Source organism: Notechis scutatus, chromosome 4 (assembly GCF_049901735.1).
Source record: "Notechis scutatus isolate UNSWTSFEM ecotype Mainland chromosome 4, rNotScu1.2, whole genome shotgun sequence".
Lineage (NCBI taxonomy): Eukaryota > Metazoa > Chordata > Lepidosauria > Squamata > Elapidae > Notechis > Notechis scutatus.
Genome location: NC_142012.1, coordinates 97,919,671 through 98,063,849, shown reverse-complemented (window position 1 = coordinate 98,063,849; position 144,179 = coordinate 97,919,671). Strand labels below are relative to the sequence as shown.

The following is a 144,179-nucleotide window of genomic DNA, read 5'->3' as shown; positions in this document are numbered from 1 at the left end:
TAATGTATATTTTCTTTTATGTATACTGAGAGCACTTACACCAAGACAAATTCCTTGTGTATCCAATCACACTTGGCAAATAAAGAATTCTATTCTATTCTATTCTATTCTATTCTATTCTATTCTAAGCCCATTTTTACAGCATGGCATTGGTGGCTACAATTTTTCTTCAAAATGGCAGAAAACTGTATTGCTAATTTTCAGGAGCATAGTTCAAAGGGATCTTAGGGCTACAAAGAGGGAGGGGGAGAAAGATTTAGGGGATTCATATGGCACTGGAAAACTTGGTTATTCTTATGTAAGAAATATTATACTTCCATTCTCCTTATCAAAAGAACTTTGCCCATATTCAGAGGAGCATCATTTGAAACACCTGACATTTCAGAAAACCAAAGGTAATGATCTTTTCTAGCCATCGCTTACAGGGACACCCTGAAATCTCTTGAAACATATTGTAAAATGATAGATCCTGACTATATGTTTTTGAGTTGGATGAAACATCCTTGATGAGAAAGGTCCCCATGCCCATGCCAGAGACTTTTTTAAAGGTTTCACAGGACCACTACCAACCCCAACCATTCCTGCATCTCTGGAATAAGTTGCTTTTCTATTTCCCTCCCGGATATATATTTTTTTCATCACAATTAGCTCAAGAAAATAGGAATAAAGCCATCAAGGGTTATCAGGAAGAGAAGTATTGCTTTTCAACCAGCAGACTGATTTACTACCGATGTTGAAATGTTTATGGGCTTCAATTGATTCTAGACTCGAGTATGGTCAGGATCAAGCACCCTCAATAAAATTCATGGTGTCCTAGACATCAGAAGGCATCAGCCATCTCTCATTTGCAAATTGGCTTTCACCTTTGTTCAGCAATTTGTATAGAGATGGACAGCTTCCAGGCCATTTCGACAAATGTAGCTTAGAGCCTGTTGGACAGCTCTGCTGTTTAATTCATACAATTTGCTATTACTTCTGCTGCACAGTTCAGACGAATTGTCATTATTCCAGGAGAAGACTGAACCCCAAGGCACAGTTCACCAAATCAAATGAAATGAACACTCAGGACTAAGGTGGTCTTTTAATAGTCTATGACAGTCTTCCATAACTAAGCCTTCCAGGTGTTTCTGGTTAAAACTGTCCATCTCCAGCCAATTCGATCTGAGGTCATTTTACAACCAGTGGATGGGGATTATGGAGTTGCATTTATGTATGTAGGTACATATGTGTGATGACCCAGGGTGGGATACAAAACAAACACAGTCACAAAAAACAGGTGAAGCCCTTTTATTCCTTCAGTTTGCTTCCAGGCTCCTAATATCTTTGACAGAAGACAAAAAAACATACAGTTACATGAAGAAGGAAAAAAGCCACACAAACCAGGCAAGATAAGGGATGGAGGATGTCCACAGATAACACACACTGGGAAGGACGCCAAACTCAGAAAGGAACTATAAACTAAAGATATTTACATGCTTTGTTTCCAGCGTTTGCCAGTACGCAGGTCCAAACTCTTATTCAGTTGTCACACATGCAGCCCATGAAGAGGATCAAGGCCCTCTCCTCCCGAGGAGACCACATCTCTCCCTTATCCTCTTCTCCCTGCATGCCTTAGGATGGATAGGGGATGGGCCTGGGTCCTCCTCTGACTGCTCAGTTGACCTCTGCCCTTCCCCAGCCTCCTCCACAACCTCCGGAGCCACACTTCCACTCCCTGTCCACTTCCATTCCCTCAGAGTCAGTCTCCACCAGGGGCATGGCACATATGTATGTATATATGTACATATGTATTCAGCCTATATGCTGCCTATCTCATCTAGCAGTGACTTTAGATAGCTTACAAGAAAACAAAAGCAACAAGATACAACATTAAAATAATAAATAATAACACTAAACTTGATTTTAAAATTAACGAAAATAGCTGTTCTGACCCAGCTCTCCAAACATGACAAACCCTCTGATGTGAACTCAAAAGTTCCTTTATTAGGAAGGCCAGCAGCCCCAGCAAAAAGTTTCTCTTGTAGGCTAAACAAGTCCGTCCTTCCGGAAGATGAATAGTTGTCTGCCACATCTATTCATCTCCACCCCCTGCCTTTTATCTCCAAAGTTAGGGTTGGGCCTCGCTAGCAGCGGTGGCTCTTCCTTCCCCAGGACCAGCCTATGGCTTTCCACTGCTCTCCTCATCTCTGCCTAATGCGCATCCACACGTCAGGCACTTGACCCAGCTGTTCCTCCTCTTCTTCATCAACTACCTCCAGACCTAGGGCTGTTGACTCTCCATCTGAGGGCTGACGGATGGCCCAGACTCTGCCTCTGTCTCTGTCTGTGTGTGTCTCTCTCCCACCCACCCCCCTGCCAGCTCCATTCTCTCTTCCCCCTCAGAGCTGATGCTGACCCTGACTCCCATGCCGCCTCCTCCTCCTCTGATTCAGCTGCTGGAGGGGCCAACGGCTGACAGGCCACAACAATAGCAAGGAAGGGAAAAAGATGTACACAGGGAGGAAGTGGGATCTTATCTCAGTCCATTAACCAACTCCAGTATGACATGCCTCCACTGGGCCCAGACCAATTGGCAGAGCCAGGCCAATTCTAGAAGGCCATAGAGTCTGTGTGCGACCTCCCCTTGGGAGGCACAAGCTTCCAGAATTATCCAAGACACATGGCAGGAAATAAGATGGAGGCTATTGCCATGGTCAAATGTTTTTTGTGTCCAGCAACTGTAGATGTGTCTAGTCTGTGTGTAGATCTTTACCTGATCCCATCACCCATACTCCAGAGTATCACATATTTTTCTTGTGCAAAAGATTCTTATTTCTTCCTCCCATACTCTCTTCCCCATTTTTTGGTCTCCTCTCTTGAGCACCCATAGCTGCATGGCTTTCATGCAAGATTCTCACATGCAATCAAACTGTTATCCTTCCACAACCTTAAAATGAGCTGTTGGAAGGGAAGGCAGAGTATTTCCCAGGAGAAGGTTGGGAAGCTTATTTGTCATCCTTTCAAGGTAGACTGAATTAAAAAAACAAGCAGGGTAGAAATTCTGAAAATGCTTTTTATTGTACTAAGCTAGAATCTATCCAAGTTTCTTCCTGACCTGTTATATACTAAAAAAAGAAAAGCCAATCAGGATGGGATTGTTTTGAGTATTTTTGTTGTGCTTTCCTGTTTCTAAGGATTCTGTAATATTCTGTGCAAGTTCTCCCCTTAAAGTTCATTCATTCTTACCCCATTCCCAAGGCCAGGTCTATGTTATTTTCCATCCTATCACCTTCTTTTGGCAACCCAGCTTAGCTATCCTCCACAGAGATCAAGAAACCAGCAATCTTAACCTGAGCATCTGTGAGGAGAGAGAAGGCAACAGACGTTTTTAAAAAATAAATAAATCTTTAACCGGCTGTTTGTTTTCTATTGACCAGTTGGCAGGTGGGAAGAATTGGATGGGAGACAGCTTCTGGCAGTTTATGGTATAAGAAATCTAGCTGAAGGCAAACATGGGCATATTGGCCTTTCAAACACCACAATCCACTTGATGCTGCTATTTCATTTGTTTTTTACCTCAGCAACAATTTAAAGGAGTCATGGTGGATTTTGTTGAGTTTCTTCTGCTGAAGTATTTAAACAATTTCTCTGGGTTTTTTTTTAAATTAAAGAAATGGTTCCAGTTCTTTTTTTTTTTTTTAAGGAAAAAAAAACTCCTCTTCAGAAGTTAACCTAATTAACTTAAGCTTGTGAATTAATTTGTTCTAAAGGAAAAATAAGAGTTTAATGCATCTGATTCTGGTTGGGTGATTGCAACAATTTTTTCTCTAAGAACTAGATGTCAAATTAGCTGTAAAATTCAAATTAGCAAATCCATTTGTTACAGAAATTTTCATGCTATTTTGTCCTAGTCCTTTTAAAAGACAAGTGGCATCTCTCTCTCTCTCTCTCTCTCTCTCTCTCTCTCTCTCTCTCTCTCTCCCTCCCTCCCTTCCTCCCTTCCCCTCTCTCTTCCTATCAAGCTGTTCAATGAAGGAAGATATTTAGGACCATTACTTCTGGATGACCATTATCCAACATAGAAAATTGGTTATATTCTCACTGCAATAATACTTCCAAAACATATAAATGAAGGGCAACCAATCGTGCATCATGATGATGATGATGATATCCATTCAGTTGTATCTGACTCTTGGCAATTCTGTAGGCCAGGTCCTTCCATATCTTCCAATCTTTCACTACTTTTTTGAGTTTCCCCCCACATGACATGGCCAAGTTATACATGTGGGACCACTAAATTTTTTATGCATTATGATTTCCAAGATTTATAGTCTATTCCATAGATTGCATATAAATCATAAATAAATCTGGGTTTTTCCTATGACATATCTCCATCCCTGAACATCATTTCTTGGTGATCCCACATCAATAATTGGTGAACATTTCTTCTTATGGAAACCAATCAAGAAAATGCATGTGCCTCTTAGGATTCTAGGGTAAATGCAACTCTTTCTGCTTCTCTAAAATGATGTAGACAAAGATACATTCAACAAAGGTACTATTTAGGTTAAGTGTTGTGGGTTTTTATACTTATTCATATGATTTTACTTCTTAAATGTTGTCCACTGGAAACAGTCACTTTGATGGAGGGGCAATCATAATTAATGAACAAGCAAGCAAGCAAAGAAAGAAAGAAAGAAACCAAAATACTTTCAAACTTAGCTTAATTCTAAAGATCTACAAATCAATGTAATTATTAGGGCTAACCCATTGGCAGAGGTTGAAGTTCACCAGAAGCCAGGAACAAAATGTAATGGTCCATAAGAGAGACAGCAGGAGGAGGTACCTTCAATGAATACCACAGCAATTTGACAAGGAAAGAGATCTTAAGATTACCCACATATTCTCCATATAATTGGGGGAGAGATGTGAGCAGACAGAAGGAACTGCATTTTTGTGGTTGACTTGCAATTGGCTAGGAGATACAGGATTTCATCAAGATGGTAGCCACTAATGTAGCTTCTATTAACCAAGTTTCACCTCTTAATCTCTTTGGATTTGTTTGTTTATGCCTTTTAAAGATTGAGAACCTTCTGATCAGGAAATCTTATGGAAGAGTTTTATTCAATCCCTTAAAAAAGAAGTTTTGGCTAGAGGTTGAAAGATTTGTAGAAAAATGTTTTTGAATATACAACAAAAGTTAGTGTTGGCTTTAGAAAGTTTTAAATGGACTAAAGACTCAGATGGACTTGATTTAACACTTTTAAAGTTAATTGAAAGAATTGTTTCCCATTGGAAAATGTTCGTGTTTATATTTGGAAACAACTGATCAGATGACTTTGAAAGCAAATATTAGAACTTTGTTTGAGGGATCTAAACATTGTTGAGAGAGATAAAAAAAAGAACATAATATTGGTTTATTTGATCAAGGTTAAAAAAAGGGCTTGCTATTTCTGGTAACTGTATGACTGTGTTTTAAAGATTTTGTTTATCTGAAGGTCTATATTTAGGAGCACTACTTCTGGATGAATAGGGATAATAAGGAGGATATGCTTAATAGAAATAGAGATATAAATATGAAAGGAACAAATCAAATTGGATTTAATGGGTAGATCCACTGGCCTGAAGTCATTCCACCAGTTATTATGCCTAAAACAGGACTAGAACTCACAGTATCCTGGTTTCTAGACAGCACCTTACATACAGAGACCTGGTTTGGTGGAGTCGGTAAGATGCTGGTCTAGAAACCAGGATAGTGTGAGTTCTAGTCCTGCTTTAGGCATGATAACTGGTGGAATGACTTCAGGCCAGTCATTCTCACTCAGCTAAATCCATCTCAAAGGGTTGTTGTTATGGAGAAAATAGGAAGCAAGAATACTAACATCAGAGAAACAATAAAGCAGAAATTATACCATAATCAAGTAATTAACAGAGAATCCTCTCCCTCCCCCCACTGGCTGGGAAAGCTACTGTACATAAAAAGAGAACAAACCCCACACCGACTGATCATATTGGAGCAAATAACCAAGCTCAAAAACTAGCAAAGATTCCACAGTTTAACATTTAGCTACAGATATTTTCTTTTATTGAAACTAGAAATGCTGTCAGTCAGGTTAAATAAAGAGCCAGATTGGCAGTCTGTTTCCAAATGTTACTGTAAATTTAAAGAAGGGTGAAGCTGGCAAGAAGAGTTGCAATGTGGATTCCTCCACTGATCTCAACCTAATTCACAAGAAGGATTCAAGAAGAAGCTGCACCATCAACCAAAGTGCAGATGAACGGCCTGGAGTTTTAGCCAGGATGCAATTAGTACAGCAACAAGATTTGCTGTGCTATAAATATCATGAATGCCAATAGAGAATGAACTATTTATGTTCCTTCCCTTCCTTTCCTTTTCTTCTCAATAAATAGCTCCCCTAACTATTTTTAGATGCCATTGATAAGGAACAGAAGGAGAGAATGATGGATTACTAAGTATAGGAATGTTTTATGACAGCTCTTTGAAACATAAAGGATCAATTATCAGAAGAGTCTATTCAAGCAAAGGGAGACAAAATGGTTGCAGAAAAGGAAGAGAGAATGTAGCTCTATTGTGATATATTTAATTCATTTTAAGGTACAATTCCACACTAAGTTCAGTAGAATGTACTTCTGAGTAACTACAAATATCCAGCTACAGAAAAGGATGACTAAAACTCAAAAACATAGATATTTGTACCATCATTTATTATCTCATATACACCCTTATGTAGCTTCGGAGAATTCAGAGTGAGTTTTATGAATTGTCCTTTCATTGCTTTCATTCCCAAACTGAAAATGTGTTAGAAGTACGAAGAGAGATTTTGCTGCAAACTTTCAAAGAAGGTTGCTATCATTGTACCACCCACCTTTTGAAGAACCAAGACCAAGAACCAAGACCACGAAGCAGCTCATAAAATGGTAGAATTAGCAGCCCTTTGACCACATAGGAAGAAAAGATAGGATATTGCCTTTATCTTCTATCAGAAGCCTCACCAAAGGAAGAAACCTCCTCCACTAGACAATTATTTTCATTCCATGTATCCAGGATTTATCATTTTCATTGTGCTTGTTGTAAAATATTACATATTTATAAGCTTACTATTACATCGACTTACTGTGTTTTACCAAGAGACCTTTTTTCTGCAGCATAAATTGCTCGGAAATATTCATCCTTTCACCTCTTGCAATTGACAAGTTGATGCAGAAGGCATACATTGGTAGTTACTATGTCAAGAGTCTATACTTCTGGCAAAAGGGTCAAGAGAGCTGCACAATATAATTTAGCCAAACCCAGATATAGTTTAACATATTTCAGTTGTCTTCCACCAACCGTGATCCTGTGCCTCACAGCAGTATTGCATTAGGGCCTTGTAATGGTTGAAAGATGCCATGAGACCACCCAGCTCCATAAGCCTTTAAATGCCCATGCACACAATACTGAATTATTTTGATTCATTCCAATCTGGTTTCTGATCTGGTTTTGGGTTCCAAACTGCCTTGATTGATTGCTGATAATACATCGGGCAGTAAATCAAAGGTGCATATCTTGCTTGATGTTCTTGCTTGATGTTCAATCTTACAAAGAACTGTGATTGTGATGATCCAGGGTGCGATACAAAATAAACACAGTCACAAAAACAGGTGAAGTCTCTTTTATTCCTTCACTTTGCTTCAAAGCTCCAAATACCCTTCACTGGAGACAAAAAACTCCCCCACAAGCAGTTACGAAAAGGAGAAATGCCATTTAAACTAAAAATGCCTATAAATTATAAAGAATAAAAACAACACAAACCACACTGAAGCAATTAAGGGAACCAGGCAAGATAAGCGCTTGAAGATGTCCACAGATATCAGAACACATACTGGGAAGGACGCTAAACTCAGAGGGGAATGACAGATAAGAGATATCTTTGTTTCCAGCACTGGCCCATATGATGTCCATCCTTTAAACCAGTTCTCACAACTGCAGCCCATGAAGAGGATCAAGGCCCTTTCCTCCCTGTAGACCATTCACATCTCTCCCTTATCCTCTTCTCCCCGCGGGCCCTAGGATGGAGAGGGGATGGGCCTGGGTCTTCCTCTGACTGCCCAGCTGGCCTCTGCCCTTCCACAGCCTCCTCCACAACCTCCAGAGACACACTTCTACTCCCTGTTGGCTGTTCCTCCTCTCCCTCAGAGTCAGTCTCCAACAGGGGCATTATACTGATGGATATTGAGGAGGAGATCTTTTCCGCATCAGCTTCAAATTTTGGAATATTTTTCCATGAGACATATATGGCTCTTTTGCTGACTTACAGAACTATTTCAAAGAATTATTTGCTCTGGTTCACAGTTAGCGTGCTGTGAGTTCACTAGACATTTTATTCCGAAGCTACTGATTTTATTGATGATTTTTTTTCTTTGTGATTTTGGTATTTAATTATGATTTTATGTTTTGTTTATAACCTAAAGATAGAAAAAAAATCACCCTGGGAGAAAAAGGCAGGCTATAAACTATAAGTAGAATAATTTGAACCTGGTCATTTTTTGCCTGAAGTGAGAACTGTTAGGAATTGATAGTCACCTAACAGTTGGGTTGGAAATATATAAACCAGGATAGACATTTAATACTGTCTCTTTAAGGGAATGCTAAAATTGTAATTGGGTGTGGTTCCTCAAATGGCCATAAGATGGAACCAGAAACCTGGGTTGTTTAGTCCTGTTGTTGATAGTTGCTATTTGCTGGATGTTCTGATGTTCGCTGTTTTTGGTTCCTGAATTTTTTCCTATTTACTGTTGCTAATCGTTGTTCTTCTTGGATTGCTGTAAGTCTGTTACTGAACTGTTTATGATACTGGACTTTGATATTTGGATTATCCCTGGATTGAAAAACTGACTGCTTTAACCGTGTATGACTTGGACTGCTTGTTGGATGTTGCTTAACCGTTTATTGGAAGTAAAAATCTACATTTTACTATACAGTGTATCTGTGTGATGGTTGTGTGTTATTCCTTACCACTCTCACTATGTCTCCCTGTGTGCACTTATACTCCTAACGGGGAATTACCTCAACAAGAACAAAATTTCATTTCAATGTATGCCAATTAGTGTATTTTTAAAGTGACAATAAAGTTATTCTAACCTGACCTGATTTGTTTAATGATTGGTTTAGTTTCTTGGCTGTCCACAATATTCTCAGCAGTTTTCTCCAACATCAAAATTCAAAAGCATCAATATAATTCCTATCCTGCTTCATTCAAGTCTAACTTCTGAAGAGTCAGAGGGAGTCACATGAGTCTGATCTTTGTAAGTATAATGTCATGCCCCAGCATATAACTTTACATACTGTTGTTGCTCTCTATCCCCATCTCGTGGTCGGAGGGACAAATACCAAGCATATTGTTTTAAGCTGAGCCAACCTTTTTACTCATCAGCCCGCACTCTCAAAACAAGTGCATACTGGGAGGCCAGACTCCATTTCCTTTAGCATTTGGGGAAGGCAGAAGCAAGAAGAATCCATCTTAATCTGTGGCACATGGTCATCCAAGGACAAACCCAAATCCCACATACAGAGCATTGCTGGTGAGATTTAAATTACTTGTATTTATTAATTGTTATGTTCAGTACTCAATACTGCCTATCTTGTATTTGGTTCTCATTATATGTATTCCTATTTTCCACAGTTTCACCATATTCTGTTCTTTCAATAAAGCATTCAGCTCCATGCACACAGTCTGTTTTATTGGAGGATAGGTGAGTTTAGCTGCATGTCGAGCTGCACACATACTAACGTGTAGTGAGGACAGAACGTATAGACACACCATGACATTTGAATATATTTTCTAGGGCCTTTTCTAGGGCTGTACCAATTGCTGAACTGTGAAGAGCTGTCCACAGAGTCTCATCAATATTATTCAGTCATGGATTGCATTGTAGCCAGGTACTGTTCATTATAAAAGCAAAACCTTTTCTTCTTTGTTTTTCAGGTCCTCACCAGGAAATGACAATTGTTTTCAGTTTGAACATAACAATGGACATCAGAATAAGATTTGGAGTGGGATTTCATGCATAGAAATGGTCCTGAATGCTCTTTTTAAAAATGGACCATTTTGTTTTTCCAGGGAAAAAAAAAATCCTGATTCTGTGGTAGTGGTGAGGGTGGTGATTTATTTTTTTTTTTGTACCCGAACCCAAAAATGGCTGCCAGGATAATATTCGGGTTGGAATTTCATGCTTGGCAATGATCCTGGATCCTTTTGGTAAAAATTTACCATTTCAGGTCCTTGGGAAGAATGAAAGCAGAGTTTTGTGCTTGCCCACGGAACAAGCTACTTTGTTTCTAGCATTTTCAAAATGTGCAGAGCCCTTTTGGAAAATAATTGTTGAGGAAATTAGACTCTTTGTTTTTCTACCCTAAATTCTTCATAGTTTCTACTTGATTTTTCCTTCAAGAACTGAGGGAAGAATATGTGAAGTGTGGGAAGCCCCCCTCCCCCACAAAATGAAATGTTTTGAGGAATATTATAAAAAAGGCAGAATACTATATTTCCCTAAATGAGAAATGAAGAAACATGTTTTTTTAGAGGCAGGAAGCAGATTCAGTCTTTCTTAATAGCCCCCAGCAGGTATTTTGTGCCCATTAGGAAAGATTGGGCCAGCCTATTCAGAAACCAGCTCCAGTCTTCCTAGCCACAAGCAGAAACTGAGGAGGCCAGATTTGGTAACCCATTCAAGACAGGATATTTTGAAATAAAGGCAGAATGGTAGGATTAGAAGCAGCCCAGAGCACCCCTCCCCCGACAGTTCAAGTTCACAGAAACTTGGAAGCTCTGAGAAAGTCCAGAAATATTTCACAAAAAGAGTTTTCCACTCCTCTACTCATTGCAGAATACCTTATGCCACCAGATTTGAAATTCTAGACATAGAAAACCTAGAACTACGCCGCCTTCAGTCCGATCTAAGTACAGTATATAAAATCATACATTGCAATGTCCTACCTGTCAATGAATACTTCAGCTTCAACCATAACAATACAAGAGAAAACAATAGATACAAACTCAAGGTTAACCGCACCAAACTTAATTGCAGGAAATACGACTTCAGCAACAGAGTGGTCAATGTCTGGAATACTCTACCTGATTCTGTGGTTTCTTCCCCAAACCCCAAAAACCTTAACCTTAGACTGTCTACTATTGACCTCACCCTTTTTCTAAGAGGTCTGTAGGGGGTGTGCATAAGCACACCAACGTGCCTACTGTCCCTGTCCTATTGTTTCTTTTTATTTTTCTTATATGTATCCACTTCATGTATTCATAACTATGTGTATAGTTACACCTGTTATCTTATAATTGCTTGACAAAAATAAAATAAATAAATAAAATAAAATTAGCTCAGACAAACACCTGGGATTTGCATTTTCCTTTTTTGCCTATAAAGCCAGCTATGACCCCTACATAACCTCTACATAATGACTCCATAAGAATCTGACAAGAGCCAATAGGATATTAGAGGACATGTTCTTGCACAGGAACAGAAAGCTCAAATACAAAGCCCAAAGAAGGTGTATTTTAAAAAAAAAACCTATCTCAATTTCATTTTATCAGTTGCACCAGAACCACAAACCCTGGTGGTTCTGCTTCATCAATAAATGGGCCCTCTTTCCAATCAATCTCCAGCCTCCATTTTGTCTCCGGTGCCTTTCTCCCGGCTTGGAACTGTACCTGGATATTTCTTCCAACAGATGCTGCCTCTTTCTTTTCTTCAATTCAAACAAGAGGCCTGAAGGCTCGAAGTCTTCCATGGATGACGGTAGATTTCAGCTTGTCCCTGCTTTACCATCTCTCAGTTTTCATGGGCAGTTTCTAAAAGTGTCAAATGTCTCTGTGCTTCACAGGGCCAAGAAGATCTGTTACATGAAATGGTCTGTAGATGTTAAAATGCTGAGCAACTTCAGTAGGTGACAGTGGCCTACATATTTTAGGCATGTGAAAAATAAGTTTATTATTAAGCTCTTGTTTAATAATAAGTTTATGGCATGAGTTCAGGGTAGGAGTCTCTCAATAACATCTTCATTGGAGAACGTTAAGCATTTATTTTTGGATTTTCAAGAAAGACATTCTCCCTGCAGAAAGAATTAATACTTTTAATCATGACAAATTATATATTGTTCACTCTTTGTCAATTAAGCTAATTGATGGCAAGATAGGGCAGAACACAGCAGGGTAGATATTTAAATGTTATTTGCATGTATGGGTGAAGTTTCTCTGTCTTTGGGGAGGAAGAAAGCTGATAGAGATGGTTCTCTTTTTTGGAGAGCTAGGGAAGGTAACCACAGCATGATAAACTAGAGCAAGGGTGGGTGATTAATTTTCCCAAGGGGCCACACGAGAAACTGGAATGGTTGTGGGGAGCTAAACCAATTGGCTGAACTTAATTCTGCTCAATATTCTTCTGCCACAACTGACACTGTAGTCCCCACTTGTTAGCTGCTGGCTGTACTCCATCCACTCACCCACAAGATCGTGCTTTGACTGAGGTGGCGTTGGGTGGCTGAGCTTGGGTCCCCTCACACTATGATTGCCACCACCACCTCCTCAAGCTGCTCCAGGCGAGGGATGAGCGCTGCACTGGTGCAGAAAAATGCTTTTTCTCCACACTCTCCCATAGCTGCCAGCTGACTAAAAGAGCGTCATGGCTGGCTCAGTTCCTTCTCTTGCCTCCTGTGGCATCCTTATTTACATTTGAAGTTGTAATTTCTGATTGACCTCAGGCTGGTTGGACAGGGACAGGGTAAAATATCCAGATCTGAACTAGAGAATAGATACAGATACAGATTAACAGAGTTGGAAGTCCGAACCCCAAACCCTACACAATTTCTGACAGATGGCAGTCCAATCTCTTCTTGAAAGCCTCCAGTGATGAAGCCCCCACAACTTCCAAAGGCAAGCTGTTCCATTGGTTGATTGTTCTCCTTATTTCCAAGTTGAATCTCTCCTTGTTTAATTTTCACCCATTATTCCTTGTCTGGCTTTCAGGTGCCTTGGAAAATAGCTTGACCCCTTTTTCTCTGTGGCAGCCCTCAAATATTGGAACAGTGCTGTCATGGTCCTTCTCTTCCCTAGACTAGCCATGCCCAGTTCCTGTAACCGTTCATCATATGTTTTAGCTCCAGCCCCCTAATCATCTTGGTTCCTCTTCTCTGCACTCTTTCCAGAGCATCAATGTCTTTTTATAGTGTGGTGACCAAGTGAAAGAGAAAGATCTAGAATATAAGCAGTCCTCACTTAATGACTGCTCACTCAGTGACTGTTCAAAGTTACAATGTACCCTCCAAAAGGTACTTACAACCCAGTTCTGGAGTTCCAACTGTAGCAACCCCCCTCATAGTCACATGACCTCATGTCATGTGCTTGGCACCTGACTTGCTTTTATTACCAGTTGCAGCATTCTGGGTTTACATGACATGATTTGTGGCACACACACACACACACACACTTTTTTTTTTTTTGCAGAAAACTGGTCTTTTTGGTCAGTTTCCAGCAAAAAAATGCATTGATTCATTTAACAACATTTGATTAATGACCACCACAAAAAAGGTTAAAAAAATTGGGTTGGTCACACGGGTGCCTTGTTCTGACCCAACCAGGTTCCCAAAGAACAAACACAGATGAAGGCAGCAGCCTCCACCTTTTAAGGTTTAATAACAAATTCTGTTCCTTTACAGATAAAAGGCTGCTTTCCACTAATTAGCTCCAACAAGAAAGAGCCTTGCCAAGTTGTTTGTCAATGATGCCAAAAACCCAGAGATAAGAACTAATTTACAAGATTCTCCAAACACAAATTAAGATGTCCGCAAGTTGAGCTTCAGAGCTTCTTTGCTGTCTGCAAAGAACGCTATTCCAAACCTGGCTTTTATCCTCTTGAGGGAGGGACCATTTCTTTGCAGCCTTACTGCCGAATCGCCTGGGCTGCTGTTATTGTTCTTTCCTTTTCATCACTGCTGCCAGCCGCCACAATCTCTGAAGGCAGCAGTCTACTCCCTGATGGTCCTGGCCCCTCATCAGAGTCCTCACTCTCCTCAGCCATCTGCACCTGCTGCCGACTAACTACAGCATGCCTTGACTTACAACTATCGTGACTTTCATCAGAAATTCCAGGATCCATGACTGTGGTACGTGGAGGACCATCTGTATCTAAAAGGAACAAGATGGTTCACTGAAATGCTGTAAGAAAATTCCAGATTTGCAAGAGTTCAACATTTCCCTTAGCCATTAAGTATAATTTATGCTGTATGAGCTTGTGTTAAAATACAAGTTTGGAGATGTAACTCAGCAGGTTGTCATCTGTTTTTGTAACCTGTGTATAAATCAAGTTTCCACACCATTTAATAAGATGGGTTGCTTTTTGGAAGAGGGAAAGAAATTAATGGATTCTGTCTTAGATACCGCTGGCCTTTAAGGACAGAACAAGGCATTATTTTACAGTACCTAAAATAAATATGAAGATGCCCTCATATTGAGGTCAGTTCTTGGCGACTTCATCCCAAAAGCATTCTAAAAGTCATTATCATTGCTTTCTTCCATGATGTATTTTGACTCCATTTGTCCTCCGATCAAATAATCAATCAAACACAGGACAAATTCCTTGTGTGTCTAATCACACTTGGCTAATAAAGAATTCATTCATTCATTCATACTCATCAGAGTCACTCCTCCTTAACTTCTGGGTTCAGCTAAGGTCAACAAGGCGTGCTACTGCTGAAGCTGGAAGACAATTAGCTGAACATCTCTAATCCACTTTGAAGGACAATATACAAACACACAAAGTCAATTGGATAATGAAAATGTTGCTAACTAAAAAAGGGCATGTCTATGGTGATTCTTAGTCATCCAGATCATGGTTATCCTAGAGATGCTTTTTCAAGAGGCAACTGGACTTTCTGGTTTTTCTTTGAAGACATTTCACTTCTTGGATGAGAATTGAAATGTCTTCAAAGAAAAGCCAGAAAGTACAGTTGCCTCTTGAAAAAGCAAATTTGGGATAAAATAGGGCATACTCCTGTGCTGTCCAACTCACTCACACACATATAACAATGGTGTAGAGCAGTGGTGGCTAACCTTTTTGGGCTCCTGTGCCAAAAATTGTGTGCACACTTGCACACTCGTGCTCATGTGCCAGCACCCAGAAGGCAATGTGTGCCCCCCATGCCTCCCACACATGCGCGCACAATCCCCACCACCCGCCCACCCACCCGCCGCCCCCTCACCTGCACTGCACCTCACAGCTAATTTTCAGCCGGTTTGAGGCCTTTTTTGGCCTCCCAAAGGCTTGAGGAAGGCTTCTGCAGGCTTTGCAGGCCGAAAACTAGCCCCGTTTTGTCACTTCTGATATTTTTGGAAAAACAGGAAGTGACAAAACGGGGCTAGTCTTCAGCCTTCAAAGCCTGCAGAAGTCTGCAGAAGCTTTCCTCAAGCCTTTGGGAAGCCAAAAAAGGCCTTAAACCCACCAAAAATCAGCTGTGAGGTGTGCACATGCGCAGTGAGGTAAGTTTGCCTGCAGCTCGCGTGCTGGCACAAATAGCTCTTCGTGCCATCTTTGGCATGCATGCCATAGGTTCGCCATCATGGGTTTAGAGGGTTTATCATTATTCCCCAACAATTCCCTTTACCAAAAACTCAGAACTGTCCCAATTAAGTCCAGCCAAAAGCAGACCAATGCTGGTCCACAGAGCAATGGCCAATGAGTGCACAAGGCACTTGAACGTTTTCTAAATGAGATAAACACACTAGGCAAAATTAAATCTACAATACAAGAGGGTTCGCGTGGCAAGAAATGTCCAGAGTTCACAAGGCACAATTCTGGTTAAGCAGAGGTGGTATTCAGCAGGTTCTGACCCGTTCTGGAGAACCGGTAGTAGAAATTTTGAGTGGTTCGGACAACCGGCAAATACCACCTCTGACTGGAGTTTTACAGTATCCTTCCCCTGCCACGCCCACCAAGCCACGCCCACAGAACCGGTAGTAAAAAAAATTGAATCCCACCACTGGCCAAGATCTTTGTTACGTGAGACTCCTGCCCTGAACTCATACCATAAGCTTATTATTAAGCAGGGGCTTAATAATAAACTTATTTTTCACATGCCTAAAAATATAGGCCTCTTTGCAAGTAATCTGGCCGACCTTAATGCCTTTCTCTGCCCTACGTGTTCGTAGATCAGGTGCAGAAGGCAGTTTCTCTTCCTTGTCACCCACCCTCTGCAGCTGCATGCTTTCCCCACCTGAAGCCTCAGGTGTGTCCTACTGCAGTTGTGCTTCAGCCAAATCCCTCTCAAACAACTGCTCGGAGCAACTGACCAACTGCCACTAGTTCAGAGGTCTCCAAACTTGGCAACTTTAAGACTGGTCATATCTGGCTGGAGAATTTTGGGAGTTGAAGTCCACAAGTCTTAAAGTTGCCAAGTTTGGGGACCTCTGCTCTAGTAGTTCATCCTCCTCTGAGCTGACATCTGGAGAGGTTTTGGGGGAAGTGTCCAGGGGAGTCATCACAACTCCCTTGATTTTTTCCACGAGCTTCTCACTTGCCTGTGGAAGATATACAATGTGTACACCATGCCACTTTTCTACCCAGCAGATTAAACTCCAATTCGTAAAAATCTTTATAGACATAACTATTTTAAAAAAAATAAATGCATGTGATGAAAAAGTTCTGGTGGAATATAATCCAGATTCTCAGAAGGGATGTGGATCCAAGAGAAATAGGAGAGAGTCAAGTTTAGCAAGATTGACATCAGGCTCCAAAACCCAAGAGAAACATGCAGAATCATGGGAGGAACAGGGGCAGGATGACCGAGAGAGGGCAAGCAGTGGAAATGAGGAGCGACGGAGCTCGCAAGGACTGCTGATCCCTGAGCACAGAGAGTGGAGAGAAGGCAGGAACAGTGCAGGCCAACCCAATGAGTCAGAAGAAAAGATGCCCCGCCCCTCTTCACAAGGCACACTTGAAGACTGAGATTTAAAGAGATGCTGTTGGGAGGGACATTTGTCAGAAACAAATGTTGGATTTGTAGAGTTTTGTGTGCTGTTGCAGACATCTGGAATTTGCAGGACTGCCTTGCTTCTTCCTTGCTTTGTGGACTCATTGTTCCTTGTTTTGTGGACTCATTTTCCTGTTCCTCTGCTTTGCTGAACTGCACGCAGCCAGAGGCTGCCGTCTGCATGTGTGTGTGTGTGTGTGTGTGTGCACGTGCACACACACACTTTGATCTGGGATTTGCCATGAATGTAGGAGTGTTTGGGGGAAAACTGGAGCATTAAAGGGGTGTTTGAAGTCTCAGCTGGCTATGTGGCCTTTGTGCGTTGTCCTGGATCATCACACCTCAGTTCAAATTATCTCCTTATTTGCATAGGACATGTGCTGTTCAGACAGTATATAGTTGATTGGGAATTGGGAGCTGTCCCCTTAAGGGAATGTCTCATGGTAAATGTAGTTCATGTCATGTGGTCACATCTGAAATCCTGATTGGTCACTGAATTGACCCTTGGTTGGGTTGGGAGAGTTTCCTTTATTCTTGCTTGGACTCCAGTATCGTGCTGGTGTCTTTCCCTTTGCTCCATCACTATGGGATGAAGATAACTATATTTTCACACTATGAAGATGACTATGCAAAGATTGGACATTAAATGAATCTCAACATAACTGTGAGTTATACCTGAGGATGCCTATTACAATCCAATAAAGAAACTTTGTATGGAAGCCTTTGTAGAGTTTATCTAACCGTCTTTATATTCAGCCAGGAAATTAAAGACAGAACAGGACAAAAAATAATATTGAAATATTTTAGTGTTGATTCCAGATGGTTTTTTTTTTCTTTCTTATTTTTTTTTTTTTTGCACCACCCCATGCTTCCTTGAAAATTTGCTTCCTAGCAGCGCTCGTAATAGAGCTTAAGTTGTACCGTATTAAAAATCATGAAATAGCTTTAAAAGGCACTGAAATACATCAGGTACTCCCTTAGGAAGGAGCGAGAGAGAGAGAGAGAGCGAAGCTGAGCTAAAAGGGAAAAGGAGGAGGGGGTGTAGTTTAAAAAACATATCTTCCTTTTATTAGCACACTACAGATTATTTAAAGTAAAGTAGTTGTAGAACAGTGGTTCCCAAAGTGGGTGGTACTGTCCCCTGGGGGAGGTGGGATACCTTAGGGGGGATGCTAAGAGGCAAGGGGGGCGCTGGAGGTGGGCCCCTCACAGGGCACAATTCAGGGGTGAGAAAAAATCCCACCGCCGCCGCGTTCAAGGCGAGGCCCTGCAGGATCACCCCATTGACTTGCACGCTCTGGTGCAAGGGGCGCAATGGGGTAAGCTGCGGGGCCTCACCCCGAACGCAGCGTTGGGAAAGGAGAGCAAAGCCAGAGTGGCTTTGTTCTCCTTTTCGAACGTCCTGCTGCCGCTGCGTTCGAGGTGCCGGGCCCTGCAGGCTCACCCCATTGAGCCCCTTGCACCAGAGGGACCTGCCCAAGCAAGTCCGAACGGAGCGGTGCACCAAGTCAATGGGGTGAGCCTGAGAGAGGAAAGAGAGAGAGGAAAGACAGAGAGAGAGAACGAAAGAGAAAGAAAGAAGAGGAAGAGGAAGAAGAGAAAGAGAAAAGGGACAGAAAGAAAATGGGACAGACAAAGAAAGAGGGGGGAGGGAATGGAAGGAAGGGACAGAAAGAAAAAGAAATAAAGAAGGAGGGAGGGAGGAGAAAAATAATGAGATATCTATTCTACTCCAATCACCTTCTCCAGCAGGGTTAGAAGGGAGTGTGTGTGTGTGTCTGTGTTCTCCTTGTAATTTACCAGTACATTTTGGTTTTGCCTTCTTCCGAATTGGCACTGTAATACATTGGGGAAAAGTAATTTTTTAGGGTGGAGATCTGGTCCAATGGTTTAAAGCCTCAACAAAATGTGAGAGCTTCCTGATAGTCTTGGCCATGTTTCGTCCACAAAACCTTTAATTAATAGAAGCCAAAGATGTTTCAATGTGCTGGCAAAGATGCTGGCAAAGATGTTTCAATGTGGAAAAGGGCCTCTTGACCTGTTTTGGGAGTTTTTGCAGTGGGTTCAATGGGGTGGACCTGCAGGGCCGGCACCTAGAATGCAGCAGTGGTGGCACGTTTGAAAAGTAGAACAAAGCCAGAGGTCGGTATTTTTTGCTGCAAAGAATCACAAAAGCTTCAAGAAGGGGCACACATGTCAATGCAATTCAGCAACATAAAATAAAGAAATACAAATAAAACAAATCAACAAGAATCAGCAAAGCATCTCTGATTAGATTTTATTCACTACTAGAATCTAATCAGAGATGCTTTGCCGATTCTAGTCCAATGACCTGCTCCAGCAGTGTGTTTGTGTGTGTGTGTGTGTGTGTCTGCATGGCTGTCAAAACTCACAAAACAGGTCAAGTAGTTATGGGGAGGCCAGTCATAAATTAGAACACTTGCTAAGCAACCTGCCACTAAGTGAGGACCACTTGTATTTGATTTGCCAGTCACCTAACCACACCTACCCAGTCACATGATCAGTAAGCCACGCCTACCCAGTCACATGACCAGCAAGCCACACCAACTCAGTCACATGGCCAGCAAGCCACGCCCACCCAGTTACATGACCAGCAAGCCATGCCCACCCAGTCATGTGACCAGCAAGCCACATCCTCAAATTAGGCAACTCCCATAGAAATTTGAATCCCGCCCCTGGGTGGGGGGCATTGAGGATGAGTTTGTAGCACCAAGGGGGCAGTGGACTGAAAAAGTTTGGGAACCACTGATGTAGAAAATGGAGCAATGATTAACCATCAATAATATGAGAACATTTAGAGACAAAAAGGGAAAAAATCTCTATGAAAGTTCTCTTGAAATAGCAGAATTGTATGCTGCTACTCCTAGCCACAGCAAAATTTATTCTTTTTTTCAAATATTATGCACACTAATTCAAAAATCACAGTGTGAATAAAATAATGTTTTTGGTAGTATTATTTGCATAAGATTTTCAAAAATGATTTTAATCTAACAAACCACTGCTGCTCTTTTGAGAGCAGATATTTGTTTTTTTTCTGTTTCTTTCTCTGAATGAGTTATATACAAATTACTAACCCCACAAAAGAAACAGAACCGATATATTTTTTAATATACTTATTAGTACAATTCTTCCTCTAACTGGAAAAAAAAACCCCCACAGTAGGCCATTCAATAGCACTCTCATTTTCCACTGCAATCTGATTTTTTAAAGAAACAATCTTTAAAAAAAAAAAAGCTTTAAAACAGCAGCAGCTGAAGTTCAGGGTAGATGAGGATCTTTTTGTCAGGCATGTTATAAAAATTAGAAAGAAGTTTTGATGGCTTCTTTATAATCTATGTCACTGCCAATGGGGGGGCTGACCCTAATTGAAAAATTGCCAGTCTTAAATTGAGATCAGAGAAAGGTCAAGAACAGTTTGATGCTGGAAATCTACAGTGCTGGGACTTCCAACACTGTTCAAATGATACTGTGTTTCTCCAACAATACGGCCTCCCCCAATAGGAAGTCCCAGCATGCTTTATAGGCATAAAATCAAATTAAGCCCCTCCCCCAAATTAAGGCCTATATTAAACATGCGAAATGGGAGGGAATGACGGGGGGCTGGCCGTTAGGAAGTACTTTTGTTGCATACCCGGATATGGTGCTGCCTGCGTTGACCTCGGCGTTGGTGGGGCACATCGTATCAGGAGACCTTCCGCCATCATTGCTTTCCCTTCTTCCTGCGCTGCCACAGCATTTAAAGCAACGCTGTGGCATTTGGTGCAGCCAGGGCTCCTCCCTGCAACCGGAGCCCAGCGGAGACACTCAGCTTCAGGCGCTCCTGTTGCCACCTTCCCTTCGCCTTCGAAGGCAAAGCCAATTCTTTTAAAAACAATGCCCTACTACCAGTACGACAAAGACTCCCCTGCCTGAGAGGGAAGCACAACCTCACGTGGGGAGGCGAATCTCCCGGGGCCACAGTGCAGGATCGGCCCACTCTGGGAGAAGTGCCCAGCCACCATCCCTGCCTGGCACTGGGCAGAGCGCGAAGAGCTTTGCCTGGCGCGCCCAGCACAGCTGACAGGCGGGCCCTCCTGCCCGGCGGCAGAGCTCTCACCAAGGCAGCGAGCGCCTCTCTGCCAGACCCTCCGCTCATCCCGCCAGGGCCACGCCGGAGCCGTGTGGGCTGGGCAGAGCTGGGAAAGTGAGCCGCGGGTGCGTGCCTGCCTGCCAACTGAAAGAGCCGGTCCGACCTGAGCTTGGCTTCCTTCCCAAGTCCCTCCAGCCCGAACCTCAAGGGGCCACCAGGAGAGGCTGCCCAAGGCAATGATAGCACCCACCCATCCGCGGACAGGGAGGCGAGGCGACGGCAGTGCTGCTTCCCTGGCCAGCGGGTCCGGCGGAGACAGCCCAAAGCCGCCTGTCCTTTCCACTCCTCGCCCAGCCTGTCCCCATCCCCACATATCTCCAAACGCGCCGGCAGCTCCAAACGCTGCAGCAGCATGGGCATCGGGCAGAGGCGCTCACTCGTCACCTTGCCTCCCTGTCCATGGATGGGTGGGCGCTATCACTGCCTCAGGTGGCCTCTCCCGGTGGCCCCTTTGGGTTCGCTTGACTTCTTGGCCCAGAAATTTAAAGAGGTAGACATTATGCACCCTGAGATGCCTTCTTCCATATGGTTACTAATAAGATCCGGCAGTGCTAAATGCAGAAAAGTTGAAGAAAGGGACAGAGGAACTAATTCTGGATGCACAAAACCAAGTCTTAAGAACAAATGCATACAAAGCCACAATTGAGAAGATAGCAGCAGAACACAAATGCCACCTCTGCAAAGAAGCTGAAGAAATGGTGAACCACCTAGTTACTGTAGCTGCTGCAAGAAAATCACACAAACTGACTACAAAGAACAGCATGACCAAGTCTGCAATAAATATCATTTGCCTGCAATTAAGCACTGGTGAGACCATGAAATAAGAGAAAGTAATACAAAATGAAGAAGCTAAACAGCTTTGGGACTTTAGAATTTAAACACACAAACATCTGTCATACAAGACCCCAGATTTAACAATAGTCAAGAGAAAAACAAAAAAATCTGGATAGTGAACATTGCAGGCTCCAGAGACAGCAGAATAGATCAGCTAGAAGAAGAATGACTGCAAAAAAGAGCAAAGATAGAACCAATAGTAATAGATCCCTTGCGTGGAATCCCAGAACAACTGGAGCACCCCTTGAACACGGTCGGCATTGACAGATTCACCATCAGTCAATTGCAAAAGGCAGCTTTACCTGGAATAGCTTACATCTCGTGATGATACCTTTCACACATCAAACAGCAATATCTATCCATCTAAGGCCCTTGGGAAGGATTTGATAGGTGGATAAAAATGCTAAATCCACTCTGAACATCTGTGCAGCGAAGTATAATAATATCTAGATTTCCTTTTAAAAAATCCTTTTCTCTGAGTCAAAATTTTTGCCTGTTTAAATGCCTGACTCTTTTTTTATATCCTCTAACCCCCATTCCTTTAACCTTAAACTATTCACTATTGACCCCACCCCATTCCCAAGAGGGGCATGCATAAGTGCACTATCGTGCCTACCGTCTCTGTCCTATTGTTCCCATCAGTGGTGGAATTCAAATTTTTTTACCACCAGTTCTGTGGGCATGGTTTGGTGGGCGTGGTGTTGCTTTGGTGGGCATTGCTTGGTGGACGTGGAAGGGGAAGGTTACTGCAAAATCCCATTTCCCCCCCCCTTCCCTCCTCTAACCTGCTTTCCAGCTCCGTTCTCCTGTGCAGGGCAACAAAAGAAGACCCAGCCAATCAGCTGGGACTCCGGAGGCAGAGAATAGATGGGGGCAGGGCCAGTCAGAGGTGGTATTTGCCAGTTCTCTGAACTATTCAAAATTTCCACTACTGGTCCTCCAAACTACTGAAAATTTCCACTATCTGAACTGGTCAGAACCTGCTGAATACCACCTCTGGTCCCCATTTATTCGTATCTATTTCCTGTATTCTTACTCATGTTTATACATACCTATTATCTTGTAAGCGATTGACAAATCAAATAAATAAATAAACAAACTATGGTAGAAAAGAGGTTCATTTTATTCAATGAAAGACCTCAGTCTTGAAACACTTCAATCTCCATCCAGATTAAGCAGAGAGTAAGTGGGAGGGGTCTAGGACAACTCACCACAGTCAGTTCACCACAGCCAATTTGCTGTGACCAACAACTCGCTGCGGCCAACTCTGCATGGCACAATTCTCCACAGGACAATTCACCATGGCCAAATCACTGCGGTTCAACCAGCCATGGAATAAAAAGTTACATAATATTGAAAAAATGGTGGAGGAAAAGAATCATTAAAGAACAGGTGTGAAAGGAGGGACAAAATAAAACCGCAAACGACAAAAAATTTAATTTAAAAAAATATTTGAAATAATTAAATAAAATTGTTGAATTGCCCTGCGGCAAGTTTTCCTGCGGTGAATTTTCCTGTGGTGAGCTGGTCGCGGCAAGTTAGCTATGGCAAATTGGCCATCGTGAGTTGTTCTAATCCGAGTGAGAGGGAATGAGGGGGTGGAATTGCAATAGAACAGAGTTGTGGCTTCAATGTCCATCTTCTTGTGTTCAGGATCTGTGTCTTGTTCCTCCTCTGTATCGTTCCAATTTTAGTATATGTGCTGCCGAAGCGAGCACATGTCTTGTTCCTCCTGTTGACTGACAGTCAGCAAAAGCTGAAGATTCTTTTGTGCCGAGATGATCAGCATCTGTTGCCATGTTTACTTCATTGTACAACGAAGCAGGTTCACTCTCCATACCATACCTTTTACAGAAGAAAAGCAACTGTATTGCTGGATGTACCAATAGGGATTTATGGCTAAACGTAGAACCAGAGGTTATCCTGACATTTATAAGATCCAAACTCTCGTTCCCTAAGACAAATTGGGGATTTTTTTGGGCAGGGAGGGGGAGACATATTCACAGTTTCCCAGTTTGTTAATGAGACCCAGGGGGACATAAAAAAAGAAAAAAAATCAATCGAAAAAGCAGCAAGCACGACCATAGGATGAAGGTAACAGAAAATTGAAGGGAAGGAGAAGGTTAAGCATGCCTTGCTGCATTCGGTTCTCGAGAAATGTTCAGTTGTTAATTAGCTCTATTAGTCTAGTTTATATATTGTTGAAATCTGCTTCTTTAACAAACTGTGGTAGCACAGTGGTTAGAATGCAGTATTGCAGGCTAATTCTGCTGACTGCCAGCAGTTCGATTCTTATTGGCTCAAGGTTGACTCAGACTTCCGTTCTTCCGAGATTGGTAAAATGAGGACCCAGATTTTGGGGGACAATATGCTGACTCTGCAAACCACTTAGAGAGGGCTGTAAAGCACTGTAAAGTGGTATATAAATCTATTAGCTCAATAACTGCAGTGATTCACTTAACAATAATTCTTAACAACAATTTCTTTGCTGTACCTAAAGCCAAGTTTGCTTAAACAACTGAGAGGTTTTGCAGTTTAAGCCTTTTAAAACCAGTAGGCTAAGTGTTGTCCTCCCACAATGGCAAAAAAGGGAAAATTGGTCACGGGATATATTGATTGCTTTGGCCAACGTGAGCTAGAAAATTTGGCAGACAGAACTCATTAAAACAGCAGGCCCCATATTATACGTTATCACATATGCATGTTATTTATTCAAGTGCTATTTACTAACTTAGCTGTCCCTTTCTTCTAAAATACCAGCTTTGTGGGCCAAAATGAAGGGATACCCACTATATTTACTTAAAACTTAACTATATGGAGCTGTGCCTTGTGGGAGAATAAAATCTTAATCGAGGGGCAGTAAAGAACAATCTATCAGGGATGTGATAATGATTCTCCTGTTGTTTCTGAAAGCAAGCAAGTGCATAATGTTCTGAGGACGGCTGGATGTCACATTGTGTTTCATGGATGGTTCTAAATGAGCTGAACAGGCGTGTTTTGATGAACATTAACATTTTGACACCAAATTAAACGTGGATTATTTGAGCCCAGCAAAGCAATGTACTTCTGATGGGCTCAGACATTATTTGGTAAGTAAAAGTGTCTGGGATATTAAAGACAATGGCTAAGATCTTACTCAGCTTCTTAGGACAGGTCTGTAATCTTTATAGCTGAATATCTCTGCAGAGAAGACTGTCTCCAAACTAATAAGAAACTCCACTATCAATATGGCTTTAAGGCATGACCTGTTTTTTCACACACTGTCACAGAGCTCGAACAAAAAACAAATCATGGCATATATTTTCAGAAACAGCCTTCTAGGTATTTTTGATTTTGTTAAAAAAAAATACAATGCAGAATGTTTTCCAGAATGGCAGCTGATGTCCACTCTGGGACTGAAATTAATCAAAACACAGAGTGTGAAGAGCATGTTGTGTACGATTGCAATCCGTAATTCAGAAATGACGGCCATGTCATTTACTAGAGGAAAACATCTGTTTAACAAAAAAGTTAGTGTGTGTTGCTCCCCACCACCCTCTATACTCTTCCCAATTATTAGGTATCTACTTTTAGGTATTATTAGGTATCTACTCAGGGATTCTTTTTTCCTCTGGATTAGTGGTGGGATTCTAAACTTCTTATTAGCGGTTCTGTGGGTGTGGCTTGGTGGGCATGGTGTGACTTTGTGAGATGTAAGAACCAAATTATTCAATACTCACAAGACAGAAACAGGTCTGGTTCACAATTCAAAGGTTTATTAAAGAAAATAAGCGTTTGCAAATGGGCCTTCAAGTCCCTTCCAAAGTGGAATGGGTACAAGAAGAGCAAGCTTCCGTATTCAAACAACCCATTTTATACCCTGCACAGAACATGCCATGCCTAAGAAGCCCTCCCCACGCCCCCCTTATTCTCTATATTCTAAAATGAGATAAACTATAAGCTTGAGAGTCAGCATGACATTGTTTTCTGTGTTTCAGTGTCTTATTTTGTTTTACTGCTGGGCTTTACCTTGGGAGGATGTCTCTTATAACAATGTAACATGTACTTGTACTGAACACATTTTAGGTTTTAGGATGGGGGTTTTATGCAGAAAAAGCAAAGGAGGAAGTTAACAGAAAAGCACAGAAAGAGCAAAGAAGAATCTTCTACTCTAAGTACATAAAAATTCCATTATAAAAAAGTAACTTATATTTCTTTTCTCTCAGCTTGGTGGATGTGGCTTGGTGAGCATTGCAGGGGAAGGATACTGCAAAATTTCCATTCCCTTCTCACCCCACTAACCTGCTTTCCAGCTCCATTCTCCTGTGCAGGGCAACAAAAGAAGACTCAGCTGATCAGCTGGGACTCGGGAGGCAGAGAATAGATGGGGCTGGGACCAGTCAGAGGTGGTATTCGCCGGTTCTCCAAACTACTCAAAATTTCTGGTACTGGTTCTCCAGAACTGGTCAGAACCCGCTGAACACCACCTCTGCTCTGGATGCTGTCAATCCAGTTATTCCAAGGTTGGTCCCTCAAAGTATTTCAGATATAGTTCATTTTTAAAGAAATTCTGTTATCTCTGGAACACCAGGCCTAGAACAGGGTCCCCAAACTCTGTGCTATGGCCCAGTACCAGGCCTTCGTAACCATGTCACAGAAAAGGGGGGGGAAGCATGCACCCAGCTCAACTTCCACAAGTGGTGGCTCCATTTGTGCAAGCTGTGCACATGTGTGCTTGCCGGCCGCTTGCATGGAAACATCCCCTGTCCCCACCCCCACAAGTCTAAAAAACCAGAAAGCTTGAGGAACGCTGGTCTAGAACATAATTAACTTTTTGGTCTGAATAATTACATTTCCAAGAAAGTACTAGCTGGATCTAGAGGTGAAAAAACTGAATAAATAGAGCATTCCTTTTCCAGAGTGGAAATTTTGCACACACCTACTATCTACCATTTCAGGTTTCCTGTGTTTTTTTTTTTTTTAAAAAAAAGCAAATGGGTGTACTACGAAACAATATTTTAGACTGTACCTCTGTGTGGTTTATATTGTTTAATATTTCTGGAATCTCAAGTAAATCTTGGGGGGAATGGATGGTGATTCATTTACAGCATGTCAGATTCTAATTTTTAAAAAAACTAAAAGAGTATCTTAAAATAAATTAAAAGGAAGTAAAGCAGGGAACTTGGCAGCCAACAAGAGAGGTGGGTGGACAACCAACATGGCAGAAACTCAAATATGGATTTTGTAATACTGATGCAAATTACATTTTTTTCGCCCTTTGCATAATGGTATTGTGTATGTCATTATGGCTTCTCCCAAACACGTAAACCCAGGTAGTGAATAGATAGTCACTTGAATTTGGGTAGACATAAATATCCTAATATTAGAACCATTTAAGTGTTCTCTATTTAAGCTTTAAATCTATCATTAGGGTAACTTTTAGTGAAAAAAACCTTTTGTCTTATTACTGCTGTTATATCAACAAAGGATGAAAGCGGAAGATAACCTGGACCGTTTATTTTATCATCAAGCTATTGTAAGGTTTCTTTTCTCATAATCTGAAAGATTATATAAAAATGTAAATAGGGAAAAACAAGGCTCTTTATTTTCATACTTTCGTATTTTGTTTCATTTGGAGATGTGCATTGTATGGAGGACAATAAGGAGAAGCATATCAAATTTGTAATCAGCATCTGAGCATTTTTGTTATTCTCCCTTTGAAATTTCATGCTGTAGAAAGTTAGCACTCACCCTGCTCCTAGAAGAGTGAAATGTTTTAGGAAATATTTAAAAAGGCAGAATATTATATTTCCCTTGATGATAAAAGAAGAAACATGTTTTAAAAACAGAAAACAGCTCCCAGCCCTCAGCAGATATTTGGTGCCCATTAAGAAAGACTGGGCAGCCATTCAGCCACAATAGGAATTGCCAACAAACTCCTTCATTGCATCAGCAAGCTTCAACCAAACCTGGGACTCAGATAGCCTGCAAAGTTAGCTGTGACCCCTACAGCAACTAATATAATACATGTTCTTGCCACAGGAACAGGAAGCTCAAGGGCAAAGCCCCAGAGAGGGTATAAATAACCCTCACTCTCTATTCCATGTGGTCAGCTGCCAGGACCTCAAACCCATGTGGTCCTGTTCATCAATAAACCATCTTTCCAATCAGCCTCCATGTTTTCAGTGTCTTGGAACGGAACCAGATGGATATTTCTTCTTCCAACAGTGTCTTTCAAAATATGCATTTGTCAAGAAAGGTTTCCACTCTTGTACTTCAATAGAATAAGCCACCAAACCTCATAGCACCTTGATTCCATTGTGCTTCTGGCATACATTTGGAAGGGTTGATAAAGGAGAAAAAGATGCAGAAAAGTACTCCCAAACATGCAACATCTTTCCTACAAGGGCATGTTTTGCACTCACTTCCCAACATACAAATGAAATGCAGTTAATTGAGGTGATGCTTCACACAATCACATGAAAATTAATACAACAGCAACTAAAATAAAAGTGAAAATGAAGCAGATTTGATATCTGTAATGTTTTGTACAAATGAACTTAATTTGCATGTTTAAGAGACCCAGATTAAAGCTCTGCCAAATTATCTTTCACCACTTTTGTGGGAACTCATGCAGAACTGAAAATGCTTTTGTTCCTCTTGGGAGTCTGTAGTTGGCAGATTTGGGCCCGGGGGGGGAGGGGGGAGACAGGGAATAAGATGGCCCAGGATTTTGTTCAGGGACACTTCCCAATATTGAAGTATGTGATTTTTGCTCTCCATTTGACATGCTCTCCACCAAACTCAAGCTTTTCTGGATGGTTTTGCCTTCCTTAGATGGAAGTGCCCCATTAATTCTATATTCAGGTTCTACCAGTTGAGTGGTCTATCATTTCATTCCAGTTACTTTCTTTACTGGCACAGAGGTAGAATGATTCCAAAGCAAACTCCAACTGTACAATGCTTGCACATTTCAAATCACTTAACGATTAGACAAGGATCACATAATTTGATTGGATCCCTCTCCTGCACATCCAACAGCTGGCTCCATGTCTTCAAAATCCAAAGGTCTGAAATAGGCAGCCTGCTTTGCGATACAAGTGGGCACTAACACACATACATAATTCAGAACTTGGCACAGTCAAGATTCCAAACAATGGACTAAGTCCATCAATCACTTCATGCCATCTGCCTCCAATGCACAGAGTACCATGTGGCCAGGTCAAGAGGATGCGACTGAAGAATGGAGCAGCAGGGATAGCTGTTCTCTTTTTCGCATTGCATTTCTAAGAGCAAAATGACTTAAAATATATTTAATTGTGATTGGAATATATGAAACTTTTGGACTTCATATGAGCAATTAGGGTGCCTCTGTGCCAGTTCTCACAATTATTTTCCAGTCGGGTATGCAATCCTGAAACAAAACAAAAAAAAAGCCATTACTTTAAGGAATCTGCCTACTGAGATAACATGGTCTTTTAGCAGTAGCACCTTTTTTCTCAATTTGTGAGAAGCTTAAAACAAGCTGAGCAACAGTACGCTCAGAAGAGCTCAAAGGTACATCTTCCAATTATGAATGTCAAAGCATTCTTGGGTTAAGCGACAGCAAACCACTTCTGAAAAACCTTGCCAAGAAAACTGCAGGGATTTGTCCAGCGACTTTCCGAGAATGATTGAATGGAAGAAAAAAAAATAAGTTTTCAAACTAAAATCCAACTGAGTCTGCATGGCACAACTCAAAAGTCTTGAAAACTAACATACTTGAAGAAAATTTCCTTCCTCTCCCCGCAATTGCTATAATTCAACATAGTACGGTAAGTCCTTTGAAATAATGGGCTGTGGATACTTGACTTCAGTTTCTCTAATATTGTCAAGCTCTTCATACCCAGAAACATTTTCAGACTAAAATAAATCTCACTACAATCACATACCCCAAGCACATAGATTGGAATTGTCAGTCAGCATCCTCTAAAGTTAGCAAATAGGAGGTTGCAAAAAAAACAAAAAAAAAACACCTTTAGCTCTGTGCCTTTATCTATAGCAGGGCTGTCAAACTTGTGGCCCACGGGCCGAATGCATCACGCGCTGGCCACGCCCATGCCCGATTTAGCAAAGGGGGAAGGAGAGACAATAGGTGTTTATGTTATGACGCCATGGTGTCGCGAGTTTGACACCCCTGATCTACAGCATGTTCTGTTTTGCATTTCAACCATCTCAACACTAGCAATTAGTATCAATATCAATACTAGTATCAGTATCAATACTAAACAACACAGTATCAACAGCAGAGACCTTCAAATTTCTAGGTTCTATCATATCACAAACCTAAAATGGACATCTAACATCAAAAACGTGATTAAAAAAGCACAACAAAGAATGTTCTTTCTGCACCGACTCAAAAAGCTCAAACTGCCCAAGGAGCTGCTGATACAATAATTCCTACAGAGGAATTTTTGAGGCTGTCATCTGCACCTCTATAACTGTCTGGTTTGGTTCTGCAACCCAACAGGACAGACACAGACTTCACAGGATAATTAGGACTGCAGAAAAAACAATTACTACCAACCTCCCTTCCATTGAGGACCTGCATACTGCATGAGTCAAAGAGAGGGCTGTGAAAATATTTACAGACCCCTCACATCCTGGACATAAACTATTTCAACTCCTTCCCTCAAAACAACGCTATAGAGCACTACACATCAGAACAACTAGACACAAGAACAGTTTTTTCACGAACGTCATCACTCTGCTAAACAAATAATTCCCTCAATACTGTCCAACTATTTACAAAGTCTGCACTACTATTACAATTAATCTTCTCATTACTCCTTATCACCCATCCCCTCCCATTGTGTCTGTATGACTAACTTTGTTGCTTGTATCCTTACAATTTATATTGACTGTTTCCTAGTATGATTTGATTGCTTATTGTACCCTATGACTATTATTAAGTGTTATACCTTATGATTCTTGACTCTTGATGAATGTATCTTTTCTTTTATGTACACAGAGAGCATTTGCACCAAGACAAGTTCCTTGTGTGCCCAATCACACTTGGCCAATAAAGAATTCTATTCTGTTCTGTTCTGTTCTGTTCTAGTCTAGTCTAGTCTAGTCTAGTCTATCAGGATCAGTTGCACAGCCATTAAGATTCCATGCCACCAGATGTCATTCCTCTGTTCAATGCATTCTAAAGACTAAAAGCCATGGCAGGATGCTACAGCAACAAGACCACTGCAGCGAAACAAGGGATCCCTAGAGCTGATTGATGCATTCATGTGCCAAAGGGGAAAATGTTGTGCTCCCAGGCTCTGCAGAAATCCAGCTCGAAAAATGGAGAATCAGATTCAGCAGAAATGAACTAACTCAGCTGCTGAACCAAGATAAGCCTGTGGTTTCCCATGAAGAATCAGTTTGAGGACCAGAGCAAACACCTTGGAAAATAGACCCTGCAGGAAGTTTTCTATTTTGAATACTTTTCTTTAAAAAAAACCCCATCTATTTAAAGTAGGCCTGAATAAATGTTGAAAGCTCTGATACCATCTCCATTCTTCTCCTTCTCCTTCTTCTGCTTCTGTTTCTGTTTGAGGTATGATAGGCTTGCTTATCCCTATACCATTGGGAAGAGAGTTTGATCCTGCTTCTTAGGGCTAAGACACAGGGACTGGCTTAAAGTCACCCATTTGGCTTTTGAGCCTAAGGTAGGACTAAAACTCAGTGCCTCCCAGTTTCTAGACTGGTGTCTTAACTATTACACCAAAACAGCTCTCAAAGTATTAGTTACCCCATCCAATTTTGAATCATCTATAAATTTGTTAAGCATTTATTCCCTTTTCCTCCAAACCATCGAGAAAAATATTGAAGAGCAGAAGAGCCAAGATTGGTCTTCTTGGGACCATTTAATACATTTTTCCTCCATTGGTCTAAAGTTACAGAAATCAATCACGCAACAGAAAAGGGACTATAACTATTTAACAGGGAGAAAAGCTATTCGCACCTAGAATTCCCACTTTATTCCATCTCGCTCAAGAAGCATGGAGGGATCCAAGTCAGAGAAATGGGAATTTCTTTTTCAGTGATAAATATGATAACAAGACAATGGTTAGTGTACAATCACCTTTCCCCACAAAGGCTGTCAAAAAACTACAGTACATCAGCATATCAACACTTCCTGTCCCTGCTGCCAATCTTGTTTGTCTCTGTAGCCTGAAGAATGATACCTTCAGAGGCCTGATTTCTCCCTCTTTAATAAAAAGCCCCATGCCTGCCTCCCATCAGCTAGAAGGCAAGCTAGAAGGAATAGTAGGTTTTGGGAGAGGTGTACCCAGGGGGAGGATGGGTCTGCACTGCCTTGCAGTGGCCAACTGTTTTAAGACTAGCAGCTCATCATCTGTCAAGTGCAAATAACCAGAAACATTCATTGAGTTCAAGGCATAGAAGCAGGGGTGGTTCTGCAGAACCAGTAGCTCTGAAGAGCAGCAGACACCAAACTGGTTCTGTGTTTGCTGCTGTTTGGCCCGCCTGGCCACCTGCCCGGGCTCTTACCTGTCCTTTATTTCCTGCTTTTTCAACCTCAGCTGCTTTGTGCGGCATAGCTGAGCTTGAAAAAGCAGTAAAAAAAGTGGCTTTTGAAACGCTGCGCACTCACGGGTGACACAGCTTAAGGTTTATCGCTGCGCACTCACGGGTGACACAGCTTAAGGTTTATCGCGTGCGCACAAAACATAATCACCAAACCAGTAGTAACACCGATTGAATCCCACCCCTGCATAGAAGAGTTTATGGATACCTATACACAAGAATCTGGTCAACTAATGGTCAAAGCTAAATTGGTGCTAGATAAGGTGTCCGGTTTCCAAATAATGAAATCCATTTAAAAAGAAAAGAACCAAGTCCATCTTCCAAGATAAATTCTTTTATTTAGGAAAGCATCAAATTGGCAAAGTCCATGGTAATTCCGGATCTGACACAACCCGGAATTACCCCACAATATTACAAGTTAGAAACAACCCCCAAAAGTCACATTCTCCAATAGAAGTAATTCAACGTCGCTTGATGTCATAAATCTCCACCTCAAAGGGCCCCCAGCAAGGACAGCTCATTTCCCACGGGAAGAAAGATCACCTAGCCAAAACAACTCTCTTTATCTCCACTCCTCCCCCCTTAGGAATGTAATGAGCCCGAAACCCTTCCCCCCATGACTGCCACAGAGAAAGTAAGGAAAAGAATATATATTAAGACTAACTCAAATGGCTACACATATGTCAATTTCGGACTTGACATAAGGATCAACAGAATTCACAGGGGACTGGACTTAAGTCTCTTGTGGAAGTGCAAAGTTCCACAAAAGTTCCAAACTGATGACATGTTTAACCCTACCCTCAGCGCATAATCTTCTTACATTATCTCAGATTTTGGAATTGCTGTGAATGAAGGGGCTACCACAGAACTCCAACACTAAAGCTGCTAAGCTAAACTAAAGGCTGTTTCAGGTATGGGTTGAAACTGAAAGGAAGACAAAGATAACAGCACAAAAAACATTGCAAGGAGACATTTCTTCCATCATCAGGGGCAAGGGAGGAAAGGACCAAAATAAAACATGTCTATGGAGATTCTCAGTCATCCAGGTCATTGTTGTCCCAAAGGTGCTTTTTTTTCAAAAGGCAACTGGACTTTGTTTTTCCTTGAAGACATTTCACTTCTCAACTGAAGAATCTTCTCGGACAAGAAATGAAATGTCTTGAAGGAAAAAGAAGTCCAGTTGCCTTTTGAAAAAAAAAAGCACCTTTGGGACTAAATAGAATATGCAACCAGAGTTCTTTTAAAAAAATGTTGGCTGTGATATTATTTTTGACTGTAAATGGGGGACAAATTTTGCTTTTCAAGAATATCAGAAACATTCAAACTGAATATGCCTTTTAACTGCAGAGAGAGAAATCTCCCTCAACGGCTGTTGTGAGACATAAGTACTGTTGTCTATGGCATTGCTATTGCAACAAGGGACTCTGGTTCCTAAAATGTAATTCCAGCAGAAATGTTTGTCTTTACTTAAAAATCTGTGAAGTCCATCCTTGCTCCTTCAAAGTTTCAATTGGTTATTTTTCCCTCCGGAGTAGTGAAAAAAGAAACCACACTTCAGAGAGTTCTATTATAGCACAAACATTCTTACAAGACCCTTGAATCAATTCACTTTAATTGGCTAGCAGGAGAGGCAAGAAACTGACTTCCTTTTGTTGAATGATGACATGCTGCTAATATAGAATGGCTCCATTTGATTTCTCTTTTCCCCAAATTTAAAGCATATAACATGAACTTGGTGAAGGAAGCCAACTGTTAGATATATGAACTATAGTTTAGCTCAGAATATTTGGAACACCAAGCTAACTACGGGCTATTAAGTACTACTCCTGCTACTCTGCAGAATGTAGAGACTACAGAAGATGACCTTGATGAAAATATGCAGGGAACACACTCAGACTTGCAAGATTCTCTTATTATAGCCAATCTCAATAAAAATAATTGTAGCCTTCCTCAGGAGTTGATTTCCTGACCTGATCTACCTAGTGCAGGGGTCTCCAACCTTGGCAACTTTAAGACTTGTGGACTTCAACTCCCAGAGTCTTAAAGTTGCCCAGGTTGGAGACCCCTGCACTAGTGATCTTACAGATTTGATATACTATCTTTATTGTCTTTCTTATAATCCAGTGAATTAGTGGGGTATCTGCCTGAATCACACTGCCAAACGCTATCTTGATGTTCTTGATTGAAAAAAAATTTCAACTCCTCTTGCCTAGATAATAGTTCCTGCATATTTCCATCAGGATCCTGTTCTTTACTTAATAGGAACAAAATGAGTAAACCCAGACTTTACATATTTCTCAGTGCAAGGCTAGCCAGAGTCATATATATAAGATGGGTGACTACACAAATTTGAATAATAAATAAACAAACAAATCTTGCCTTGTGGATCAGCCTGAAAAAAGTTGATCTGTTTTAATGAATAGCAGAGAGATACGGTGTTTGTATGAAATCTGAAGCATGTCTTTTTCTCAGTTACAGGTACCTGATCAAAGGACTGACCTCATCTCCCTGACATTGAGCTTATTCTACTGTCCTATGAGTCACTGAAGCTAGTGGAAACTCCTGGGACATTTTATTTGATTTTTATCCCGCCTTTATTAGTTTATGTAATTCATGGCACTGAACATACCTAATACTGCTTTCTCCTCCTATTTTCCTCACAACAATAACCCTGTGAGGTGAGTTGGGCTGATAGTGCCTGGCCCAAAGTCACTTATGCCTAGGAAGGACTAGTTGTTGTGGCCCACCGACAGCTGACGGAGCTGGCAGCAGAGTCGGACAGTAATGAGGAGGTTGGGGAGGAACCTGAGCCGGGCCTAGAGGCTGAGGAAGATCCGGACGATCTGAGGCACTGCATCAGAAGCAGAGATGGGGCCAGAGCAGGCTGGCAGTCAGCAGCTGCCTTCAGACTCAGACAGCAGTGAGGTGGGGGAGCTTATGGAACCGGTTCCCAGCCTTCTTATGCGCAGAGCTAGCAGAAGACAAGAACAATTGAGAAAGCAGGGTCAACTCAGGAGTAAGGCCACACCTCGGAGATGATTGCCCCCACCCATAGGACATAAAAGAGGAGCGAACGGGACATCAGCTTTTGCAGGAAGCAATTAGTTTGTTTTCTCAGAACACAAGCTTTGGAAAATCCTGTTTGACACTGTGTCAAGTTTGGCTTTGCCCTGCCTGGCAATTAGGTCTCTGGCCGCATTCCAAGTGTGATAAGGTGGGTATTTATCAACATTCCCCTGAAAGATTGTATGTGAAGCCTTGTGAATGAAGGTAGTTCACAGCTGTGCAAATAAAAGAGGTTTTGCTGGGATTAAGATTGTGTTCTATGCTTTCTAAGGAAGCCTAGATCAGAACACTAGTAGTCACAGTTTCTTGGTTTCTAGGCCAGCACAGTAACCACTACACCAAACTGATGGTGACACAGTGTGACACATAGTCACAGATGGGTGAGTGAGCATTTAATGGAACCATCATCCTTTGGAATGGATCTGGCCCCAATAAGCATTTCAGAAGACAGGCCAGGTTGGAGTCCTTTTTACTTAGATGGCTAGGGATTTCCGTTGATGGCCAGGGTGTCAGAGTCCTCCCTGCCGCTTTGAGATTTCTAATATTGGGGTGGAATTTTGCTGCTAATTCTATTTTCTGAGATGCTCCAGCAAGGATGATGTCTGTTCAATGTGATCAGTTGACTGTTTCTGCAACTACTTCCTACTTCCTTTGTTGTCTTTGGTTACCCATTGAACTGTTGGTTCATGACTTTCAGGTATCCTGGGCCCTGCTGGTAAGTGTCATGGAAGGTCTCCCCATTCAACTTTTCTGTGATCCAGATCACAACAACAATTTTTTCTCAACCATGGATTTGTGGTATGCCTTCTGTACCATTTCATTGTGAAAAGTTTGACATGGGGGATTGTCTTCCAGATCTTATATATAAAATCATACATTGCAATGTCCTACCTGTCAATGAATACTTCAGCTTCAACCATAACAACACAAGAGCACACAATAGATACAAACTCAAAGTAAACCGCACCAAACTTGATTGCAGGAAATACGACTTCAGCAATAGAGTGGTCAATGTCTGGAATACTCTACCCGACTCTGTAGTCTCTTCCCCAAACCCCAAAAACTTTAACCTTAGACTGTCTACTATTGACCTCACCCCTTTCCTAAGAGGTCTGTAGGGGGCGTGCATAAGCGCACCATCGTGCCTACCATCCCTGTCCTATTGTTTCTCTTATTCTTTTATTTTTCTTATATGTACCCATTTCATGTATTCACAACTATGTATACACTTATACTTATTATCTTGTAAACAATTGGCAAATCAAATAAATAAATAAAAAAATAAAATAAAATAAAAAAATAAATCTTCTGTTTCATCTGAGCCTTGGATAGACAGTATCCTGTATGGACAATCTTGCAGGGTGCCTTTGGGAATAAGATATGGGGTAGGGTCCTTCAGGTAGCTGCTCCAGACATGCTCAGGATTATGGGTTTCAGGCTGTTGCTATTCTATGGAATCTGAAGATCCCTGATGCTCTCAGGGTTGAAGCAGAAAGTGCCTGGGAACAAGCACAAGTTGTGTTACGCATTGCCTGGATGGGTTATTCACAGGTTATGCTAAAAATAAATCAAGTTGGTGGCCACCACATGCAACTCAAACTCTGCTCATTTTTTAATGTGCATTGCATAACCTTTCCAGCAGTCTTGGGTGGGGAGGTGCCTGGAGATTTTTTCAGGGTAATTGGTGGGATTTAAATTGCAGGATGTAGATAGGATTTAAATTGCAGTGAAGTCTATGGTAAGAGGAGTTGTGTTGACCATGCTATGGAATGCTCGTTAAAGACAGGCCATGCAAAAGATTGTAAAGAGGCTATGACAGAAATTGTCTTGTCCTAGATAAGAGACAGACATCAAAAAAATCTACAGAGATCGGCCAATAATTGAGTTTGTCCCAAACACAGCAACATAGCCTTGGTGACAAAAGTCCCTGAAAGAAGCGTTTCAGATTCTTCAGAGAAACTCTAATTAAATTCATTAGAAATGAGATTGGGCTAATCCTCTTCACCACTTCCAAGATTCTGTTTATCCGAAGGCAAGCATTAAAGATAGAAGAATTGAAATCTCTACAGTTCTCACTTCCTTGACTTGCTTGATTGCATGGGACTTGACAAATTGACAGCTGCTGGCATGAAACTTAGAAATACACCTGGAGATGTTTGGGTTCTTGGCTATGGTTTTATTTCAAGTGTTGATGCTTGTTTACTTTTGGAAGCACATGGTAGGGTGTGAAATTAGTTCAAGCGTTTCAGTATAAGTCAGTGTTTTTTAAACTTGGCAACTTTAGGTTGTGCTGGGAGTTGAAGTTCACACATCTTAAAAGTTGTCAAGTTTGAAACATACTGGTGTAAGAGGCTCCATTGAATGCATTTCACAAGTTGGATTTATTGCTGGTTGTGTTTGCAGGAACTGTGTTGGCATATATCCTTCCATCTTCTTCTTACCTAGAGAAGATTTAGGTGTTGGAAATAGGGGGTCTATATGTGCACACAGTATTTATCTTGTTCTTAATTGGAGTCAAACATAGTAGGAACCAATTTCACAACATGGTGATATTTCAGGTGTGTGTGTATCCATGGTAAGAAATGCTAGCATTCCTCAGATATTGTTAGTTCCTTGTAATTTAGGATTAGACAAGATTTGTAAATATATACATAAACATTTATGGATCAGGTCCTCATCTTCTCCAGAAAAGGAAGCTAGTATGACTATCTCTTGACAAACTTTAAAAAATAAGGCAGGAAATTTCAATAAGCGTAGACTATGGTGACCAGATTAGTCATCAGAGTGTCATCCTTTGTTTGCTATCATCCAAGTGCTTAAAATATTTTCAGCTTCCATTTTTTTAAAAATGTAATTCAAAGTATTATTAATGCTTTAAAACTGGACTATCTGAAGATGTATCTTTTCATGCAGGACACTGACCATTTATTGAGATAATCACTTGAAGTCCTGTTCTAGATGTCACCATATTTGGAGTCTGTACAGCCTTATCAGATGCTTCTGGAAGTATTAATATTATTAATACTTATTAATAATATTATTATTATTTTACTCTTCTATTCCAGCAGCAAGTTAAAACTATGAGGTTCTTTTCCTTCCTTCTTTGATTTCAGACATTTTGATGATAAGTAAGGGGGAGGATTCATATCTTGCTCAACCAATCATATTATTTAAGGGGCAGGGCTTTGATTGCATAGTTGTGGCCGCTAGCTTGACATTTTTGAGTCCCTCTTTGCAGACACCCCCAAGGAAATGCGAGCTGTTTGTTTTCTTAAATAAAAGACTCTTCTGAGTGTTCAAAGGTATCCTCCTCCCAAGAGCATTTCTCAAGCTAGATACAGAAAGACAAATAGCTACTTGGTATTTGGATGCTTCTTTTTGCCTTGTGCCTCCAAGGATCAGAGCTGATAAACATCTTTCAGTGCTGAAAAATAATTATAAGAGACTAGATAGGGTAGAAGATGCCCATCTCTTTCAGTCACCAATGCTTGAATTTGGTAAAGAGATTATCTGAGCCGGCAAGGCTGTAGCAAATGCTAAACAATCTGCCTCCCTGCTTCTTTCTCTCTCTTTCATTTTTGTTCCATCAAGGAGGTCCATTTTGCCCCTGGGTACACTTGAGTGACATATATGCTTAAAAATGCCATGCTGTACTTGCAAGAACCTCATCTTATCCCCCATAGTGTAGTTAACATTAACGAGATAACAGCATGGCATTTTTAAGGTCTAAATATTTGATTAAGGGCATAAGGAAGGGAACTGAACATATTATGCAGGAGGAACATGAAATGACAAAGAGAGAATATCAGGCCCACTTATCCACTTTGGGATTTTGAAGAACCAATTGACCAATTAGGTGGAATTGCTGTAGAACATTGTATAGTGTGACATTTTTCCAAAAAACCATGAAGAATTCTACTTCCCTGGAAGCATTTTTAAGGAACCTCCTCCAATGACAATAAAACTGTGAGTTGTTGGGAATTCAGTTCTAAAAAAAGGTTCTTTAGAGAGCACAGGAGTGTGAAGGGAGAACCTGCTGATGACTCATTAAAACAGCTTTGTGATAGCAAGGAAAAAAGACATGGCTGATTTAGTGAGTCAACAACAGAAGTTTCATTCATGTTCCCACACTTTCTGAAGAAACCAGATTAAAAGCACAAGACTGCCCTCCAAGGCCATATTCTGCTACTGAAACTCTTTGCAGTACAGTATACGATCAGCCTAGACATATTTGCAGTTTTGGGAACATGATACAGCTGCTATCCTCAAATAGCTTTCATGGTGAGTGCAACTGTCACAAAAAAGCAAACAGGTGAAGTTGTTCCCTGCAGCTCTCCTGTGTTCTAGTATCATGTTGCCCAAGGGACTTTGCAGGGTACAGCTTTAAAAGTCCAATAATGGATGGAAACTGAACAAGGATTCAACCTAGAAATAAGGAGAAAATTTCTGACAGTGAGAATAATCACCCAATGGAACAGCTTTGCCTTCAGAAGTTGTGGGAGCTTCATCACTGGAGGCTTTCAAGAAGAGATTGGACTGCCATTTGTCAGAATAAGTCTCCTGCTTGGTTGGGGGGGTTGGACTAGATGACCTATAAGGTCCCTTCCAACTCTGTTAATCTAACTTTAAGTCAAGATGGTGCCCACAACAATGCAGTGGAAACATGTAAAAAAAACAAACCAGGTACTTCAGGAACAACATCATGGCCGCCATCTTGATTTTTTTTTTTTTTACCACAACCTGCAGACACCTGGCTATTTATTCTGTACAGGTGGCCCTTTCCAGTACAGCCCTGGTTCCAGCCATTTAGAACTGTTTCTTTTGTGGAATAGCTGTAGACCCAATGCCTTTCCTGTAATGAAATATTATTCTAGAGACAGGTGCTTTGCTTTGCTACCTTCCCACTTATTACTATTTTTAATTAAAAGAATTTAAACAAGCATTAAAGTCAAGTGGCGTAAAGAGACTACGGAACACCAATAAAAATTACGCCAGACACGATCTTGCACCACGCTGCCTCTGCCTAATTTACACAAATGCCATGAGTTTGTAAATTCTCAGCTAAATGACTCTAAATATGATAATCCGCAATTAAAAGTAACATTTAAAATATAAACCACTCGTTCTACTTTCTTGGCTAAGTTTCAATATTTGAATGTTGAAATTAAGCCAAATGTCTTTGTTCCTATAGGAACCTACTTTAGAAACCCCATAAGCGAAAAGAACTGTGCTGCCATATGAAAATAACGAATCTATATTAAAACCAAGTAAACAAACTCTTGCTTGAATTAAGGTCAGTTCCTGGGGACTATATTTGTTTGCTTTAGAAATTGACAAGACCGCTCAACTCTAATATAACTCTGGGTGGCATACAGTAAAAACAATCAGGCAATGCAAATAAAACAGGGGGGAAAACCCTTCCCAATGGCACCGATTTCTTTTTTTCTTGGTAACAATCCAGAAATAATTTGCCACAGCCTTTTTCTTGAGTGTTTTCTAGTCTGTCTGAGATTTCCTAGTGGTCTGTTTTCCAAGCAATAATCACGCCCGACTCGGCTAAACTTTTATCAAGATTAGCCAAGGTTAGCTTGATGCTGCTCTCTATGTCAGAGAAAGCGATTTTTTTTCTCTTTGGTTAGCATGCCAAGTGAAGGGTGAAAGCAGTCTTTTGTCTAAAAAAGAGATGTAAAGTTTTATTAGACCAATTGAAGTTCACAAGTACAGGGTGTGCTTTGGAATTCTTTATCACCCCTCAGGCAAAATAAGGAGTAAGGACTACATTTGTTCTTTATGGCAGAGTAAATTAGATTTCCTTTCTTTAAATTTAAATTTAATTTCAACTGAATTATTAAATACTGTAGCTTTAATCATTTTCTCCTTCTAATGCATTAAAACATATAAATTTGGCAACAACTTTAGAAAGGATCACATCCATAGGTCATATCCAAATTTTTGAAGATGGCAAAACTAGGGAAAAACAAGCCATAGAGCCTGAATTTAATTACATTCTTAAGACAAAACTATAAAATAACAATGAAATTCATCTGGTCAGGAAAGAAACCACGTATTAAATTTAAAATGCTACAGGATAGTAGGAACAGAGGTAGTTTAGGACTGCCAGAGTGGGAACTCTATTATCAGGCAGCTGCATTAACCTGGATAAAGGATTGGGTAAATTTAAAGAATAAAAGAACCTTAACGCTAGAAGGTCATGACCTCCAGATAGGTTGGCACAGGTTTTTATGGGAAAAAAGGAACAAGATACATTCCTACTTCTATAGACATCAAATAAGAGATTCACTTATCCAGATTTGGATGAAAATTAAAAAGAAATATTATATGAAGATATATCGCTGGCTGTCAACTCTGGAGGCCATGATCAACACAAATACATGGGGGGGGGGGGGAATGGTAAACTATAAAGATTTATTAGATAATCAAGGGAAGCTTAAAATGAACCAAGAACTAAGAGAACAAGGAATTATAATTGACTGGAGGCCATATTTACAAATACAGGATAGATACAAAAAAGAAGAATTTGGATTTGATAAAGAACAACAGCAATTAGCTCTTAGTTGGAATAAAGGAAAAATTTATAACCAAAGCGTATAACTATTTATTGGGGTTTAACATAAAAGAAGAAATCGTAAAAGGTTCCACGATAGCATGGGCTCAAAACTTTGGATACAGTATTGAATTGGATGAATGGGAGAAATTATAGACAAGGAATTATAAATTAACGACATCTATGGCCTACAAAGAAAATTTATATAAAATGTTTTATAGGAGGCACCTAGCCCCAGAGATTGGCTAAGATATACCCTAACACAAGTCCAAAATGTTGGAAATGTGGACAAAAAGATGATACCTTCTATCACATGTGGTGGTTATGCCCCGAGACCAGGAAATATCGGGTCAAAATAAAAAACTGGCTGCAAGAGATTACCAAACACCAAATTGAGCTCAAACCGGATTTTTTTTTGCTAGGAATAATTTCAGGCCAACATACTAATATACTAAAAAGACTAAATATATTGCATATTTTGACAGCAGCCAGAACAGCTTTTGCACTATCATGGAAAGGAGCTAACATCCCCTCAGAAGATTTAGATATACAAAAAATATTGGATTGCGCCGAAATGGACAAGCTCACATTGGAAATGAAAGACAAGGAGGATTCCGAATATTATTTAATATGGGATAAATGGTATGAATGGTTAAAAAACAGATATAAAGACTAGGAAGAAGGATTATAGTAAATAAAGCAAGAGACCTTAACAGAGTGTTAATGTAGGTATGTATATAATAATGTATATAAGATGTATGTATTATCGATGGCAAAACGTTACAAAAATAAGTGAGATTTGTATTTTTGAAAACTGCAATAAAAACATTTTTTTTTAAAAAAGACAAAACTTGTATTTGCTTGCATACATTTGAAAACCAACCAACCAACAAGACTTCATCAAATTCTGGAAAGTCTTTCAGTAAATGAATATAATGTAAATATGTTTCCAGTTCCTTACACATCAAGCTTCTTATAAAGTACGAAAGATGTATGTATCTCAGCAAGAATTAAAGAGAAGGTAGATAAGAAAGCTCACAAGAAAGTCCCTGCTGACCACATACAGCCTCAGATTTCTAAATAGAAACACTTTTCTTTTTTCTACCTAAATGTGATTTCTATCTGCTTTATGAATAAGGATCCACATTTTGTTAGTATCTAAGCACCTTAGAATCTCTACAATAGTTTGAAAACAGTTATTCAACATTCTCTATTAAAACATAGCGTCAAAGCTTCTTAAAATATCAGTGACAAAGGAATAAGGAGGAAATGTGAACAGAGGAAACAAGTAGGTTATTTCTATTATTTCTTTTCTTCCTTCCCCCAGCCCCTTTCTTTAAAGGTCTCTCACTCCAACTGGGGAGCCCTATCATTTTGAAAACCAGCTCTACCAGGAATCCGACTGTGTACAGAGGCTCTTCTGGTTATACTTTATATGCTAGACACCGCCTAATTTCAAACACCATGGTTTATTAGCCTCAGTGGCCGGGTTCACACAACATGTTATACCTACAATTGAATCAACTGCATTATGGCTGAGGGAAATGGGGAGCCCAGCCACTGCAGATTTGTCGTTGCTGACACATTTGTCTTTTAATGCATTACTATTTAGATTTACGGCATCCAATCCTCTTTACAAATTAGCCAGACATGACCAGCATACATCTCAAAACATACACCCGCCCTACTGGCAACTTCCTTTTAAAAAGAAACAATAAAATAGCCCTCCAAAGGCGAGGGCTTATTTTTGTTCTTAAGACATAAGGGTTTTTTTTTTGCCACCCCACCACCCCAAACTGAGCATCCATTATTATTTGCAGAATATTTTATGTTGAAGAATATTTTAAAGAGTGTGCCACATACCATTTAATGCCCAAAGTAGATGTGCCAGATAGTGACTAAGGCCTCAATGCTTACCTGTTTGGCTGTATTACATTGTGCTTTGGTCCAAATAAACATTTTCTCCCTCCTTTCTGCAACCTGAACTCTTCTCAGGATAAAAAACATTTCAGAATGGGATTCTTTTCACTTTTAATTTTAAAAAGGTGCTGAAATGCCATCTAGTGGAGGTTTCTTTGTCTTCTAATTAAAACTAAGATAGAGATCCAGAGAAAACCATTCAGTCGCAAATTTAATTGCAGAAACCAACATATCAGATCTTATTTGATGAACAATCGCCTGACTTAGAGCTCAGGATGAAATAGGGCTACCAGCTCAGTCAGTTTCTAACGGTTAGCGGTGCATACATCCAACTAGCTCAAATTTGGAACTGTTCATTATCTATTACTAATTACTAATTCTTTTCCAAGCTGATTAATTCAATGCTGATTAATCCCCCCTCTTTCTAGAAAGACAAAATGCATTATTTAAAATGTATACATAAGCAGAATTGAAACAGCAAGCAAGAACAGGGTAAGGAAGGATGGCAACAAACTTGACATCCAAATCTCATTGGTTGATGAAAAAGCAGGACAAGAAGCAAAGAATGGAAAATAATTCAAGGAGAGAAGCAACCTATAACTAAGGAGAAATTAGAAGATAACCATTTGTCTGAAATTATATAGGATTGGACTAGAAGACCTCCAAGGTCCCTCCCAGATTTATTATTCTATTAGAATATTGAAATATTATTGTCACTGGTCTCTGTTGGAGAAAATAAAGCAGAACAAGTGACAGCATAGGTATGGTATCATGACATCACACAAATGATGGAATTGATGTTGTGCCAGTTGCAATGAACTATCAAAGATAACTTTATAAGGCCTATTTGGATATAAGGAAGGTTTCTCTGATCTAGGGATCTCCGATGTTTTAGACTAGTGAGCATATTTGGAATTTTGAAAACATATTATGAATACTTTACAAGATGGCTCTATGGAAGGCAGCGACCAAATACAAAGCAGATATTCACTCAAGGGCAACTGAAGAATTAGTTTCCTATCAACACATGAGTATTAGCATCATTATTAGAATTTAATAATAAAATTGGTTGAATCAGGACTCTGGGCAGCAAGAGAAAGCACAATGTCTCAGGTGCTGCTTTAGAAAGTGTTAGCTTTCCAAAGGTGAGGGCAAAATATTTTTTTTACAAAATGTCAGACTTTTCCTTTGAATATTTGGATATACATCATTGCTCCCATCTTCACAGAGAACATGTCCTGACATTTTTTGCAAATTCTTTGTGCAAATGAAAGATGTAGTTCCCAGATGCCGCACAGACATCATCCCGAAAGTATGGAGGACAATATGGTACTTCAGTGCTTCTTCCAGAAGATTCAGGAGACATATTTTGTACTGATTGAAGATGAGGGGGAAGAGTGCTAATGACCAGATGACTGCAGATGACAATTCTCCACCATTCAATCAGGACCGAAGAAGCTTCTTGGATGAGAAACGATATGTCTTCAAGGAAAAAACAAAGTCCAGTTTCCTTTGGAAAAAAAAGCACCTATGGGACAATCGTGACTGAGAATCTCCATAGACATGAGGGGGATCAGTATAGTAAAACTATGAAATTGCTTAATTTCGCTTCTTGCCATTGTACAAAGGTGCAGTCATTAAAATAAATACATCTTGCTCACTCTGAGCCTTTTTGCACTCATCATTTTTAAAAAAATTTGAAATAGAAATTATCCCAAATGGAAGCCAACATTTTAGAATTTGCAACATTAGCACTACACAGTGCTAAGGGGCAGAACTCTTGCATTGAATGCGAAAGAAAAGCTATGTCATGCCCCTGGTGGAGACTGACTCTGAGGGAGAGGAGGAACAGCTGACAGGAAATGGAAGTGTGGCTCCGGAGGCTGGGGAGGAGGCTGGGGAAGGGCAGAGGCCGGCTGGGCAGTCAGAGGAAGACCCAGGCCCATCCCCTCTCCATCCTAGGGCACGTAGGGAGGAGAGGATAAGGGAGGGACGTGGTCTACTGGGAAGGAGAGGGTCTTGATCCTCTTCATGGGCTGCAGCTGTGACAACTGGATAAGAGGACGGACATGCATATGGGCGAGTGCTGGAAACAAAGCGTAGAAATATCTCTAGTTTATTGTTGCTCTGAGTTTGGCGTCCTTCCCAGTGTGTGTTCTGATATCTGTGGACGGCTTCAAGCCCTTATCTTGCCTGGTTTGTGTTGTTTTTTACTCTTTATAATTTATAGGCATTTTTAGTTTAAACGGCATTTCCTCCTTGTAACTGCTCGTGTGGGAGTTTTTTTTATCTCCAGTCAAGGATATTTGGAGCTTGGAAGCAAAGTGAAGGAATAAAAGGGGCTTTACCTGTTTTTTGTGACTGTGTTTATTTTGTATCCCACCCTGGGTCATCACAAGCTAACAAGGTGGAGCCTGAATCTCTGCCACCACTATAGCAAAAATGTACAATACCTAAAGCAATAGACTGAGGATGCATAAAACAGTTTGTTGCAATAGATACAACCACTAACATAAATTGACATGGATATTTCCTTCTATGGCTCCAAATGGCACTTCCCTAAAACTATCAGTTCTTGTACCAAAGAGTTAAGGATCAAAACACAGTTTCTGGTAGCACAAGTTTTTCCCTTGGAATTGCTCTGAGGAAAGAGATATCTCCAACCCTAGAGTTGTTGAATTACAGGTAGTCCTTGACTTACAAGCTCATTTAGTGTCCATTTGAAGTTACTGTTGTGGCACGCCAACTGGCAGCAGAATCAGACAGTGAGGAGATTAGGGAGGAACTTGGGCCAGTTCTGGAGCCTGGGGAAGGCTCTGATGGATGCTCTGGGTCGGACGCAGAGATAGAGCCAGGGCCATCTGACATTTCCCAGCAACCGGAGAGGCAGCTGCCTTCGGAGGCTGATATGAGTGAGGAGGAAGAACGGCTGGGGCCTGTTCCAGATGCACGTATGCTCAGAGCAGTTAGGAGAGGAGAACAACGGAGATCAAGGAGTCGACTCGGGAAGCAAAGCACACATGGATGCTGAATGGCCCCTCCCTGGCTGGGGAATAAATAGAAGGAAAGGGGAGTGGTTGTCATAGGAGACAACAGTTCTCTTTCTGAAGATTTTGCTCAATGTGTTTCGTGCCACAGAGACTGCTTGCCAGAACTAAATTTGCAGCCTTTCGGCTGGGAGCTCACAGCCTTGCAATTATCGCAAGGAACCGATAAGGTCTGTTGCTGCCATTAACTCTTTGAAGGACTATTGCCTGGACTTTTTGGTGGGTGAATGCAAGAGGTAAATAACGAGGGATTTTCGTGACAAGGATTCTGTTTCTTGTTTCTGCTAAGGCTCGGTCAGAACAGTTACAACAGCAGTAAAAAAAAGTGGTGTGTGGCCATTTTTCACCCTTACAATCATTGAGGCATCTCCCTGGTCACATAATCAAAACCTGGATACTTGGCAACTGCTTCTCCCCAGTTCTACCTGAACACCTTAACCATTATACCACCGTGGACTCTTCAACATATTTTAATTTCCCTCCGCTCATTTTTACAGCAATATCAACAAAATCCAACATTTTGAAAAGTAATAGTTACAGCATTGATAACTTCTATACATATTATCCATGAAAAGAATATTATTATTTTTTCATTCGGAGACGTCGTTTGATGATTTCATGATGGGTTTCCTTTTGATCCTCAAAGATCTAAAAAAAAATAAAGAAATGAAAAAAGTTTTCTAAGCAATCAGATATGCAGGTAGTACACGGTCAAAGTGTGAGAATTGGAGCAAATTCTTTCTCAGAACAATAAAGAAGAAGAAGGAGTGGAACCTCCCAAGTTTACAAGAGCTTTCAAGTTACAGAGGCCAGCGATCAAGTATCTTTGGTGCCCAAGTAACTGCATGATGAAGGCCACAATATCTTAGGGGAGATTGGTGGTGGTTTCAGAATCCTGAGCTGCCCTAGTTCAGATGTAAAGTAAAAAAAATAATCCAATGTTCAGTACTTGTCCAACTAAAAGCCAAATGATGTGGGAAAGTCATTACTATTTTAGAATATAACCTCTTAAAGCCGGTTAGCAATCTGAATTCATGACTCTTAGATGACTAACAACAGACCTTGAAAAAAATAATTTAAAAAATGGTTTTAGCACCAAATGCTAAGCAATAATGTATTTTAGGTTTTCTACTAAGAATATCGTTAGATTATGTTTGCTGACTCTCAATATTATCCAAAAAGATAAAAGATTCCCACTTGGACAAGGAAAAAAATTATACGCCTCAAAATTCTGACCATCTTATCATTTTTACCTAATGTTTACAGTTTTATTTATTATTGTATGATGGTGTTCCCCCATTAAACAAATTACTTGACCTATGGTTTAACACGAGTAAATGCAATCATTACAGTTTAGCGTTGTATGCAAACTAGTTTAGGACTTGTTTCAAAAAAACATAGTGAAAGATTGAGATAACTGAATTGCCATGAAACATTAATGAGTGGTTTAATTAAGTGATTATTATCTGTTCTATTTGTACCTTGAACAAACCAGAAATGTATGTGGCCTCCTCCACCACAACTACAAGACATATCAGGATATTGGAATCAATACAGCTTCTAAACCAAGATAAAGTATCACTAATCTCACCTAAAGGTAATAAAAACCAGCTGAATCCAAATACAGGTAATGAACTTCGTTTGCTTTTCTCGGCTTTATTTATGATTAAGCAGTTTACTTTTAATTTGGATATAATGCTGCATTTCTGGTTGATCCATATGAGGAGGTTGTGATTTTGTGTTAATCTTGCAGTTGAGAAGTGGGGCAGGACGTAAGCTTAAGGCTTATTGAATAACTAATATATAATCAATGCATCTTATTCAAGCCAAAATAATGACAGTCATCAGCTTTGAAGGCCAGACAGAAGTGGAAAATAGTGATTTTGCTGAAATCCTATTCTTGAAGATAAAGATTAAGCTCCCACCTTATGCACATTTACTTTGAACAAACTCACTGGACTCTACAGACTTCAATTAAAGTAGAAGTATACAAAATAAAACTAAAGATGGAGAGTTAAGGAGAACAGGCACAGGATGCAATAGGAAATGCATCTGTTTCAGTTATATTCCTAGAAGATGGCAGATAATGTCACATAATAATGGGAGGGCTGGGGGGGGGGGGGAGTCCGAAATCTATGTTGTCTCTCTATACAATATACCAGTATCATATTCTATAATGTCTACCCAATTTCTCTGCCTTTCTTTCAAAGAAAGGTAGTTCTCGACTTATGGCGGTTTGTTTAGTGATCATTCAAAAGTTACAACTGCCCTGAAAAAAGTGACTTACAACCATTTTTCACACAACTGTTTTGAAGCATCCCCATGGTTACGTGATCAAAATTCAGATGCTTGGCAACTGATTCATATTTGTGACGGTTGCAGTGTTCCAGATTCAAGTGATCCCCTTTTTCAAGCTTCTGGCGAGTAAAATCAATGGGAAAGCCAGATTCGCTAAACAACCCTTCCCTCAAAACGACGCACTGCACACCAGAACAACCAGACACAAGGACGTTTTTTCCCCTAAATGCCATCACTCTGCTAAACAAATAATTCCCTCAACACTGTCCAACTATTTACAAAGTCTGCACTACTATTACTGTTAATCTTCTCATCACTCCTTATCACCCACCCCCTCCCACTTGTGACTGTATGACTGTAACTTTGTCGCTTGTATCCTTACAATTTATATTGACTGTTCCCTAGTATGATTTGATTGCTTATTGTTCCCCATGACTATCATTAAGTGTTGTACCTGATGATTCTTGACTCTCGATGAATGTACCTTTTCTTTTATGTACACTGAGAGCATTTGCACCAAGACCAATTCCTTGTGTGTCCAACCACACTTGGCCAATAAAGAATTCTATTCTATTCTATTCTATTCTATTCTATTCTATTCTATTCTATTCTATTCTATTCTATTCTATTCTATTCTATTCTATTCTATTCTACTATCTTAACAAATGCAGTGATTCACTTCACAACTAGGTTGTAAAATGGGGCAAAACTCACTTAACAACTTAGCAGCAGACATTTTGAGCTCAATCGTGGTTGTAAGTTGAGGACTACCTGGTAGTACAAAACCCTAAAGCTTATCCCCCTTACCAAACAAAAACATCCCTCTTGCCAAACAAAAACATAGAAAAATCACGCCACTGCCCCCATCTTTGATCTAACCTTATTTTTTCTGAGCATCATGGGCTTTTTAAAATACATCTGTTTTTTTTTTATAACATCTGTTTCCCTTTCCCCCCATCCCCCCACCCCAAAAAATTAGGTATAGTTCCCAGCTTTCAAAAGGTTTTACACTCTTGAGTTGGTCAAAATGCTTTGTGGAATCTTACTGCGGGACCAGAAAATTCAACGGGAGTAGAAATGTTGGTTGAGTGGAGCTTCCGCTTAGCTTTCTTGGGTTTGTCATCATTTTTCTTAACAGTTTCTTCATCAGTAGATTTGGGAGATTTCATTGTTGCCATCAGCTTCTTTGCTGGAAAGGGAATAGTAGCAAACGTTCTTTTATTCAGAAAAGTGCAATTCTATCTTAGTATTTGCTCTATTCCTATTTAGACCAGGGTTTTTCAAATTGCATTCTGTGAAACTCTGGCATTGCATAAGAAATACAGGGAGTTCTCTGAGAGACTCTGATTTAGACCATTGGTGAATCAAAAAGTTTAAAGACCAGTCTTTCTCAATTAAATCCCTTCCTTTCTTCTCCTGGAAGTCGTCTTTGAAAGCCATGTTACATACAACTGAAATCCATTCAACAAAGAGGAAAATCTTGAAAGCAATGTTTTGGAACCGTGTTTTTCAACCTTGGCAACTTTATGACAGGTGGATTTCTCCTCCCAGAATTCCCCAGCCAAGGGAGAGAGGGAGAGAGGGAGGGACGGAGGGAGGAGGAAAGAGCGAGAGCGAGAGGAAAAGAGAGAGAAAAATTGCCAATATATGGTATGTATACGCTGCCCCTCACAGTTTTATGTTGAGCATTACTGGTTCACTCTCACCCAACTGCATATTTTGCCTTTCTTATGCTCAAGAACACAAAAAGTGATGCCCAAAATGGATTTCTTCTGCTGTGTAGTTTAAATACCAACTGTCCTTTTTAAAATATGCAGCGTTACAGATGGAACAACAGAAATATCTCCTAATTGCCTCAAATTAATGGAATAGGCTTCTTGGTTTGGCTGCTCACCTTTAGTTTGTATGATTGTAGGGGAATTCTGCAAGAGATTACCAAATTTGTATAGGGTTCCACCTGGGGATGCCATGGATTGTATATTTGATGAATATTTATTTCTTAAGGAATAATTCTTTCTGAGAGTGGGGTTAGGAGGAGCAATCTAAAGTAATAGAAAACATTAAAACGTATGTTTAAAACATTTCATTTAGGAATTAAAGACATTTGCTAAATCATATTGTCTTATATAAAAAGTATACCTGCACCAGTTTATTACCATGTTTGAACATTAGATATTGAATTTAGTTCTCACACGTATTTCCAATATATTATACATCTCTTCTCTAAAGAATTGGAGTTCACTTGTGCAGTTCTTTTCTTGTTCCTTAGCAGCACTACGTTGCCTTGATGTTTTCCAGCTGCTGCAGTTATACCAGCTTTCTACCAATCTGAACAACTCTCCAGATGTCTGGATTTCGTGACCCAGAATTCTCAGCAAGGGCTTTGCTGGTGAGAGAATTCCCAGAAAGCCAGACATCTGAAGGTCATAAAAGTTGAAATAGGCTGACCATTTAAGTAGGCTAAAGGGATCAGGGGTATCAAACTCACATTGTCATGGCAGTGTCACATGACATATCAGGACTTTCCCCCCCTTCGCTAACTGGGTGTGGGCGTGGCCAGCGCATGACATATCCGACCCACCACCGGAAGTTTGACAGCCCTTAGATAATGAAGATTGGCTGTTAATAGCTTAATAAAAAGTATTTTCAAGTATTTTGCATGTGTACTTTGGTGAGGAGAAAAAGATAATTGGTTGCTAGAAGAAAAGGAAGAGCCCATTACTCTGGCCCGAAGCAAGCTAGTGTCCTTGACAATTTATCTCCTTTTTATCTGCAATATAACAAAACATGTGCTTTACATAATTGCTCAAATCAGAAATGTATGCAATCTAATAATTAAATTATTATATCATCAACATAAAGCTACTCCATGTCAAACTACTGCTGAAGCATTATATTAAAGTTATTAACTCACATACCTTTTTTCCTTGTCTCGTTAATGAATCAGACCACGCATTCATATTAGCTGGCAATTTTATATTCTTTTCGTTTTCATTTTTCAAGGAGTCCTTAGAAAGAGAAAGGTGTGTTTAGTACTAAGCTACATTCTTAATATTGGATTGTTACATTTTTTTAGAGGGAAATGGGACAGCTTTATCCAAGACTGCCAATCTTTTCACACATTGGATGGAGCATCACAGACATTTAAAAAAAATAACATTTTTTTAAAAGCCAAACTCTTATGAGATCTCATGGGAAGGCATTTACATCTCATTATATATTTGCTATGGTTAATCTTAAATTCAAATTAAATTCAAAGCAATTTTCCAATAATCACGAATTATTCCATCAGGGACAAAGCAATCTGTGATTTTTTTTCTAGTTGTTATTACCCCTAGGAATTTCAGCAAAGGAAGAAAAATACTGTCAATTTTATTTTGGCTGACAAAGAGGATAGTTTTTTGACACAAGGACAGTTTTTCCCCCCATGCCATCACTCTGCTAAACAACTAATTCCCACAACACTGTCAAACTATCTAGAAAGGCATTATTACCATCATCATTCTCATCTTCCCTATTAACTATCTCCTTATCTTATGATATAATTTTGTTACTTGTATCTTATGATTTATGTTCTTTAATTCGTATCCTAGTATGATTTATGTTGATTCTTATTCAGTATCCATTACTATCATTAAGTGTTGTATCTAATGTTTTATGATGAATATATTTTTACAATAACTATGATAATGATCTATCATTATTGTTGTATGTACACTGAAAGCTTATGCACCGGAGACAAATTCCTTATGTGTCTAATCTTACTTGGGCAATAAAGAATTCTAATTCTAATCTATAATTCTGTCCTGCTCTGTATTAATTCCATACTGTTTAACCTGAGAACCTGAAAACAAAACAAAACATTCTTCTGAATTAAGCTAAACTGTTCTGCCATTTGATCTACTTTATGAATGTTTTTTATGCAACAAGAAAAGTTTTGCTTTGTATTAAATTGGCTTCTGCGTTATATTAAATTGGACACCGTTCCAATTTTAGAATGAAGGACTCAGGATCAATCACAGGTCTCTGGGAGAACTTTCAGCAAATTCTCACTGAATACCATCTGGACTATGAGTGCTGAGGATTTTCACTAAGTGTATATCAGAGTGGTAGGATTTTGATCTAATATATACAGGCACTTCTTTAGCAAAAACAGATGCTCGCAATTAGTGTGCAAGCATTAGTTTGTACTTAGACTGAATTCAGGGATTGAACAATATTTTGTTGCCCATTCCATTCCTCCTGAATGAAAAAGAGTCTAAATAGGAAGTTAACAAAACCAGTCGCTCTGCTTTTCATGGCCCTCCCTGGGCTCCAAGTAACAATGATTGAGGAGCCTATTTCTGCTTCAGGGGATGAGGTTAAAAAAAAAAAAAGATAAAAAAATTCCCTGGTTGCTTTTTATCTTCCACTTTTATCCCCTTTCTCTCACTGGAATGATGGCCATTCATCCCCAACACATCTCTTAACATTACATACAGAAATGTTAGAAATAGCTAGGAGACTCAGTGACATATGATTCTGACTACTTCTAGATTCTCGGGATTTCCTAGACACTGTTATTCAACTTGGACTAGATATAGGTTTGGCTGCTAAAAGATAGGAAAGTAAAATCCTGAGAAAGAGTAAAGGAACAAAGAGGAATTTAGAGAAGGCAAGTAGCCCCACAGCGAGATAAGCAGCAAATAAATTTAACAAAAATAGATTAGATAGATAGATAGATAGATAGATAGATAGATAATAATGATGGATGGATATGATACCCTGTTTCTCCAACAATACGGCCTCCCCCAATAGGAAGTCCCAGCATGTTTTATAGGCATGAAATGAAATTAAGCCCCTCCCCCCAAATTAAGGACTATATTAAACCATGCGAAATGGGGGGGATGGTGGGGGGGGCTTGCCTTTAGGAAGTACTTTTGTTGCACACCCGGATATGATGCTGCCTGCATTGACCCCGATACGAAGTGCCCCACCAACGCCGAGGTCAACATCCAAGCCGTCGCCACCTGCCTGAAGATGCAAGGGGGGGGGGAATTAAGTCACCCCTGAAAAGACGGCCTAGCCATTTTTTCGGGGCTCAAAAAAAAATAAGACCCGGCCTTATTATATGAGAAACACGGTATAATGGAGTGGAGTGGAGTAGAGTGGAGCAGAGCAGAGCAGAGCAGAGCAGAGCAGAGCAGAGCAGAGCAGAATAGAATAGAATATAGAATGAATGTTGATATTTTTTTTAATGCCTGCTGGCTAGGACCAACCTGCCTTTGTATTTTGTGCCAGGGGCTAATAAGGAACGAGAAAGACCTGCAAGCGGGGGACCAGACATAATTATATGTGGTGAAGGTCAATTCACTGTTCAAAAACTACTAATTAATTGAGATATTATTGTTGTGATTATCTTTTATTTTATTAACATTTCCTCTCAATTTCTCTGTATCTTGTGTGTTATTTGCATACATAAAATTTTGGTTTTTCTTCTTTTTATTATTATATTAAAGCAGCAAAATAAAACCTGCTCAAATGAAATTTATTTTCAAATCCACAAGATTAAGATTACAATTTCAAAAAACTATTAATGGATAGGAATAAATAATGGCAGATTTCAGTGAGTTAGCAACGATTTTGATAGTCATACAGTAAAACCTCAATTCACAGATTCTAATTCAGGGGACAACTTGATATACTGTGAACAAAATTTTGCTTAAAATTTTACCCTTAAACAATGAACATGGTTTCCAAAATAGTACAGATCATTTATAAAAATACGTTATTTGTGCCTATTTCCACTTACGCATTTAAGCAAATGCTCTAAGTTGGCATAAAATGACATGACTTAGATTTAATACAAAAATTCAAATATAATGGGTATGTAGCCTAATGGATACCCTTTTCTCCTCAAAATGATCCATTAAATTGAAGTTTTACTGTATATTGGAAAAACAGGTTTGATTGCAAGAGATGGTAAGAAATAGTAGATGAAAGACCATCTGTGATCATTGTTATAATACAAATGTGCTATTTGGGTGAAATGTGAAGAAGGATTAAAGGAACAATCCCCAACCTCTGCGGCTTGGCTTGGGGGAGTGAGGGGGAGACCGGCCCATGTGAGCGGTAGGGTGGCGCACACGCGCATGTACACACAGCTTGACTTATATGCACAACCCACCACTCACACAAGCCGAACTGTACGCATGCGTGCTGGCCCGCTGTTCATGTGGCCCAGTTCCAAATAGGCCGTGGCCTGGTAGTGAGCCGTGGCCCAGAGGTTGGGGACTCCTGAATTAAAGTATTGTTATCTACTTGTACTTGTTTATCTACCACATAAGCTTAAAGAGATTCTGTACCTGACTCACATCAGAAATTCCCTTATTTCTAAGTTTGTTTTTCCAGAAACTTGACAGCATATTACTCTTAAAGGAAGCATAGTTGAGAAGACAAAGTTATTTTTTCATCCAGTCACCCTTTAGTATTCGTATACAATTTCAAACCTGAGGTTAAACAGTCCCTTTTAGAAATGTGACTTTTGAAAAGAAAATAGTATTGATGGTTAAAAATGATTTTAATGTTTGAGGACACTGATCAAAGTCAGATCTTAGCTGCACATTCAGATTCCCTGAAGTGGAATTTTCTAGGTTTTTTGGGGAGAGTGGGGGGCAAAAGAGAGACGCTTGATGTACAGGCCTGTGTTTCTCCCCGAAGATTTAGTCATATACAGATGCCTAGAAAACTAGAGTTACATCTGCAGCTCACATTATGGCATTCCATTTCTAGCTTAACTTCAGGGGCAGTTATTGGACTTGTAATAAATTGGGTCCATGTTTTCAGCCTAGAACCTGTTTCCCCCCCCCCAAATAAATTGAATAAAATGACTGCTACTTATATAAATATCAGTGCAGGTTGTTAAACAAAGTCTTCTGACTTGAGCCCTTCTGGCTTCATGGACACATTCCTATTATCTTCTTGGTGACAATTAAAGCAAGATGTACCCTTATTTTAGCATCAAAGCAATTGCCTCCCTAAATCAGTGTTTCTCAGCATTGGCAACTTTAAGACGTGTGGACCGCAACTCCTAGAATTTCTCATGTTAGCTGGGGAATTCTGGGAGTTGAAGTCCACATGACTTAAAGTTGCGGAAGTTGAGAAACACTGGCCTGGATGATAAAGATAGAACCAGATTCATCCAATTCCTTTTAAAAAAAAGCCAACCACACATCTTTAAGAAACCATGTATAATTGTACGCTTATAAGGAAGCATGTGCTACTGTATCCAATGGGACTTATTCTTTGGTTTGGGATTACATCCTTTGCTGATTTAATCGTCAACTTTTTAGATTTCTTTCAGAAGTACTATTTTGAGAAGTGTATAAAAAACACACTAAGAATAGTTGCTTTCTTCCAAACATCGTACCTCATCCATAGTGCAGCTCTTCCTTTTCCTTGTCCTTGGTACCTTAAGAGTCACTGTGGAAGGACTTCCTTGATGCTTTACTTCCAGCTTAGTGGGCTGCAAAGGTGAAAACTGAATTTCCAATTCAGGTTTTGGAAAGCGGCTAATTTGATCACCCTCATAAGAATCTAAGACAGTATCCGGTTGGTCCTACAAGTACAATAATATGACATAAATACAAAGCAGGGGAAAATACTATTTGCTTTGCCCTTAAAATGAGGAGGAAAACAAACAATTTCCTAAGGTGAGAAATTGAACAGAAATCTCTTAGAAAAAGTGACTCCGTTGCGCACACTGTGTTCAAATCTTTGCAGTAGGTCTTATGTGATATCAAAAACTTGTCCTATCAAAGGAGAACTCAATGAAGTAGTTTTATTGGAGGACAGAACGTTGAAAAGCAGTATAGAAATGCATCAATAAACCTAAAGTGATTTACTCCCAGATCAGTTTCAACTGAAAACTAAACATCTTTCAGTGAAGCAAAATCCAATACGAAGAAGCAGAATAGAATAGAATAGAATAGAATAGAATAGAATAGAATAGAATAGAATAGAATAACAGAGTTGGAAGGGACCTTGGAGGTCTTCTAGTCCAACCCCCTGCTTAGGCAGGAAACCCTACACCACTTCAGACAAATGGTTATCCAACATCTTTTTAAAAACTTCCAGTGTTGGAGCATTCACAACTTCTGGAAACAAGTTGTTCCACTGATTAATTGTTCTAACTGTCAGGAAATTTCTCCTTAGTTCTAAGTTGCTTAGTTTCCATTCATTGCTTTTTGTCCTGCCTTCTGGTGCTTTGGAGAATAGCTTGACTGCCTCTTCTTTGTGGCAACCCCTGAGATATTGGAACACTGCTATCATGTCTCCCCTAGTCCTTTTCATTAGACTAGACCAGGGGTGGGCAAACTACGGCCCGCGGGCCACATCCGGCCCGTTGGTCTGTCCAATCCGGCCCGCCCCTGAAAAAAAATAGCAGGGCGTGGCGTATTGCCCTACGCCGCGTGGCCCCCAAAGCTGCAACAGTGCGGAGCGTTCTCGGGGTAGGAAAGAAAAGAAGAACTTTGCAAAGGCCTCGGCTGGGAGTTCGAAATCACCTTCGAGTGCGACTTCTCCGAAGGTGAGTCCCCGCCGATCCCCCTGCCTTGGTGCCCCGTTTCCCGGCTCGGCGGTCCTGCTCGGGCGGCACTTTAAAAGCCTGCTCCCAGCACCCGAGCAACTTCCCAGCAACTTGTGGCTTCCTTTTTCCTCACGGGTGCTCGTGCCTGGCCCCGAGCCGCACGGTGGAGAAACCCAGAGCGCCGCCGGGTCGCCTGCTCCAAGCAGCCCACCCACCGGGCAGAACCCTTCTTGCTCCTCGGTGGAAAGACGCTCCCGCCTGCAAACTTTGCCTGTGCAAAGTTTAAGCCTGGAAGCCCCGGAAACCCGAGCAACTTCCCAGCAACTTTCGGCTTCCTTTTTAACCTCGCGGGCGCTCGCGCCTGGCCCCGAGCTGCGCGGCGGAGGGGAAGCCCGGCGGGCGGGCGGGCTGCTTGGAGGAGGCGACCCGGCAGTGCTCCGGCAGCAGCAACAGGCAGTTCCGCCTGGGCTCCGCTCAGGTGTCCGGCTGGGGCTGTCAGGAGTTGCTATCGCTGGCGCAGCTCCGCGCAGCTCCAGTCCCGCGTTGCCTTGGGAAGGAAAAGGCAAAACCAGGAGCCGCTGAGCCTGAGCCTCCGGTGCCACTGCTGCCGTTGCAAAGCACCGCCACGGCTCTTCCTTTTTGCCTTTCCCTTCCCGAGGCAACGCAGGACTGGAGCCGCGCGGAGCCGTGCCGGCGGTAGCAACTCCTGACTCAGGGGGCCTCCGAGGGGAGGGGAAGGAGGAGAAGAGGGGGGGGAAGGGGGGGCAATTCCCAAAAAATCTTGTGCTGACCCGGCCCGTCTGTCAAATTTTAAAAGTCAATGCGGCCCCCGAGCCAAAAAGTTTGCCCACCCCTGGACTAGACATACCCAGTTCCTGCAACCGTTCTTCATGTTTTAGCCTCCAGTCCCCTAATCATCTTTGTTACTGTTCTCTGCACTCTTCCTAGAGTCTCAACATCTTTTTTACATTGTGGCGACCCAAACTGAATGATTGGCTAAGGTTAGCCAGCTGGTTTTTTTCCTAAAGCAGGACAAACTCACAATCTCCTAGTTTCTAGCCTGATGCCCTAACCAGTACACTAAACAAGATGGAGGCTTACCTGAATATTATCTCCTGAAGATACCTTGCTGGACTGTTGCAGCGATGAGCCGTTTACAGTAGTGTTGCAATTTGATAAGTTAGTTTGTTTTTCTTTAAGCTGTGGAAGAAAGAATTTGATGGGGTTTTAAGACCTGCATTGTTCAGAAAGACACATGATTGTGTTGCCACCAGTGGTGTAAGAGGACAAGATGAGGAACCTGATTTCTACCATAATGGTGACCACATAGTGAAATATCTTCCTAATAGAACAGCACTTAATTGCAACTTTATCTCCTGCACCAAGTGCCTTGTTTTGTCAATCATATTAATAATATATGCTGCTTTGTAGAATTATGGGCTGTGTTTGATTGAGAAAATGGCACCTGAATGTGTCAGGCTATCTGGAATTAAACAATTTTTAAAAAAATCCTTCTCTTCCAAACTAAACATAGTTGAAAGTTAACCAGACTAGAATCCTTTTCAATTTAAAGAAACTACTCCAATATTAGATTTTTAAGTTAGTAGACTCTGGCATGCTTAGCTCACTTTAACTAATAACTCGTGCCGGATCAGAATACAAATAGTACGAGATCAATATTCTGTATTATATATATGTGAGGGTTCAATCCTCAACAAAGATTTATTTTGCCCATTTCAGAAATAAGTTAGTTTCTGGAAGACAGGGGGAAAAAAAATCTTGATATTTGCAACCGTTAGATTGCCTCCTGATTTGCCTTCCTGCCAATAAGTTCTGTGTGAAATTAATAACAACTCTTCTCTTTTTGTGCATTACACATTTTTTTGGAAAAGCTTTATGAAACAAAAAGAAAAAAAAGTATGCTGCAGGATAAGGAAAATAGAACAATCAGGTTCCGGTTTTAATCTCCTAAGGGTCTCCAACCATGGCACTGGGCCATGGCATGCCAGAAACCGGACTGCACAAGCAAACAAAACCCCATCTGTGGGATTCATGGAATGTGCAAAAGCATGCCCTCTTCAGTCCGTGGAAAAAAACCTCTCTCCCCGGAACCGGGCCCTGTGCCCAAAATTTGGGGGCCATTGTTCTAAGGATCTTAGTTTCTTGCTCTTCCAATGGCTATGAATTGATTACTGGATCACCACTGGGGGAGGAAAAAAACACTGTTTATGGGGTTAGGCTCTTCAGGAAAGCTAATTATGGGTTTGCTTCCCCTTTCTTATTACGCATAAATACAATCCACAGAGATGTTCTATGAGCTTCTTATCTATAGAGGGACCTTTGCAAGTTGGGCTGCGATTCCGACAGTTCATGCACATACATCTGGTGTTGGGTCCTGAACTCTGATCCAGCTTTATTTATTCTCCAGGACAAATTGCCAGACAGCCTCTGGGCCTGTTGGGTTCAGCTGTTGGGTTTTGCTTAGCTGCTTTGATTTTAACCGACAGGCTGTTTTTTAACTTACGATCCTAAGTTTTGTAGCATGGTCAGAGATGACTGTTTCTTGTTGACTTGAAGCCGATGATGGGCATCTGTCAGCAAAATCGGGGTCCCGCCTCCTCTGGGATCCTGGCCTGGGATCATTCTTATCACAGGAAGATAGGGCATGCTGCTGGAGGCAGATTAATGGGACAAGAGATGTTTCACATTAGGTATCCACTGGAAAACGTTAACATTACAGAATGTTACATTACAGAAAACAATTGAGCTGCTATAACTAGACTCATACCCTAATACTTGGCAACTTTTAAGACTTGTGGACTGCAACCCCCAGAGTTCCTCAGCCAGCAAAGCTAATAGATTGTCAGCTAAAACGATACTCCTTTGGTCTTTTTAGCTGCCAGAAAAAGGGAGTGTGGGAAAACAACACATTCTTGAAATGCCTAGATCAGGGGTGTCCACAAGTCTTAAAGTTGCCAAGGTTGGACACCCCTGGCCTAGATATCAATTCAGCAAACTAAAGTTGTTGGAGCATAAGAAGGTTATTGGAGAGCATGATGAATGACTCTTGGAGACGGATGTGTCCTATTGGAGAAGTCACATCCAGGGGGTGGGGGAAAGACCAGGGTCAAGGGGGAAATATATGATATAATTTAGTATCGGCTGCACCCAGCCACGCACCTACATGGCAATTTCTATTAAACCAATTTACTTTTTCTGAGATGCAGCTAGAGACTTTTGCTTTGAATGAGGGGGATCTGTTGGAGCCCTGACATAGATATCAACACTTGGAAAGGGCCACAGGTTGTGCAGAGGCAACAGAACTGGTCAACAGTCTTGAGTGGGACGGGAGAAATTTGCTGTTAGCTTCAATGGAGATAGTCCTCTACTTACAACAGTTTGCTTAGTGATCGTTCAAAGTCACAACGGCAATTGAAAAAAGAGACTTATGACGCCTTTTTTGCACTTATGACTGTTGCAGAATCCACATGGTCACGTGATTTGCATTTGGATGATGACAACTGACTCACATTTATGACAGTTGCAGTGTCCCAGCATCATGCGATCTCCTTCGGCCACCTTCTGACAACCAAAGCCAATGGGGATGCCAGATTTTCTTAACAACTTTATTTACTAATTTAATAACTGCAGTGACAGCTTAACAAACGTGTCGAGAAAAGTCGTAAAATGGCGCAAAACAAATTTCTCACTTAGTAACATAAATTTTGGGCTCCACTGTGGAGTCCACTCCACATTGAGGACTACCTATACAGCATACCAAACCAGAGCTGCTCTTAAAGGAATGGAGAACTTTGGGATATAATGGAAACAAAGCCAAAACTGCCCCGTTCCTATCTGGGACCCACAATGATAGTAAATCTGCATGCACAAAACCTTCCATGGGAGTCTGTAGAGATTCTGTCATCCAGGTCATGGCTGTCCCAAAAGTGCTTTTTCAGGAGGCAACTGGACTTTCTTGGTTTTTCTTTTTTTAAAAATGTTTCACTTCTCCATCCAAGAAGCTTCTTCAGCTCTGACAGGATAGTGGGGAATGGAAAGATTTATATTCCTTGCAGACAGATGGTCATTTGCATCCTTCAACGACCCTCCAAAAGGATGCAAATGACCAGCTCTCTGCAAAGGAATATAAATCCTTTCATTCCCCATTATCCTGTCAAAGCTGAAGAAGCTTCTTGGATGGAGAAGCGACACATCTTCAAAAGAAAAAACAAGAAAGTCCAGTTGCCTCTTGAAAAAAGCACTTGTGGGATTTCCATGGTAGTATTAGGGCAGCTGCACTCCCGCCCGCACACTTTGCTTTATCCTAAGACCTTCTCCTTCAAAATGGGAGAGAAACACACCACTCCTTTACCTAAGGATAAATCTGCCTGGGCTAAAAAGACACAAATTGTCAACTACCATTATCTGCACCTGATTAGAGTCACTGGATTCTTCCACCTGAGTTTTTTCGGCTCCATTCGACCCTGCAGAGGCAATATTCTCACATCCAATCTCCGTTAGTTTCTTGGAATCATCATCTCGCAATCCTTCAGCGATGGTTTTGTGCTCCTTTACAGGGGGGAAAAAAAGACATCGTATATTTAGCTAAATAGATTCAGACAGGATCAATAAGAAGACAATTTAAAACGCAGCGAAGCGTGGATCAATATGGGGATTTCAGTACACTTTCTGTTCAATAGTATTTTAATTTAAACATATTCTTTATTCACTGAATCTGTAGCCTGGTTTTCCTTTGGAAATTTAAGATGGTATTTAATTAGAAAATTGTATATTGCCGCTTACTCGCACATGGAGACTCAAGGCAGCCTACAAGGACGTAAAAGCACAATATAAAAGAAAGAAAAATAAATATAATAAAAAAGAAAAATAATAATAACCCCCTATATCCCTACCCCGGTGACAACACACATTCATACTAGCCATTTAATAGGCTCCATCCCAGTCTGGGTTCCCCAGGCCCACTGGCAGAATCACATCTTCAGGTATACATGACGACCGTTCCTCATTCCCTCCCAACATTTCTTTTAAATATAATAAGCCTATTTGGTTATTTGCAATATTAGTAAACTATCCCAATCAGTGGAGATCCTGAATAGTGCAGAACGAAGCGGAATAAGACCGCAAATAAAATATAAAACTAAAAAAAAAAAAAAAAAAAGATACGAAGCACACACTCTGCTAGTTCCCCGAAGATGGTTTCTAGCACGAGTCCAAAAGTTCAGAAGACTACATCTGAAGTCCCGGGGACCGACCCAGATTGGATCTTTAAAAAAAAGATACTAATTAATGTAATTGGTACTCGTTATAATTCCAGGTCAAAGGCAAATTGAAAGAGGGAGGTTTTAATGGTCTCACAGGTTGCCCAGGAGGATGGGGTCAATTTCTTTCCACAGCATGAAGGCTATAAATCGGGGATGTCCAACTCTATTTCATTGAGGACCGCATCAGGGTTGTGTTTGATTGGGGGGGGGGAGTATGGCTGGGGTAGGCATGGTCAGCACAACATCACTCATGTCAGGGGGCCCTGTGGTGGCCAAGGACTAAGGCAAAACTTCCCTCAGACCCTCCCTCACTTTCATTATAATCTTCCTTCCTTCCATTCTTTATCCTTCCCTCTTCATTCTCCTTTTTTCTTCCTTTCTCTCTCTCCTTATTTTTCCTTCCTTGCTCTCTTCCCATCTTTCCTTCTTTTTGTCTTTTCTCTTTCTCTTTCTCCTTTCCTGTCCCTTCTTTCATGTTCAAATGCAAAAGGGGAAACATTTCTCCTTTTGTTTTGTTTTTAGTTTGTTTTACTAGTCCTCTGCCATAAAAAAATGGGTCCTGCATTTGCTGGCTGAGGGCTGCAGGAGGCCGTTGTGGCCAAAAATGGCTCTGTTTTTGCTGGCAGAGGAACCGCAGGCTGGTCCTTTGCTGTTTCCAGGGCGGCCTTGCGGGCCAGATCTAAGCACCCCTGTGGGCCTTGAGAGCAGGGAGGGTTCCTGCGGGCCATGTGGGCGGCGCAGCCTTGTGTTCCTGCGCAACCTGGATTAATTGCTTTGGGAGGTGCTCTGAGGGTGACATTTCTCTGCAGACCACCCACATTTTTTTCGCAGACCATCAGTTGGCGGCCACTGATATAGGGCACTTAGCAACCCACTGTAAGTATAAAATGGTTGCCAAGCATCCAGATCTCGAACATGTGACCAAGGGGTGTAGGCAATGTTTTGCAACACTTGGCAGTGTTTTACACATCATAAAGCATCCATCCCAAGAGTCCCATTAATTTGAACCATTGTTAAGCAAATGGTTGTAAATCAAGGATTGACTGTATCAGAATAAATTCATGTTTGTCATTATTATTGGTTGTGGCAATGACCTGACAGTTGCAAACCAGCCTATGCTATGGAAGCACTTAGAAATTGGAGACAGAAGAGGTAAAGACTGGTGGTGATTTTGCACCTCCAAAGAGATTCTTGTGAACTAGATTCTTGTGAACTTTCAATCAGCATCTTTAAATATCAAGAGCCTGGCCTGCAGCCAAAGATTGTGGAGAATGCAGTGCTTAGTTATGTAACTTACAGGGCTTTGTGTAGCCACTGATAATTTCTTAAAAGCGACTACAGAAACACTAGCCGTGAGGGCTGGATTAAAACAAAAATCCCTCTTGCTCAACCCACCTACTAACAGTACTTCAGCATTCGTTCCCTAGTGGCCACCCAGATGTAACTGGGAATTTCTCTCATGGCCATTCCCCAGAAATTCTTCCCCAGAGAGCCACACAATGCAAGCGTGATTGAAAGCAGTTCTTCTTAGTTGTGCAACCATGTAGGCTATACTCATCTCTGCATAAAGCAGATATTTCCTAGTATCACGTTAGTTGAAGTAGTAGGTCTATTTTCCTGACAAATAATGAGTGCATTGTCTCCAGAAGTTTCCTTGTGAAGGTAAAGTTGTTCTCCAGGCCCTCAAAAACTCCCCAAAAGGCTTCCATCAGATATCCCCTCTGGAATGAGGTTTCCACCAACCCCACCATCCCCCAAAAAACCTGGGTGGTTCCCATCCTACTGGCGTTTTGGAGGGCCTTGAAGACCTGGCTCTTCAACCAGGCCCTTGATTAGGATGAGTGTAGCTACGTAGGGGAGGGAGCCTCGGTGGTGCAGTGGTTAGAGTGCTGTACTGCAAGCTACTCCTACTGCGATTTGGCAGATCGAATCCCACCAGGCTCAAGGTTGACTCAGCCTTCCATCCTTCCAAGGTGGGTAAAATGAGGACCCAAATTGTTGGGGCAATAAGCTGACTCCATAAACTGCTTAGAGAGGGCTGTAAAGCACTATAAAGTGGTATTGCTGTCTAAGTGCTATTGCTATTGCTACTTGCAAGAAATAGATATGTGATTTTTTGCTGCCCAGTTTTTCCATCTCTGCTTTCTAGGTTATCTTCTTTTATTGCTACATTCCTTTATTCTTTTATAATTCTGTTTTCTTATGGGCTGTCGATGGAAGTCAGGTGGTGTGCACATCAATTAATCAATGTTGTGAAGTAGTGATAGGCAGACATGAGTGTTCGTGCAGCATAGATGTCAAAAATGCCAGATGGTCACCACAGCAAGGAAATCAATACCAACAGGCCTTTGATTACCTTGCCATGGCCATTGTCTTCCCTTATTTTTAAACCCCACCTGTGCTCCCATGGTAGGCAAATTGAGAATAATGGAGAAAAAAGACTTGTGAAGGAGTAACAATACTATACAAACCTTCCCAGAAGATTGCGGTACCATCTTTTTCAGTTCTTCCATTTCTTTATCTTTCTGTACGTTACTTGAGATTAGAGAACTCAGCTGAACTTCCAGAGCTGCCACCAATTGGTCTCTTTCTACTCGCCATCTTTGAAGCTCATTGTCTTTTTCTGCCACACCTTTTTCCTGGAGAGAAGACAGAGGTTGATGATGACGACGACTGATGTGTTTGTTGTGTTTACTATGAATGATTCTTCATAGCTTACAAATGTAAAAATAAAGTAAAATATAAAAGCCAATGAAAAACAGAAACAACCATGAGACACAAAGTGATAAATATAAAGGTGACCATTTCCCAATGGCCCTTGGGAGCAAATCTGTTTTTAACTCCGGAAGGCCAACAAATGAGGCGGGTGTGTCCATGGATATGGTCAAAAAAAATAGGATAGTAGTTCTGTCAATGCAGTCAAAGCTTTGACTGTTTTTGAATTGCTACATACTATTGTGCCCGCCATCTTGACATTTTTTATCATGTCCTATGGCCAACTTGGCCAACAATGAGAGTGCTAGTGTGTGCTAAATCTAATATAGAAAGGAAGAGGTTGAAAAACCCGGAGATTACTTCAGAAAGCATTGCTCAAAATCCTAATCTTTTTCACCTTCCTTATTTGCAGAACCATTAAAAAAGATCCATACTGAATAAGTGGAGGATGAATTGAGAGGCCCAAAGCAAAGCAAAGAAAGGCTATCTTATATATAAGTACTTTGGTGCCAACAAGCATCGCGATAAAAGACATATAGGTCAAAACCAACATTTTGGTTTCCCCCCAAAAAAAAAAAAAAAAAAAAAAACAAAAAAAAAATTTTATTTTTTTTTGGAGTTTAGTCATAAATCAAGGCACCACGTGACTGTTTCACTCAACGACTGCAATCCCGGCACTTCCAATTGTGGCTATTGTATGATTGAGTGGGTCATTAAGCAGAGCATGCTTCAGGGGATGGGGGTGGCAGCCCTGGCATGATTTGGAGAAAGAACCTTCTGAATGACCGCAAGAATGGCACTCGCTTGCAGGATGGCTCAATGCAGCTTTGATAGGAAAGCCATGCCTCCCACCAGCTGGGCATGCACGTAAACAGCTGCAGAACAACATTACAAAAAGTAATGGGGTAAGGATGGAGGGGGGTGAGGCCTCCAGGACCCAGTTTGCAGGGTGAGCCAGCTGGGCACCTGAGATGGTGAGGAGAGAGTGGGAGCAGTTGCAATGTCCTTGCAGCCAGTCGTAAGGAGGGATCGTAAGGCCTGAATTTTGATCACATGACCATAGGGGCCACTGCAACAGCTTTAACTTTGGACAAGGGTCAATTGTGGTCAAAAGTTGAGAACTTCTTGTATTGCGGTTGAAGGAGTTTCTAGTTTTAAAGCTGCAGCATAGTGTGTGTGTGTGTGTGTGTGTGTGTGTGTGTGTATTCCTACATAATTTGTCTATGTACACATGTACTTTTTGGATATTATACACTCAATAGTAAGGCACAGGATAAATTGAAAGACATTCATTCACAAATGTTTCTCTTGGATTTTTTTTCACAGATACAAAGAAAAAAAAGGGGGGGGGGGATAACGTACTGCTTCTTTGAGTTGCTTGGCATAATATTCTTTATTTCCAGCAAATTTTTTCATCTCCTTGTTACGGAGAGTTTCCGCTACTTTCGCCTGCGTTATAAGGTGCGTCTTTTCTGCCAGCCACTTCCTACGATCTGTTTCATGCTGTTCTTTGCATTCCTGTTTTAATAGGAATCAGAGTTACACCTTTTCTTCTAATAGAACCGAAAATGCTCTACAGACAAAACCACTGAAATGTGAAAATCTCCACTCCCACCCTCCAAATCCCTCAAAATATGCCTGACTTCCTGTCAAAACAGTATGTGTTTAAATATCAGATTCACATGTAACACTGAACTCTACAAAGGAATTATAGAATATGTTCTACTTTTATGAGCTCTCATCTTGTTTCATCTGAATTTGAAAAGCACAGACTTTGTACAAAGCCAAGTGAACGTCTCATAAAAACTGTTTCTAATCAAGGAATCATAGTTTTTTTTTAAATTCCTGATCATTATTTGTTATAAGATCATGCTTTTTGTAAAGGTAGGGTCAAAAGAGGCAAGATGGAGCTTTTATGGCATTATTGGAGGTTTGCATGCCCAACATAGATAGAAACAAGCAGAGCTTCAGTTGCACCATTGTAGCTGCCATCTTGAATTTCTTTACCACGCCCTGTTGTACGTACATCCATTCACATGCATAGGTTACATATATATTCACTTTTTTCATATACTGGAATGGGAAACTGGTTTTCTTCCATCTCCAATAATATTTGACTTGAATCGGCTTGTTTTCCTTCATGAGCCTGCTCACAGACTGAATATTCAGCTGAATAAGATTAAGGAGTGGGCTTCCCAGTCCTTTTTACCAATTCTGCCAAAATGGTGACTTCCTTCTTGCCATTAGCATTGGATGAGCCACGGTGGCACAGTGGTTAGAGTGCAGTACTGCAGACTACTTCTGCTAACTGCCAGCTGCCTGAAATTTGGCAGTTCAAATCTCATCAGGCTCAAGGTTCCATCCTTCCGAGGTGGGTAAAATGAGGACCCAGATTTTGGGGGGGGCAATATGCTGACTCTGTAAACCGCTTAGAGAGGGCTATAAAGCAGTATATATTGTAAGTGTAAGTGCTACTGCTATTGTTATTACAATGTTAGTACAAACCAAATAAGCCCTTCATTTCTAGAGCTGACAGCATCTAAAGAAATATGTTTTCCCATATATTCTTACCCAACAACCTCAGTGTAGTTAGTGGAGAACTGATTTTTGTAAAAATTAGAACCATGCCAAATTTTGATCATACTGTTATAAAAATCCTTGGTCTCTCAGGACTACCAATGCCAGTTTATTAGAGGTTTTTTTTTTTTAAAAAAAAAAACCAAATTAAATAGGCACATGATCTCTGCAAATGTTGTGGCCTGCCAGCGGCCAGCAGAGCTGGCGGCAGACTCAGACAGTGAGGAGGTTGGGGAGGAACATGGGCCAGTCCTGGAGTCTGGGGAAGGCTCTGACAAGTGCTCTGTGTCGGAGGCAGAGATGGGGCCAGGGCGATCCAACAGTTATCAGGTGCCTTCAGAGTCAGAGATCAGTGGGGCAGAAGAAGAGCTGGAGCCTGTTCCCAGAGTGCGCATGTGCAGAGCAGCCAGGAGAAGGGAACAGTTAAGGAACAAGGGTTGACTTGGGAGTAAAGGCTCAGGTGAATGGCCCCTCCCATAGGGAATAAAGAGGAGCAAAAGGAGAGTGGTGTTTGCAGGAGACAATTAGTTCAATTCATTAGGGTGAAGATCTGTTCCTGATTTCTTGCCAAGTAATTGCTGCTATAGTGTGGTGTTTGGAAGATAGCGGCCTGGCAACTCTCCAAGCCTGATAAAGGTCTGTAGTTGTGAAATCTCGTGAAAGACTATTTGCTGGAAAGGAATTCCCTTTAACCTAAATAAAAGGGGGTTTATCGGAATGAGGATCTGCTTCCTGATCTTGAAAAGCCTAGGTGAGAACAGCAAGTAGCTTGGCATGAAGTCCCCTCCCCTATTTGCCACTAAATGTGACAGGAACTGACGCGTTACCTCCAATTTCTCTTGCAATTCTTTTAATTGTTTGTGAAGCAAGTTGGCGTCTTTTTCACAGCCTTCATTAATGTCTTGTGGCCTCATATCATTCTTCTGCTCCTTTAGCTCCTGGTATCTTTTTCCCCATTCTTTCAATTCTACAGCAAAACACGTGCATTAACAAGTTGACATACAATTGACATACAAGATGACAAAATGAATCCCATTAGCAGCAACTGAAGATGGTCACAATTTGCCTACAATGACTACAGAATTCAAGCAGCTGGTGCAAGATGAAACTTCAAATGACCAAGAGACTGGATAGGTCAAATTTCCTGGCATGTGAAACAAAGGGTGCAACTTTCATGATTAAATTCTCCTGCAAGCTGCATATGTATCTATATTAGGTAGCCCTCCACTTAAAACCACAACTGACCCCAATATGTCTGTTGTTAAGTGAGACATTCATTAAGCAAGTTTTGCCCTGTTTTATGACCTTTCTTGCCTAAGTTGTTAAGTGAATCAGTGCAGCTGATAAGTTAGCAACCCGGTTGTTAAATGAATCTGGCTTTCCCACTGACCCCTAGTCAAAAAGTCACCTTGGGACACAGCCACGGTCAAAAATATGAACCATTTGCCAAGCATCTGAATTTTAATCATGTGTTCATGGGGATACTGCAAAGGTCATAAGTGTCACTTTTTTCAGTACCATGGTCACTTTGAACGGTCCCTAAATGAACTGTTGCAAGTCGAGGACTACCTGTGGTTGAAATCTACATCTCAGCTTCAAAGGCTGCCTGGCTTTTGTGTAAGGGAGCCAAGGGAATAAAGCACATCCTCCTCCACTGTGGCTTACCTGCTTTACACCTTTCATTTTCTGCTAGCGTGGCCTGAAGAATTTGATCTTGTTCATACTGAGTCTGTTCTTGTTCCTCTAAGGTCAGTCTCATGTCGTCAATGATCTTCTCTTTGCAAAGTACATCTAAAGTTTGAAATAAAAATGGCTACTCTTGAAAGCCTTCTGTGCAGTCCTTCCGCAAAATGAATTCTTAGGGAGAGCAGGGAGACATGGCTGTGGGCCTCAGGATCACTTTTCCAACCCAAGTGATTTCAGCTTCCTGCTATATGCAGAAAAGAGGCTACTCATGTGAGGAGCAGGGGTTTCATTGATATAGCACAGGGGTCGGCAACCAGCAGCTCCGGAGCCGCATGTGGCTCTTTCATCCCTCTGCTGCAGCTCCGTCGCTCAAAATATGCGTCACAACCGCCAATGTGCAATACCTGCCGGCACACAATTTACTGAGCTTTTTGACCCCAGGTTGTCCAACCATGGATAAATCCAAGAAAAGTAAAGTTTCAGAAGAAAACAGAATGTTTAATTCAACTACATATGCTAGTTTTGTGGCCGCTCAAGAAATAGTCAGGCATGGGAAGAGTTTTGTGACTCCCGGAATTTTCTTTTCTGTGGGAAATGGGTCCAAATGCCTCTTTGAGTGTTTTTAAGGTTGCCGACCCCTGATATACTGTAGTACTTCATATCAACACTATATATAGATTAGTAAAATTATACAATCCAGAGAGAATAAGAAGCAGAAACATTTAGAAGCATGGACAAATACACCCACACTCATTCTCTCTCTATGTGTGTCTCCTTCCTAGTTGTTACATACCTTCACATGAATTCTGGTACTGCTGTAACAAGTCCTCCAGCTTCTTACTTAGATCATCCTGATTTGGACACAGAAATAAAAAACATCAGACATAGGCACTAAACGTTTTGTAAAAGTTTTTTTTTAACTATAAAAACTGGGTAATTCTAAAGTCAGAACCACTGTGCTCAATTGCAGATAGCAATGCTAAATACACATAGCAGTAACCTACATTAAATTCTGTCTTTGAGTGGATCTTCACACACAAAACATTGTCTTCACTAGGATCTTCATGTAGAAAGCACCGTCTTCATTAGGAGTTTCAAGCACAAAGCACCGACTGTCTTCACTAGGAGCTTCACACGCAAAGCACCAACTGTCTTCACTAGGAGCTTCATGTGCAAAGCACCAACTGTCTTCACTAGGAGCTTCATGTGCAAAGCACCAACTGTCTTCACTAGGAGCTTCATGTGCAAAGCACCAACTGTCTTCACTAGGAGCTTCATGTGCAAAGCATTAACTGTCTTCACTAGGAGCTTCACGCGCAAAGCACCGTCTTCACTTGGAGCTTCACACGCAAAGCACCAACTGTCTTCACTAGGAGCTTCATGCGCAAAGCACCAACTGTCTTCACTAGGAGCTTCATGTGCAAAGCACCAACTGTCTTCACTAGGAGCTTCATGTGCAAAGCATTAACTATCTTCACTAGGAGCTTCACGCGCAAAGCACCGTCTTCACTTGGAGCTTCACACGCAAAGCACCAACTGTCTTCACTAGGAGCTTCATGCGCAAAGCACCAACTGTCTTCACTAGGAGCTTCACGAGCATGGCAAAGCACCAACTGTCTTCACTAGGAGCTTCAACTGTCTTCACTAGAGCTCATGTGCAAAGCACCAACTGTCTTCACTAGGAGCTTCATGTGCAAAGCATTAACTGTCTTCACTAGGATCTTCACGCGCAAAGCACCGTCTTCACTTGGAGCTTCACACGCAAAGCACCAACTGTCTTCACTAGGAGCTTCATGCGCGAAACACCAACTGTCTTCACTAGGAGCTTCACGCACAAAGCACTGACTGCCTTCACTAAGAGCTTCACACGCAAGGCACCAGCTGCACTCCAAGGGCCATGTTACGCAAGTCACATTCAACCTCTCCCCCCACATAATGCTACCAAGATTGAAACTTTCTGTGGCACCTTCTTAAATTGCTGGATTGTCCGCTGCTTGAGATCCAGCTCTTCAGTTAGCTGGCCTTTGGCCTTCTCAAGTTCATTAACTTTACTCCGCAGCAATTTCTCTTCAGCACGCATGCTGCCCACCTGTAAAAAGATTATACCCAGTTGGAGAGAGAGTGCTACTTTCCCCACGTATCTGGGCTGCAATTTGAAATACAGAGGAGGAGGAGGACAAATCAAACATTGATGTGAGCAGAGAGATGACTTCCAACAGGAACATGTGTCATCTTTCGAAAGCAGAACAAATGTAGCTTCTAATAGCAGGGAGGAAAAATGATCTTGATGTGGACAAAAAGGAAACAGCCCGAAAAATCTGAGAGTTGATAGTTTTGTTACATCAGTGGGAATGGAAATTGGCCAGTGATGTTGGCCTAAAGAGGCTTTGAACAAAACTCAAACAAAAGATATCCACCACCATTAATAAACCTTCAAAAGAGATTCTCAACTGATGACCATGGAAGGTCAATCTGTTTAATTTCTTCCTGGAGTGCTTCAATTTAACTCAATTTTATGTCTTCAAGCATGACTAACCAAATTAGAAGTACAGGCAATCCTCAACTTAACGACCACAATTGAGCCCAAAATTTCTGTTCCTAAGTGAAACATTTGTTAAGTGTTTTGCCCTCTTTTACGATCTTTCTTGCCACGTTTGTTCAGTGAATCATTGCAGTTGTTAAGTTAGCAACGTCATTATTAAGTGAATCTGGCCTCCCCGTTGACTTTGCTTGTCAGAAAGTCAAAAAAAGTGATCACGCAGCTCTGAGACACCCCACCCGTCATAAATATGAACCAGTTGCCAAGTTGTAATGGTTCTAAATGTGAAAAACTATCATGTCACTTTTTTCAGTCCTGTTGTAACTTAGATTGGCCACTAATTGAACTTTTGTAAGTCAAATGCAGAAGACAAAAGAAGAGTTGCATACAGAATGACAGGAAATATATATATATATTCCTCTTACAGACCTGTCTTTGAACCTGTTCAATCTGCTTTTTGCTATCAGCCAACTTCTCCTTCAGATCTGCAAATTCTTCATCTTTCTGCTGGATTTCTGCTTGCAGGCGGGAAGAAAGATCGGTACTCTTTGATAGCTCTTCTTTCAATCTGAAAAAGAAGCAAACAACTTCTGTGCATGAGTGCGAAAAAAAGAGAGTGAAGTCTTTTAGAAATAACTCCCTAAGCTGCAGAGTTCTAGTTAAACAAATCAGGAATAGAATAGAGCCAAGAGTCAAACATGTTTCAATAGCAACATATAGGTGAAATGGCTCACTCTCTACTTCTTACCTTGAAAATGTTCTTCTCCGATAGGAACAAGCAAATATTTGTGGCTTTTAATTTTTTAAGTTGGTCTTCGCTTCCAAGAGCTCCAGGGCATTTGGGTCCCAACTCTAGTACCACTGAGTCATTGCAAATAGTGTTCCTTGAATGGGACCAAAATATTCATCTCCAATTTTGTAAGTTTTGTTAGTTATGTTCCCAAGGGTTATTAAAAAAAATAGTCAGGAAAAACTTAACCCCCCTGTTTGGTATATGATCAGAAAACAGAAATAATGTTCTTTAATCCTTCAAAGGGCATTAAAGGAAAACCAAGAATGGTCAGAAGCTATATGCAGACTACCTAGGAGGCACAAAAGCTATGATAGACTAACAACCATAGGTAAAAAATTAGAAAAAAACTCAGTAAGGACACTAATTTAGATTTCTATAGAGATCTTCTATTTTTCTCTTTCACAAACACAACTACTTTTGGATTCCAAGCAGTGTTACCTAGGACTTTCAGCCAAATCAGCCAAATTTGCAATTTTATTATCACTGCTTGTGTTCTATTCAGTTCCATGGAGATCTTCTCGCAGATTTGGTCAGTGTCTTTCCAGACAGGTCTGGGCAGGTTCCTATTGAGAAACAGCCTCTCTAAAATTCCCTAAGCCGTTCCGGGCTTTAAAAGTTAAAATTAGCATCTTAAATTATGCAGATACAACAACTAACAACCTGTAATTTTTTTTAACATGGACTGTAGCTTAGCAGCTAGCTGCTGCAATTTGCATTAATTGAAGCTTCTAAATACAAACAGAAGCAGAGTGCATTAATTTTCTCTTCTAAATACAAACACTCTCCCCCATTCAAAATGTGGCACACTTATCTCTTTTTTCCAGACTAAAGAACATGGCATTTGTCTCTGTTAAATATCATTATTTATTTTTCAACCATTTCCTCTAATCCAGCAAGATCTTAACTCTATTTCATTTCTGTCTTGTAAGGCATTAGCTATTCCATAGAGCTTTATGCCCTCTTCAGATCTGGTAAGCATCCCCTCATTTCATCATTAACAAAAATAGTTAAGATTAATATGTACCAGAAAGCCTATTCAATGCCTTTCTCTGTCTGAGGTAAGAGCCATTCATGAGTATTATTTGAGCAGGAGTTTTGAGCTTCTGTTATGTTACTTATTTAATTAGTTTGCTGAGCATGATGTTCTTGTAGAGGGCAGAGGCACCTTCTGGGACAGGAGGAAAAGCCACCACCAAGGCAGCAATGGGGGCAGGGGGGGCGAGATTCTGAGCCCAGGTCAAAAATGTAATGTAACATCTTTAGGGTTGATTAACATGATTAGGCGATTGGAGGCTAAAACATATGAAGAATGGTTGCTGGAATTGGGAATGTCTAGTTTGATGAAAAGAAGGACTAGAGGTGACATGATAGCAGTGTTCCAATATCTCAGGGGGTTACCATAAAAAAGAGGGAGTCAAGCTATTCTCCAAAGCACCTCAGGGCAGGACAAGAAGCAATGGGTGGGGACTAATCAAGGACAGAAGCAACCTAGAACTAAGGAGAAAATTCCCGACAGCTAGAACCAATTAATCGATTGTACACCTCGCCTTCAGAAATTGTAAATGCTTCAGCACTGGAAATTGTTAAGAGATTGGATAACCATTTGTCTGAAATGGTATAGGGTTTCCTGACTGAGCAGAGGGCTGGACTAGAAGACCTCCAAGATCCCTTCCAACTCTTCCCCTCTTCTCTTCTAATCTCAAACCCTTCCTTAGATCACACAACATGAACAAAAACAGAAGCGCGTTCAGACCTGCAAGGTTTTGTTACTAAAGCCTTACAATAAAGGTAACACTAATGTACATGGTATTTGGTTTCCTCGCCTGGTTTACCTTGAACGGCTGCCACTTCTAAAGCATTTTATCCAAAAGCTGTATACAACCCATTCCCAAGACTGTTTATTGAGAAGCAGCCCCTATTATGTTCATAATGCTTGTCCCTTCTACTATAGAAGTCTGCAACTTTGCTGGCTTGCGTTTCGATTTTTTTATCACTATTACCAGCTATTATACTAATATACTATACTATTATACTATTAAGACAATAGATCAGTCAATGACTTCAATTAACAGAAGTCTAGAAGTGGGAGTTCAATTCCTAGAAAACATCTAATTGAAAAACTATCCTAGATTAAGCATTTCTTGGGATAAAAGAAACAGAATGCATAGTCTAATTTCTAATTCCATCTGATATTTATATTTGTATCTATGTATTATTTAGCAGGAAGGTAACAAAAACTTACTCTTTGGTGACTTGCTTTAACTTTTCTCTTCCAACTTCATTCAGTCTCTTCAGGTCTAGAACTTCCACCCTCAGTTGTGATTCCTGATCCATGAATTTTCCGATTTTAGCTTCTGAAATGCCAAGCTTCCCCTCCATGTCTTGAATGGATTGTTTCATCACTAAAATGGCTGACTCTTTCTCTTTCACTATTTGTTCTAAAGAAACTATTCTGACATCTTTTGCCCTACACTCTTCCAATAAGTCCTCGTTTGTTTTTATTTTCTCAACTGCTCTATTTTCCTCTTCCTTATATTTTTCAACATAAAAAGTATTTTTCTGCTCTAGGTCCCTCAGCTGATTAAGGAGGGATGTCTTCTCCTGCACAAATGCATCTCTCTGACTTATAGTTTCGCTCAGTTTCAATCTCAGCTGAGAATTCTCCTCATCGGCCTCCAAAGTTTTCATCTGTAACTGCTCAACCTGTTGCATGAGGTCTGCAATACTACTGCTTTTTTGAGATGAGGCATTAATGATCTGCTGGCTGATTTTCCAGATGCCTTCAATGCTACAATGGAACGAGCTCTTTTCATCAGCGTTAAGAGGAGTTGGCAAAAGCTTGTCTCTTGATATATTTTCTTGATTTGCCAAGTCAACCTCTACCATAGGGCAAGCTGACCCTAACCTGTTCAATAAACCCAGTTCTGCTTCAAGTGTCTTTACCTGTGATTTTTCTTCTACAGTGATTTGGCTAGCAGCACCTATCTCTTGAAGCAGAACCTGAATTTTCTCCTCGTGACCTTTATTTCTCTCTTTCAGCATAGCTAATTCAAGTGTTGCCTGCTCCTGAATTATCTGCTGTTGCTGGAGCTTCCTTTTCAAGCCAGAAACTCTTTCCTTTTCGGAAGAAAGAGCTTGAGACAATCTAGCAATTTCACTGGAAAATCCCTCCTTCTCGTTTTTCTCTTTTTCTAACTTTTCTTTAAGTGAGGCCACCTGAACTTCTAGCATTTTATTTTTTTCCTCCAAGGCCACCATGTCTCCCTTTTCCTTCAAAGGATGGGGTTGTGTTTCATCAGCTTTCTCTGAGACTATGGCATCTTTAGAACTGTTGTGAATGAATCCTACAAAAATTAAAAAGATGAATTTTATACAACCGTCAACTGCCAACATATATGTAACATCATTTTAGAGAATTTGCCACGTGAATAAAGGATCGGAAAAAGGTATTTTAGAGACCATTTTTGGTTCCTTGTTTCCTTCAAATCAATTTTGGGAAAACCAGACAACTGACTTGCCTTACAAGTCTAGTCTATTAACTATCCCTGAGCAACTATTTAAGAAGTTGACACTGTTGTTGTGATAGCACTGCTTGAGGCAGAAGTCTAAATGAATATACAGTTTAGACACCACAAAATTTCCTGAAGTTTTTATTTCCTTATTTGTTGCTGTCAAAAAAATAAAACATTATATAGTTATTTGATTTTTACATAAAGAGCCATGGTGGTGGCACAGTGGTTAGAATCCAATATTGCAGGCTAACTCTGCCGAACGACAGCAGTTTGATACTGACCGGCTCAAAGTTGACTCCACCTTCCATCCTTCCGAGATGGATAAAATGAAGACCCAGATTGTTGGGGGCAATATGCTGACTCTGTAAACTGCTTAGAGAGGGCTGTAAAGCTCTATGAAGCAGTATATAAATCTAAGTGCTATTATTATTTTTTATCTTATTATAATATACTTTCAAATATATTGTGTTCTTTCTTTATACCATTTTTTTTGAGGCTGAGGTAAATTTAAAAAAAAAAATCTGCTGGGTTTGCAAATACATTAATAAAAACATTAGCTGCAAAAAATAGCATTAATACGGTAGCATCAATTTCAAAAAGGAATCTGTGGTGTTTTTATATAGCAGGGCAATGTTGATCCACCCAAAAAAAGTTCTTCCTGTTCAAGGAGAATGATGATGTGGTTAGCCACTCTAGTCTGAAGTACAGTAATTACTGGTAATTGAAACCTGAAATTGCTGGTCCAAATATAGCCAAATGGTATTTAGGACATACCTGAAGAGAGGAATGATGAAGAAAAACTTACAGTCGCAGATGCACGCATGCACACACACAAACAAAAACCATAGAGTATATTCAATGACACAACAGAGGGACAAATGTAAGTCTTTTCACATAACCTTTCTGCTTTCTAAAGATGCATACAGCTAGTCCTCGACTTACAACAGTTCAACTGACTCATATTTATGATGGTTGCAGTATCCCGGGGGGGTGGGGGCTTGTAATCCCCTTTTGCGACCTTCTGACAAGCAACGTCCATGGGGAAACCAGATTCACTTAAGAACCGTGTCACTAACTTAATAGCTGCTGTGAGTCGCTTAACAACTGTGGCAAGAAAAGTCGTAAAACGGGGCAAAGCTCACTTAACAGAAATTTCGTGCTCAGTTGTGGTCGTACATTGAGGGCTGCCTGTATTTCTATATATCAAATGATAAGTCACACTTACTGACAGACCAACAGCAGGAAAAAAAAACTCATTAAAGGACAATATCTATGTTGATATTGGAATATAAGCATTTGTGGAATGTAATTTTGCAGTGGCATGAAAATGTACGGTAGTAGAAAGCTACTTTAATTGCAGGCTTCCAACAAACTTCATACTGATCCAGAAGAAGTGTCCCACTGTATAATAGAGTTCCCCAGCCTTTCCGACTTTGCAGGCTGGCGGGGTTTGGTTGAGGAGATTCTGTGTGAGTGGCGCCAAGCGTGCAAGCTCACAGCTCCATTTGTGGGAACATCGGGGACGCGTGCCTGCCACTCGTGCAAATGGGGCGCAAGGGCATGTGCTTGCTCACATAACTGGGGAGGTGCGCATGCACCTGAATACTCCCCCGCCACTTCCAAGGCCCAGTTCCAAACAGCTCACAGCCCAGTAGTAGACCACAGCCCGGGGGGTTGGGGACCTCTGCTGTACAGCACAAGCATACAGAGGAATACAAAACAGAAACACCACTCCCTACTAGCACTGATGATGTTGCCTAGTTTGGTATTGAAGCGTATGCAAGAAATCAGCCAAGCTGAGAGAGCACCGGAGAGGCCACAGAACAACACATGATCAGACATTTAGCTATACATACATGACCTTCCTTCTGTTATCACAGATATCCGATATACAGGAAAGAGAAAGGAGTAAAAAGAGGGGGAGATTTATTTTTAATTTATCAAAAAGCCCAACAGTAAATTTCATATTTTTATGATAAGGACCAATTTAGCATTTTAAATCTCATTTGGAGGGGCGGGGGGAATATATTTGAATTTTTCTCTGTTGAAGGCATGGGACAGAGGTTTTCTCTCATTTGAAAAAAAAAATAAGAAAAATATAAGAGGAGGTAGCAAATCCAGTAGAAAAGCAGATATAATGTTGCTTTGAAAATATACTTTCATGTGTTTGTAGCTTTGAAAATTGGTGTAAATGAAAAGCAAACATCAGAACAGAATACACTTTGTATCTACATGATAGTCTAAGGCAGGGGTGTCCAACCTTGGCAACTTTAAGACTTGTGGACTTCAACTCCCAGAATTCCTCAGCCACAAGTCTTAAAGTTGCCAAGGTTTAAGGTCTAAGGCCAGGGTGTGAAACTCAATTTTTTTGAGGGCTGCCTCAGGGCTGTGGGGAGCCAGGCTGGCATGGCCAACTGGATGGGCATGGCCAGCTTGACATCGCTCACTGGACATGGCTGACTGGGTGGGCGTGGCTAACTTGACACCACTCTCCAAACTGCTGGCATGTTTCCTCTTCACACTGGGTAGGCCAGGCCAAAGCCACACTGGCCCAATGTTTCCTCTTTGCATTGGGTAGACCAGGCCAAAGTGACGTGGGCTTACATTTTCCAGGATGTCCCCACCGGATTCAACCATATCATGGGCCTTGTATTTGACACCCCTGGTCTAGATCAGTGATTTTCAACCTGGAGAAACGTAAGACTGTGGACTTTAATTCCCAGAGTTCCCTAGCCAGTAATAGCTAGAGATTTGGGGACTTAAAGTCCATATAACTTATAGCTACCAATGTTGAGAAGCACTGATCTAGATAAATGAGGCAGAGATTAGTCAATTCTTGGCATGTGCTACAGAGTAATAGGTTTTATACTGGTGACCTTTAAAGATTCTCTTAACAAATGAGGGTTGGGTTTTGTTTTTTGTTTTTTGGCTATATGAATCCCAAACCAAAAATATTAACTACCATGTAAATTGCTGACTGTAAAAAAAAATGGGAAGAATAATTCAGATGAAAAAGATGCAGGATCTTGCACAGCAAGCCAGCTCTCTTACCAAAGGAAACGTAATGTTTTTAGCAGACTCACAAAGATTGGAATTTCCATTGACTAGTACATTTAGGAGAATCAAAATTACACAAATACAACACACACTTGAGCAGACCCAGCAGATTCACAAAACAGAAGATAGCTCACAACATCCATTTGATGAGAAACACACACACTACATGGAAAGGGAGATGTTCCATTTAAAAAATGTTTATTTCTGATTTTTTATAAAAGTAATAGGAGTTCATGCAAGATGCACATCTGATGTGACAGCCGTCTTCTGGGTCTCAACATTTAATTCTGTACTTTATTAACTTTTTGTTTTGATATACAAGTTATTTTTGACCTCAGCAGCCTTTCGGTATATGCAGAAGAGGAAGTGATACCTTGCTTTGAAGGGGGGCCTTCTTCATCCCTTTCTAAATACCGTTTCCTTCTTGAGCCAATGCTTTTCTCCTTGGATTCACTGCAGTTTTCCTGTTCTATTTGCTGTTTTATAGTGGCAATGGTGATCTCCTGCATTAAAATAAAGAAGGCAATTTTTAAAGGGCAGAACCATTAACAATTCACCTGCTTTACCATTTCTAGTTTAAATGACTCCTACAATAAAAAAGATAAATAGGATTTTTTTTCCATTGCTACTCATACATGCTGGAATGTAGTATCCAGTCAATATGTTTGTCAAGTTCGCTTATTTTTAGATACTCTGCTAGTTTCACTAATGCCTCACCTTGAGGTGGCTCAGCGATTCAGACGCTGGACTTGTTGGCTGGAAAGCCGACAGCCCACGTTCGAGACTTAAGCACTACACAACGGGGTGAGCTCCCATTCTCACTCCACGCCTGCCAACCTAGCAGTTTGAAAGCATGCAAATGCAACTAGATAAATAGGTACCACTTTGGTGAGTAGGTAACAGCACTCCTTGATGTCATGCTGGCCACGACTGGAAATACCTTTGGATAGCGCTGGCTCAACAGCCTTGAAACCAAGATGAGCACTGCCCCCTAGAGTAGGGGTTGGCAACCTGTGGCTCTAGAGCCGCATGTGGCTCTTTCATGCCTCTGCTGCGGCTCCCTGTTGCCAGTCAGTAGAGGAAAAAGGATGCCGTGCTAGGAGGACACTCTATGGTGGGGGAACCAGACTTCTGGTCGGCTCCAGAATTCAACAGGAGGCTTCTGGTTAGGACCTTTGTGGCTCTTGAGTGTTTAAGGTTGCCGACCCCTACCCTAGAGTCAGCAATGATTAGCTGAGTAAAATCTGGGGCCTCCTTTACCTTTGGTAGGATCACCAAAACTATTATTTCTGCATGGAATATTAGTCACATTAATGGATATAGGCACTGAGTAAGTATGATAACTTCTTAGTATTCTGGAAATTGCTCCCTTCCAATACCATAAGATTTTAGTGCTCTCATTTGAAACTAGATACACACAAATAAGAAAAGAATATCTTATTCCCTAGATTCCTCCCTATCTTGATGCATAGGATCAGATAACTTTTGTAGGATCTTGTATGGAAAATAGAAATGGAGCTGACTCTAGGATAGAGAGTGTGTCCCTACGTTCCTTATAATGGATCCCACACAGCGAATCTACATATTACCTCACCTCACGTCTATAATTCTTTGTCTTTTCATTATCATGAAATGTTTTCCTTCAGATTTTATTCATAAAACATCCAAAATAGATTGTTGTTTCCAATTATCTATTTCAAGGAGCAGGCTAAAATTTAGATAATTGCTTACACCAAAGATAAACAAAACTAACTGTTCTTCAGTGATGCAAGGTATCACAAGATCTCTCTCCCTCTCTCACATGGAAGTTGCTCTCTGAAAGTTTAAACCAGGGGTCTCCAACCTTAGCAACTTTAAGACTTGTGGACTTCAACTCCCAGAATTCCTCAGCCAGCAAAGCAGCCGGCAAAGCATGGGGTTGAAGTCCACAAGTCTTAAAGTTGCCAATGTTGGTGACCCCTGGTTTAAATCGTGTATGCCAGTGGTTCTCAACCTTTTCTTCACCATGGACCCCCTTTAAATACCTTTTATGGTCACTGTTAGGGATAACATTGTTTACCCTAACTGGTTTGGGTAAAAATAATAAATAAGGTATCATGGTTTGTTAGTTAAAGTGTGTGTAACTTTAACAGCAGAATGTAATTAAGGGTGTGGTTGTAAAAGCACTATATAAGAAGCGAGGCAATTGCAGCTCGCTCTCTCTGGCTTACTGATCCCTAATTACTGGATGGATTGATGACTGCGTTCTTGCTGGAACGGGGAGAGATAAAGGAGTGTTTATTTTCTCAACGGAGAGAAGATAAAGATTGGACTGATTTATTGTAAGTGAACTGACATTGGCTACTCAACACGGATTTTGCAAATAGAGTATCCCCGACAAGACTTGACTGAAAATGATATATGACTAATGGACCGTTTATTTTGACTATGCTATAATTCTTAAATGGAATAAACTATATTTTTGATAGCACAAGCGTATCTGTATTTTTACTGCGTGTTAACTAGAAAACTTATCTCACACATTTACCTGTCTTCCTATCTGACTTCGCTGCCCATTCTGTTTAGTTTGTTTTCCTTAACACCCGTTGGGGAATCCAGGCTTAACAGTCACAGATCCTCAAGACCTAACCACTGATGTATGCTATTAGAATTAAATCAAGTTGCCTGGGAAAACATTTCTAGATATGAGAATCAGCCTCTCTCCACACTTCCCACGCTGCTTAAGAAATTGCTCCCTAAAGCTCCTTATGTTTTAGGAACAAATGTGTGTAATGACATGAAAAATGAGGACATCACGAAGGTTTTTCTACCTACACAAGGCTGTGTGCCTTTTTGAATGAGGCCTTAGTTTGCATCATTTTGTTACTGTCCAGTTGCTTTTAAATCTTTGTACCTCAACGGACATATTTCAATGGGATTGTCTTTCAGGACAATCTTGAGGGTTGTAATTGGAATCATACTAGTAATAGTATCTAGCTTTTTTTCCCAAGCTTCAGGGTTTTCTTTATTGACTCTGGCCTTCACATTATGTGCCAAAATTATTCTACCTTTAACTTCATTATTATGGCTTCCAATTAGCTCTCTGAATTTATTTCATCCAGTACTGAATTAATTAGATTCTAGCCGAAGGTATTCTGAGCAATCTTCTCCAACACAATTCAAAAGCATCAATTTTTCTTCATTACTTTTTCCTGATGGCTCAGTTTCAAGGCTGTACATTACAATTGGGAAAGCCATGACATAGGCAATGTGTAACTTTGGGGACATTCAATTTCTCAGCACATTAATTGTCAGAGATGCCGCCTCACAGTCTAACATTACTATTTTGACCATGTTTTCTCCTAAATAAATTGTAAGTGGTGCCCTGCTGGATCAGACCCAGCGATCGCTCTCAAAGTGGCCAACCAACCCCATAAAGAAACCCACTAGTCTTCTAGCAGATGGCCTTCAGAAGTGGTCACACTGCCATCAAGGCTAAGAGTCACTGATCCCTCTGACTTCCATGAATTGATCCAGCTCTTTTCTATTAGCAAGCACCATATTTCATGGTATACTTCTCTCTCAGACACAGTTTTTCTTTCATTAGATTTTTTTTTCATTTCAGGATACTGTTGTTGGTTTCATCTTAAAGGATGTGACAGATTTCAATTCAAAATTCTTCAGGCATTTAACTTACCAAATCTAAGCCATTAAAGTAATTATTTGTATCTGCCAAAGTCAAGGAATATTGCTCAACTAATACCTTCTTGGTCAAGTGACTTTGTTTCTTTTAGTTTCAGTTATCATTTATAGAGATTGTATGACATCAATTGACATCAATTTTTCTGTTGCTCATGGATCTAATGTTTCATTTACCTATGGTGTGCCTTTGTACCTTTACAGCATCAATCTTTCCTTTTGCTATAGCCATGTTAGTTGACAAATGTTGTTTCAACGTTGCTCCAGCCACAACATAAATGCCAGTACTACTCGTACTTAATCTCTGCTCTCCCTGAGTGCTTTTTGAATACTTTCTGACTCATTTTCTAATCTCTTTATGATATCCTAACTATAAAGTGTCCATTTGGTTTTGGCACACTATTGGAGGGAGTTGGGATTTCCTTCTTCCACAGATCATATTTAGTTTAATCCTTCTTTGTCGTGCCTATGGATGACTCCACATTATGATATACACTATTAATGGTGTAGCTCCTTGAGTCACTGGAAAAAGAAAGTCTCTTCCACCATTTCCCCAAAGGAGGTTTTATCATAAGGGTGCATTCAAGCTCCCAGTCACATGGCCACTATTAAGCTATTCATTAAGGTTAAAGTGTGATTACAATAAAGTATTTTATTTTCTTATGATACAATGGCAATGATCAAGGTACTACTGAATAGGGTTGCAATTGAAGAGGCTTTGAAGAGATTTTATAATGTGGGAAAGAAGCCTATGTGGTCAGAGCACTATTTGGTGTCACTGAATTTGAAAATCTACAAATAATGAAGCGGACCTTCAAACTTAACTCAATTGTGCGTCATCTCAGAGCTGTGGTGGTGCAGTGGTTAGAGTGCAGTACTGCAGGCTACTTCTGCTGACTGCCAGCAATTTGGCAGATCGAATCTCACCAGGCTCAAGGTTGACTCAGCCTTCCATCCTTCCGAGGTGGGTAAAATGAGGACCAAAATTGTTGGGGGCAATAGGCTGACTCTGTAAACCGCTTAGAGAGGGCTATAAACCTCGGTGAAGCGGTATATAAGTCTAAGTTCTATTGCTAAGTGCTATCTCAAGAGTGGGGATTGGATATATAGAGTGCCTCTAGGAGAGCAGACATTTTCTGTTATGTCTGATAGCAAGTCAAACATTAATTTTCTATCCACACTTATGTTCCATTATGGACAAAAAAAAATGCCAATAGAGTAGGAAATCAAGGAGTAAAGGAACATATTTGGCCAGCTCAAGTTGCTTACCTTTCAAGAAAATGTACAGGCCCTCTTTGTTTTATCATACGCTATCTTAAAAAATCTTTGTCTTAATAGATTGTAAACACAGAGGCTGACTTTTTCCAAAGAAATAATAAATAATAAAATTCCAACGGTTGTCTTGGAGCCAAATTCTAATTGACGTTTGGATTACCTCTAAAAGCTTAGCAAACCTTGACCCTAACAGGTAACATGGCTACTTTTGAGGTGATCAGGTAGACAGATTCAATACTCACAGAATCTTTTATGGTAGCTTCCAAGTGAGCAACCAGAGTTTGTAGCTGACTAATTTCTTTGTCCTTTTCTTTCACAGCTTGACTCAGCTCCTGGATGTGTTTGTTCTGTAGAGCCATTTTCTTGAAAAGAAAGAGAAAGAAGACTGAGAAGAGATGTGTCTGCACATAGTTGGCAACTTACAACAAAATATAATCTCAAGATGGGTTGGGCTAGCTTCATTAAGTCCTGGTTTAGGAAGTTACAGAAGATTGTCCCAAATCCTCTGCAGAAGAAGACAACCCACGAGCTCAGATGATCCCTGATGTGAGTTGGAGTTTCCTCCTCAATTTGAAAGTCTATTTCTCTGTATGCCAATATTCACTGCCTTCTAACAACTGTCAATGTTTTTATTTTTCATTAATGATTTTTCTGAGGGGTTTTTTTTTTGGGGGGAGGAATGCTGTGGGTGGATGTGAGAAAGAAAAAGCAAGTGATGTTATTGTCTCCCCATTTTTCTCTCCATGGACCCATCTACTTTTGTTGTGATTTTGGGACAAAAAGAGACTATTTGTTCCTGATTTGAATGTAATGAACAATCTTTACCTCAGTAGCATCTTGAAGGACTTTAGTAGATTCACCCAGTTTATCTTCTTGCATTACCGCTGCTGGAATGTAAGCAGTTTTTAAAATATTTTTTAAGTACCATGAGAAGAATTACTTCGATTGTTTAGAAAACTAATGTTAAACAAACATTATGGATTTATACATCATGTAAATAAGGGAATTTTTTAAATTACATTTCTTGATACCTTTACTTTCTGTCTTTTTTTGTTAATTTGATAACATCCATGTAACATTCAGTACTGCTCAATTAATTGGTTAGGAAATAACTGACCAATCTGCTTTTAATGAACAAGCAATCATTAAACAAACTCTTAAGAATTAGTTTAAATTAAATTACTAATTGGTCAAATGGCGAATCTCTTAGCTCACTGCTAGGCTCCCCAGTAATTAAAAATCTATTTTTCATTTTTTAATTAGACCCAAAAGATATAATTATACTAGTGCTTATGTTTATCATACCTTTAATATTCATCACTGGTTCATTTTTATTTTCAAACAATGAAGAAATAGACTTAATCTACATTCTGATATATAAAATGCTTTTATTGAGGATTTAGAGCAGCGTTGCCAACCCGTGGGCTGCGGGTGGGCCACGAGAAAATTTTGGTGGGCCACAGAGAAATCTCACCTCCCGAGCAGCCCCCCAAAACAATTAATCCATGCTGCGCAGAAACACAAGGCTGCGCCGCCCACATGGCCCCCGGGAACCCTCCCCACCCACTCACTCCTTACCCGGCAAACTTGCCTGCTAAATTGCTATTTTTCCTTTTTCTGACCATCATCTGTTCTGCTGTGCCGGGAGATTTAGATTAGCTAGGAAGCAGGAAATGGTTGAATTTCTTGCTTTCTAGCTAGTCTTTAGATCTTTGGCTCTGCTTTTAAGCACAGCCGAACCTCCCTTACGACTGAAGGTTCTATTATTCAGTGCAGGCTCACCGCAAGCAAATTTTATGTGACAGACTCAGGTAGCCAATAGCAGATAGATAGATCACTGAATGATTCTGTGAGCAACTCAATCTGACTGCCTGCTTTGCCTGATTTTGGGTAAAAATTGCTCTTTTTTAATAAAAAATTCAATATTTATATAAATATGTATAATATTTACATACAAGCCATGCCCAGCCAGTCACTTGACCACCAAGCCACACCCACAAATTAGGCCACGCCCACAGAACCGATTAGTGGTCCCTGGGATTTAAAATTATGAGTTTGGTGGTCCCTGAGGTCCAAAAGGTTGGCGACCCCTGATTTAGAGTTCCTTTGGACCTGGAACCAAATTCATTTCCAAGCCTTGATAGTACAGGTAATCCTCAACTTATGACCACAACCGAGTCCAAAATTTCTGTTGCTAAGTAAGATAGTTAACTGAGTTTCATCACATTTTGCGACGTTTCTTGCAGTTATTAAGTGAATCACTGCAGTTTGTAAATTAGTAACACCATTGTTAAATAAATCTGGCTTCCCCATTGATTTGGCTTCTCTTCCTCCTCCCCTCCCCTCCTCTTCCTCCTCCTCCCCTCCTTTTCTTCTCCTCTTCCTCCCCCTCCCCTCCTCTTCTCCTCTTCCTCCTCCCCCTTCTTCTCCTCTTCCTCCTCCTCCTCCCCTCCTTTTCTTCTCCTCTTCCTCCTCCTCCCCTCCTCTTCCTCCTCCTCCTCCCCTCTTCTTCTCCTCTTCCCCCTCCTCCTCCCCTCTTCTTCTCCTCTTCCCCTCCTCCACTCTTCTCCTCTTCCTCCTCCTCCTCCTCCTCCTCTTCTTCTCCTCTTCCTCCTCCTCCTCTTCTTCTCTTCCTCCTCCCTCCTCTCCTCTTCTTCTTCCTCCTCCTCCCCTCTTCTTCTTCTTCTTCTTCTCCTCCTCCTCTCCTCCTCTTCCCCTCTTCCTCCTCCTCTTATTCTTCTTCTCTTCCTCCTCCTCCCCGTCATTGGATGTTGCCGATCATGTTGGTGATCCCATTTTTATCAACAGCCGCACTAAAAGGCGCACAGCCTTCTGATAAGAAATGGGGAAGCCAGATTCACTTAACAATCATGTTACTAAATTTAACAACTACAGTGATTCACTCAACAAATGTGGCAAGCAAACGTAAAATGGGGCAAAACTCACTTTAAAAAATTTCTCACTCAGCCACATAAATTCTGGGCCCAATTGTCATACATCAAGGACTACCAGTAGTTTTACTGGGTTTTGTTTTTTTTTGCTCTTTGTGTACCTTTATTCTTGCTACAAAGGTCTTCTTGACTGTGAGCCAGCTCCGCTGTAACGTCAGCCAACTGCTTTTCAAGTCGCTCAATGGTCAGCTGAGGCTCTTCCAAAGCATCAAGCATGTCGAACGCCATTTCTGCCTGTTGCTTAATATCCGCAACGTTCTGCTGCAGTGACCCCACCATACTGGGGAGATCAGCCACGCTTCCAGGTTCTCCATCTTCACCTCCCTTGTTGCAAAGATCAAACAAAAAAAAAAAACAACCCAGAACAATTAAAAGCCAGAGGGAGAACCAGACGGGTACATAAAACTACATTGAAAGTCTCAGAAGTTAACAGCATTATTGAAAAACTCCCTATCTATCTGGGGCATTTACCACCTGCTAAGATTAGCTAGAATGCTTAAAACTAAGTCTAGTAAATGTTGGAAATGTAAGCAAAAGATGGGCATATTTAGTCATATGTGGTGGACTTGTGCTAAAAAAAAAATTGGCCAAAAATACAGATGGCTAGAAAAGATAATAGGGAAACATGGAGATTTTACACCTGAACTGTTTTTATTAGGGGATGATAAAAAAATTTGATAAGAAAAGTATGTATTTAGTAGTAGTATGTGTTTTAACAGCAGCAAGGATTATACACAATATTAGAAAGATGAAGAAAAACCGCAAGATGAAGAGATAATTAAAAAGATACTTGACTGTTCAGAAATGGATAGACTTACATTGAAAATTAAACAGAAAGAAGGCACAGAATATTATCAAACATGGAATTTTTTTTTACCAATGGTTGGGGAAAAAAGGGGGTGGAGAATAAGAATGGAATCTGTATTGTTAAGCAAATTAAATACCCAGACAACATGTTGTTTATTAAGCACTAAGATGTAATTAACAGAAAATGGATAAAATTTATTTAAAAAGAAAAAGAAAAACTCCCAATCTATCTGGGGAAGGAAAAAGGGGGAGAAAGAAGAATAGGCCTGGGTTCAGAAAGCAAACTAAGCCATGGCTTGCTCAAGCATTGCTCACTGAGAATAAACCGAAGATGACAGGTTCGCTGGCCGTATCTCAAAGCCGACATGTTAACCCAACCTTCATTTAACTACATTCATTGAGGTTGGGAACTTCATCACTAAACGAGGTAGTTGTGAATCCTGATGTCATGTGATCATATCAACTTACAACACCAGACCGGGCAATTCCAGTTGCAGTATTTAAGCGAATCTGGTGTAGCTCTTAAATACGGTTGTCACTTGATCGTCGTTTCCCAAGGACTTTGCTGGTCAGAACTCGAAAGGAAGGTGGCAAATGGCAATCACTTTACTTTACTTTATTGTCATTGCACCTCATACAATGAAATTAAATACCATCTTCAGTGTACATTAGGACTATGAAAATATGCACTATACAGTAGAATTCAGTAGTTACTGCTCTGGGATAGAAGCTGCTTTTCAACCTGTTTCTCCTTGTTTTTATTGTCCTGTACTGTCTGCCAGATGGTAATTGTTCAAAAAAAGGGTGCCCAGGATGAGATGAGAATGTTTTGAACTTTCTTAAGGCAGCGGGAGCTATAAAGCTCTTCCAAAGAGGGGAGAGGGCAACCAATCATCTTCTGGGCAATGACGTTAACCCTCTGGAGTGCTTTCCTATCTGCCCCTGTGCAATTGGCAAACTATACACAGGTGCAATAAGTTAAGATACTCTCTATGATGCATCGGTAGAAGGTCACCAGCAGTTTCTCATTCAGTTGTTATTTTCTGAGAAGTCTCAGGTAATATAATCTCTGCTGGGCCCTTTTGACCAGGGCTGCAATGTGGGTGCCCCAGGTCAGGTCCTCTTTTATGATAACACCCAAAAACTTAAAACTGGCCACTTGCTCCACTCGGTCTCCACTGATAAGCAAAGGCTGGATGTCTGGTCTATTCCTTCTATAGTCCACTATAAGCTCCTTGGTCTTATTGGTGTTGAGGACCAAGTTATTGTCTCCACACCACAAAAGCAACCGGTCCACCTCATCTTGGTAGGCAGACTCATTCCCCCCTCCGGGAGATGAGACCCACCACTGAGATGACCACTGCTACCATTGCAATTATGAGCCAGTTGCCAAAATCATCACCGTGCGACCATGGGTATGCTGCACCCTCAAGGACACCACTGTGAGTCTCCTTGTTCAGCGCTGTCTTAATTTTGAATTGATCGCTGAACAAGTGGTCATTAGCCGAGGACTACCTGTTAACGCAACTGCTTACATTTGCTGGTACAAAACTTACTGCTTTTTCATCCTCTTTTAGCGTCTCTTCTGCTCCTCCTTGGCCATCTGGGAGTACAATACAGTCCTTCACCAGGTCCTTGTAAATCATCATCCGCTCTTCACACGTGGTTGCCATTATTTCTTCTTTATCGCTAAAGATCTTCCTAAATGTATCAGAAAGAAAAACAATTCATAGACTTCTTGGAAACAAAACATACCAATCTACCCCCTTTCAACTTATTCCTTAAAAAAAAAAACCTTAGCTGGAAGAGATAAGCATATTGGATATGAGAAATTGCCCTTCATATGCAAGTTCCTTATTGTGCATAATAACTTCATTATCATGATGAATCCAGAAGAAATGTAGGAGGGAAACTGAGAAAAGCTGCCCATTCACTTATTGCAGGGATGTCAAACTTGATTTCATTGAGGGCCGCATCAGGGTTGTTTGACCTCGGGGGCCCAGGGACCTGGCCAGAGTGGGCATGGCCAGCTTGATGACCCCCGTGTCAGGGCGTCTATGGGGGCCTGAGTGCTATGACAGTGAAAGTGGGCTCTCAAGCTCCATTTTTAGCCACGATGGCCTCCTGCAGCCTTCTGCCGCCATAAACTGAGCCAGGGGAGTGTTTTCGGCTGTGACAGCCTCCTGCAGACTTTTGCCAGCAAAAATGGATCCGGGGGGCATTTGGTTCCCCCTGAGCTCCATTTTCACTGGCAGAGGGTTTCAGGAGGCCGTCACAGCTGGAAATGCAGCCCTCCCGGGCTCCGTTTTCGCTGGAAAGCATCGCAGGCCGGTCCTTCGCTGTTTCCAGGGTAGAACCATGGGCCAGATCTAAGCATCCTGCCAGCCGTATCCAACCCATGGACGTTGAGTTTGACACCCCTGACTTATTGGGAATGGGAAAATCCCACTATACCATTAATTTATGTAAACAGACGATTTTATATGACGAACTACGCTTCCAGTGTCACTCCATCTACTTTGCAATATGTCTCATACTACAGGCAAACCTAAACCTAAAAGGTCTTCCTTTTAAACTTCCTATTTCTACCTAAATAGCTTATAGCAGTGGTCTCCAACCTTTTTGGCTTGGTGGCCTGGCCCCGGGGGACGGAGGAGAGGGTGGGACATGCAAGTGGCGGGTCAGTGCGCTCGCAGCTCAACAGATGGCCTTTTTATGTAATCACATTATCAAAATCTATATACATTTGGTTCATTCTGTTAAGTACAAGCTTATAATTCAGGTTATCTGGAAATAGATTGCTTTTCGGGTGAATGAGAATGCTACCTATCAGTAGTGTACAAGTGAACAACCTTTAAGTGGCAAACTTAAATGCTGAATAGTATCTAAAACCTTTTTGTTCTATCTAAAAATTCACGAGAAATGGCTCCATCACTGTTAAGTGATTTTCTGCCTGATTTAAGCAGCCTGATCTCTGAAACAATATGCATGCACCTTTGTTGTATACTGTAAATCCCCAAAGTCACACACACACACACACACACACACGCACACGCACAAAACCAGCCCAGAAGACTTACTTGAGGTCACTCTCTTTTGCAGAGAAGTACTGGAAACATTCTTGAGTAACTTCTTTGCGAATGTTTAGCTCCGTGTACAGCTTAGCTTTTTTTTCCTCTATCAACTTATTCTTCAATTCATCAATTATATAAAGTAACTTCTAAAGAGGAGAACCAAGAATAAATATTATGAGACTTTCTGTGTTACGACGTGCAAGGTGAGTTTCTGTAGACATGATGCTAAAATCAAGTAATCCTGTCTCTTAGACAAAAGATGCACTACTGAATAAGGCAGCCTTCTAGCAAAAGATGGACAGCTTCCTAAATCAATACATTCACAGTACAACCCATATTATCAACAGACGTCACCTGTATAGGTATCCCCTATTTTTTTCTTTACCCATTACAGATAGTCCTTGACGTATGACCACAATTGAGCCCAAAATTTTTGTTGCTAAGTGTGATGACTCGGAGTGTAACACAAACGTAACAAAATCCAAAACATAAATAAATGTCCTTTAATGCCTCCAACTTGGCCCCGCTGTTCAATAATTCTCAGTTGGAGGTAAAACTTATTCAAAAATAGTCTTTAAAAGAAAGCAATACAGTTTAAACTTAATGAGCAGATAGAGGCGAAATAAAAAACCCAAACCAAACTACAATGAAGGAAATTCCACAACGGACCAGGATAAGTAATTACCAACTTCAAGGAGATAACAAGACACAGTCTGTTGGAAGGACACCAACCAAGATAACTTCAGCCCAAAATAAAACATGCTTTGCTTCTGGCAATGCTGTGTTTAACTATCTCTCATATATATATCTCCCCAGCTGTAACCAATGAAGGGGATCATGGCCGCTTCCTCTCTCGTAATCCAAGTTGTTTCCTTCTCCATTCCTCCCTGCGTGTCCTAGGATGAAGAGGGGATGGGCCTGGTTCTTCCTCTGACTGCCCAGCCAGCCTCTGCCCTTCCCCAGCCTCCTCCACAACCTCCAGAGCCACACCTCCACTCTCTGTCAGCTGGTCCTCCTCTCCCTCAGAGTCCGACTCTAACAAGGGCATGATACTAAGTGAAACATTTGTTCGGTGAATTTTGCCCCATTTTACAACCTTTTGTGCCACCGTCATTAACTGAATCACTGCAGTTGTTAAAGGTAGTTCCACGGTTGTTAAGCGAATCCGGTTTCCCCATTGACTTTTGTTTGTCAGAAGGTCACAAAAGGGGACCACATCACCCTAGGGAGACTGCAACTGTCATAAACATGAGTCAGTCGCCAAGCCTCCTAATTTTGATCATGTGACCACAGGGATGTTGAAAAATGGTCATAAGTCACTTTTTTTCAATGCTGGTGTAACTTTGAACGATCAATAAATGAACTGTTTTAAGTTGAGGACTACCTGTATTATTGATTTAATGTTTCAGTCAGGATATGCCTGTAGTTTTCTAACCTGGCAAGAAAGCTTACATTGGAGAAAGCTGCCTCTTTTCTCCAAGAAAACATGAATGGGTAAAGAAAGCCAAATTGCACTGCCTACACTTCCTCTTGAGTCATATAGCAAAGAGGCACCCGGAGGTGGCTTACAGGCATATAAATTGTGCATCCACGCAGCATCCTACACTGGTTTACATCCTATTAACATTTGCGGCTCATTATATTGATTGTTAACAATTTAATTGTGAAGCCACCCACTTTAGGACAGGACCAAGGTAGACTAGAATAGGAAACTGAGATCATGCAAGCAGGGGTGGGATTCTACCAGTTCGCACCTATTCGCTAGAACCGGTTGTTAACATTCTAAGCAGTTCGGAGAACCAGTTGTTAGAAGAAATTACTGGCCTAATCCTGTAAGGAAGGCAGGAAGGAAACATTCTGGTGTTGCTTACAGAAACTGCCTCTCCGTTAACCCTTATTACATTCTTGGCAGGACTGGACTTCCTGTCTCAGGAACTTCTCTGGAGTATTTTTTCCTCCTTTGCTGCTACTTTGATTGTGTGGAGTGACCATTCAAAGTTACAGTGGCACTGAAAAAAGTGACTTATGACCATTTTTCACACTTACGACTATTGCAGCATCCCCAGTCATGAGAGGCCAGGCGAGGAGATGCGTGCCTCGATGTGAGTGATGTTGAGTTGGCCACGCCCAGCCAATAACATGACCACCAAGCCACGCCCAACAACTAAGCCACGCCCACAGAACCAGTTGTTAAAAAATTTGAACCCCCCGCATGCAAGCCAATACTGCTTTTATTATAAAACAGGGGTGTTAAACTTACGGTGTCACCACGTGACATATCGGGATTTTTTCCCCCTTCGCGAAACTGGGTGTGGGTGTGGCCCGCAAGTTTGACATCCCTGTTATAGAATGATAAAATCTTGCAAGCTTGAATGTGCTTCCCTCCCCTCCTCCCTTTCTTTATTTTTGGGATAATTAGGGAGAGTCTTATTTGAGGTGCTTTCTCTGGCAGTGGCTCTTTCGCTTGTTCTTCAAAGTCATCGGTTCTGGCCATTACAAGCAATAATAATTTGCTCAGCACCTAAGGAATCCTTCTGCTTTCCTTCTACAGCATGTTTTATAGGAACATGACCTTTTCAGCTGCCTCTAAGCCAGGGAACAGGCATTCCAAAAAGACGAACCGGCCTCTTAGGATGTGGTTAAAAAAATCCAAGATAACAGCCACAACATGCAATCAAAGCTCATAAAGAAACAGGTGCAGCTTTGATATTATCGCAGCCACACCATTGACTTGGTTTGACCACGTCCCATGGATACAAAATACACATCACAAAAAAGATGTTGAGACTTGAAAAAAGTGCAAAGAACAACAACATGGCTTGGGACCAGGTTATCTGAAGGACCGTCTCTTGCCGGTCACATCTACCTGACCCATCAGAGCGGGGAGGCACGAAATGCTGCGGGTCCCATCCCTGAGGGAGATATACCTGGTGGGAGCCAGAAGAAGGGCCTTCTCCGTGGTGGCTCCCTCTCTCTGGAACATCATTTCCCCAGAGATTAGAATGGCCGCCAGTCTAACACTCTTCCGGAAGGCCCTGAAGACCTGGTTCTGCCATTGAGCCTGGGGACCCCAGAGCGGGATGGAGCCCATTAAATGGCTCCTGTGAGATGCTGTCGCTGGGGTTGATTTTAGTATATGAATTTATTATATGACTCTTCTTTTATAAGTTTTATTGTTTTTATATGGGGTTTTATATTCTGTAAGCCGCTTTTAATCACCTTGTGCGAATAGGCGGCAATATAAATTCCCTAAATAAATACAAATTCCCTAAATAAATATAAATTTCCTAAATAATATAAATTTCCTAAATAAATATAAATTCCCTAAATAAATATACATTCCCTAAATAAAACTAAGATGATTAAAGGCCGGCAAACTAAAACATATGAAGAATGGTTGCAGGACTTGGGCTTGGCTAGTCTGGAGAAAAAAAAGGATAGGGGTAACATGATAGCAGTATTCCTGGGTTTGAGAGGTTTGCCATAAAGAGGAGGGGGGACAACTTATTTACCAAAGCATCTGTAGGCAGAACAAGAAACAATGGACGGAAACTCATCAAGGAAAGAAGCAACCTGGAATTAAGCAGAAACTTCCTAACAGTGAGGACAATTCACCAGTGGAACAGCTTTGCCTTCAGCAATTGTGGGTGCTTCATCCCTGGAGGTTTTTAAAAAGAGACTGGACAGTCACTTATCTGAAATGGTATAGGGTCTCCTGCTTGAGCAGGGGGCTGGACTAGAAGACCTCCAAGGTCCCTTCCAGCTCTATTCTGATAGATGGATACCCCTCTAACTTGCTTTCTGCCTGACCCCCTTTTTTTTGCCTAAATTCATTTCTAAAAGCAGCCTGATTTATTATATTCTTTAATTTGCTAGCTCACAGGATGGCTTTTGTGACATTTTTATATTTATTTTCTTAAATTTTTTTCTTGTCAAATTAGAAATCAACTTTGAGTGTAGGCTGTTGTAGAAAAGCAAGCTACAGATATGCAGGATAAACACAAGCTAGATTTGCTTTCCAATATAAAATGCTGCTTTTTGGTTGCTAGGCAAAGGCCCTTGAGTCCAGCTCAGTTCTTGTTACTACCATGGAAGGAACTTGGCTAATAAAGTGAACTATATTAAGCAAGCAGATGATGCAGACAGTAACGGGAGTAAGATAACCTCAAAGAAAATGTCTTTAATTTTACAAGTTGGCACAACCACTTTAGACCTAAATTAAACAGAACTGGTCTCCATCAACAGCTAAAGAGAGACTGCCTCTGCAGAATGCATGTAGCATAATGCAATCTTGTGTAGCTATTGATCATTGATTACACAAATATTAGTTAAATGTAGTTTATATTGAGATAACATTGTTTTTATTAAATGCCTTTTCTCTTTCTGGAGAAATGCTCAATGTTTGTCTCTTCCCCCCACAAAAAAATATACCCCCCAAAAATATAACCCCCAAAAAAATATATACCCCAAGTGGAACAACCAACAAGGTGGAGTAAAGTTAACTAACTTGACTCCACCTTGTTGGTTGTTCCAGTTGGGGTATCTCCCAACGTTATTCAGCTACTTCTGTGTAATTTTCTTAGCAACAGTTTAATGACTTGACATCCATTTTTCCAAGGTTTTTTTTTTTTTAAATCTTCTCAGACTAGTCTATGTCCCATATTCTTACTAACCAGGCATGACCCTCCTTAGTTTTTAGTGAGATCAGCCAAGGCCAGGAATTGATATGACTTTATTTTTTATTTTTTTGAAGGTAGTCTATCTTCTTTACTTGACTACAAAGAAACGATGCGAAAGGAAGCCATCAATTCTGATAAAAGACCCGCTCTTAATTAACTGCATTAATTCTAATAGGGACTGATGCACAAGCTTCCTTTTCCCCCCCCTCTTCACTACCCCATTCTAATTTTAAAGTTCCTTGATGCTACCCATGCTCATTAGAGAGTCTTTTTGGTTGAAGATTGGGAACATGGGCACCAGCAAAAGTCATACCTGATATTCTTCTTTTTTGATAATGATATCACTATCTTCGCCTTCGAGTTGACTTTCCATCTGATCGGTTGGGTCAGCTTCCTTTCCATGTGTGTCATCCGCCAAACAATCCCCCTGGTGTTCTTCACTGCCATCTTCCACCAGCTCTTCTTCATCTTCCATCACATCTTCCAGAGTCCCCTCCCAAAATATAGTTGCTCTCTTCGTGGGTAAACGCATGCCATCGTCAAGGATACTTTCGGACTCTGTTTTGATGAAGGACACCTGGTCAACTCTCTCTACTTGGGGAGACTCAGGATCCAGTACCATGACCTGTCACAAAACGTGTTTAAAGCCACAATTCATAAATTAGCATTTATTAACATTTTATTCATCATCCTTATCCATTCCTGCCCCAGAATCATAACTTAGGTACTCACTGCATATAAGTAAAAAAGAGCTCTCCAAAGACACTACAAGTAGTCCTCAATTTATGACCACAACAGAGGCCAAAATTTCTGTTGCTAAGTGAAACATTTGTTAAGTGAATTTTGCCCCATTTTACGACTTTTCTTTAGTTGTTAAGTGAATCACTGCAGTTGTTCAGTTAGTAACGCGGTTGTTAAGTGAATCTGGGCTTCCCCCTTGACTTTGCTTGTCAGAAGGTCGCAAAAGGTGATGTCATGTCCGTCAGAATCTGACTCGGAGGAGGAAGCCGAACAGCTGACAGAGTGGGAGTGTGGCTCCGTTGGCTGTGGAAGAAACTAGGGAAGGGCAAAGTCCGGCTGGGCAGAGCAGGAAAGTGGTAGAACAAGGGAGAGGGAATTCAGAAGAAGACCCAGGCCCACCCCTCTGCATCCTAGGGCACGCAGGGAGGAACAGAGAAGGGAGCAACGTGGGTTGTGTGGTTTACGGGGGATGAAAGGGCCCTGATTCCCTTCATTAGCTGCAGCTGGGAACACAGTGTATAAAAAAGGCAAGCTGTGTGCAGCAAGCTGTTGGAAGCAAACGTGACTTTATCTTGTATTGTCATGGCTTATCTGTGTTCCTGGCGTCTTCCCAACTGTGTGAGTTTTGCCGTGCTTTCAAGTTTGAAATTCCTTCTTCTACCCTGCCGAACTAATTACTTCAGTGTGGTTTGTTTGGATTTTAAGTTACAGTTTCTGTGTACCTTGTTTTGGACAGAATTTTCTACAGCGAAAGGCTGTTCCTAGGAGAGTTTTTCTCCAGCCCGAAGGAATCCTGGATATTGGGGGCAAAGTTGGAGATGATAAAGGGACTCTTATTGCTTATCTGACTGTGTTGCCTTTGTGCCACACCCCGGGTTATCACATGATCACATGACCCTGGGACACTGCAACTGTCATAACTATGAACCAGTTGCCAAGCATCTGAATTTTGAACCATGACCACGAGGATGCTGCAACAGTCGTAATTGTGAAAAATGGCCTTACCACTTTTTTTCAGTACTGTTGTAAGTTCAAACAGTCACTAAACAAACTGTTGTAAATCGAGGACTACCTGTATTCAGAAACCTGGGGTTTATTATCAAATCTTGGTATGAAGTCTGACATCTTGAAAGTTTTGTAACCCAATAATTTTGTCATAGGCATTAACTCCCAGCCACTAATCATTGGCACACATTTACCTTTTGAGCAATTGCTGAGAACTTGAGCACGTTGAGAGTTTCATCGTACGCAGAGGGACTCTGGCTGACGTTAACTATCATGCAAACCTTTCCTTTGCCGCTGAAGAAACCTTGGAAGAAGTGAGTGAGCTTGCTTTCCCGAAAGGGAATGTGCTGTTGCAGCCTGGAACGAGGCACGAGAAAAAAAAAATAACATTGCAGCAAGGTTTAAAACATATAGAAAGTTGGCTGCAAAATTTTACTTCAGAAATAAGTACAAAACTCATTCCTACAGATAGGCTTAGGGTTCGTCCAACTTTGGTTCTAATCAAATGCATGTTTCCTGGCTAAACAAGCAAAAGCTAAACTTGAATTCATGGGAGAAAATGAAGATACATGGTGGAGAAACCCAATGGATAGCGTACTTTCTAAGCAGATATCCCAGAGTTTAAGAGGCTGTGCAGGGAGATGATGACTGAAACAAGTTTTATCTGCTATTTTTAACTTAGATATTTATTGCTAAAGAGGTTTTAAAGCTTGCTACTTCAACATCGAGAACTAACAAGACGAAAAATTGTCTAAACACACATAGCCCTGCCATTTAAGTTTCAAAACCAAAAGATTACATCTGATTGGAAACTGTTTTTCTGATAAATAACAGACCAACAGCCTTGCCACAATAAAAGGGTATTTTTAGAAAATCAACATAGAAGGAAAATCTTATAGAAAGGCTGCAGAGGCCTCCGGTCAATTAAGAACAGGTAATCTTTCGACCTTTACAGGAAAGGTCAGGAACTTTTGAAAAATTATTTAAATGATTTTATTACAAGGATCGCACAGTGAAGAAATTATTATATTATATCAGACAGAGAGCGTTGTTTGTTCCAAGGTAAATTCGGGAAGAGGCGTGGCAGTTTTAAGACTCTGTGCCTTTCGTATCATTTTTTTTTCCTTGATAAGCAGACATTGCATCTTTGAACCTCAAAACAAATAATCCTCAACATACAATCACAATCAGGCCCAGAATTTACATTCCTGAGTAAAGTGAATTGTGCTCAATTTTACAACTTTTTTTTTGCCAGTTAAGCAAATCACTGCAGTTTGTTAAGTTTGATTCACGTGGTTGTTAAGTGAAATTTGCTTGTCACAAGCTGGCTGGAAAGGTCACAAAATGGCGCCCGTCGTAAATATATGCCAGTTGCCAAATGCCCAAATTTTGATCCTGTGACTAGGGATTTGTTGCCGCAATTGTAAGTGTGAGGACCGGCCTTAAAGTCGCTTATTTCAGTGCCACTGTAACTTTACTCAGTGAGTGGTTATAAGTCAAGGACTACCTGTAGTACAATTCTGAGGGGGTCCTGGAAATTGGAGGCAATCCATAAAGAACAGTTAAGCACCCCTGTTTTACTAAATCCCTTCCTTTTCTTATTCTCTCTCTCTCTTACACTGGAATGGAGGACAAAAAACTATCAAGCATTTTTTTGAAGCTAAGGTTAGGAGAACACTAAACAGGGAACACATAATTTGTATATTTTTTTATTGTTCGAAAGAAAATCAAGAGTCAGGAACAAGGTAAAAAACTTCTCTTTCCTATTTAGATTTTCCTTTTCCTTTCTATAAATGGGTGCCTGAGATGTCCCAAGATTTGCCTATTCAGAAAAAAACGCCCTCCAGTCCTTACTTTGTTTGTTGATTGGATTTTAAGGCACCGATGCATTTGCCTAGAATAAGCAATGAAGTGTTAATGTTTCCACTCTCTTTTAATCTTTCCCCTTTATTGCAGGTTCTTGTGCAGCGCTCTGAGCCAGCAAGATCACAGAGAAATAATCTAGAAGAGAAAAGTGCACCCATTCAGCACAGACTCAGATCGCAGGATGGTTTTGAAGAGATAATGATTTCCTGAAACATTAAGACTGCTTACTCTATCCACTTATACCATTTATCCCATACCACATAGTATTCTGATTCCTCCTTGCCTTGTAGTTCTATTGTAAGTTTGTCCATCTCGGCACAATCTAATATTTTTTGTATTAACATCACTTCAGACGGTATGTTTTTCTAATTTCCAACCCTACGCGAAAACTATCCTCGCTAAGTGGATAGAGCATAGGAATAAGGATTAATGTATAGAAATAAATATATGTAATATCTATGACACAATACTGTTAACAAGGTAAACAAAGAGGTGTAATTTGGAAAAAAAAAGACTGCTTACTCATTGACTTGCATCACACGCATGGTTTCTGAATCAATTTTTAGCATTTTCACAGTAAATATGCTGTGGCTGTAAGAGAAAAAGAAAAAGTTACCTCCAGCATCTCTGGATGCAAACAGTACATATCTCAAAAGCCAACAGATTCAATTTTGCATAAATGTAAAGGATTTCCGTTTACCAATTTCTGACACATGTAGTTCTTGCTTAATGACCAGCAACTCCATTGCTAAGTGAAGCACTTTCACATGACTGCCTCGCTTAGTGATGGCAGTCCCAACAGTCCCATGATAGTCATTAAGTGAGTTAATCCTGAGATTTGTGACCTCCTGCTATTTCTCCATTAGTTTTGCTTGTCAGAAATCAACTGGGAACGTCCCAAATGATTACCACTGTAATCTATGGGACACTGTGACTGCCATAAATATGAAATGGTTGCCAAGCACCCAATTCGTGATCACATGGCTACAGGGACACTGGACAGTCTTACGTGTGAGAAGTGGTTGTCACTTTTTCAGTAACTGTCATAACTTTGAATTGTCGCTAAATAAATTGTTGTTAAGTGAGGACTTCTGTTTTCAAGTAAGTTACACCCAGCTTGCTACCGGCCAATAAATAAATCCATCCAGCCAGTCAACATTCTCATTGCAATTGTTAGCACATGAAAAGTATCTTCTTTGCTCTTCAGAGCGGACAGATTCCAAAGAGCATGCCATTCTATAGTTCAGTGAGACACAAACAATTCTACCATACTGGGATACTCGCACACTGACATTCCCAAATATGCTCACAACTACAAATGTAGAAGCTTTTACTTTTGATTTCCTGTTGGCGTTTTTATTTGTGGATCCACAGCATTAATCATTGCACTGATTGCTGGCTGTGACATTCAAAAACTTGCATGATTCAGTTCCTCGATATCTCTTGGACCTCCGCCTCCCACCTCTCCAATAAGATCAGTTTATTTTTGCATGTCCTTGCCCAGACTTCCATATCTAGAGCTATGGAAGCATACCTTCATTTTAGTACAGCATTCTTTTGGACATTTGAATGGTACCCTCCTGACTGACATTTGCAAATTCTTAGCTATTCAAGTTCTGGAAAGTTGAATTAGGTATTTTACTAGTTGAAATACCAGTGATACATACATGAAATGAGGGTGGGGTAAGGGTGGACCACAGCTGTTCCCAAACAACTATTGTGCTTTTATAGTTTTGTTTTCATTATAGTTTGCTGTGTTTAAATCTGAGCCAGGGAGAAAGACTTGTAGGCTGCTAAGAGTTAATTGTGATTGGAGTGGTTTATAAGCTCAATAACAACTTAATATGTCTTAGCTATAATTTCTTTAAACGGTGCGTTTAAAGATTGTCCGAACCAGTCAGCTATTAGTAAGGCAAACACAAGTTGATCAGAAATGAAAATGACAGCTTGTAAGCTCCATCTTGTGGTTGCTCATGGAAAGAAACATATACAATGAGAATATTTGAGTTGGTAGATCAAGAAACATATTATGAACAAGAACCATTTGGGAGCATTAAGTCTGGATTGGAAAAGATTTCCAAATTAAATAGAAAGCAGACATCTGTCAGTTCCATACCAAGCATTTCCTGTTTTACCTTCTACTTGAGTTGGCATTCAGTTTTGTGGAACCATAGCTCTGATGTCTCAAGCCTACTTTCATGAGTTTATAAGCTTCGTTTGAGTTTGAAACTTGAATCCATTGTAGATCTTTCAAGAAACAAGAGTATTCATTAGTTATGGAACAACAACAAAGCCCTATAAGATATATAATCCTACCATATACACGTTAAACTCGAAAAATTAGAATATCGTGAAAAAGTTCATTTATTTCAGTAATGCAACTTAAAAGGTGAACCTAATATATGAGATAGACTCATTACATGCAAAGCAAGATAGTTCAAGCTGTGATGTGTCATAATTGAGATGATTATGGCTTACAGCTCATGAAAACCCCAAATCCACAATCTCAAAAAATTAGAATATTGTGAAAAGATTCAATATTCTAAGCTCAAAGTGTCCCACTTTAATCAGCTAATTAAGCCATAACACCTGCAAAAGGTTCCTGGGCCTTTAAATGGCCTCAGTCTGGTTCAGTAGGAATCACAATCATGAGAAAGACTGCTGACCTGACAGTTGTGCAGAAAACCATCACTGACATCCTCCATAAGGAGGGAAAGCCTCAAAAGGTAATTGCAAAAGAAATTGGATGTTCCCAAAGTGCTGTATGAAAGCACATTAATAGAAAGTTATGTGGAAGGGAAAAGTGTGGAAGAAAAAGGTGCACAAGCAGCAGGGATGACCGCAGCCTGGAGAGGATTGTCAGGAAAAGGCCATTCAAAAGTGTTGGGGACTTTCACAAGGAGTGGACTGAGGCTGGAGTCAGTGCATCAAGAGTTACCACACACAGACAGATCCTGGACATGAGCTTCAAATGTTGTATTCCTCTTATCAAGCCGCTCCTGAACAACAAACAACATCAGAAGCATCTTACCTGAGCTAAAGAAAAACAGAACTGGTCTGTTGCTCAGTGATCCAAAGTCCTCTTTTCTGATGAGAGCAACTTTTGCATCTCATTTGGAAAACAAGGACCCAGAGTCTGGAGGAAGAATGGAGAGGCACACACTGCAAGATGCTTGAAGTCCAGTGTGAAGTTTCCACAGTCTGTGTTGATTTGGGGAGTCATGTCATCTGCTGGTGTTGGTCCACTGTGCTTCATTAAGTCCAGGGTCAACGCAGCCATCTACCAGGAGATTTTGGAGCACTTCATGCTTCCTTCCTCAGACGAGCTTTATGTCGATGCTGACTTCATTTTCCACAGGACTTGGCACCTGCCCACACTGCCAAAAGCACCAAAACCTGGTTCAATGACCGTGGGATTACTGTGCTTGATTGGCCAGCAAACTTGCCTGACTTGAACCCCATAGAGAATCTATGGGGCATTGCCAAGAGAAAGATGAGAGACATGAGACCGAACAATGCAGAAGAGCTGAAGGCCGCTATTGAAGCATCCTGGTCTTCCATAACACCTCAGCAGTGCCACAGGCTGATAGCTTCCATGCCACTCCGCATTGAGACAGTAATTGCTGCAAGAGGGGCCCAAACCAAGTACTGAGTACATATGCATGCTTGTACTTTTCAGAGGTCCGATATTGTTTTATGGACAATCCTTGTTTTATTGATGTAATATTCTAATTTTCTGAGATTGTGGATTTGGAGTTTTCATGAGCTGTAAGCCATAATCATCGCAATTATGACACATCACGGCTTGAACTATCTTGCTTTGCATGTAATGAGTTTATCTCATATATTAGGTTCACCTTTTAAGTTGCATTACTGAAATAAATGAACTTTTGCACGATATTCTAATTTTTAGAGTTTCACCCATAAATGTAATTGGAAAAATAGAATTCAGAAATAAATATCTGATTTAGCAACATTTTGCCTTTGAAATTAAGTGTTACTTCACACATTGGCTGGTTCTAGATTAGTCATACATGGGGGATGTAAATAAGCTTCAAGAACAGGAACTTTTCCCCACATAGCTAACCTCAGAGTCCTCACATTGGAACCTCAGATGTGTGTGACTAAGATCGTACACTTAAAGAGGAAATAATTGTGGAGGAAAATCAGCAAGAACACAGGATAGATTTCCATGCCCATCAAGACACCATACCGCCTTGTGCAAAGAATAATGAAGTTACAAAATATATGTCAATCTGAATGAATCTTCTCTTTGAAATCAAGTTGAACAAAAATTATTACATAAGCGATGACCTAATAAATGCCAATGAAGAGTTAATAATTGTTAGTAGAGGTACTTTTAAGATAATAGTATGCATCTCTGGATTCCTAAATAGCAAGATTTGGTTTTAAAAAATGGAATAAATTAAATCTACTCATTATATAAAGAAATTCCAAATAAAATGTTCAAACAAGCGAAGGTAAAAGTCAAAGATTAAAAATACTATCCTGTATCACATTATTCATTTTACAATGACATCTATATATATAGCATAATTTGATGCATCATTTTAGCCAAAAGAAGCCCATCCCATATTGAAAGAGGACGGTATTTGTAAGTTATTGAAATTATAGTCAATTGCTAAAAATTTCATTACCTTTTACATAGGAATACCCTTTTATGTCCAGGGCCAAGCGCAGCATTTTTCTCTTCTTGTCATTAGATATTGGAAGCAATAAGTCATAAATGCACTCATTGTAAATTTCAAAAAAAGAAACCCAGACTGAGAATTTTACACCACTCTGGTCTTCAAAGTCAGACTGGTCTGCTTCTTTTTCTGGTTCTTTCTTATCTGGCAAAAGATTGGAATAAGTTATAATGTAAAACCATATTATTCAGTAGCGGGCAATTGGTATGGAGGATACAACCTCAGCTTGGATATATTACAGTTAGCTCTTAGACTTTGCCAGCTACAGCAATGAATTCAACAATGTGACAATCACTTTTTACACTAACATCAATAATGCTTGATTTGGCTTTAACATGTTATACAGACCCAGAGTTTGTGATTGGCACGGTACAATATATGCAGAAATTGTCTGGACTCTGTTCACTTCTTTGTCCTGATCCTACCAATCCCTTGAAGAATGGTCCCATCACACTATTCCAAGGTCGAGGGTGGCCTTGGTGACACTAGCTGTACATCATTTGTGAACCCAACCGTCTTCAGTAAACAATGGTATAGCAAATGAGTATGAGCCACCTAACTTACCTTCACAATTATCTGTTGTTCTACTACTGTTGCTGTTGCAATCTACCTGGAATTTAAGTCAGGAACAAAATTTAGATTACCATAAATACTTTGTTAGAAGTTTCTCTCCATCATCCCTTGTATCTTAATATTCTGCGATAACCAAAAACAAATAAAATCAGATCACAGAGCATTCACCTAATGTGTACGGTGTCCATCAATTGTAATATAACCCCTGAATATCACCCAAACTGACAGAGAGGAGGTGAGGCATATGCATCAATCCGTCAATCAGGCAATATTTTAATCCTTGTCCTTACATTCTATTAAATATTTCCTTATTGTCAAACACATTATTTTTTCTGGGTTTATTTACTAAAAGCTGCTAAAAATGTGTGTGTGTTTGGTGTTTTTTTTTTTGGAGTCACAATACCTCTTTCAGGAGGCGAAGCAATAAATTTTTTAGAGATATTTCTTCTCGGACTTCTTCTTTAGACAGATTTCTATAGTCTCTACATCGATGGGGCTTGAGATTCATATCAGGATACAGTTTGTTTTCAATGCTTTGAAATAACATATCCAGAGTCCTGGGGAGAATGCCTTTATCTTCATCTGTACCTGGCATATAGAATTTAAGACTTAGGTAGAATTCCAAGCTGTTGGAGCAGAGATAAAGAAAGCTTGAACTTTTTGACCAAAATATATTTTGAATGACTGTTATTATCCCCCAATCTGTTGCTGTCCAGGTATGTTAGACCCTAGCCTCTGTAACTCCTGGCCAAGGAAATCCAAAATATTTGCTGGACCCGGATTGCAGAAGGCTGAACTGGAGCCATCCTTCAGGCAAATACAATACAGTTTTACAACAGACAGCATATATGGATTTGCTTGGCTTTTAAATGAATAAAAAGCACCAAGTGTTTTTACTGCTTGGAACTCACTTAATTCATTATATAGTAGTGAGCCCTATTTGCATTCAGTGGGGCTTACTCCCAGATTATATGTTAATTATATTGATTATATTGATAATTTCTTTGCCACCAAAAACAAAACAATGGAAAACATTCCATGAATTCAACTCATTCATTAGCATTATATCATTTAGACGGAAAATGTTTCCTTGTTCTTTTCTCTCCTCCTTTCTTCCTACTGAAAAACACTTGTGAGTCCTGAGATAGCATTTTTTTTAGCTGTTTGCATTTTTCCTGGCCAGATGTATCAACACTGACATGGCCAGCATGGGGAAATGGAACACACCCTTCTGATTCCTGGATTTATTCATTCCTTATTACAAATGAGAATGCTAAAAGACTTGACTAAGACAACTGAGGAGTTTAAGATTAGAGCACCATGATATTAGATCCTGGCTTACTTTTCATTTTAAATATATACACTATTACAGTGACTGAATTCAAGAAGGGCACCTTCCGCCAGCTGAGTGAAAGGGCTATAACTGAATAGCAGAGGGCACATTTTGCATGCAAGACCCAATCTCTGCCAACTACTGTTTGAAACTTGGGTTGCAGAGATAGGAAAGATGCCTTAACGGTTTAAAGTACCCATGTTTCCCCGAAAATAAGACCTGGTCTTCTTTTTTTACCACCAAAAAGACACCAGGTCTTATTTTCAGAGGATGTCTAATTACTGATTCATCTCACGGTGGTGGCACCAACAGCCCCACCCAGCAGGAACACGCTGGCCTATTTCTTCTGCGGCTGCTTGCCACCACTCGCGCATGTCAACCCCGGCCTCAGTTTCACTGTCAGAGGCCTTCCGGAAAGGCCTCTGCAGCCGATAACAGAGCTCCGGATCGATCTGGAAACAAGCGGCCGCAAAAGAAGGGGCTGAAAGGCAAGCAGTGTCAAGGTGTGTGAGGCCTGGTAAGTAGGGCAGCTCCACCACCACCCCATTCCCACTCTAGCTTAATTTTTACCCATGCACCTCGCCGCAGCCCAGAGTGGATGGGATCTTAATTAGGGCTTATTTTGGGGGCAGGGCTTATATTAGGCTCACATGTAAAAATCAAGCTAAGGCTTACTTTTGGGGTAGGTCGTATTTTCAGGGAAACAAGGTAGCTGTCAATGAAATATAGAAAAGTCTGAACTTTTCATCTTCTCAAATCTAAATACCCGCAAAAAAGTAACAGCTGGAACCGTGTAATTATTGTATGTCACTAAGAGAACAATAAGCAACCTTAGCTGAAATGTAAAGCTTAAATAAATCAAGGTTTCTCAGATGTACCTTGGTAGGTATGTGTTTTCCCAGCATTTGTAACACCGTAAGTGAATATTAGTCGACTGTGTCCCCTTAGGAAATCCAACACAGGCTGCTTCACAGCACCATCAAAGAGTTCTTCTTGTGTTGTTTTGGGCCCAAATACCTAAGAAATATACAAGAAACGTCTTTAAGTTTTCAATTATAAAAATTGCAGAAAATATATTGATTCTTCACTTTTAAAAGCTTTTCTGATTGTTTAATAATTCTGTTAAAACATCCATAACATTTTCATATTACTAATAAGGAAACTGGCCATACCTGGGAAAAAGTATACTTCTGCACCAATTGCCGCAGGTTTTTTTCACTAAGGCGAAATGTCTTGGAGCCTTTAGGAGCTTTTAATATAATACTTGTTGAGTCAACGACAGAAACACAACCCTATAAGAAAAATTGGGGGGCAGGAGGAGGGAAGAGAATCCTTTAGAACTATGCAAATAACATAATTTTAATGAAGTTTTGCTTTTAGCTCTTTTAGCTGAATAATACCTGAGTATCATGTTCTTTTTCCAACTCTAAAATTGGTTTGACCCGAAGGCAAACATGAATTCGTTCTTTGGATTCCAGGCTCTCTCTCTAATTAAAAGAAAAAAGTGATAAAAATCTGGTTCGTGCCCAATGATTTTCGAATGCTCCAAACTTACAACTGCAGAGAACATTTTTCCTCTTAGTCAAGCCTTTTCCCATAGTTCTTTCTCTTCATCTCTCTCATACACAAAGAATAAACTTTTCACTTTTAGCAAAGCCTTGTCAGTCCTTAACTATGAAAAAGCCCACTGGCTATTCCTAAATGCACTATATTGATACCTCTCATTTTTGTGTAACATGACAGCATGTAGGGTATTACTGTCAGCTATTTTTAAAAAATTTTAAATCCCAAGATTTTAAGCCTTTGAATTCAAGACATGACCATTGAAACAACAAACTTAAATTTAGGGCAGATGAAACTCCCCATTTGGTTCCACATAATTTCTGGAATATGTTAGTGTTGATTTTTGCCGCCATATTCTCAAGGTGTATCTTTTCCACCAGCAAAACAGTAACTACGTGCTTCTACCTTAACAATAAACTAGCATACGAAGCCCTAAGGATCTACTTAAACAACAATTTACTCCCCTGTAATCCCAATCCAAAGTACCTCGAAATATAACATTGGACTGGACTCTCTCCTATAAGACAACTTAAAAAAATAATAATAATAAAGATTGAAACTGTGTTAAGTCTTCTGTCAACACCTGACGAGTTAAATCAAACTGTTGAATCCATTTTACCACATTTACTCAAATATCCTATGCCATTTCCTAAGCCATTATTTCCCTAGTTATTTAAGATTTTTCTTTTTAAAAAATAATAATAATCTTCCTCTCACTGTGAAACAGGATCTTTGAGCATAAAGGAGATCCCAAGTGTGTTAAGGCCCCATTTCCAGGTTATAATAACATCTATTGATTATAATGTTTCTTGGCTGCTGTACACACTGTATATATTGCATCACGTTTGCAATTGATTTAATTGATTGAGGATTGTTCATCACCTCAAATGGGTGGTCATAGAAACGGAATAAATAAATTTCCAGTGTTTGTTTTCTTACCTGGCTTATATTGAAAGTTGAAGAAAAATCACCATATAGATTTTTTTTAACATCAGTAACATCCACAAGTTCAGGTCTTGGAGATAGCTTAACTGCTGAAAGAAAGGAAGGTCTGGAAACTGTTTGTTTATGCAGATCTGCCTCCATTCTACTAGAATACAAAAAAGAACTTGAAGATAGATTACCCAAGGCACTGTAGAGTTGACAATTATAGCATAGATGTATTTTTGCAAACAACTCAAGGGGACATACACATGGAACACATCTTCCCTCTCTTATTTTTTCCCACGACATAGCCAAAAAGGCGTTAAGAGTTGTTAACCTAATCTTACGTAGCTTTTTCTCTGGTAATATTACACTAATAACTAGAGCATACAAAACATTTGCTAGACCAATACTCGAATACAGCTCATCAGTCTGGAACCCACATTACAGATCTGATATTAACACAGTTGAGAAAGTCCAGAAATATTTCACAAAAAGAGTTCTCCACTCCTCTACTCATTGCAGAATACCTTATGCCACCAGACCCGAAATTCTAGACCTAGAAAATCTAGAACTATGCCACCTTCGGTCCGATCTAAGTATAGTATATAAAATCATACATTGCAATGTCCTACCTGTCAATGAATACTTCAGCTTCAATCATAACAATACAAGAGCACACAATAGATACAAACTCAAGGTTAACCACACCAAACTTGATTGCAGGGAATACGACTTCAGCAACAGAGTGGTCAATGTCTGGAATACTCTACCTGACTCTGTGGTTTCTTCCCAAACCCCAAAAACTTTAACCTTAGACTGTCTACTATTGACCTCACCCCTTTCCTAAGAGGTCTGTAGGGGGTGTGCATAAGCGCACCAATGTGCCTACCATCTCTGTCCTAACCGCTAGATAACCAATCATACATGGAGGTAGGGAGAAAAGAAAAAAAGGAAAAACATCATGGAGCAGAGAGTGATGGGAAGGATGGAAATCCCAGCTACAAAGTAGGAGATATAAGAAACATACTGTCAGGTCCCATATACAGTATTTCTATTGGGACGCTGGCATTCTGGTGGGAGGGGGGAGGATTGGAGAGATCTCTATATGAAGTTTTGTTTCTGTTTCCTGCATTGCCATTCTGTGGGACGGGTTTTGTTCGCACTGCTTTAAATTGCTGTTTTTAAGTGGGGAAATTTAGTTCCTGCCTAGACCTCTTGCTATCACAAGCCTTGCAATAAAAGCTCCTTTGGGAATGGGCATTGGTACCTACCTGATACGCCTGTTCTCGTCGAGCTGCATAGAGCATCCAGATAGTGGGAGGTGCTCCAGTCTTCACTCTAACAGGCTGAGCTATAATTGAGGAACGCTCCTCCTCCTCCACGTGACTCCTCCATGCGTTCCCCAGTTTTACGAAGGCGAGAAGACAACAGCTATCCTCTCATGTCAACTATATTACAAGACTCAACTCTGAACTATATACATCATTGGCGAAACAGGACTCCCCCCCCCCCAGACGGACCAATTAGGGTGGGGCTGGATGCTCTACGCAGCTCGACGAGAACGGGCATATCAGGTAGGTACCAACGCCCATTCTCCGTGGAGCTGCAGCGAGCATCCAGATAGTGGGACATACCAAAGCCTGGCTTGTCCTACGGGAGGGACTCCATCTGGTCCGGAATCACCTCTGGATCCTTTGCCACCTGTTGAAGGACTCGCCTGCCAAATGAAGCCTCAGCTGAGGTGTAAACATCGATTTTATAGTGGCGTATGAATGGAGATGGAGACGCCCAGGTAGCTGCTCGACATATGTCCTGAATTGACGCCTGAGTAGTCCAGGCAGCCGAGGTGGCCGCACTCCTTGTAGAGTGAGCGGTAATGCCACTAGGGACAGGAAGAGCCTGTGCCAGATAGGCCTTGGATATAGTAGCCCTAATCCAGCGGCCAACAGTAGACGGGAAAACCTTGCAGCCCAGCGTCTTTGGCTGAAAAGACAGGAATAAGGATTCTGATTTTCTGATTGATTGTGTACGGTAGATGTAAATACGAAGAGCCCTTCGCACATCAAGAGTGTGCCACTGCCTTTCCCTTTCTCGAGAAGGCTTGGGGCAAAAATTAGGTAGAATCAATTCCTGGGATCTGTGAAAAGCCGAGTTGATTTTAGGCATAAAGGCGGGGTCTGGTCTCAGGACCACCCGATCAGTGTGGAAGACACATAAGTCCTTTCTCATGGATAGAGCTGCTATTTCAGATATCCTTCTTGCTGATGTTATCGCCACCAGGAACACCACTTTGAGTGTGAGGAACTGAAGTGGCGCCTCCCTGAGAGGCTCGAAGGAAGGTTTAGTTAATGCCATAAGAACTTTATTAAGATCCCAGGTAGGATATCTGTGGATCACCGGAGGGTGCAGATTGGAAGCTTCTCTAAGGAAAGACCTTATGCGAGGGTGGTGGGAGAGTGAGCCAGAAGAGCTGCTAGCGATCACCGTGGCCAGGGCTGCGACCTGCCTTCTCAGAGTGTTGGGGGAGAGACCCCTATCTAGCCCGGCCTGTAGGAAGGCTAGGAGTTGGGCGATTGAAGGCGAGAGCGGATCAACGGACGACTTACGGCACCACTGACAAAAGATATTCCAGGTTGCATTATAAATCCGAGTAGTGGAAGGCCGCCTTGCTGCCAAGATAGTATTGATGACCTGGGCCGACAAACCCTCATCTTTTAGCCTTTCCCGCTCAACCTCCAGACGGCTAGCTGAAGCCACTGCGGGTCTGGATGTTGAAGAGGACCCTGGGACAGAGAGATCCTGTCAAGGGGGATCCTCCACGGTGGGGCCACTGACAGATTGCGAAGATCCGCAAACCACGGTCTCCTGGGCCAAAACGGAGCTATCAGGAGGACCTCCGCCTGTTCGAGGATCAATTTCTGAATCACCTTGGGTATCAGCGGGAGGGGTGGGAAGGCGTATAGAAGCCCGGTGGGCCAGGGGCAGCGCAGGGCATCGTGGTTCTCTGCGCCGTCGGCAGGATAACGAGAGAAGAACCTCGGTGTCTGGGCGTTGAGAGGAGATGCGAACAGGTCCACCACGGGCTGACCGAACCTCGCTGCTGCCTCCCTGAACAAGGAGGGGTGAAGGCGCCATTCCGATTGGTCCAGTTTGGCCCTGCTTAGCCAGTCTGCTTGGACGTTCGAGACCCCCGAGATGTGCTCCGCCCTGATGGATAAGAGATGTCTTTCTGCCCATCGACAGATTCGCTCGGCCTCCCTCATGAGACGAATGGAATGAGTGCCCCCTTGACGGTTGATGTGGGCTTTGGTGGTAGTGTTGTCTGTTAAAACCAGAATATGACGGCCTCGTACCTGAGGGAGGAAGGCACGCAGAGCCAGATATACTGCATGCAGCTCCAGCCAGTTGATGCTGCAGCGTCATTCGGTTGCTGACCAAGTTCCCTGGGCTGAAAGCGACTGCATGTGGGCTCCCCATCCGTAAAGGCTGGCGTCTGTCGTGAGAGTGACCCTCTGGGGTTCCTTGAAGAGATGACCTCGGTTGGTAGATGGTCTTGTCCACCAGAGAAGCGAGGCGAGAACCCTTGGGGGGACCTTCACCACGAGACCTGAGTTGCTCCTTCCGGAACGTTGGTAAGGCAGGAGGAACCACTGCAGGGATCTGGAATGTAAACGTGCCCAGGGAATAATTGATATACAGGAGACCAACTTTCCAAGCAACTTGGATAGGTTCAGTAACGAGGCCCTTTCATTTTGCCTGATTGTCTTGATAGCTTTTTGTATACTGGTGAACCTCTCTTGGGAGAGGAATACCCTCCCTTGAACCGAATCAATCACAGCTCCTAGGTGCGCTATACGGGTGGAAGGATTAAGCTGGCTCTTCTCCCAGTTAACGAGGAATCCGTGAGCCTGAAGCACTGAGAGGGTAGTCTTAGTGTCACTCTCAGCCTGATGTCGGGTAGGAGACAGAATAAGAATATCATCAAGGTAGCAGTGAATGCGAATAGGGAAGTGTCTAAGGTGCGCCGCCAGGGCCGCCAACACCTTGGTGAAGGTCCTCGGGGCCGAGACGAGACTGAAAGGAAGGGCCACATACTGGAAGTGTTGATTGTTATAGCAAAATCTCAGATACTTGGAACACGAGGGGTGAATGGGTACATGGAGATAAGCCTCAGAGAGATCGATGGAAGTGAGCCAGTCTCCCTTCCTAGTACCCTGTAAGATTGATTGAAGTGTGTGCATTTTGAATTTGTGATGAACAACATAGCGATTGAGCCTCTTTAGATCTAAAATGGGTCTCCAACCCCCGGAATGCTTCGGGACCAAAAAGAGGAGGGAATAAAAAACCCCTCCCCGCTGTGACAAAGGTACGGGCTGGATGGCCTTGATATCGGAAAGATGAGTGATAGCGGCCATGAGAGCCCGCTTAGTCGGGTCTCTGGAAAGGGGAGAAACCATAAAGTGCTCCGGAGGAGCCGATTGAAACTGAAGAGGGAGACCAAACCTTACAGTGTCCCTAACCCAGGAATCAGACGTGGATAAGTCCCACTAGTCGGCAAAGTACTTAAGGCGACCGCCAATGGGATAAGAAAGTGAAGGGCTACCTGGGACGGCAGGGAGCTTTATTCCCAGCACCCCAGAAGGGTCTCCTGTAGGAGCCTCCCCTTCTATTTCTATCCCCCGAGTCGCTCCGGTCCTGATAAGTCGACCGGAACATCGGGGAGCCCTGATACCTGGGGGTGAAGGCCGGTGGAAAGGAAGATCGAAAGGAGCCCCTCCGAAAGGACTGAGACCCTCTAGACTCTTGCCTTCGAAAAAGCGATGGAAGGAACTTCTTCTTATTCCGGCTCTCCATCAGCAACGGCTCAAGTGCTGGGCCAAACAATTTTCCCCCTGACAAAGGAGCTGAGGCTAATTTGGCTTTATTCTTGACATCGGCCTGCCAGTGCCGAAGCCATAGTAACCTACGTGCAGAAACGTGCGAGGAGATGGCCCTAGCGGAAAATTTCACGGAATGAAAAGTGGCATCGGCCGCGAACTCTGCTGCGGCCGTTAGTTTCACAATGTCCTGATGTGCTCTAGTGTTTGAAGGGGGGGACATGCTGTTTTAACTGCCTGAGCCACCTGATAGAAGCTCGGGTGAAGAATGATGTGGCTGTGGCCGACCGGATGGCCCAAGCATCCGACTGGTGTGCTCGCCGTAGAGCCATCTCAGCTCGCTTATCCTCCGGCTTCAGCACTTCTAAAGCGTCGGTGGGGTTGGATGAGGATGCTAGCCTCACTATTGGATCGTCTACCTCCGGAGTGTTTAGCATGTTAGAAAACTCCGAGTCGAGATTGAACAATCTCTTGTCTTGACTGGAAGGAGCAGGAGGGGGACCCGCAGAGGCCCATTTGTCTAGCGACCAAATTGGAAAAAATTGGGGGAGTTGGAATGACCTCGGTTTCGATGACCGGCTGTCTGAAAACTGAGTCTTCTGGTCCCCCCGGGATCGCCGGAGATGGTTCAGAAGGAGCCTGGGAAGCCAGGCCCGAGACATTCTTTGCCTTGAATAACAAGGACTTAATAGGCCTACGAATACTGGCTGGTCAGGGGAAATGCCCTCGTCCTCGGACATCTCCCCTTCCATGGGGTCTACCTCGAAGAATGGTTCTGAATACTGGATCGACCCCCTGTCTGAACCTTCCTCTTCCCTGAAGGGTTCAAACCCCATTTCTTCCTCTTCCTGGCTCACTTCCCCTTCCAGGAAGGGGGCTTCCGCGTGGGAAGGTACCTGACCGAGATGTGAAGCCGGCCTGGAGATCGATCGTCCGGACATTGATTCGGCTTCGGGAGCCATCGATTGGGTACCTGGTCTGGCCAACTGCTGGATACCCTCTGCTATCCCTTGTCTGATGGCCAGTTGCATCCACTCTCTAATGCTGTCCGGGATAATGGTCGAGGGCGGGTCTTCTGGACGTAGGCCCGCTGCAGTTGGTGTGAAAGTCGCCTCTGGCGTGCGAGAAGTCTGGCTACGTGCAGGTGAGCATCTGGAAAGAGAAGGTTGACCTGAAAGGGGAGGGGGTTGAGTAGAAACAGAGGGCAGGGCAGGATGTGCAGAATGCGAGTCTTTAGATCGTTTGTCAAACTCCTTCTCCAAGGCCTTATGACGCCTTAAGGCATCCATTTGAGAGGCCTTGGAGGAGTCCTTGTCCCTTTTGCGCAGATAGTGCGTCTTAGACTTTGCCTTCAAAGAAGAGCCACTAGGATTGCCTTCTGCCATGACACCAGAAAGATTTTTGACAATAAGGAAAAAAAGGCGGTTGGCACGCCTGGGAGTTCGACCTACAACGTAGGCCGGCTTTCCTATAGTTGGGCCGCGTCCCCCTTTTGGATAAAAAAAAAATTTATTTTTATTTTCTATTTTATTTATTTATGTATTTATTTATTTAATTTTTTATTATTATTATTATTATTTTGTGGGCGGGGCCCAAAAAAATTCCAATCAACAGAATAAAACAAAAATGTACCTTCAACTTATCTTAGTAAGAAGAAGGAAAATAAATTTAGAGTTAATAAACCTAAATAACCAATCCACCAAATGAACGCAGAGGCCAGTAAAAAGGAAAAAAAAAATACGGATTAGAAAATTTAACCAAGGGCAAAAAAAGGTGGGCCTCCTGAGGCAGCCTCCCAACAAAAATGGGAAGTGAGTGCCTGAGTCTCTGGGCGAGCTGCGGGCAAGAAAAGAAGCCAACAAGAATAACAATGCAAAAGGGTAACTGGGCACTGAACCACTCTACCCTCCAAAACCAGGATCCACGCAGCCTGTCGGTCCCGCTATGGCCTGTAGCAGCCTCGCAGCCCGATCGGAAAGATACGAGAATTCAAAATGGCAGCCTGCCACGAGGCGCCCTCAAAATGGCCGCCAGCTCCGGCGCGACTATCCCAGAGACACCCAAACCCTCTGAAATCCACCAACGGCTGGAAAAGGAGGCAGAAAGAGAAATGAGGGTTGAGAGAAGAAGCTCCCTTCTTCTAGCGTTCTGGGGGGAAGGCGCAATGCAGCGCTATCAACAGCGCGATCTCAAGCCGCTTTACAGCTGTAGCGCGGCTAGGAAAAAACGGCAGAGGAAGAGGAGGGGGGTGGGGGGGGCAAAGGGCTCCAAACCCCCTATTTCCCCCCTTAAGGAGCAAAAAAGCTCTTAAACTAAATTTGGGACGAAAACTAAAAGCGCAGGGGACAAGGAGGAAGGAGAGATCAAACCTGATTGCAGAAAAAAAGCGAAAGGAACCTGGATCGGCCAAGGAATAACAAACAAGCTGCCTGTCTCTAGCGAGGCTGAGCTAAAACTGGGGGAACGCATGGAGGAGTCACGTGGAGGAGGAGGAGCGTTCCTCAATTATAGCTCAGCCTGTTAGAGTGAAGACTGGAGCACCTCCCACTATCTGGATGCTCGCAGCAGCTCCACGGAGAACAACTTCAGTTTCAAGAATCCTGCTTTCTTGGGAAGATTGGAGAGACAAGACTTTACACATACCCAAGACCCATAAAGGACTCAAATGCCTATACTCGGATGCTAAAAAGTTTAGGGAACAAACAAAAAACAAGGTGAACTTGAAGTACTAGTACATAAAGGTAAATATGATATCGCTGCCATTACTGAAACATGGTGGGATGAAACTGATGACTGGAATGTACTGCTAGAAGGATACAAACTATTCAAAAGAAACAGACCTAACAAAAGAGGAGATGGAGTTGAATTATACATAAAAGATTGCTACATTTCTGTAACATTACTATAGGCATACACTACAGGCCACCCAACCAAGCAGAAGAAATAGATGAACTTTTTCCTAGACAACAAATGTACATAGGAAACATAAAAGATCACTACATCTCTGGAAAAATCCACAAAACCAAGGATGAAAACCTCCTACAATCTGTGATGATCCGGGGCGTAGCACAAAGGCAACACAGTCCCATAAGTAAGAAGAGTCCGTTTAGTACCTCCAACTTTGCCCCCAGTGTCCAGGTTACCTTCGGCTGGAGAAAAAACTCTCCCAAGAACAGTCTTTAAGTGGAGGAAATTCAGCCCAAAAACAATGGGCATACCAACTGTAAATAAAAATCCACACAAACCACAGCTGCAGTAATTAACTTGACAGGGCAGGAGAAGGAATTGCAGACTTGAAAGGCCAGCAAAACACACACAGTTCAGAAGATGCCAGGAACCCAGATAAGCTTTGACAATACCAGATAATTCACGATTTGCTCCCAACGGTTTGCTGTGCACAATTCCCCTTTTTAAACACTGTGTTCCCAGCTACAGCTAATGAAGGGAATCAGGAAAGGGTTCCTCCCCCATAAGTCACGCAACCCACGTTGCTCCCTTCTCCGTTCCTCCCTGCGTGCCCTAGAATGCGGAGGGAGTGGGCCTGGGTCTTCCTCTGAATTCCCTCTCCCTTGCTCTACCACTCCCCTGCTCTTCCCAGCCAGGCTTTGCCCTTCCCCAGTGTCTTCCACAGCCAACGGAGCCACATTCCCACTCCCTGTCAGCTGCTCAGCCTCCCCCTCTGAATCAGATTCCGAAGGGCATGACAAAACCCATATGGGTCAATATAAGAGGAAAAAAGAATGGCATTGCTATAGGCATATACTACAAACCACCCAACAAAGTAGAAGAAATAGAGGAACTTTTTGCTAAACAATAAATGTATGTTGGAAACATACCACAGTAGTAATGGGAGACTTTAACCATCCTGATATCAACTGGGAGACAAACTCTGCAGCAAGCGCGGGAGATTGAACAGATTCCTAACCAACCTAGCTGACAACCTTGTCATCCAAAAAGGTAGAGGAAGGAATTAGAGGAAAAGCTATACTGGACCTAATTCTGAATAATAGAGAAGAGACAAAGGAACCCGAAGGTGCCAGAACTTTGGGCGAGAGTGACCACATCATATCAGAATTCGGTATAATGCAAACACAAGCAATAGAACATAATCTAGCATTTTAAACTTTAAAAGAACTGATTTTAACAAACTCAGAGAGAGGCTAAGAAAAATTCCATGTATGAAAATCCTAAAGGGGAAAACAACTCAAGAAGCATGGGAAACTGAAAAATATGATCATAAAAGCCCAGTCTAGCACAAGAAAAAAAATCCAAGAAGAAACCAGCATGGTTGCACAAAGATCTCTCTGATAAACTGAAAGAGAAAAAAAAAACAAGTACAAAAAAATGGAAAGAGGGACACATAACTAAGGCAGAGTATCAGCAGATAGCCTGAACTGGCAAAAATGAAATTAGGAAAGGCTAACATCAATATCTGGGAAGATATTGGGAAAGATAATCGAAAAACAGATCTGCAAACATCAAGAAACAAAGTTACAACTAAAAGATGGGTTTGTTTAAAAACAGATCATGCCAAACCAATCTTATTTCATTTTTTGACAAAGCGACTGTCAGATCCTTAAAGGTGATGCTGCCATTCAGTTGGGAGAAGGGGGGGCCTTGAATTCGATTTATTACTATTGCCTGTGACAACTGGTATTTTATAATTTGTATCCTGGCACTGAAATGCCCTGAGAAATTCTCACCTCTTGGGGAATGTGGTAGGGGGAAGGGCCATGTGGCTTGTTTCACTTCGACTTCATCAAGGCATTCAACAAAGCAGACCACAACCTACTTCTGACAAGAGCTTATTTCTGCCCATAATGTTGCCTTTGTCTCCACCCCTTAAGTGAGACAGGCTTAAGTATCCCTATTCAACTGTGCCAATAGGAATAACATCACCAAACTAAGGTCCCTTCCTCATTGCTGAGTAGAAGCGCTCTCTACCCTCCTCTTACTTGTTTATTTGTTTGTTTATTTGATTTGCCAATTGTTTACAAGATAATAAGTATAAGTGTATACATAGTTGTGAATACATGAAATGGGTACATATAAGATATACTTGGTATATATACTTGGCAGCTCTTTAATAAGAGCTGTTGTTGGATGCTACTCAGCTCTCAACAACTATTATTAAAGATGCATTTCTCTAACCCCCTTTTTAATGTCTAATGGACTTTCTTACTAACAGACCCCAAACCGTTAGGATTAGCAGCTATTTTTCCTCCACTCTTGCTCTCAGCACTGGCTCTCCACAGGGCTGTGTGCTGAGCCCCCTTTTGTATTCACTCTACACCTACGACTGCACTCCCTCTTGTCCCACTAACTCTATAATAAAATTTGAAGATGACACCATGTTAGTGGGACTCATATCAGGAGGAGACGAGACGGCCTATAGGTCAGAGGTTCTCAGACTGGTCTTGTGGCGCAAGAGTCATAACTTCACCCTGAACATCAAAAAGACCAAAGAATTGATTATAGACTTCAGAAGATGCAAAGCAGAACCTCTCCCACTATATATCAATGGAGACTGTGTGGAAAGAGTTCATAGTTTTAAATTTCTAGGAACTCATATTTCTGACAACCTTACTTGGTTGGTCCACACTATGGCCATTGCAAAGAAGGCCCAACAGTGCCTACACTTTCTGAGGTTGCTGAAAAAGAGTGGTCTGGGTGAGAAGTTGCTGGTTACTTTTTATCGTTCTACCATTGAGAGCATTTTGGCATACTGTGTAACGGTGTGGTATGCTGGATGCTCTGTAGTGGATAAGATGATGCTCCAGAGAGTTATAAACACAGCACAAAAAATCATTGGTTGCTCTCTTTCTTCTTTGGAAGAGATTGTGAAGACCAGACTCCTCTCTAGAACACTAAAAATCTCCACAGACCGTTCTCATCCTGGACATTCATATTTTGAATTGTTACCAACAGGGAGGCGTTATAGGTGTCTTAAAATGAGGACTAATAGATTGAGAAAGTTTCTTTTCCAAGGCAGTAATTGTCTTGAACCGAACAGTGCATTTGTGATTTAGTCCTATTATTATTATTATTATTATTATTATTATTATTATTATTATTATTAGTAGTAGTAGTAGTAGTAGTAGTAGTAGTAGTAGTATTGTTGTTGTTGTTATAATTTTTAAATACTCTGTAGCATGATTGTGATGTGGTGTTTGGGGCACTGTGCTGGAGTAGCTTTCAAATTTCATTGTATTCGTGGAATGCAATGACAATAATGGTATTCTATTTTTAATGTCTATTAAGCATTATCATACATTTTCTTCAAGACCACAGCGACTGAGAGTAGAGGCATAGAATCAGGGCAGGCATCAATAGTGGGGAGAAATGTCTTGTACTATATTGGGTTAGTTGTCTGCCAAGTAAGAGGCCGGTAGAGAGCATTACTACTTAGCAATGAGGAAGAGACCTTAGGGTGCAAACTTCATTAGTTTGATTTCTAAGTCAGTTGGCTTATAAGTGACTTTATTATGCAAAGTTAATGAGTTTGGTCTAGTGGTTAGACTCCAGGTTAGAAACCGGAAGGCAAAGTCAGCTGGGTGACTTTGGGCCAGTGATGCTCTTTCAAACCCTAGGAAGAATGCAAGGGCAAACTATTTCTGAAAATACTTGCCAAGAAAAACTGCAGGGACTCGTCCGGGCCATTGAGCCGAAGTCCACACACACCCCCACACACACCCCAAACTGTGCAAACTTAGAGTCTGTTAAGTCGGTAATAAAGGAATTTGTTTCCACAAAAAAGAAATCTTCCAAGATTATAAGATTATGGTTTCAAATATTCAAATACAATGCGTGTGAACCTAACGGAGGGCGAGAAAAAGGTTCAAAGAAAAAGTTCCAACTCAGTCTTGGACTTCATCAAACTGGACTGAGCGCAGTGAATCCTGGCTGTATCTTTCGGGGAGGGGAAAGGGAGCGTTTCGTTTACTTACTTTACTTCCAAATCTATTGGGGTGACCGACGAGAAAGAGGATCGAGTCAGGAATCCGTTCTCTCCAGTCTAGAAAGCAGAAATCACGTCCGGGATCCTTTGCGCCCCATTACAATCCATCCTCTCCCTCTGAGAAGCCACGATTAAAAAAAAAATGCAATGCACGCTTCAAAACCGTGCAAAAGTCAGGGGCACAGCAGACACAGACACACATACGCACACCCCTTCCCACTTTCAAAGCCACCGGCGCAGCAAACGCACCAGTCGCTTTAAGGCACCTGAATCGCGGCTTTTTTTCAAATCCAGCCGCAAAGGCTGATGGGAGCTAAACGTCTACGCCGAAAAGGATCCCGGGAAAGGTAGTTTTCTTTTCCCCCTCTCCAAAACTGCGGGAGAAGCCTTTGCTTCCTCTGTGGTTTGTGGTATGGATGTATTCGTGGATTAATGGCGATGGTTTTAAGGACTGGCTTGAAATTATTTTACGCAGTATACATAAGAGAGAGAAAAAACCCGGCGTTAGAATTCTTTGCATATTTGGAAGTCATTCCTATTAGGTTCTGTAGAATTTGCTTCTTAGACAGGCTTTAAGGCAGGCTTTAATTAACTGTGAAGCCACCTCATGTTGAAACTTAGAAGCATCTATTTATTTATTTATTTTTATTTATTTATTTGATTTGCCAATTGTTTACAAGATAATAAGTATAAGTGTATACATAGTTGTGAATACATGAAATGGGTACATATAAGAAAAATAAAAGAAGAATAAGAGAAACAATAGGACAGGGACGGTAGGCACGTTGGTGCGCTTATGCACGCCCCCTACAGACCTCTTAGGAAAGGGGTGAGGTCATTAGTAGACAGTCTAAGGTTAAAGTTTTTGGGGTTTGGGGAAGAAACTACAGAGTCAGGTAGAGTATTCCAGACATTGACCACTCTATTGCTGAAGTCGTATTTCCTGCAATCAAGTTTGGTGCTGTTAACTTTGAGTTTGTATCTATTGTGTGCTCTTGTGTTGTTATGGTTGAAGCTGAAGTATTCATTGACAGGTAGGACATTGCAATGTATGATTTTATATACCATGCTTAAATCAGACCGAAGACGGCGTAATTCAAGGTTTTCTAGTTCTAGAATTTCAAGTCTGGTGGCATAAGGTATTCTACAACAGTAGAGGAGTGGAGAACTCTTCTTGTGAAATATTTCTGGACTTTCTCAATTGTGCTAATATCAGATACGTAATGTGGGTTCCAGACTGATGAACTGTATTCGAGTATTGGTCTAGCAAATGTTTTGTATGCTCTGGTTAGTAGTGTGATATTACCAGAGAAAAAGCTACGTAGGATTAGGTTAACAACTCTTAATGCCTTTTTGGCTATGTAGTTGCAGTGGGCTCTAGCACTTAGATCATTAGAGGTGAGTATTCCAAGGTCCTTTACAGAGCTTGGGTCATCAACAAGATCTTGACTATTCAGCTTGTATTTTATTTTCTGATTTTTTTGCCAATATGTAAGACAGAGCATTTATTTGTTGAGATTTGAAGTTGCCATTTGTTTGACCATTCTGATACATAGTCAAGATCTTTTTGTAGGGTAGCAGTATTGTCTGTGGTATTGAACAGCTTTACATCATCAGCGAAAAGAACGCAATTGCTCTTAATATGATCACAGAGGTCATTTATGTAGAGTATGAAGAGAGTTGGTCCTAGAACACTGCCTTGGGGACACCACTATTGACAGGTACAGAATTTGATAGGACGCTCCCAATTTTGACCATTTGTTGTCTGTTTGCCAGGAATGCTTCTATCCAGTTATTCAGTTGTCCAGAGATACCATAGGATTTTATTTTTAGGAGTAGTTTGTTGTGTACCACTGAATCAAAGGCTTTACAGAAGTCTATGTAGATTGCGTCTATTGCTTTGCCCTGGTCGAGTTGTGTCGTCCATATGTTTTTGCAGTGTAAGAGTTGCAGATTACAGGATAGTTTTTTTCTGAAACCAAATTGTTTACTGGAGAGTAGGTTGTTTGTCTCTAAGTGGAGGATGATGGATTGGTTAATAATTGATTCCATGACTTTACAGGTGACGCAGCATAAGGAGATTGGTCTGTAATTTTCAACTAGGCTTGGGTCTCCCTTTTTGAAGATGGGGATGACTGTGGCTTGTGACCATAGGTTAGGCAAGGAGCTGGTCCTGAAAGATTTTTCAAAAATTATGCTTAGAGGTTTGGCTATGGCAGTGGATAGCTTTTTTAAGAAGTAGGCACATATTCCATCAGGTCCAATAGATAGAGATGGTTTTAGATTGCGTAGTGCTTTTTCAACATTGTCTTCTGTAAAATCGATATGTATTAGATCATTGTTGTTATCTGTGGTACGGCTAGGAAATACAGGGCATGATCCATTGCTGTTTACAAATACTGAGCTGAAGAATGTGTGAAATCTATTCTATTCTATTCAAAGTAAATAGGAAATTGTGGAGAGACACACACACAAAAAATTCCTCCTTATGTACATTTGGGGTCAGTTCCCATAACATGAAGCAAGCAAGCCCCATTTTGTTTCAGTTTCAGTTTTTAACCTTCTCAATACTAATCTAATAAACTTATTGCATCAGAATCCCAGTAGGCGTTTCAAAACTTCACAGATTGTGGATTGGCTGGTAAAGTTGGCAGGTCTTGCTAGCAATGTACCAAACTCAAAACATTGTGTCACCATTGGTAAAAACAACACTCACTTCATGGAGAACTCATCACACATTTTAAGGAACCACTGTACCTCCCCCCCACCCCACCCCAAAAAATGGAACAGGGATCCCTGAACTCTTCTGGTCATCATCCCCGTCATGAAGTTTGAGATTGTTCATTAATCACCAAACATTTTTTACATCATGTCTCAACCTTGTGTGGACTAACTCCCAGAATTCCACAGCCTGCAGGCTGGCTGGAGAATTCCAAATACTAAAGTCCACACTTCTTAAAATTGCTAAGGTTGAGAAACACTAATATGAAAATGACTTAAGTACATTAATAGTACTACAAATAATTATTATTTTTGAAAAAAATATTCTATCAGTCAATTGCAAAAGGCCATACTGATTGGATATGCACATATAAAACTACACCACTACATTATAACATTACCTTCTTGGGAAGAAGTCAGTGTGTATGAAGGCCAACATCACATCATTAAAGAACTTGGCAGCTGGGATTTCACATTGTTGTGTATGCACTAATAATAGAGACAACTCAAGGCCACTAATGCTGGGATTTGACCATTCAATGCTGGGTAACACTTCACATTTAGGACTAGGGACTGGCGTGAAGCTTTACAGAAACCCCAAAAGATATAATTAATTCCATTTATCAGCCACCCATTAACCTACACATTTACTGGTCTTTTGACCTCCAATCATTTATTGATCTCTTGGGCAGTCCCATCAACTCTTGGAGCCAATATCAATTACTTTTGGGGTCCCTGAGTCCTTGAATATTCTTTTTTTAAAATTTAATTTAATTTAATTATTATTTTAATATGTATTTTGATTGTTTACAACTATAAATACAAAACACAGTGCAGCCGTTTTGGCATTACTTTGCCATACAAACCAAAGGTATAGTCAAACCCATTAACATTTCTATTATTGGTACAATATTTACATTTTGCTTCCAATCAATATTGAATATTCTTAACTTGATCTTTGCAAATGTAGGTAAAGGAATCAGACAAAGCAGTGATCTCTGAATGGCATTGATGATTATGGCTGCCTAGTTCTTAAATCCCGAATTTTATTCCTCCTTGCCTGTTAGCATGGATTCATCTTGGACTTCCATCCATTACTAATCATTCACACAGCGGGGATCTTATTTGTTCTGCTTTTTTCTCCAGCCAGAAGGTAACCAGGACATTGTGGGCAAAGTAGGAGCTAATAAAGGGACTCCTACTGATTATCTGACTGTGTTGCCTTTGTGTCATGCCCCGGGTCATCACAGACAATTTTTGGAACCAAGGAAAACATGGTTGGAAGGTGCAGGGTCAAATTCAGACCCCAATTTCTGCAAAAACCAATTTTACATGTTTACATGCTTTTTATGACATCCTTGTTAAAAAATTTAAGAAAATGAAAAACTAATAGAAAGTAATATAAAGTGGGGGAGGGGAAGAGCTAAAAGTGTAAAAATATTTTTTTGTTATGCTTTTTGTGATGTCTAACTTTGTGATGTTTAGGTCTCAGCAAAACAGGGGTAATAGGCCTGATGGTTGCTGATAAATTTTAGCAAGGAGCTGTCAGATACAGACAGGATGAACCCAGCCTAATTTGGAATACAGGTAGTCCTCAACTTATGATCACAACTGACCTCAGAATTTATGTTGCTAAGTGAGAAATTTGTTAAGTGAGTTTTGCCCCATTTTACAACTTTTCCTGCCACATTTGTTAAGTGAATCACTGCAGTTGTTAAATTAGTAACACAGTTGTTACGTGAATCTGACTTCTCATTGACTTTGCTTGACAGAAGGTCGCAAAAGGTGATCACATGACCCCAGAACACTGTAACCGTCATAAATATGAGTCAGTAGCCAAGCGGTTGAATTTTGATCACATGACCACAATGCTCATAAGTGTGATATATGGTCATAAGTCACTTTTTCAGTGCTGTTCCAACTTTGGTGACGAAACAAACTGTTGTAAGTCCCGAACTACCTGTACTGTATTTCCTCCCTCTCGACTGTGAAATATGGCCAATATTTCAGTCAGCATAGGGCTAACATATGTGGTTGGCTGATTTATGTTGGTTTATTGGGCAAATCCAACCAGATATAGCTCAATATGTTGGGCAAATCCTGGCAAGGCTTAGAAGACATTTGCTGGGTTCATTGGGAGCATCACCTCTAAAACTGAACAAAATACTTTTTCTATCTATCCATTAAAAGGCTTCAAATAAGCTATGATTTTCTTATTTATTGAACAAGTTACATATGGGTGGATTCACACAACATGCTGAGCTGTAAATTTGATCAATGAAACATTTTGAGAAGAATTACATTCTGGTTTTGTGTAAACACAGCCACTAAATAAGACAGTCTCCTGCAAAGATTTGAGGAAATTCTAACTTAACTTTATCTGAGAACATCTTTTTCCAGAGATCTGGCAGTAGGATTCAATACAAAACTACAGTGTTTACCTAAGCAAAGTGATGATAAGTAAATAATTTAAAAAGGATTTCCATTTAATTGAATCTTTGCTCTAGGCAAGCTACATTAATTCAGACTTTCACCCATATTATGGGAATATAAATACGGACTTGTTACACAGGAATGTAAATTCATATGAAACACTTTGAACTCCACCCTCTCACAGTGCCCCAAGTATATTAATATATATTTAGGCTGCACCTACTTGCCTGCTGAATGACAAAGTATCATATGTGAGTCGGAGTGGCATGTGTGAAAATAAAACATGCCTTTTCTCAACATTCTTTGGTGGGGAAGCATGTAATCATACTACTTCCCATTCTGCCAATGCTGTTCTTGATGCGCTACATGAACATCTTACTCCCCCAAAAGTAAATTTTCTTATTAAATGCCCCTCTTTTGTTTTGTAAAGTATTAACAGATTAACAGAGTTGGAAGGAACCTTGTAGGTCATCTAGTCCAACCCCGCCCCCCAAGAAGGGAGACCCTTACATCATTTCTGACAGATGGCAGCCCAATCTCTTCTTGAAGGTCTCAAGTGATGGAACTCCCACAACTTCCGAGGGCAAGCTGTTCAATTGGTTGATTGCTCTCACTGTTAGAAAATTTCTCCTTATTTCCAGGTTGAATCTCTCCTTGCTCAGTTTCCATCCATTATTCCTTGTCTGGCCTACAGGCGCTTTAAAAATAGCTTCACCCCCTTGCTCTCTGTGGCAGCCCCTCAAATATTGAAATACTGCTATCATGTCTCCCCTTGCCCTTCTTTTCAATAAACTAGACATACCCAATTCCTGCAACTGTTCTTCATATGTTTTGGCCTCCAGTCCCCTAATCATCTTGGTTGCTCTTCTCTGCACTCTTTCTAGAGTCTCAACATCTTTTTGATAGTGTGGTGACCCAAACTGGATGCAGTATAAAAGTAATGCTTGAATTGCGACTGATTGTTAGTAAGTAATATTGTGAAAAATTATTGCCAGAAAGCACATTGTTGCTACAAGAGACTCTGAATGAGCCAATTCATTGGACTAAGTCATAATGTGGGTTGAGGTTGGCCTCAGCCCTTGTGCTGCATTATGCAAAGCCACCTACAGGTGGTTTGTTGAACAAAAACAAATCATGACTTAGTACTACATGGCAAACCAGGCGGCCTTGTAATTATTCTACTTTTCCTGGTGGCCTTTTCATAAGTTTAACTTCAACTCCTGTAAACCTCAACCAAGCAAGTGAAGGTCTTGATCTGTGTGCATGTCATTTTCCCATGGTTGTGGCAAGCTGTAGAAACCTGTATGATACACCTATATTTAATCTCACAAATAAGGCAAAGGCTCAACTAAATATATCTGTTGGAAGAAAAATCCATCTGATCCAGTTCCAAGCTGGGAATAAAATGGATACTGCTTAAGAAAGAAAGTTAATTGATGAACAGAAGACCACACACAGACTCTAAGGTTCTGGGACAGCTGACAAAATGGAGTTGAGAGTAGGTGGGTTTTTACACTTTGTATTTGAGATTCCTGTCCCTGTGCAAGAATGTATCCTTTAATATTCTAATGGATGTTGTCAGATTTCTATGCAGTCATGTAGGGGTTATGTAGGGGTCATGGCTGGCTCTATAGGCAAAAGGGGAAATGCAAATCCTAGAAGTTTGTCTGAGCCAATCTTTGGCTTGCCTAATTGTGTAGCTTATCTGGAGTTTCTGCCTGACCCCAGTCTTTCTGAATGGATTACCAAATCTATGTTTCTAAAAGCTGGCCTCCTCAGTTTCTGCTTGGAGCAGGGAGACTGGGGCTGGTTTCTGCCTCCCTTAAGATTTTTTCCCCATTTTTTCTTTTGAGGAAATATTCTATCCTGCCTTTTTAATATTCCACAGAATTAGAGGTGGCATTTAGCAGATTCTGACCAGTTCTGGAGAACTAGTAGCGGAAATTTTGAGTAGTTCAGAGAACTGGCAAATACCACCTCTGACTGGAGACTTTACAGCATCCTTCCCCTGCCACGCCCACCAAGACATGCCCATGGAACTGGCAGTAAAAAAAATTGAATCCTACCACTGGGATTTAATTCTTTATTTATTTAATTCTTTATGAGGGTGGGTGGGTGGGTGCTGACTTTCTACATATCAATAAACAAAGAGCAAATAGACATAAAAATCAGAAGTAGATGCTTTGCTGACTTTAGTTTTGTATTGAATTCTACTGCCAGATCTCTATTAAAATGGGGGCCAGCATCAGTAAGCAGCCAGGCCTTAAAAGTCATGAGGAATATAGGCCATCTCCATCACAGTTAGTACAAAAATAGAAGTGATGACTAGCTTCTGCCTGGCTGACTCATTCTCTCAGGGAATTAATTAACAAAACTAAGTGATTCTAAAGCTATCAGGTGTTGGTGGTTGTTTCCTGCATTTTACTAAGACAGCTGTTGCAAGTAAGCATCCTTGGGGATCACAAATTAGGATCTAGACTGCTGAGATATGCAAAAATCATCCTTGTTGATTTGATGGGGGAGGGAGGCTCTCTAGCCAATTTCTGCCATTTCTCTCATTCTTTTGTATTTTTTCCCCTTGTTCTTAGACCATTATTTATAAAAAGGTATGTTTTCTGAACATGTGCTTTTGCGTTTCTCTTTCTGCCAGGCCATATATCCATTTTTTGACAAGGATTATGGGAGATACATTCACACAACTCCTCCTGAAATATTCATTGCTGGTGGTTCTACTCATTTTGTTAGTAGAAGTTAAAAAGGAGTTGATTCTCATTGGCTTCCTTCGTTCACCATGGTCCAATTGTAGCCAGTTTCTCTTTGGAGAAACTATGGTTTCTTCTTAAGTGAATTAAGTCCTGAGTGTGAGAACGTTCTGTCCCATAACAAGAAGTTGTAAATAAAGGTCCTCCCTTATAGCCATCTCCCTTATTTGCTCTTCCTAAACTTGAATGATTTGAGATCAAGGCTATTTCAATGGATTTCCCTTCCTTTATGTACTGTATCTATTCACACGATTTTGGAGATCCTTCTCTGGGTGTCCATATCAAATAAAATACAGAAGAGGTTCCTTTTCAATGGTCAGTCTATCTTCTGGATGGCCTTGTCTTTTTCAGCCCCAGTCACTCTTCTTTTATAATGAATTTGAAATGGCTTCGGTCTTGATCCATAAAAAATAAAAACAAATGGATCATCTGAAATGTCAGACTTATGTTAAGAGTACAGGTAGTCCTGGACATTAAAAAAAAACCTCACAATTTGTATATGGAATTTTGGCGACAAGTTGTTGTACTCATTCAGCAAGACACCTTGCTCAATAAGTATAATCCCAGTTCTCCCTGTTGCAAGATGTTAAGTGATCACAGGGTGGAGGGCTTCAGGCGGATGGGGGAGGCCTCGCACCCACCAGCACATCGAAACTTGCCACAGGTCAGCAGGCCTCAGTGAGCTAGCCTCCTCTTTTCCCCACTCTTCCCTCCTGAGAGGCCTGGGCCTTTTTTTCTGCCCCACCACACCTGGCTCCACTTACCTTTACCGTTCTCTGTTGAAAGGTACACCAGTGGTGGGATTCAAATTGTTTTACTACCAGTTCAGTGGGTGTGGCTTGGTGGGCGTACTTTGCCTAACGCCCACAGGCAGCTTTCCCCACACCAGCTGAGCCTCTGCCACGCCAATCAACTGAAAGGATAAAGAAGAGAAAAGCGCAGGGGCGGATGGGGAGGGCCGATCCTGCGCTTTTCTCTTCTATTCTCCTCTCAGCTGATCGTCGAGGCTTTTTTTACTACTGGTTCAGCTGAACCGGTCAGAACTGGTAGTATACCACCACTGAGGTACACCCAGCTGATGGGTAGAAAGCTACCAAAGGCAATCTTTCTCAAGGCTGGCTAGGAACAGGAAGACATTCAGCAAAATTCTTGTTGCATATCATGGTCATACTTCTGAGGAAAGCTGCAAGTCGTCGTAAATATGGGCTGGTTGCCAAGCACCCAAATGCGATCATTTAATTTGGGGGGGGGGCGGGGGCAGTAGTCGTAATTTTTTGGGAGTCCATTATGAGTTTGAACAGATATTATTTATTTATATTTCATATTTCTTAACTGCCCATCTCCCTCCCCACAAGTAGTCTTTGGCTTATGACTGCAAGGGAGCCCAGCAGTTGCTAAGCAAAACATCTGGTAAGTGAATTTTGCTCCATTGCACCTTGTTTCTCGCCACAGTTGCTAAGTGAATCACTGCAGTTGTTCAGTTAGTGACATGGTTGTTAAATGAATCTGGCTTCCCCATCGACTTAGCAGGTAAGGTCACAAAAGGTGATCACATGACTCCAGGACACCACAGTGGTCATAAATATGATTCAGTTGACAAGTATTTGAATTTTGACCATATATTATTTCACACATGTGGCTGTCCAGTCTTTTCTTAAAAACTTCCAGTGATGAAGCACCCACAACCTCTAAAGTCAAGTTGTTCCACTGGTTAATTATCCTCATTGTTAGGGAAAGCTTCTCCTTAATTCCAGGTTGCTTCTCTCCTTGATTAGTTTCCATCCGTTGTTTCTCGTCTTGCCTTCTGGTGCTTTGAAAATAAGTTGTCCTCCCTCTTCTTTGTGGCAGCCCCTCAAATATTGGAATACAGCTGTCACGTCACCCCTAGTCCTTCTTTCCTCCAAACTGGCCATGTCCAATTCCTGCAACCATTCTTCATATGTTTCAAAGTCTCACAGAGTAACTTGGGTGGTGTACAAATAAACTGTTAAAAACAACAACTGAACATAAACGCCCAGCTTGCGCGCGGCAAAATTGGGGTAGAGAAACTTGGGCACTGTTAAAAACAAAATGAAAAAGTTAAAAAGAATGAGAATACTTAAAAATTAAAATATTAAAATTGATATTAAAAGTTAATTAAAAGGGAAGGGAAGGACCTTCAGAGCACTCTACAGCTTCAGGCTGTGTGCTCTACAATGAGCTCCATGTGAGATAGCAGAGGTGCACTGAATATTATAGATACATCCTTCTGCTTGTACAATCTCAGTGGCTTGCAACAATTAGAAGTACAGAATGTGCAACACAACAGTTACGCTCAAAGCCAAAATTTAACATCTATATTATAATAACTAATAAAGCCTCGGTGAAAGGAATGGATATTTATAATTTTCCTAAATACTGAAAGAGTGGGGATGCATTTCACAGAGTGGCAGCTACAGTGGAGAAAGCGAATAGCCAAATCTTTGACCTGGCTGACTTCACTGGAAAATTACATGACCTTTGATACCTATATGGATCAAACACAGAAATCTTTAAGTTGCCTAGAGATTTGGAAAAGGGTGAGGTACTTCCATGGATCATTATTTATTGTTATTATCAGAAGAGTTATGGGAAGAGTAGATTACTTTGATAACAACCACAGTAGCAGCTAGAAATAATAATGGTAATTTATTATGCTGCTGCAAGATTTATAGGCATGGACAAATTTTTATTAATGGCATTAACAGACTTAGTGAATTTAATTAACAGCTACACATCAAAACAAGGGGTTGCCTCTGCTATTACTTAATTATTATGTTGGAATAAATGCAGATATTGCAAGCAGATGGGTTGACTAAGGCTCCCAGCAAAGTTCTTACCAGTCGAACTTGTTTACAATGTTTATTTTACCTCGTCAGAGAATGGCTGTAAGGCATCCAAAACAATTTTGAACGTAGCCAGCAAAAATATCAGCACTGAAGAGGAAAATATTGCCTTGCACTCAAGGATCGTACAGTATATTTGCCTGTCCAAACCTTACTGGAAGAACACGTACAAGGCAAATATAGAACATTCCATTAATTGCCTGATGCATATTGCAGACTTTCTCAATAGGGTTTGGTTAAAACTACTGTGGCAATTAAGTTTGTCAATCTCTTCTTGGATGTCAGTGCCATGAAATTAGGAAAGTTTGCTTGTAGATAAATGTGTATGCACTTGCAAGTTTTTGTGAAATGTTGCACAGCTACTAGAAGAATGAGAAATGAACCAATGCAATTGACAAGAGATAACACTTTTAAATGATACCTCCTGCAGATTGATTTTTTTAAAAAAGTAAAATAATACAGAAGAAAAAGTGTTCTTTATCCAGAAATCCTGTTCTGGATTCTTTTTCTGGGCTTGTCCTTGTTACCCTCCCATTCTTGGATTAAAGTTTCCATTGTCTCTCTGATTTTGTTCAACCTGGCTGGAAGTGGTGATCATTCAGAATATCTGGAGAATAACAGATTAAGATCAACATGAAACATAAGCTGGGTTCACACATTAAGCTAAGCCATAAAATGTTTTTTTGAGATTTTGATCAATGCTTTATAGCTTAGCACACTATGTGAATCCAGCTAGTTTTGTCCTTATTTAAACTATGGCTGTGCAAACTATGTTTTTCAACAATATGGAAACTTGGCCATAAAGTTTGCTATTAAATTCTAAGAATAATTCACCAAAGTATTGGAATTTTGGTAAGGATTCATGGTGAAAATCCCTGAAAAACTGCTTTATAGCTATTACGAACTTTTTCAAGATTTTGAAATTAATTATAAGAATCCTTCCCATGGGAAAATGCTGTTGTTTTGAATACTTAAAAAAAAAGGACAAGACTTTGAAAATTGGACACTAGAGGAAACCTGAAGGAACTAAAGATGAAATTAAAGGAGAATTTGACTTATTAATATAGAATGGAGCAAAATACTTTAACATCAGATGTATTTAAGGATATTTATGAACAGTGGACCCAGAAGTTAATTTTAAAAGAGTCTACCATTATAGATAGACTATGTTTAAAAGATGATACGGAAGAGGAACAAGTTTTACCCAGTAAGATTGACTGGGAAGTAACAGGCCAAAAGATTTACGAGCTTCCGTGCAGGCTGCGAGCTGTGCACCTGTAAATCGTCATCAGTAGCTGCCTGCAGAGGAAGCAGCCTTTGAAACAGCTCTCTTTTCTTGCTTTTCTAACTGCAGCTGTGCCTCGTTTGGCAGCTGAAATTGAAAAATCAGGAAATAAATAAGAAATAAGAGCCTGAGTAGGTGGGTGGCCAAAAACATCAGCAGACATAGAACGGGTTCTATGTCTGCTGCTCTTCAGAGCTACTGGTTCTACAGAGGTGGACAGAACCGGTAGAAACCCACCCCTGGATATACAAACCAAATAACAAACCAAAAGAGTGACTTAGATAATTTTTCTATATTGGATTTACGAAAGAGTTTTGTTAAAGTTTTAAAGGATTTTGTGAAAAGAGACTTGAAAAGAAATCAAGTTCTAGGGCAGCATTTGAAAGGACTAAATATCAAGACAATTAAAAGTAAAAGGAAGGAATATAATGTTGGTTTATTTGATGAAGATTAAAAAATATATGTTATGTCTACTAACCCCTCCAGAGTGAAATGATAAGACTTTAAAGATTTGTTTATAGAGATGAAATATGGGAAAAATAAATTATTTATTGTATTTTAATAGAAGGTGATAAATTACTAAAATTGTTTATACTTGTTATGAAGGGAGAAGTCATTTCTTTAAAAATTTCCTTTCTTTTACTTTATTGTAGCCTCATTTTTTCTTTCTTTTCTATTTTTTGTTCTATTTTTAATTTGCATTTGTTCTTATCTTTTTAATTGTAATGTTTAATAACATTACTATTAAAAAAGAATAATTCATTAAAACAAGTTATAGGTAGACCATCTGGAACCCTGAAGAGTGATGATACCAGACTCGCACCTATAAAAAATTAAAAATTAAAAATATTTTTATGGATGGATTAATGTGTTTAACTCCTTGGATTGAAATTCCAACTTGTTAATTGAAAGAATGAAGTAGTCTATGCATTTAATGGCATTTTACAAGAAATTGTAGGAAATAATAGTGGCAAATGAGTAAAGAGTAATTTATAGCAGGCCTGTGAAACTCGTGGACAGATGTTTCATGTGCAGGTCATGCTCAGCCTGGCTCCACAAAGGCAAAAAATGTCACGATACATCATGATACGTGATCACGTTTGACACCCGTAATTTATAGTAATGCATATTAGAAGTATCTCACTAAGAATCTGAAGGGATGGACAGGATTCTTGAAGAGATAACAGATGCTGCTTTGATGTGTCTTCCTAGCTGGTGATTCTGTCAGCCTCCAAGAATCCTTCTTCTGCTAGTTTCTTTCCAGCTGCCATAAAAGTGAGGAGAGAGAAGATTAATTGGGCCTTGTAGGGGGAAGGGTGCTAGGGAATGAAATTGGTGAATTGTAAAAGTTGGATGCTTTCTTGATTATGCTCACTGCGCAGATGTAGCCTCTTGTCTCTCTAAGCCAAGGTCAACCATCTTGGCATACCAGATGTGTGAAACGCCACCTGAAGATGTACCCACATGACACTATACACACCTCAGATTGGATGGCTAGTTGAACTATTGGGGGTAGGAACTTGGGATAACTTTCTATATGTAATTGCTGCACCTATTGCCTCAGATCTTTGTATTTCTACTGATGCTACCACTTCAAATTCAGTAAAAGTCCTTTTCTATGGAGTCTAAGGTTGTCTTTCTAAGGAGTTTTGTATGTGTGAGGTGATAGATTCTGTGTAGGGCTGGAGAACCCATCACCTCACACGTACAAAACTCCTTCCACTTCATAGAAACAATAAAGAAACAAAACCTACAACCCAGCGACCTACTCGTGAGCTTCGATGTCATATCCCTCTTCACCCAAGTACCCATCAATGAAGCCTTGACAGCCATCCAAAACAAATACAACCCCCACAAACACATCCTTGATCTGACCAACCACTGCCTAACCAACACATACTTCATCCACAATGGACAAAGATAGAAGGAGAACCCATGGGATCACCCCTCTCACCCGTCATCGCTAACCTATACATGGAATACTTTGAAACCAACACTCTAGACAAATCCGAACACAAACCCAAACTCTGGCTCAGATATGTAGATGACACTTTCGTAATTTGGCCACACGGGAAAGAAAAACTGGACAACTTGGGTCACCTAACAGCTATTTGGGTTAGAAATATATATAAACGAGAATAAACATTTTAAAACTGTATCTTTAAGAAAATGCAAAACTGTAATTAGGTGTGGTTTCTCAAACGGCCATAAGATGGAGCCAGAAACCTGGGTTGTTTAGTCTGAGTCTCAGAAGAGAGTGTGAGTGTATCTCTGTTTCCTTCTGTTGGAAAGTATTGCCGTTGCTCCATTTCTTCTAATTGACTGATATTACTGGATTTAATGTAAGTCTGATACTGAACTGTTTTTGACACTGGAATTTGATATTTGGATTATCCCTGGATGAAAACTGACTGATTTTACCTGTGAATGACTTTGGACTGCCTATTTTGGACTTTGCTTAACGTTTCTGGAAGTAAAAACTTACATTTACTGTACAGTGTATCTGTGTGCTGTATGTGTATTATTCAAACACTCCTCTCAAATACGTCTCCCTGTATGCGCTCATTCTCCTAACAGGGAATTACCTCAACACTGGTTATGGGCCCAGGCCATACCAGGCTTAGATAACTGAGAGTTAGTGTGAATACACAGTACTGTATACAGACAGCTGTTTACTGTTTAATTGTGGTTTACTATCCTGGTAAAGATGGCACAAGTCACTTCAACATGTCTATCACTGATAACCCGGTTGGATGGAACAAACTATGTTTCCTGGTCTATGAAGTGCAGTCTACTTCTACGTAGAGAAGGTTTATGGAATGTAGTTCAAGACCCACCAGATGTAAATGCTTGGGATCCAGAAAATGAGGACGATGCCAAGAAGCTTGCTGACTTTAAACAGAACAACGAACGAGCTCTTTGTATAATTGGACTAACACTGAGTGACCAGCAGCTAGTCCATATTCGTGGAGAAGAGTCTGCTGCTAGGTGTTGGGAGAATTTGAAGAGGATTTATGTTTGTGACAGTGTAGGTACACACATACATCTTACACGTAAACTATTCAGGGTTAGGGCTACATGAAAAAGAACTGATATTTTCAGAGCTGCATCAAGTTTATATCATTCTTTCCTCATTGGATGAAAGTTATGATGATTATGTATCTTCACTGGAAGTCCTGCCCAGAGATAAACTGACATTGACTGACATTACTGGAAGATTGTTAGAGGAAGCAAGAAGACGACTGGATAGGGACCAACTGAGGAAGGAACAACCACAAGAAGAGGATTTATCTTCAACTGCCTATACTGTTAGGAAATGTTTTTCTTGTGGGGCTAGAGGACATATAGCTAAATTCTGTAAGAAGGGAAAACAACAGAATACTGGCAAACACCAGAAGGCCAAGAATAATGTTAGTTTAGCTGTGTCTAGCAATTCAACTGTAAACCATGATTTGTGGGTTGTTGATAGTGGAGCATCACAATGCATTACTAAAGATAGAAAGAGGTTTGTAAAGATGTCCACGAGTAAACAACATGTATCATTGGCAAATGGATGGAAGATTAACGCATCAGGTGAAGGTACTGCATGTGGTTCTTGTATAAATGAACATTTAACTATGTTATATGTACCTAAACTAAAATTTAATTTATTATCAGTAAGGGCTTTAGTTAATCTTGGTTATGTAGTAACCTTTAGGGGAGACAACTGTATAATAGAGAAAGAGGGTAAAAGTGTTACTGCTACTTTAAAGAATGATTTATATGTAATACATGATGACCAGTTGAAGATGGCTAACTCAGTTTATAACAATGTTAAGCCACATGATGAATGTATACATTTACTACATAGATGTCTAGGGCACATTAATTTCAAAATGCTCAAACAAACTGTTGAATTGTCAGAGGGAATAAAATTGAAACCTTGTAGCAAGTATTTACACTGTAATGCTTATAGTCAAGAAAAGAGCAAGGTTACTCCTGCAAACAGACTAAATGGGTTTAAGACCAAAGAACCTTTAGAGGTTGTTTTTGCTGACATAATTGGTCCTAAGAAACCAAGTTTAGGAGGTGCCTGTTATATTTTGAGTATTATGGACCATTACTCATGATATGGTTTCTGCTATCTTATGAAAAACAAAACAGAAACATTCCAACATTTCTTTAACTGGCTAAGGTTTGCTGAGAGAAAAATGAAAAGTAAAGTAATTACTTTAGTAACGGATAATGGGACTGAATTTGTTAACAAAAGATTCCAAACTATGTTGAAATTGGCGGGTGTTGAGCATAAACGTTCTGTACCTTACAGACAACAACGTAACTCATTTATAGAACGAAGAGGGCAAACATTACAAGCCATGGCTTGCACTATGTTATCTGATTCAGGTTTACCTGAAACACTATGGGGTGAGGCCATAATGTGTAGTAACCATGTTTTAAACAATGTAGTTAATACAACAACTGGAGAATTGCCATTCACTCGTTGGCATGGCAGAAAGCCAAATTTAAGTTACCTACACACATTTGGAGCTCCAGCATGGGTGCATATTCCCTCACAAGTAAGACTGAAAGGGCAACATAGAGCTAAGAAATTATTTTTTGTGGGTTATGAGGCCAACCATAGATCATTTAGATTCTGGGTTCAAGGCACAGCTCATGTTTATTGTAGTGCTAGTGCAAAATTTCTTGAGCATGTTGGGTGGGATAAACTGGAACAGAAATCCAGCAATGATTATATTATTGAAACCCAAATAGTCCCTACAGATAAAATAAGTAAACCCCAAATAGCCATTAAAGAGGAAGAACAGGAGGAAGTTGAAGAACAGGCACAGGAGAAGGTAGAAGAACAGGAGCAGGTGGCACAGGAAAGTCCACCAGTAAGCCCTGTATTACCAAGACGTTCAACCCGAGTAACCCGACCACCTGATAGATATCAGGCTAGTGTTGTATGCCAAGTGAATACAGTTCCAAGTAACTATAGTGAACTAAAACTGTATCCTGCTAAGGATCAGGCTACTTGGCAGAAAGCAATGGATAAGGAACTAGAATCTTTAAAAAGACTGGAGGTTTATGAAAATGTTAAGTTACCATCAGGTAAACATGCCATAGGATGTAAATGGATATATAAACTGAAGACAGGTGTGGATGGGACTGTTACCCATAAAGCCAGGTTAGTAGCACAAGGGTTCAATCAGACAGCAAATGACTATGATGAGGTGTTTGCACCTAGTCTGAAGGCTACTACATTAAGGGCAGCATTAGTGTGGGCAGCTAAGGAGAAATACATTGTAAATCATTTGGATGTAGAGACAGCATATCTGCATGCACCGCTGCAACACACTATATATTTAAATAAACCGTTAGGCCTCAAAAATGATAATACTGATAATAATGATTGCTGGAAATTGAAAAAGAGTCTTTATGGTTTAAAGCAATCAGGATATGAGTGGAACCAATGTATAGTTAAAGAATTAACTAAGATAGGCTTTGTAGCTGGCATGGCTGATCCATGTTTGTTTAAAAAGGAAACCAATGGTATAATTTCATTATTGCTATTATTTACTGATGACATGGCATTAATCACCAAAACTGAACAAGAAGCTACTGAGATAATTTCACTATTGGAAAAGAAATTTAAGATAAAACAATTAGGAGAAATCAAACAATATCTTGGTTTAAATATAGATAGAACTAGAGGAGGATACAAGATCTCACAGGCAGATAAAATTAACCAATTACTAAAAAGTTTTAAAATGGAACTTTGTAAACCAGCTAAAACATCAATGAGCCAGGAGTTTAGCCACAGTGATGTTCAAAGTCCTGTTTTTGATAAGAATATTTATCAGTCCTTGATTGGTAGTTTATCTTATCTCAGTAATTGGTCAAGGCCAAATATTGCATACAGAGTTAATCAATTAGCAAGATTTAACGCTGAGCCCACTGAAAGGCACTGGCAAGCTGCTAAACTTGTGTTAAGATATCTAAAACAAACAATGCATTATGCATTGTATTTGGAGCCAAAAGATGAACTGAATTTAACTGCATATGCTGATGCAAGTTTTGCTACAGACATAAATACACGAAAATCTACATCGGGTACTGCTGTATTATTGGGAAAAGCATTGATTGGATGGAGATCTATTAGATAGAAACATCTAAGTTTGTCAACAATGGAGGGTGAATTCTCATGTTTGTCTTTACTATGTACAGATTTAGTTTTGTATAAACAATTATTAATTGATATGGGAATTAATGTAACAGATTCTATTGTTGTTTACGAAGACAACCAATCAGCAATACAGATGGCTTCAAATATTGCTGTTAAAACAAGAACGAAACACACAGATTTAAGATATTTAAATGTGAGACAATGTGTGCAAAGTAAGATGATTAAGCTGGAATACTGTATGTCAGAAAACAATATAGCAGATCATTTTACAAAGGCCCAAGGCTCTATAAAGCATAAGGTGTGCTGTGAAGATTATGGACTTAGAATGTAAGGTTGTATATATTGTCTTACCCAAAAGGGGAGAATGTTAGGAATATGGGTCACCTAACAGCTATTTGGGTTAGAAATATATATAAACCAGGATAAACATTTTAAAACTGTATCTTTAAGAAAATGCAAAACTGTAATTAGGTGTGGTTTCTCAAACGGCCATAAGGTGGAGCCAGAAACCTGGGTTGTTTAGTCTGAGTCTCAGAAGAGAGTGTGAGTGTATCTCTGTTTCCTTCTGTTGGAAAGTATTGTCGCTGCTCCATTTCTTCTAATTGACTGATATTACTGGATTTAATGTAAGTCTGATACTGAACTGTTTTTGATACTGGAATTTGATATTTGGATTATCCCTGGATGAAAACTGACTGATTTTACCTGTGAATGACTTTGGACTGCCTATTTTGGACTTTGCTTAACGTTTCTGGAAGTAAAAACTTACATTTACTGTACAGTGTATCTGTGTGCTGTATGTGTATTATTCAAACACTCCTCTCAAATATGTCTCCCTGTATGCGCTCATTCTCCTAACGGGGAATTACCTCAACATTCCTCACACATCTTAACAACCTACACCCCAAAATACAATTCACCATGGAAACAGAAACCAACAACCAACTTCCCTTCCTGAACATCCTAATTTACAAAAAACCCAAAGGCTCCCTAGGACAAACCATCCACCGGAAAAAAAACAACACCAACTGCTACCTAAATGCACAATCCCATCACCACCCTGCACAGATCAATTCCGTAGCCAAGACCCTCATCTCCAGAACCAAATGCCTAGCTGACAAAGACCACCTGAGAACAGAACTACACACCCTCACTAACGTATTAATTTCCAACAGATTCCAAAGAAACACTATCACCAATCTAATCCAAAAAGAGATACCCCAAAAAAACCAAGACACAGAACAAGACAACGGTATCGCACTCCTCCCCTACATCAAAAGTACCACGGACAAAATCAGCAAAATTCTCCACAAACACAATATCAGGACAGCCTTCGGCACTGACCAAAAAATAGCCAACATCCTAAGAAACCCAGCTAGAAAACCAAGGAGTTTATGAAATACCATGCAACAATTACCCAGCCACATACATTGGACAAACCAACAGGAGAATAAATGCATGAATCGCAGAACACCAAAACACAGTCAGAAGAGAAGAAAATACTTCCTCCTTCTTCCAGCACCTTAAAGCCACAGGACATGAAATTAATTTCGAAGGAACCAAATTAATATCCAACACTGAACACTCCAGCAAGAGAATAATCAGGGAAGCCATCGTGATAGAGAAACACCCCATAACATGAATAGACGGGACGATACTTCCCGCCTACCAGACATCTGGAAGCTAGCCCTCACCAACAAATGAATCCCAGCCACGAAAACCAACACCAGACACAAAACAACACAGGACACCACTGCCAATCCTCCTCATCAGACCCAGGCCCAAGCCCATCCTATAAACAAAGGACAACCACCATCCAGAAAACAGACCACGGCTGCTTCGCCAACTGTCGCACCCCCGACTCCAAAACCAAACAAGCTGACACACGCCAAGAACACAGACCCAGACCCCAAACTCGGAGCCAGACTAAAACCCAGAATGCTACATCACAACTACCCGCTCAGGACATCACATCAGAAAACTCAGGAAATTACACCACAAGAACTCAAGAAGTTGCAACACAGCAAATGACCCAGGATATCACAGCACAAGACCAAGGATACCACAGCAATAAATCTCACAAGGTCATCACACAACCCATTACCCAAGCCGTTACTACACAGGAGGCTAATGGAAAAGAGATCAAAACACAACTGACCCAGGAGATTACAACGCAGGACCCAGGATATCACAACAAAAGAACTCACAAACCCATCACACAACCCATTACCCAAGCCGTTAAAACATGAGAGGCTAATGGAAAAAAGATCACTACAAAACAAACGACCCAGGAGATTACAGCACAAGATCCAGGATATCTCCACAACAAAACTCACAAGGCCATCACACAGTCCATTATACCAACATCAACTCCATCAACCAATCAAGAGGCAGCAGCGCAGCCAACCAGCCCAGCACACCAGCCCCCACCACCAGTATTTATAGAGAGACAGGAGCTCCAATCACACACTGCATGCACTGGCATGAAGCCGAAAGCACCAGCCTGAGGATGGCGAGTGGGACCTTGCCGAAACCTCGCCAAGATACTCTTAATCTTACACGGGAAAAGACCTGAACACACCTAGACCTACATATATACATGTACATGTACATGTACATATACATATACATATATTTGTTTTCTGACGTTCTCGCGGGTATTTGTATGTGGATCTTTGGTTACGTTGCCTAGATACTTCCAATTTTACGCGGGAGAAAACCCGAATAACCAAAGATCCATATATATGTATATGTATATGTATATGTATATATTTGTTTTCATAGATTTTCACAGGTACAGGTATGTAGGTCTAGGTGTGTTTCCACTACCGGTTCTCCAGAACTGGTCAGAACCTGCTGAATACCACCTCTGCCCCCGCCACCATTGTACATACTATACAAACGAAGCCAAGCTTAAGCTACATAAAAGTTTTTGTGGTGCCCCCTTTGGGCCTGGTGTCCTAAGCACGTGCTTAGTCTGCCTAATGGTTAACTCACCGCTGCACATCTTGTTCTCAGGGCAGGGAGGCAGGTGGTAATGTGGCAATGTGCTTCTGTAGCCCTGAATGGCATTGATGTAAGAAACGGAATTGATGCAACATGAAACAATGACTGACAGAAGTGGGAGGTTTTCACTGCTTCAGGTTTCCCCATAAGTTTAGGTTCTGACAAGCCCTGTGAACTCTGAAACAGTTGGCAGGAGAAAAATCAAACAAGTTGTGACGCAGGACAATAGCAGGCCATCACGAACTGCAAACATGAATGCAGCGTGTTACCTTGCTGGGACTCCTACAGTAGGTTGTTTGGTCAATGTCTACAATGCTATCTGGGCATGTTTATTTTAAAAAAAAGAATGTGGCAAACCATTTCTCAGAACAAAGGAAAGTTTCAAAGAGCTAGAGAAGAGAAATTGAGATGTTAATGCAAGAAGAGTTGTTGTGATTACAATATAGTACATGTCAGAGGTTCTGACCAGTGCTGGAGAATCGGTAGTGGAAATTTTGAGTAGTTTGGAGAACCGGCAAATACCACCTCTGACTGGCCCCGGCCCCATCTCTTCTCTGCCTCCCGAGTCCCAGCTGATCAGCTGGGTCTTCTTTTGTTGCACTGCACAGGAGAACAGAGCTGGAAAGCAGGTTAGTGGGGTGGGGAGAGAATGGGGATTTTACAGTATCCTTCCCCTGCCATGCCCACCAAGCCACGCCTACCAAGCCACACCACGCCCATCAAGCCACGCCCATAGAACTGGTAGTAAAAAAATTTGAATCCCACCACTGGTACATGTTCTTTGAAAAATTTGTTTACATGGTATAAAACTCTTCCCCGTGAATATCAAACTAAGACAAAACTACAGGTAGTCCTGGACTTACAACAGATCATTTAGTGACCGTTCAAAGTTACAATTGCACTGAAAAAGTGACTTATGACCGCTTTTCACACTTACCACCACTGCAGCTTCCCCATGGGCACATGATCAAGGATCAAAATTCAGATGCTTGGCAACTGAATGATCTGTCATATACACAGTATAGGGCAGGGGTAGGGAAACTTGGCTCTTTTATCACTTATGGACTTCAACTCCCAGAATTCCTGAGTGAACCATAAAAGGTTCCCCATCCCTGGCCTACTGGTTTTTCAGTTGTGAGGGAAATCAATTTTTAACTTGAATGGGACTGTTTAATATACAAATGTAGGACATATTATGTAAATGTAGGACTACTTGAGCAAGGGGTTGGACTAGAAGACCTCCGAGGTCCCTTTATTTATTATTTGTATATGCTGTACACATACGCAATCTGTGAGCAATTCTACCAGGAAAATGGTAGCAAGAGGAGAAATATTTCAGATGAGACACACTTATTACTTCCTTGCTTGTTTTCTAGAACCTGCAGCTAGCTAACCTATTTGCTTTTTAGATAGGATTGTGTAAGAATAATCTACATGAAATGCCTTGGGGAAATATTTTTGATACTTGTGTTCCAAGTATATGTTGCACCTGTTAATGCCTGTTTTGAAGAGAGTACAGTAAGCAATTGAACTGTATTGCAATGATTTCTGAAAGTTTCAAAGGACCGGGTGTAGCCTATTGCTGAGACTATCATCTACTATTAGACTGCCATCTTTAAAATCTTTGGTCTGAAAGGACTTTGGAATTGTTTCAGTTCTTCTTAATCTGACCTTATTAAGATGGGACTGTTCTTGTTTCAAAAAAATCTTGTCAGCATCAAGACTTCGGATAATGAATGTCATAAGAA

The 144,179-nt window shown here is 40.8% G+C and overlaps 2 protein-coding genes across 2 annotated transcripts in view; one reads left to right on the top strand and one right to left on the bottom strand.

Annotated features, from left to right (window-relative positions):
• Nucleotides 1-45,138: 45,138 nt before the first annotated feature.
• Nucleotides 45,139-121,499, bottom strand: KIF20B (kinesin family member 20B). Its single transcript, XM_087964164.1, has 35 exons — nucleotides 121,184-121,499; nucleotides 109,372-109,522; nucleotides 108,270-108,356; nucleotides 108,042-108,161; nucleotides 107,748-107,886; nucleotides 105,940-106,124; nucleotides 105,528-105,573; nucleotides 104,913-105,107; nucleotides 102,390-102,501; nucleotides 100,777-100,845; nucleotides 100,243-100,389; nucleotides 98,583-98,745; nucleotides 96,956-97,267; nucleotides 91,970-92,109; nucleotides 90,425-90,590; nucleotides 88,184-88,406; nucleotides 85,957-86,018; nucleotides 85,374-85,493; nucleotides 80,552-80,681; nucleotides 75,852-76,953; nucleotides 73,246-73,384; nucleotides 72,244-72,366; nucleotides 71,071-71,128; nucleotides 70,257-70,382; nucleotides 69,419-69,558; nucleotides 67,377-67,532; nucleotides 65,771-65,938; nucleotides 62,449-62,586; nucleotides 60,542-60,688; nucleotides 59,119-59,217; nucleotides 56,860-57,048; nucleotides 52,370-52,459; nucleotides 51,346-51,493; nucleotides 50,498-50,640; nucleotides 45,139-47,801 (listed from the first exon to the last, which is right to left on the bottom strand). The coding sequence occupies exons 2-35, from the start codon at nucleotides 109,516-109,518 to the stop codon at nucleotides 47,736-47,738; spliced, it is 5,595 nt and encodes a 1,864-aa protein (XP_087820290.1). The 5' UTR covers nucleotides 109,519-109,522; nucleotides 121,184-121,499; the 3' UTR covers nucleotides 45,139-47,735.
• Nucleotides 121,500-140,016: 18,517 nt separating this feature from the next.
• Nucleotides 140,017-144,179, top strand: part of ASAH2 (N-acylsphingosine amidohydrolase 2) — a 214,973-nt gene continuing 210,810 nt past the window's right edge. Inside the window, exon 1 of the mRNA XM_087964167.1 lies at nucleotides 140,017-140,051. The gene's annotated coding sequence lies outside the window, so the exon portion shown is untranslated. The remainder of the gene's footprint in view (nucleotides 140,052-144,179) is intronic.

Excerpts from the sequence above, each read along its gene's own strand:
- KIF20B (XM_087964164.1), bottom strand. The coding sequence starts at position 109,518 with ATGGAGGCAGATCTGCATAAACAAACAGTTTCCAGACCTTCCTTTCTT. Across the intron at positions 108,357-109,371 it reads CAACTTTCAATATAAGCCAG|AGAGAGAGCCTGGAATCCAA; the intron begins GTAAGAAAACAA and ends TCTTTTAATTAG. Across the intron at positions 72,367-73,245 it reads TTGAACAGGTTCAAAGACAG|GTGGGCAGCATGCGTGCTGA; the intron begins GTCTGTAAGAGG and ends ATCTTTTTACAG.